Source organism: Coregonus lavaretus (assembly GCF_964263955.1).
Source record: "Coregonus lavaretus genome assembly, chromosome: 14".
Classification (NCBI taxonomy): Eukaryota; Metazoa; Chordata; class Actinopteri; order Salmoniformes; family Salmonidae; genus Coregonus; species Coregonus lavaretus.
Genome location: NC_140001.1, coordinates 47144881 through 47289059, shown reverse-complemented (window position 1 = coordinate 47289059; position 144179 = coordinate 47144881). Strand labels below are relative to the sequence as shown.

The 144179-nt window shown below is 43.9% G+C and overlaps 4 protein-coding genes across 4 annotated transcripts in view; 1 reads left to right on the top strand and 3 right to left on the bottom strand.

The window, feature by feature from the left end:
- The window catches only part of ddx31 (DEAD (Asp-Glu-Ala-Asp) box polypeptide 31), a 46193-nt gene extending 27988 nt beyond the window's left edge, over nucleotides 1-18205 (bottom strand). Inside the window, exons 1-14 of the mRNA XM_084177409.1 lie at nucleotides 17903-18205; nucleotides 17633-17763; nucleotides 16702-17000; nucleotides 16306-16381; nucleotides 14186-14229; nucleotides 13946-14016; nucleotides 12177-12241; nucleotides 11856-11900; nucleotides 11603-11644; nucleotides 11267-11331; nucleotides 10995-11114; nucleotides 10738-10844; nucleotides 1095-1312; nucleotides 79-231 (exon numbers count right to left, since the gene is read on the bottom strand). Coding sequence (XP_084033535.1) covers nucleotides 79-231; nucleotides 1095-1312; nucleotides 10738-10844; nucleotides 10995-11114; nucleotides 11267-11331; nucleotides 11603-11644; nucleotides 11856-11900; nucleotides 12177-12241; nucleotides 13946-14016; nucleotides 14186-14229; nucleotides 16306-16381; nucleotides 16702-17000; nucleotides 17633-17734 — 1407 coding nt within the window. The 5' untranslated portion in view covers nucleotides 17735-17763; nucleotides 17903-18205. The remainder of the gene's footprint in view (nucleotides 1-78; nucleotides 232-1094; nucleotides 1313-10737; nucleotides 10845-10994; nucleotides 11115-11266; nucleotides 11332-11602; nucleotides 11645-11855; nucleotides 11901-12176; nucleotides 12242-13945; nucleotides 14017-14185; nucleotides 14230-16305; nucleotides 16382-16701; nucleotides 17001-17632; nucleotides 17764-17902) is intronic.
- Nucleotides 18206-30639: 12434 nt separating this feature from the next.
- On the bottom strand, nucleotides 30640-109939 carry ak8 (adenylate kinase 8). The gene is made up of 14 exons (XM_084176478.1): nucleotides 109707-109939; nucleotides 109104-109208; nucleotides 108510-108594; nucleotides 107808-107857; nucleotides 95987-96097; nucleotides 91670-91738; nucleotides 83944-84025; nucleotides 83728-83799; nucleotides 76791-76991; nucleotides 64944-65075; nucleotides 62447-62536; nucleotides 59877-60018; nucleotides 31219-31299; nucleotides 30640-30947 (listed from the first exon to the last, which is right to left on the bottom strand). The coding sequence occupies exons 1-14, from the start codon at nucleotides 109779-109781 to the stop codon at nucleotides 30689-30691; spliced, it is 1554 nt and encodes a 517-aa protein (XP_084032604.1). The 5' UTR covers nucleotides 109782-109939; the 3' UTR covers nucleotides 30640-30688.
- A 225-nt stretch (nucleotides 109940-110164) lies between these two features.
- spaca9 (sperm acrosome associated 9) lies at nucleotides 110165-111107 on the top strand (the record flags this gene model as incomplete). Its single annotated transcript, XM_084176408.1, has 3 exons — nucleotides 110165-110308; nucleotides 110384-110595; nucleotides 110759-111107. The coding sequence occupies 3 exons, from the start codon at nucleotides 110165-110167 to the stop codon at nucleotides 111105-111107; spliced, it is 705 nt and encodes a 234-aa protein (XP_084032534.1).
- A 515-nt stretch (nucleotides 111108-111622) lies between these two features.
- tsc1a (TSC complex subunit 1a) lies at nucleotides 111623-139188 on the bottom strand. The gene is made up of 22 exons (XM_084177016.1): nucleotides 139101-139188; nucleotides 138204-138414; nucleotides 135711-135814; nucleotides 134977-135129; nucleotides 134546-134690; nucleotides 133855-134009; nucleotides 133251-133324; nucleotides 132846-133033; nucleotides 132316-132428; nucleotides 131154-131322; nucleotides 130869-130948; nucleotides 130360-130417; nucleotides 128526-128630; nucleotides 127641-128247; nucleotides 127298-127341; nucleotides 125661-125827; nucleotides 125133-125315; nucleotides 118454-118564; nucleotides 118088-118210; nucleotides 115606-115793; nucleotides 115167-115346; nucleotides 111623-113910 (listed from the first exon to the last, which is right to left on the bottom strand). The coding sequence occupies exons 2-22, from the start codon at nucleotides 138310-138312 to the stop codon at nucleotides 113268-113270; spliced, it is 3699 nt and encodes a 1232-aa protein (XP_084033142.1). The 5' UTR covers nucleotides 138313-138414; nucleotides 139101-139188; the 3' UTR covers nucleotides 111623-113267.
- Nucleotides 139189-144179: the final 4991 nt, after the last annotated feature.

Below are 144179 nucleotides of genomic sequence, written 5' to 3'. Positions count from 1 at the left end.
AAATGTAAAAATACAACCGTCCTGTACTCCCATGCAACAGTCACATGGGCACATGGTAGGTTAAAAAGATAGTCTCACCTCCTGCTTCATGTTGCCGTGGAGACGGAGGAAGCTGAGCGGAGGCTGCTGTTTGGATTTCGGCCCGCAGAGCACGGCGTTGAAAAGGATCAGCAGGAACTCCACTGCCTCGCAACTCGACACAAACACAATTATCTTGTGGCCCTTCTCAAACTGTGGGGGTGAGAGAAGATAAACACAGCCATGATATAAAATGGGACAAAGCGCATATCCTTTACTTTAGGGATGCACATTTCAGTCACTTTTGCTGCTGAATAACTGAAAATCATTAACCAGTTAACAAAACGGCAAAAATAATTCTAAACAGTCAAATGACGTGACCAACAGAAAATACTATTAGAGATCTGTATATAATGACGAGATGCTTATTTTTTTCCATTAAGAGCTTAATGGAAACATACGACAATAGCAAGCCTATCGTCTTACAGTCAAAATGCTATAGCCTATTATTGAACATGCAACTCCTTCAATAAAGCAGAAAAAAATAATATATTTTTCAAACATTTGCCAAAATGCAATTCGCAGGAAAACACCATTCTAAACAGCGCACCTAATGCGAGTGGTTCAATATTTGCCAGATGAAAATCTCTGTTAGAAACTTAGAAAGAGGGGGAATCTATAACAACAACTATGATGCGTTGGTAAGCTGACTAAGATTGTGCCTTTGGTATCAGGGCAACGAAAGAAAGTTGATATGAAAACCAATAGAACAGGAGAGAAACACGTGATTGCATTTAGAATTGTTGCGCAATGACTGGACTTACAAAAAGCCAGTTTCAATCTAGTCTGGCGCAGTCTGACAGGTGGTAGGATATTCCCCTCCTCAAACAATCGGGGTGTTGGCTATCTGCGTGTGGACTGTGCATTCTAGGGTGAAGTTTATCCTAGGCACAGATCTAGGACCACCTTCACATCCCCCAATCCTAATCTCAATCATTAGTGGGGGAAACGCTAAAACTGACTCAAGATCAGATCAGCATCTAGGGGAAACCTCACCCAACACCAGCCGTGCTTACCTTGCACTTGGACAGGATGAAGGCGGCTAGGCAGACAAGCCTTAGTTTGCTGGGCACCACCACCATGTGCTGTTGCAGCCTCTCGGGTACGGCAAAGCAGTCCGATTTGCCCTGGGCTGTGGTGGGGTCCGGGGTCGGCTCGTTGATCCCCTCAGAGTTCTCCCCCACCTGGATGCTGACCGGCTCCTTCATGCTGATCCCAGCTAACCGGGACAAGCCTGCCATCACAACATTAATTATAACACAGTGAGATAAACAGTAACAGTGCCTTCACTGTGTGTGTATAGGCCAGTGACACAATCTCAATTTAATCCACTTTAAATTCAGGCTGTAACAACAAAATGTGGAATAAGTCAAGGGGTATGAATACTTTCTGACACCCCTGTATACGCATCTCTATTCCAGACACACACGAACACATTGACACGTACAGTGTTAGTGGCGTCATACATTGTCTTGTAAGAGATCATACAAAATGTGCAATCCCAAGTCCATAGTCATATACAGTGGGGAGAACAAGTATTTGATACACTGCCGATTTTGCAGGTTTTCCTACTTACAAAGCATGTAGAGGTCTGTAATTTTTATCATAGGTACACTTCAACTGTGAGAGACGGAATCTAAAACAAAAATCCAGAAAAACACATTGTATGATTTTTAAGTAATTAATTTGCATTTTATTGCATGACATAAGTATTTGATCACCTACCAACCAGTAAGAATTCCGGCTCTCACAGACCTGCTAAGTTTTTCTTTAAGAAGCCCTCCTGTTCTCCACTCATTACCTGTATTAACTGCACCTGTTTGAACTCGTTACCTGTATAAAAGACACCTGTCCACACACTCAAACAGACTCCAACCTCTCCACAATGGCCAAGACCAGAGAGCTGTGTAAGGACATCAGGGATAAAATTGTAGACCTGCACAAGGCTGGGATGGGCTACAGGACAATAGGCAAGCAGCTTGGTGAGAAGGCAACAACTGTTGGCGCAATTATTAGAAAATGGAAGAAGTTCAAGATGACGGTCAATCACCCTCGGTCTGGGGCTCCATGCAAGATCTCACCTCGTGGGGCATCAATGATCATGAGGAAGGTGAGGGATCAGCCCAGAACTACACAGCAGGACCTGGTGAATGACCTGAAGAGAGCTGGGACCACAGTCTCAAAGAAAACCATTAGTAACACACTACGCCGTCACGGATTAAAATACTGCAGCGCACGCAAGGTCCCCCTGCTCAAGCCAGCGCATGTCCAGGCCCGTCTGAAGTTTGCCAATGACCATCTGGATGATCCAGAGGAGGAATGGGAGAAGGTCATGTGGTCTGATGAGACAAAAATAGAGCTTTGGAGGAAGAAGAAGGATGAGTACAACCCCAAGAACACCATCCCAACCGTGAAGCATGGAGGTGGAAACATCATTCTTTGGGGATGCTTTTCTGCAAAGGGGACAGGACGACTGCACCGTATTGAGGGGAGGATGGATGGGGCCATGTATCGCGAGATCTTGGCCAACAACCTCTTTCCCTCAGTAAGAGCATTGAAGATGGGTCGTGGCTGGGTCTTCCAGCAGGACAACGACCCGAAACACACAGCCAGGGCAACTAAGGAGTGGCTCCGTAAGAAGCATCTCAAGGTCCTGGAGTGGCCTAGCCAGTCTCCAGACCTGAACCCAATAGAAAATATTTGGGAGGGAGCTGAAAGTGTATTGCCCAGCGACAGCCCCGAAACCTGAAGGATCTGGAGAAGGTCTGTATGGAGGAGTGGGCCAAAATCCCTGCTGCAGTGTGTGCAAACCTGGTCAAGACCTACAGGAAACGTATGATCTCTGTAATTGCAAACAAAGGTTTCTGTACCAAATATTAAGTTATTCTTTTCTGATGTATCAAATACTTATGTCATGCAATAAAATGCTAATTAATTACTTTAAAATCATACAATGTGATTTTCTGGATTTTTGTTTTAGATTCCGTCTCTCACAGTTGAAGTGTACCTAGGATAAAAATTACAGACCTCTACATGCTTTGTAAGTAGGAAAACCTGCAAAATCGGCAGTGTATCAAATACTTGTTCTCCCCACTGTATACTCCATATGTAGATGCACAGTGACGCTAAACATTTTCATTTGGCTCTATAGTCCAGCTATTTAGATTTGAGATAAAATGTTTCTTTCATATGAGGTGACAGTACAGACAGTATTTGTAGGTATTTTCATTCATCCGTTTTACCATTTAGAAATGAAAGCACTTTATATAGCTAGTCCCACCCCATTTGAAGAAGTCATAAGTATTTGGACAAATTCAGTGTATTAAAGTAGTCAAATGTGTAGTATTTGGTCCCATATTCCTTGCACTCAATGACTGCATCAAGTGTATTACTCTACAAACTTGTTGGATGCATTTGTAGTTTGTTTTGGTTGTGTTTCGGATTTAGCCTGTCGCATGCTTTCCAGGCGAAACAGTTTGCGCACATGACAATTTCGTGCCGTTTTTGTTCATTTTGGTGTTCGGCAGGAGGGGTTTCGGCTTTTCGCGCAAAATAATGTTTTACTTGAGGCAAGTCGAAGTTCGGTAGCCAAAGTCTACGCCCCTTCGCCGGTGATTGGTCAACAGTACTACTCCTAATAGGAGTGGGTACTATGGACGGGATTCTTTTATTAATATTTTTTTGTCATTCAACAAGAGATGACTAGTTTTCATGCATATTTTCTAACTTGTGAAATACTGCACCAAACATCTTAGATCAAAAATTGCACGACTAACACCTCCTCTGCAAAAACGTCTAAATTAATGATAGACTTCTTGATTTATCTCAGATTAATTCAGATTATTTTTGAGGAAGCGTATACTGGCTATGTTCTTGCTATGGCGTCTCAAGGAGGGACAAAGTTACGCCGTTCTTTTCTTGATTTTCAAGCAAAGGTCTTTTAAAGGGAGTATGCAAGGCACAGACGTTTGCTTTGCTTAGTTCTGCTAGGAGCAAACCAAACCTATGTATGAGGATGCCTTTATGTTTTGCCCAAAAGGAACTGAATGGTGAATGACTGGAGTAATTTTATTTCTCAGTGAGTAGATTAGATGTCTCTGAACACTTTAAATGAATTCAGACAATGCCATGATTAAGAGAAGTCAAATGAAGAGAAGCTCCATGTAGTATTGTGCACCTCCCATAGTCGGTTCTGGACTTGGGGATTGTGAAGAAACCTCTGGTGGCATGTCTTGTGGGGTATGCGTGGATGTCTGAGCTGTGTGCTACTAGTTTAAAAACAGACAGCTCGGTGCATTCAGCTTGACAACACTTCTTACAAAAACAAATAGTGATGAAGTCAATCTCTCCTCCATTTTGAGCCATTGACATGCATATCATTAATGTTAGCGCTCCTTGTACATTTAAAGGGCCATCTGTGTTGCCCTGTTCTGAGCCAATTGTAAGTTTGCTAATCTTTCCAATTAAAAAAATAAAGTAGTTCGCAATATCAGTGGGTTGTGTGGTGAATGAGCCATCTAATTCAATGAATGATGGAGCTGAGTTTGCCTTTTTGCCCAAATTTCATTTTAAAGTGCTCCATAGCTTTTCACTATCATTCTTTATATAATTTCTCTTTGTTTCATAGTATAGTTTCTAATTTGTATTCAGTTTAGTCACAATCTCAATTTGCAGTTCGTTTGCCAATCGGTCGTGCAGCCAGACTTTGTTGACATTCCTTTTGCCACATCCCTCTGAACCATACCATTTTTCAATTCCTCATCAATCCACGGGGATTTAACAGTTTCTACATTCATTTTCTTAATGGGTGCACGCTTATTAGTAACTGGAATAAGCAATTTCATAAATGTGTCAAGTGCAGCATCTGCTTGCTCCTCATTACACACCACAAAAAAAAACCAAATATTATTTACGTCAACATAGGAATCACTACAAAACTTATTGTATGACCTTTTATACACTATATTAGGCCCAGCCTTTGGTTTTCCTAGATGTGGCTACTATATTGTGATCACTACATCCGATGGATATGGTTACTGGTTTCAAGGAAATTTCTGCAGTATTAGTAAAGATGTGATCAATACATGTTGATGGTTTCATTCCTGTGCTGTTTGTAACTAACCTGGTAGGTTGACTGATAACCTGAACCAGGTTGCAGACACTGGTTACAGTTTGAAGCTCTCTCTTGAGTGGGCATCTTCATGAAAGCTAGTCAATATTTAAATTACCCAGAAAATATACCTCTGTTGACATCACATATATTATCAAGCATTTCACACATTATCCAGATACTGACTGTTAGTACTTGGTGGTCTATAGCAGCTTCCCACCAGAAGGGCTTTTGGTGAGGCAGATGAACCTATAGCCATATTACTTCAACAGTATTTAACATGAGATCCTCTCTAATCTTTACAGGAATGTGGTTCTGAATATAAACAAGAACACCTACACCATTGGCATTTCTGTATTTTCTGTAGATGTTACAACCATGTATTGCTACCACTGTATCAAAGGTATTATTCTAAGTGACGTTCAGAGATTGTCAGAATATGAATGTCATCTGTTACAAGCAAGTTATTAATTTCCTGAACTTTGTTTCTTTAGCTACATATGTTATTGTGGGCTATTTTTTAGCACTTCTCTTCTGGGATTTTTTTCATTGCTTTACTGGGAAGCTTAGCAAAAGTACAGTGCATTCGGAAAGTATTCAGACCTCTTCCCTTTTTCCACATTTCGTTACGTTACAGCCTTACTCTAAAACAGATTATTTCCTTCATCAATCTACACACAATACCCCATAATGACAAAGCGAAAACAGGTTTGTGTACATTTTGCAAATGTATTACAAATTAAAAACAGAAATACCTTATTTACATAAGTATTCAGACCCTTTGCTATGATACTTTGTCCGTAGAGCTCCGAGACAGGATTGTGTCGAGGCACACATCTGTGGAAGGGCACCAAAAAAATTCTGCAGCATTGAAGGTCCCCAAGAACACAGTGGCCTTGATCATTCTTAAATGGAAGAACTTTGGAACCACCAAAACTCTTTCTAGAGCTGGCTGCCCGGCCAAACTGAGCAATCGAGGGACAAGGGCCTTGGTCAGGGAGGTGACCAAGATCCTGATGGTCACTCTGACAGCGCTCCACCAATCAGACCATCATGGTAGAGTGGCCAGACGGAACCCACTCTTCGGTAAAAGGCACATGACAGCCCGCTTGGAGTTTGCTAAAAAGGCACTTAAAGAACTCAGACCATGAGAAACAAGATTCTCTGGTCTGATGAAACCAAGATTGAACTCTTTGGCCTGAATGCCAAGTGTCACGTCTCGAGGAAACTTGGCACCATGCCTACGGTGAAGCATAGTGGTGGCAGCATCATGCTGTGGGGATGTTTTTCAGTGGCAGGGACTGGGAGACTAGTCAGGATCGAAGGAAAGATGAATGAAGCAAAGTACAGCGAGATCCTTGATGAAAACCTGCTCCAGAGCGCTCAAAACCCCAGACTGGGGCGAAGGTTTACCTTCCAACAGGACAACATCCCGAAATGTCCGGGCTCTGGCTGGGCTACTAAAGGACTTGAACCCGATCTAACATCTCTGGAGAGACCTGAAAATAGCTGTGCAGCGACGCTCCCCATCCAACCTGATAAAGCTTGAGAGGATCTGCAGAGAAGAATGGGAGAAACTCCCCAAATACAGGTGCGCCAAGCTTGTAGCATCATACCCAAGAAGAATCTAGGCTGTAATCGATGCCAAAGGTGCTTCAACAAAGTACTGAGTAAAGGGTCTGAATACTTATGTAAATGTGATATTTCTTTTTTAGAATAAGGCTGTAACGTAACAAATTGTGGAAAAAGTCAAAGGGTCTGAATACTTTCCGAATGCCTTGTAGACATGCTGATGTTATTTATGTTAGTGCAGGGTGAGCTGCACACAGTGGACTTCCTACTAGGGCACACCGCCTCAGTGCTAACAGTATAACTCCGGTTCATAGGCACATGATTACTGCATACAATAGCTGTAAGATCAGCAGAGGCATTCAGAGCAGTTAGAGGGACATAAATTAGGTTACTTATATTGGTATAATGTACATTTGCTGAAGCATTATGAGAACTCAGCGACACAATGGTAGGGATTAACTGAGCTGGGCTTGGGTCATTGATAAGTCATTGAGTGCAAAGAATAAGGGACCAAATGCTAAACTTTTGACTGCTTTAATACACTATAAGTGAATATGTCCAAATACACTGCTCAAAAAAATAAAGGGAACACTAAAATAACACATCCTAGATCTGAAATACTTTTTTCTTTACATAGTTGAATGTGCTGACAACAAAATCACACAAAAATTATCAATAGAAATCAAATTTATCAACCCATGGAGGTCTGGATTTGGAGTCGCCCTCAAAATTAAAGTGGAAAACCACACTACAGGCTGATCCAACTTTGATGTAATGTCCTTAAAACAAGTCCAAATTAGGCTCAGTAGTGTGTGTGGCCTCCACGTGCCTGTATGACCTCCCTACAACGCCTGGGCATGCTCCTGATGAGGTGGCGGATGGTCTCCTGAGGGATCTCCTCCCAGACCTGGACTAAAGCAGCGAGACATGATGTCCCAGATGTGCTCAATTGGATTCAGGTCTGGGAAACGGGCGGGCCAGTCCATAGCATCAATGCCTTCCTCTTGCAGGAACTGCTGACACACTGCAGCCACATGAGGTCTAGAATTGTCTTGCATTAGGAGGAACCCAGGGCCAACCGCACCAGCATATGGTCTCACAAGGGGTCTGAGGATCTCATCTCGGTAACTAATGGCAGTCAGGCTACCTCTGGCGAGCACATGGAGGGCTGTGCGGCCCCCCAAAGAAATGCCACCCCACACCATGACTGACCCACCGCCAAACCGGTCATGCTGGAGAATGTTGCAGGCAGCAGAACGTTCTCCACGGCGTCTCCAGACTGTCACGTGCTCAGTGTGAACCTGCTTTCATCTGTGAAGAGCACAGGGCGCCAGTGGCGAATTTGCCAATCTTGGTGTTCTCTGGCAAATGCCAAACGTCCTGCACGGTGTTGGGCTGTAAGCACAACCCCCACCTGTGGACGTCGGGCCCTCATACCACCCTCATGGAGTCTGTTTCTGACCATTTGAGCAGACACATGCACATTTGTGGCCTGCTGGAGGTCATTTTGCAGGGCTCTGGCAGTGCTCCTCCTGCTCCTCCTTGCACAAAGGCGGAGGTAGCGGTCCTGCTGCTGGGTTGTTGCCCTCCTACGGCCTCATCCACGTCTCCTGATGTACTGGCCTGTCTCCTGGTAGCGCCTCCATGCTCTGGACACTACGCTGACAGACACAGCAAACCTTCTTGCCACAGCTCGCATTGATGTGCCATCCTGGATGCGCTGCACTACCTGAGCCACTTGTGTGGGTTGTAGACTCTGTCTCATGCTACCACTAGAGTGAAAGCACCGCCAGCATTCAAAAGTGACCAAAACATCAGCCAGGAAGCATAGGAACTGAGAAGTGGTCTGTGGTCACCACCTGCAAAACCAGTCCTTTATTGGGGGTGTCTTGCTAATTGCCTATAATTTCCACCTGTTGTCTATTCCATTTGCACAACAGCATGTGAAATGTATTGTCAATCAGTGTTGCTTCCTAAGTGGACAGTTTGATTTCACAGAAGTGTGATTGAATTGGAGTTACATTGTGTTGTTTAAGTGTTCCCTTTATTCTTTTGAGCAGTGTACTTATTCCTTCTTCAAATCGGGGCACTAGATACATAGTGCTTTCATTTCTAAACAGTAAAACAGATATGTATGAAAATACCCTCAAATTTTTTTTTTTTTACTCAAATCTAAAATGCTTAAGTATAGAGACAAATAAAAAATGTTAGCTTTACTGTTTAATAATTAAATAAACTCAGCAAAAAAATAAAACGTCCCTTTTTCAGGACCCTGTCTTTCAAAGATAATTCGTAAAATTCCAAATAACTTGACAGATCTTCATTGTAAAGGGTTTAAACACTGTTTCCTTGCTTGTTCAATGAACCATAAAAAAATTATGAACATGCACCTGTGGAACGGTCGTTAAGACACTAACAGCTTACAGACGGTAGGCAATTAAGGTCACAGTTATGAAAACTTAGGACACTAAAGAGGCCTTTTTACTGACTCGCAAAAACACCAAAAGAAAGATCAGTACAGGATCAGTACATTCAAACATCACATCTGCGGGACAGGTACAGGATGGCAACAACAACTGCCCGAGTTACACCAGGAACGCACAATCCCTCCTTCAGTGCTCAGAGTGTCCGCAATAGGCTGAGAGAGGCTGGACTGAGGGCTCGTAGGCCTGTTGTAAGGCAGGTCCTCACCAGACATCACCGGCAACAACATTACCTATGGGCACAAACCCACAATCGCTGGACCAGACAGGACTGGCAAAAAGTGCTCTTCACTGACAAGTCGCGGTTTTGTCTCACCAGGGGTGATGGTCGGATTCGCGTTTATCGTCGAAGGAATGAGCGTTACACCGAGGCCTGTACTCTGGAGCGTCACAGCATCATCGGACCGAGCTTGTTGTCATTGCAGGCAAGCAATCTCAATGCTTTGCGTTACAGGGAAGACATCCTCCTCCCTCATGTGGTACGATTCCTGCAGGCTCATCCTGACATGACCCTCCAGCATGACAATGCCACCAGCCATACTGCTCGTTCTGTGCATGATTTCCTGCAAGACAGGAATGTCAAGTGTTCTGCCATGGCCAGTGAAGAGCCCGGATCTCAATCCCATTGAGCATGTCTGGGACCTGTTGGATCGGAGGGTGAGGGCTAGGGCCATTCCCCCCAGAAATGTCAGGAAACTTGCAGGTGCCTTGGTGGAAGAGTGGGGTAACATCTCACAGCAAGAACTGGCAAATCTGGTGCAGTCCATGAGGAGGAGATGTACTGCAGTTCTTAATGCAGCTGGTGGCCACACCAGATACTGACTGTTACTTTTGATTTTGACCCCCCCTTTGTTCAGGGACACATTATTCAATTTATGTTAGTCACATGTCTGTGGAACTTGTTCAGTTTATGTCTCAGTTGTTGAATGTTGTTATGTTCATACAAATATTTACACGTTAAGTTTGCTGAAAATAAACGCAGTTGACAGTGAGGACGTTTTTCTTGTGCCGAGTTTACATATTGAGGGGAGTGTAGCTTCTATTGGTCCACAAGAGAGCTGATATAGCAGCGGTCACACACAGACTGGACTGATTGGCCTGCGGCCCGACGTCCCAGTTAGCTGAGACCAAACAGACCAAATTAGGGAGTGACTAACCTGAACTTGTCCAATAAGAAATCTAAATTTTTGGTTGCAAAACGTTATGATGTGCACTAATGATTACACCCCAAGTAATGATGCTGATGAACACGCGTGGCTCAGTTGGTAGAGCATGGCTCTTGCAACACCAGGGTTGTGGGTTCAACTACCACAGGTGGACCAGTATGAAAAATGTATGCACACACTACTGTAAGTCGCTCTGGATAAGAGCATCTGCTAAATGTAAAATGTCTAAAATCACAAATGTAGTTCCTCTCCATTTCAGTCAATTTTCTTCCGTTTGGTGCCTAACAAACAGGATCCAAGTCTTATTCAAGACACTCTGGCAGCTTACCGTCTGTGAGAGTAGCAGACAGGAGCACGTTCTGCCTGGGAGGTCCAGTGGCATTCAAGGAATTGAGGATCACAGTCAGGTCCTTCTCAAAGCCCAGGTCCAGAATCCTACACCCCGAAACAGAACCAAAACCACTCATTCACCATAAAGCAAAGCCAGATACACAATGTAGTGTTGGCAGGAAGAAGTAAACGCCAACAACTGTGAGGGCCTTTGGCGCTAAAATAGAGGAGGTCAAAGAGTGTGTGTGTGTGTACCTGTCAGCCTCGTCCAGGATGAGCCACCGGACAGCGCTGAACGCTATGCTCAGAGTGTTCTTGATGTGGTCCACCAGTCGGCCCGGCGTGGTGATCAGAATGTTGATCCCTTTACGCAGTCTGAACACAGACAGACAGGACTGTAAGCACTCACAACACACACTGAGCCCAGGTTTTATCCACCGACTCCAATTATAGTGAAAGCTGCCCCCTTCTAACCAATATGCTACCGTAAGTAGCTACCAAGAGTAAATCTATGGAAAAATAATAACCTGGCTTTCTCTGCCTTCCTCTTCTCTCCCCCCATCAGGACTCCGGGCACAATCCAGGTGAAAGGCTGGCAAGAAGAGAGGGATGGGAATGAAGGTACAGTCAAATAGGCAGAGAGCCTGTGAGAAGCAGAGAGCCAGGGGAAAAGAGCCCGTCACACATGCTGGCTGACTGTGGCTGTAATGCTTTGCTGGCAGAGAAACAAGGGACGCGTCCCAAAAGGCACCCATACTCCCTATGTAGGGCACTACTTTTGACCAGAGCCCTATGAACATTGGTAAAAAGTAGTGCACTAGATAGGGAATAGGGTGTCATCTGGGGGCACATCCTTACTGTACCTTGAGGAGCTTCTGGAAGATCTGGAAGCTCTGCTGGGCCAGCTGAGGGGGAACAGAAATCAAGAAGAAATCAAAATGGTTATGACAAACTCAACATCCATTATGTGAGTGTATGCTTGTTGTATAAATGACAACTTCACAGTGACTCATTGTATAACACATGCACCCAGTCAGGCAGGTGAAAAGTTAGGCAGGTTAGAGGAGGAGAGATGAACAAGTGGGAGAGAGAAGAGAGAAAATGACCTGGGCATACCTCTCTGGTGGGGACCACGATGACAGCAAGAGGCCCATCCCCTCTCTGGAGAATGGATATGCAGAAGGTTTAGACACACGGACATAGGGTTGCAACTCTGGTAACTTTCCAAAACATTTCCTGAAATACTGGTTGACTCCTGACTTCTTCTAATATAGATTTCTAAAAACCCTGGGAATTTTGCAACCCTACATGCACATAATCTCACTATTCTTAAGCAATGAGCTGGTCATCCTCTGACATTAAAGCAGTTCCCTGGATATCATCCGAATAATATGTTGACCTCTTTAAAATTAATTTTAAAGCTATCAGTGTACTTGCCTTAATTTTGGGTTCCACTGCTTGTAAAGACTGAACAAGCGGTATCCCGTAGGCAAGAGTTTTCCCTAGACATTACAAAAGGAAACATTTCACTTTAGAGGATTATTACTCTCACAAAGCTCTAAAAATAAATAAAACATATGCATCCTCTCCAAACAACATTGCTGAATGATTCAATCTGTACATTCTTCCATTCCCCAAACAACTCGTATGGTAATTAGGCTCTACTAGGAACATGCAGCGCATTCGGAAAGTATTCAGACCCCTTGACTTTTTCCACATTTTGTTACGTTACAGCCGTATTCTAAAATTGATTAAATTGTTTCCCCCCCCTCATTAATCTCCCCATAATGACAAAGCAAAAACTGGTTTAGAAATGTTTGCAAAGTTATTAAAAATAAAAAACAGAAATATCACATTTACATAGGTATTCAGACCCTTTACTCAGTACTTTGTTATAGCACCTTCCGCAGCGATAACAGCTTCAAGTCTTCTTGGGTATGACGCTACAAGCTTGGCACAGCTGTATTTGGGGAGTTTCTCCCATTCTGCTCTGTAGATCCTCTCAAGCTCTGTCAGGTTGGATGGGGAGTGTCGCTGCACAGCTATTTTCAGGTCTCTCCAGAGATGTTCGATCGGGTTCAAGTCCGGGCTCTGGCTGGGCCACTCTAGGACATTCAAAGACTTGTCCTGAAGCCACTCCTGCGTTGTCTTGGCTGTGTGCTTAAGGTCGTTGACCTGTTGGAAGGTGAACGTTCGCCCCCAGTCTGAGGTCCTCAGCGCTCTGGAGCAGGTTTTCATCAAGGATCTCTCTGTACTTTGCTCCGTTCATCTTTCCCTCGATCCTGACTAGTCTCCCAGTCCCTGACGCTGAAAAACATCCCCACAGCATGATGCTGCCACCACCATGCTTCACCGTAGGGATGGTGCCAGGTTATGTCCAGACGTGACGCTTGGCATTCAGGCATTTGGCAAACTCCAAGCGGCCTGTCCTGTGCCTTTTACTGAGGAGTGGCTTCCGTTTGGCCACTCTACCATAAAGCCCTGATTGGTGGAGTGCTGCAGAGATGTTTTTCCTTCTGGAAGGTTCTCCCATCTCCACAGAGGAACTCTGGAGCTCTGTCAGAGTGACCATTGGGTTCTTGGTCACCTCCCTGACCAAGGCCCTTCTCCCCCGATTGCTCAGTTTGGCCGGGCGGCCAGCTCTAGGAAGAGTCTTGATGGTTCTTTGGGACCTTCAATGCTGCAGACACTTTATGGTACCCTTCCCCAGATCTGTGCCTTGACACAATCCTGTCTTGGAGCTCTACGGACAATTCCTTTGACCTCATGGCTTGGTTTTTTCTCTGATATGCACTGTCAACAGTGGGACCCTATATAGACATGTGTGTGCCTTTCCAACTCATGTCCAATCAATTTAATTTAGCACAGGTGGACTCCAATCAAGTTGTAGAAACATCTCAAGACAGGATGCACCTGAGCTCAATTGAGTCTCATAGCAAAGAGTCTGAATACTTATGCAAATAAGGTATCGTTTTTAATCATTTTTATAAATTTGCAAAAATGTCTAAAAGATTTAAGGGGTTGTGTGTAGATTGATGAGGAAAAAATTAAGGTATTCAATTTTAGAATAAGGCTGTAACGTAACAAAATGTGGAAAAAGTCAAAGGGTCTGAATACTTTACGAATGCACTGTATGTGGAATATATGCTAAATAATATGCAGTCAAACATCAAAAGGAAGCATAAAGAGCTTGAAATGTGTCCTACCCGATCCTGTTTGAGAGCGCACTACAGCGTCTCGACCAGACAAGAGGACAGGAATGGTCTCCTTCTGGACACTGCAGAGGTAAACAGTGTTAGGTAACAGTGTTAGATCTGTGAGCTTCTTGAACGCTGAGGACAGTTGGCAGGCATGCGTTCCAAATAGCACCCTACTCCCTATATTATAGTGCACTATATAGGGAATAGGATGCAATTTGGTTAGAAAACTACTAATGGAGGCTTTACCTGGTCATAGTGGTCACATTCAGCACCTTGGTCAGCGTCGCCACCTGATGCAGGAACAAATTCACAGTTAGCCAACAGACTCAAAAGGGCCACTGATCTACAAGACACATTGTAAAGGAGAACTATCATCTTGACAATGACCGTGGTCTAGACTGTAGCTACAATGACCTGGGTCATATTCATAAGGCACCAAACGGAAGAAAACAGACCAAAACAGGGATGGACTACCTGAACTTGTCCCGTGTCCAATCAGACACGCTTGTTTTTGTTTTCTGTTGCAATAATGTTTTGCTACAGTGCGCCCTAATGAACACGACCCTAGAGAAAATATATACTGTTGAGGTTAGGTGTGAATGTTTAAATGAAATTGGGACTAACGTTAAGAAATAAATCCCTAACCAAAAAACGGTGTTTTTCAATGTCACAGTGCAGTTATCACAAAACAACCACTAACAGGTCCCAATCATCATAAAGATATATATTTTTTAACAAATACCTAACGCAACAATGCTGTAACATTAGTAGGAGATATGAATCTTTCAAATGATTTGCCACGGATATAAAGCGCTCTGTACATCATCGTCGTTAAGTTGAAAAAATGGCAGAGAAAGGCAAGTGACAGCAGCGAACAGCCTGCTCTGTCCCGAGTCAGAACCGTATAGTCTGCTGATGCGCTATGTTTTTAGCTGACCCAACGTTACAACGCAGCGATTGGTGCTTTGGAAACATGCTGAAGTATGGACTGAAACGGACTGCTAGGAACATGTCTTTAACTTCAACAGCAAGCTGAAAAACAGTGCAGTGCCCAACATCCTTAGCTAGCTAGCTAAAATTCCATCCCTGTGTTTGTCAAATCAAATTTTATTTGCCACATGCGCCGTATAAAACAGGTGTAGACATTACCGTGAAATGCTTACTTACAAGCCCTTAACCAACAATGCATTAATTTTATTTATAAAAAAGTAAACTAAAACAAAAAAGTGCATAAATAATTAACAGAGTAGCAGCAGTGTAAAAAGATGGGGTGGGGGTGGGGGGGCAGTGCAAATAGTCCGGGTAGCCATGATTAGCTGTTCAGGAGTCTTATGGCTTGGGGGTAGAAGCTGTTGAGAAGCCTTTTGGACGTAGACTTGGCGCTCCGGTACCGCTTGCCGTATAACCTTTTGAGGATCTGAGGACCCATGCTAAATCTTTTCAGTCTCCTGAGGGGGAATAGGCTTTGTCGTGCCCTCTTCACGACTGTCTTGGTGTGTTTGGACCATGATAGTTTGTTTGTGATGTGGACACCAAGGAACTTGGAAGCTCTCAACCTGTTCCACTACAGCCCCGTCGATGAGAATGGGGGCGTGCTCAGTCCTCTTTTTTTTCCTGTAGTCCACAATCATCTCCTTTGTCTTGGTCACGTTGAGGGAGAGGTTATCCTGGCACCACACGGCCAGGTCTCTGACCTCCTCCCTATAGGCTGTCTCATCGTTGTCGGTGATCAGGCCTACCACTGTTGTGTCGTCGTCAAACTTAATGATGGTGTTGGAGTCGTGCCTGGCCATGCACCCGAGGGGCCCCCGTGTTGAGGATCAGCGTGGCAGATGTGTTGTTACCTACCCTTACCCTCAGTGAAGCTAGCTAGCAGTAGGCATGCTACAACAAGCTAAATGAGTTGATGAAATCCCTGGCGACCGATATACTTGCACATATTTTGTGCAGGAGTAGAGAGATGTCGTTTTTACAACTTTCTCACAACCTATCAGAGTATGCGTCTGTGTCTGCTCCAGTGACCGTGTTAAATAGCGAATGGGTCATGCACAAGACCGGTTGAGACAATGCTCAGAAATGAATTTTGAAATATTGTTACATGGCAGTTGGGACGTCGGGTGCGCATCGTCTCAATGTTCATTTTGGCCTAAATAATTACAGACTTGAGTAATCACTATCAAACACAACAGCAAGAGGCCACTCGATAAAGGGCTTAAGGGCCAAGCGTTCGGTTTATGACTGCGGTAGATAGAACTTCATTGCACCCTAGCGGTCATACGCAATAGGACCACCATACACAATAGGACCATATTCTGCATTATGAATTCACGTTTTCCATTAGTCACATCCCTAGTTTAGGTGCTCACCAGGTGGGGGTGAAGGTCCAGCTCGCCAAATGAGTCGCTGGTGAAGACTTTCTCCTTCAGCTGGGTCACAGCAGGCCTGCAGTCACAGCCAGTGGAGGGGTTACTACTAACCACACAACCTTTCACAAAGCAGGAGTAACAAACCCTCTAACCCTCCGTCCAAGCCTGTTTTTTCTTAAGACTGTACTACTATCATGACAAATAATTGTATTTGTAATAAGTCTTGGACCTTATCAGACATAATGTTGTCAGCAAACCATTAGAGGTGTATAGAAAGTAGACTACTTTAATAAAGGCTTGATTCAAGATCGAGACCACACAGGTCTACAGCCAGGTGCAACATTTATAACTAAACACCCTCCCATATGAGTGACCATCGTCATTGAAAGGACCTACCTGTGGACGTCTGGGATATCTGGGTTATTTCTGAAGAGGGAAGAAGTCTTTATGAACACACTGTCCTCTCCTCCTTTGTGTTCCCCTACATGTTTACTTTTTGGAGGCATTTTTGGCTGGGCTTGGGATCTCTGGGCAGCCTTTGGTGCTGACTTGTGGGCAAGGCTTTTATGGGCTGGTACATCCTCTTCTTCCTTGTCCTCAGGGGGCAGTTGGTCCTTGGTCTTAGGCCCATTGAACACTTGTTTATTAGGTAACCCTTTCTGTATTTCTGAGTATTTTCGTTTCTGTGCTTTTTTCTGGAAATTAAAACAAAAATATGTAATAGCTATTCAGAGATTAACTGTGAACAAGGTAACAAAAAGAGCAAGGTAGTTGCAATGTACATGTGCTGACAATGAGAGGTCTACCTTGCCAAGTACCTCAACTCCACAATGATTTCATCCATGGAGTTGAGCGCATACTAGTTTTTAAAAAAATAATGAAACTCCAACTCGCTATGTAGTCGATATTTTAAAAATGTACATTCTTAAACGTTTATCATGTACTTATGTTTGTCCTCTGTTGTTGCTTGCCTTTGTTTGCTGAACCCATACTTTTTAATAAAACGTTAATCAAATACAACAACTGACTGTTTCCTCATTGCTGTTGCTGTCAGATAGCAATTCAGCGCGAATGTGCATGTGCCAATTGAATATCAACTGAATATCAACAAGTAAACTGTCGGTGTTTGTATTTGATTCACGTTTTATCAAAAAAAAAGTATGATGTCAGAAAACAAAGGCACACGGTAAGGGCGACTCGAATGAGTCGGAGGTTAATTTAAAAAGACTATAGTCCGCACTCAACTCCGTGGATAAAATCACGATGGAGTTGAGGTACTTGGCAAAGGTGTAACATAACGTGACATTTTTGACCAGAGTTGACCTACCAAAGCCCATTTCTCCTGAGACGTTGGTCTCTGATGACTCTTCGAGTGTAAAGCTGGAGCTGAGTCTGATGAGAGGTTCAACATCAACATATCCTCTGCCATGGTGACTGGTGGATGTGATACACGTGCCTCTACAACACACACACAACAAATGATCACATAGCTTGCTAGTTGTACATGTCTGCTACAGCTAAATGTAACATTATAATAATAACATAATGTGAATGTAAAGTTAAAACAAGTGTGTCAGTCCTAGCCAGAAAACGTTACCTTCACAAGTCTAGTGCTATGAGATGAGAGGCACCGATTCACACGTGTGTGCAGTTAGCTAGCAGCCGTAGGCTAGCTAGATAGCAATTGATATAACTAGCTAGCTACTGACAGCTTCTACTGCTATACTGACAGTCAGCAGTCTTCCTCCTCCACGTTAGTCTCACAAAGAATATACTGCTGCAATAAATCGATTGAATTTCAATTTACAAACAGCAAGTACAAACAAACAAAAAAAGTGTTTCTGTTTTAGATCATGGACGTCCTGGATTTGGGTGCCTTCTCTTTCAACGTCACTTCCCTGCGCGTTCTCGATTTTGCGCAACAGCTGAGGACATGTCTAGCCGGGATACAGCTTTTGTCAAATTGACGTCATAAGTAGATACAAAAATGAAATAAAAAATAGCTAACCCTTTTTCTAACATGAACCTAATTCTCCTAACCTGCTGTGTAAATTCTCCTAAACCTGCTACGAAAAGTCAATTTAGTCAAAATCAACAGCAGATGGATTGGACCAAAGATTCTCTCTATTAATGAGGGGTGTTGTACAAAACAAAGTTATCAGCGATTGGATCATCTCTAACCAATCAGTATCAAATCTAATGACGAAATGTAAAACGCTGCTTTACCCACGTGTGTTCTGGCTCTGGCCCAACCCATCGGTTTCTGGTATCAGATGGTCTAGAATGAAAATTCCATTCTAGAAATCGTTGGGGAGGTACTCAGTTCCAGACTCAAGCACCATTTACATGCACAGTAATAATTCGATATTAAACTGATCATGGCAGTAGGCAGATTATGCAATAGTCAGGTAAACACCTTACTCTGATTATCTTAATGTGTCGGAGGAAACACCATACAACTGGCAACCGTGTCAGCGTGCATGCATCCGGCCCGCCACAGGAGTCGCTAGAACACGATGGGACAAGGACATCCCAGCCGGCCAAACCCTCCCCTAAACCGGATGACGCTGGGCCAATTGTGCACCGCCTCATGGGTCTCCCGGTCGCGGCAGTCTGCGACACAGCCCGGGATCGAACCCGGATCTGTAGTGACGCCGCTAGCACTGCGATGTAGTGCCTTAGACCACTGCGCCACTCGGGACCCATCTCCTCATTTGAATTCCATGCTGTCACAGTCACTAGCCCATTCAAGCTTAACATCCTTTAACATCCCTTGGAGAGTTCATCAATGAGCTTGACGCCTTGATAAGTTCCTTTCCTGAGGATGGCTCACCCCTCACAGTTCTGGGTGACTTTAACCTCCCTACGTCTGCCGTTGACTCATTTCTCTCTGCCTCCATCTTTCCACTCCTTTCCTCTTTTGACCTCACCCTCTCACCGTCCCCCCCTACTCACAAGGCAGGTAATACGCTTGACCTCATCTTTACTAGATGCTGTTCTTCTACTAATCTCACTGCAACTCCCCTCCAAGTCTCCGACCACTACTTTGTATCCTTTTCTCTCTCGCTGTCCTCCAACACTACTCACTCTGCCCCTACTCCGATGGTAATGTGCCGTCGCAACCTTCGCTCTCTCTCTCCCGCTACTCTCTCCTTTTCCATCCTATCATCTCTTCCCTCTGCTAAATCCTTCTCCCTCCGATCTCCTGATTCTGCCTCCTCAACCCTCCTCTCCTCCCTTTCTGCATCGTTTGACTCTCTATGTCCCCTATCCTCCTGGCCGGCTCGGTCCTCCCCTCCTGCTCCGCGGCTTGACGACTCATTGCGAGCTCACAGAAGAGGGCTCCGAGCGGAAATTGAGCAAAACTAGACTCCCTGCGGACCTGTCATCTTTTCACTCCCTCCTCTCTACATTCTCTTCCTCTGTTTCCGCTGCCAAAGCCACTTTCTACCACTCTGAATTTCAAGCCTCTGCCTCTAATCCTAGGAAGCTCTTTGCCACCTTCACCTCCCTGCTGAATCCTCCTCCCCCTCCCCCTCCCTCCTCCCTCTCTGTGGATGACTTCGTCAACCATTTTGAAAAGAAGGTTGACGACATCCGATCCTCATTTATTATGTCAAATGACACCGCTGGTCCTGCTCACACTGCCCTACCCTATGCTTTGACTTCTTTCTCCCCTCTCTTTCCAGATGAAATCTTGCGACTTGTGACGGCCGGCCGCCCAACAACCTGCCCGCTTGACCCTATCCCCTCCTCTCTTCTCCAGACCATTTCCGGAGACCTTCTCCCTTACCTCAACTCGCTCATCAACTCATCCTTGACCGCTGGCCATGTCCCTTCCATCTTCAAGAGAGCGAGAGTTGCACCCCTCCTCAAAAAACCTACGCTCGATCCCTCCGATGTCAACAACTACAGACCAGTATCCATTCTTTATTTTCTCTCCAAAACTCTTGAGCGTGCCGTCTCTAGCCAACTCTCCTGCTATCTCTCTCAGAATGACCTTCTTGATCCAAACCAGTCAGGTTTCAAGACTGGTCATTCAACTGAGACTGCTCTTCTCTGTGTCACGGAGGCTCTCCGCACTGCTAAAGCTAACTCTCTCTCCTCTGCTCTTGTCCTTCTAGACCTATCCGCTGCCTTTGATACTGTGAACCATCAGATCCTCCTCTCCACCCTCTCCGAGTTGGGCATCTCCGGCGCTGCTCACTCTTGGATTGCGTCCTACCTGACAGGTCGCTCCTACCAGCTGGCGTGGCGAGAATCTGTCTCCGCACCACGTGCTCTCACCACTGGTGTCCCCCAGGGCTCAGTTCTAGGCCCTCTCCTATTCTCTCTATACACCAAGTCACTTGGCTCTGTCAAATCCTCACATGGTCTCTCCTATCATTGCTACGCAGATGACACACAATTAATTTTCTCCTTTCCCCCTTCTGGCAGACATATCAGTGTGGATGTCGGATCACCACCTCAAGCTGAACCTCGGCAAGACGGAGCTGCTCTTCCTCCCGGGGAAGGACTGCCCGCTCCATGATCTCGCCATCACGGTTGACAACTCCATTGTGTCCTCCTCCCAGAGTGCAAAGAACCTTGGTGTGACCCTGGACAACACCCTGTCGTTCTCCGCTAACATCAAAGCGGTGACCCGATCCTGCAGGTTCATGCTCTACAACATTCGCAGAGTACGACCCTGCCTTACACAGAAAGCGGCACAGGTCCTAATCCAGGTTACTTGTCATCTCCCGTCTGGATTACTGCAACTCGCTGTTGGCTGAGTTCCCTGCCTGTGCCATTAAACCCCTACAACTTATCCAGAACGCTGCAGCCCGTCTGGTGTTCAGCTGTGAGGGGAACGACACCTCCTTACCTTCAGGCTCTGATCAGACCCTACACCCAAACGAGTGCACTACGTTCATCCACCTCTGGCCTGCTAGCTCCCCTACCTCTACGGAAGCACAGTTCCCGCTCAGCCCAGTCAAAGCTATTCGCTGCTCTGGCACCCCAATGGTGGAACAAGCTCCCCCACGACGCCAGGACAGCGGAGTCACTGACCACCTTCCAGAGACACTTGAAACCCTACCTCTTTAAGGAATACCTGGAATAGTATAAAGTAATCCTTCTACCCCCCCCCCACCCCCACACACAAAAAAAAGAAGAAAAAAAAAAGAAGAAAAGTGGTTGTCCCACTGGCTATCATAAGTTGAATGCACCAATTTGTAAGTCGCTCTGGATAAGAGCGTCTGCTAAATGATGTAAATGTAAAATGTAAATGAGCTAAACACCTGGTTTTCTAAGTAATCTTTAGAATTAGTAGGGCATGTAAATACCTTGATCAGCGTTCCAGCTGTGCATTTGATCTGCGCATGTGCTAGCACCAGCTGAGCGAGCCTCACTCTTTAGCGCAAGTGAAGTGAGTTCAGAAAAACTGAATGTATGCATCTTAGGTTGTGTCTACTTGACACTTAAAGGAGGTTCATGGTCAATCCGAAATCTACATTGGCAGAGCAGTATTTTAGGGTGATATGGCCTCTGCAGAAGTCAGGGCATTCATACTCTTGCACTTCGCCGAGCAGCACAGAGCTGTTGAAGTTGTCAAGGAAGTGAGTTTGTGTTTATACAGAACCTCCCGCCCTCACCTACCTTCAACAAATCATGTCAATGTGGAGCTATACCGAGCCCTCCACATTGTTACAAAATTTGGGAGGCACATGGCTATGTGGTATGGAGCTCAATTTGGCCTCTGTGTACCTCTGGAGGCTCCGCATTTGTGTCACACCATCCATTACTGCGCCTCAGACCACATTGCTGATCAAGCATACATTGGTTATAAATCTTATATGCCACTATCAGAATATGAAGATTGCATTGAAAAGACGTGTCTAGATGCACAAAAGTCGCTTTGTGGTCTGATTGTGTTCAGATCTGGCTGACCACTTCCGGATGTGGTCAGGGATGCATTGTGTGCAGATATCGCAGAGCCAATTTATGCTTGATCAGAAAATGTATCCGAAAATGTGGTCAGAGGGTGAATGGATGGTGTGACCCAATGCAGAGCCTCTGGAGGCATGGAGAGGCCAAATTGAGCTCCATACCGCATCACCATGGGCCTCTCTCAAATTGTGTAACAATGCGGATGGCTCCTCATTGACATGATTGGTTGACGGTAGGTGAGGGTGGGAGGTCCTGTATAAACACAAACTCACTTCCTTAATAACTTCCTTCACAACAGCTCTGCGCTGTTTGGCAAAGCGCAAGAAGTATGAATGCCCTGACATCTGCAGAGGCCATATCACAGTAAATGCTGCACGGCCCATGCAGATCTCGGACTGACCATGCAGTGCCTTTAAGGGGTCTACACAGAATAAACAAACAGGGCCGATGGAGCGTAGCACAGTGTTGCAAGGTTGTTTTTCTGGGCACCTGGCTTGTCCAGGAGGCAGCCCGGTTCCAAAACGAATGCGATCAACTTTCACCCGGTGCACAAAACACATTTAGATGGCCATCTTAATCGAATCCCCTCACTGAGTACGGTTACATGCACACAATAATGCGATTATTGTGGATAGTCAGATTAATATAATAGTTCGATTAAAACGTTTACATGCTTTGCAAGAAGAACGATGTCCCTAATAATCCTGTTTACATGGACACATCTGAAATCAGGCTACCTAATGGCACTCTGATTAATTCAGAAAATCGCCAATCAAAATAAATGGCGACCATATTATTTTTGGGAAGCATATTTGATTCTGAGTTCGGACATATAAAGTTTGTATGTGGAAACTACTTCTAAGGCCGTGTCTAGACTTGGTAGTTCATGCAGCTTTAGTATTCTGATCACAGAGTTGTTCTGATCATTGAATTCCTAATACGTCATGCATCTACACCTACATTTAAATGTGTCTACCATGTCAACAGTGTGTCCGTATTCCCTTTTCCCACACTGTATTAAAATGCCAGTATGCATTCTACAAACTGTGGAATAGGCAAAATATGATAACACAACAACTGAATGCAGTCGCTAACTAGCCAGCTAACCTCTGTAGCTAGCTAGCAAGCAACACAAAAGGGATTGCAAACGGGTTAGCATAACTCTAGTCAAACAAAAAGTAGTTTTTCTAAATATTAGCTAACTGGCTATCAAACACGTTCCTCATGCTAGGAAAGTATTTCCTCCAACATTATACTAGACTTGTGGGAGGAGTGCTTATGACGTCGCCCACTGTTGGCGCTTTCAGTCTCGTCCAGACTGAGGACCCCAGAGGCTCAGCAATTGCATCACACCATCCATACCGCGCCTCCGACCACATTTCGGATCTTCTTCTTCTTCTTCGATGAGGTTTAATGATGATTGGCATCCAATTTGTTGCACTACCGCCACCTACTAGACTGGAGTACAAATCCCTTATATTCTGTTTGCGTCACACCAAACGCTGAGTATCACGAACACCGGGAATCTTCCCCTTCAGTTGGTCAACCTTTACATTTACTGCTACCCCAGTAATCACTCCTTTCAATGGCACCCTTTTCTTGAGAGTGAAACAATTCACAATTCTTTCCCCCATTTGGTTAACTCTGAGCGCCTTCTCCCTCTGACCAACAGAAACACAAACAATTATCACTAGACCACTTCTGGTTACCCTCACCGATTCTACTATACCCAATGCTTTTTTCACGCATCCTGAAACCACAAATGGATCAGCCAAAAGGTAAGGGTCCACTTTTTCCAAAAACTTCACTCCTACTGTCACAGACTCATCTTTATCCTGACCCTCTGTGCAAGCCTTGGGCTCAGAGTACTTCACCACACCTACCACCTCCGATACTTCACCCTCATTCACTTCCATTTCTCCTCCTGTCTTCAGCTCACTTTGCTTACATTTCCTACCACTCTTCTTTAACAAACATTCTCCCTTTCTTCCGCCATTTTTTACCGACTCAAGCTCACAGTCTTCCTCCCTCTCTCTCTTAGACCTCCTCTGCCTCTCTTTTTCCCTCCATTCCTCCTCCGTCATCCAAGTATATGTCTCCTTATGATAATACTGCACTTCTCCTGACATACATCTGTTTCTTGCTTTCTCAAGGGACGCCATTTACGAGGCTCTCCCATTTTCCAAGACCACCTCCCGCGATCCACACTTCGGATCAAGCATAATTTGTCTCTTAAAGCCCACAGCGAAGTCAGCTCAAAACAAAAGTGACGTAATTATCACGGGGACCTTGTGAAGATGCTGGAGGAAACAGGTACAAAAGTATCTATATCCACAGTAAAACGAGTCCTATATTGACATAACCTGAAAGGCCGCTCAGCAAGGAAGAAGCAACTGCTCCAAAACCGCCATAAAAAAGACAGACTACGGTTTGCAACAGCACAATGGGACAAAGATCGTACTTTTTTGAGAAATGTCCTCTGGTCTGATGAAACAAAAATATAACTGTTTGGCCAAAATGACCATTGTTATGTTTGGAGGAAAAAGGGGGTTGCTTGCAAGCCGAAGAACACCATCCCAACCGTGAAGCACGGGGGTGGCAGCATCATGCTGTCGGGGTGCTTTGCTGCAGGAGGGACTGGTGCACTTCACAAAATAGATGGCATCATGAGGAAGGAAAATTATGTGGATATATTGAAGCAACATCTCAAGACATCAGTCAGGAAGTTAAAGCTTGGTCACAAATGGGTCTTCCAAATGGACAATGACCCCAAGCATACTTCCAAAGTTGTGGCAAAATGGCTTAAGGACAACAAAGTCAAGGTATTGGAGTGGCCATCACAAACCCCTAACCTCAATCCTATAGAAAATGTGTGGGCAGAACTGAAAAAGCATGTGCGAGCAAGGAGGCCTACAAACCTGACTCAGTTACACCAGCTCTGTCAGGAGGAATGGGCCAAAATTCACCCAATTTATTGTGGAAAGCTTGTGGAAGGCTACCCAAAACATTTGACCCAAGTTAAACAATTTAAAGGCAATGCTACCAAATACTAATTGAGTGTATGTAAACTTCTGACCCACTGGGAATGTGATGAAAGAAATAAAAGCTGAAATAAATCATTCTCTCTTCTATTATTCTGACATTTCACATTCTAAAAATAAAGTGGTGAGCCTAACTGACCTAAAACAGGGAATTTTTACTAGGATTAAATGTCAGGAATTGTGAAAAACTGAGTTTAAATGTATTTGGCTAAGGTGTATGTAAACTTCTGACTTCAACTGTAAATGGCACCTAACGTTAGCTACCTTAATTTATAAAAAATGCATTCATTTTACAATCCCTTACAAAAAAAGATTGCAGTTTTGAAACTGCAGTAAAAGGGAAGTAACTGCAGTTGACTGTGGTATTTTGGAAGCAATAATTGCAGAATAATTACACTGCATAATTACTGTAGTAAAAAAACAGTGTTATTTTGGACGCAGTATTTGCAGCTTACTGCAGTTAGACTGCACTTTAACTGCAGTTATACTGCATTGTACTGCAGTTAAACTGCACTCTGACTGCAAATTATTTTCGTAAGGGATGTATTATTTATGATTGAATATTTGAAATAATAATAATAATTGAAATATCAAGTCATGGCTGTTCTAGTAGTTATGGAATTCCAGCATGTCTAGTGTTAAAAGACTCCTTTAGAAACCCCCACTTCTCCTTATATGGTTCCTTTCGAAACACCCACACCTTTCGACACCCCCACTTTTCCTGAGAGATGCACTGCACTGAGATATGACATATCAGTAGGTAGCAGCATAGAGACCCTGAGGGATGACTGCTCTGAGAGATGACGTCGCAGCTGGACCCTATTGGTTCATGTCACGGGCCATAGACTGGTGCCCCGCGGCTCAGCATAATCGAATCCGCCCATTGCGTGGCCGTGGCGTAGCATTTGGCCGGAGCAAAGAGTTTGGATAGCCAGGCAAGGAGGACGGAGGAGGCGAGATCAGTTGGGACCATTCTAGCCAATGAGAGGGCAGACGCGCGTGTAAACAGGCACAACTCCGATATAAAGTCGTTTATTTCTAAGTTGCTGAAATGCCACGTGTCCACTTATCAGTGCATTTGTAACAATCGAACTATTACGAAACTTCTATTCAATCAAATAAGCCTCACGTAGCAAATTAGCAATAAATAAATGTGTTTACCAAATTCGACACTTATTGACGTCACCTGTCTTGTGCTTGTCTCCACCCCCCTCCAGGTGTCGCCCATTTCCCCCATTATCCCCTGTGCATATATACCTGTGTTTTCTGTTTGTCTGTTGCCAGTTCGTTTTGTCAAGCCTACCGGTGGTTTTCCCGTACGCCTGTTGTCGCTCTAGTCCCGGTTTTCTAGTTTTCCCGGTTTTGACATTCTGCCTGCCCTGACACTGAGGCTGCCTGCCGTTCTGTACCTTACTGACTCTGCTCTGGATTACTGACCTCTGCCTGACCCTGAGCCTGCCTGCCGTTCTGTACCTTTCGGACTCTGCTCTGGATTACTGACCTCTGCCTGACCCTGACCCTGACTGCCGTTCTGTACCTTTCGGACTCTGCCCTGGATTACTGACCTCTGCCTGACCCTGACTGCCGTTCTGTACCTTTCGGACTCTGCCCTGGATTACTGACCTCTGCCTGACCCTGACTGCCGTTCCGAAGTAAACCCTTTGCTTCGCCTCTTCCTCTCTGATTGGACGGACAGTGACATGTTTAAGTTGGGCATATAGGTAACTCCCGAAATAAAGGAAACATTTGAGTAAATGAGGAATACAAAGAATATTGAAAGCAGGTGCTTCCACACAGGTGGTTCATGGTCCCCATCATGCTTAGGGTCATGTATAAAAATGCTGGGCATGCCCAGTTGCCCATTATTTTGGCTACCATGGCTAGAAGAAGAGATCAAATATCTGAGGGCCCATGCCAAATCTTTTCAGCCTCCTGAGGGGGAAGAAGCGTCGTCGTGCCTTCTTCACGACTGTGTTGGTGTGTGTGGACCATGTTAATTCCTTAGTGATGTGGACACAGTGGAACTTGAAGCTCTCGACCCGCTCCACTACAGCCCTGACAATGTGGATGGGGGCGTGCTCGGCCCTCCATTTCCTGTAGTTCAAGATCAGCTCCTTTGTCTTGCTGATGTTGAGAGCGAGAAGTTGTTGTCCTGGCACCACCAGGTCATTGACCTCCTCCCTATAGGCCAGTGTTTCCCAAACTCGGTCCTTGGGACCCAATGGTGTGCACGTTTTGGTTTTTGCCTTAACACTACACAGCTGATTCAAATGATCAAAGCTTTATGATTAGTTGATTATTTTAAGCAGCTGTGTAGTGCTAGCGCAAAAACCAAAATGTGCACCGAGTTAGGGAAACCCTGCTATAGGCTGTCTCATCGTCGTTGGTGATCAGGCCTACCACCGTCGTGTCGTCAGCAAACTTAATGATGGTGTTGGAGTCGTGTGCTCCCACTCAGTCGTGGGTGAACAGGGAGTACAGGAGGGGACTAATCACGCACCCCTGAGGGGCCCCCGTGTTGAGGGTCAGTGTGGCAGATGTGTTGTTGCCTACCCTTACCACCTGGGGGCGGCCTGTCAGGATGTCCAGGATCCAGTTGCAGAGGGAGGTGTTTAGTCCCAGGGTCCTTAGCTTAGTGATGAGCTTTGTGGGCACTATGATGTTGAACGCTGAGCTGTAGTCAATGAACAGCATTCTCACATAGGTGTTCCTCTTGTCCAGGTGAGAGAGGGCAGTGTGGAGTGCAATAGAGATTGCATCATCTCTAGATCTGTTGGGACTGTATGAGAATTGGAGTGGGTCCAGGGTGTCTGATGGTGTTGATGTGAGCCATGACCAGCCTTTCAAAGCATTTCATGGCTACAGATGTGAGTGCTACGGGGCGATAGTCATTTAGACTAAGACAGTGACTTTGAAAGAGGGGTGATTGTTGGGGCACGTTTGGCAGGAGCTTCAGTGACCAAGACTGCTCAACTTGTTGATGTTTCACGATACGCCATGGGTCACCAGGAATTAACCCAATTTAACATTTATGGGAGATTCTGGAGCGGCGTATGAGACAGTGTTTTCCATCACTATCCCTACGGTGAAGCATGGTGGTGGCAGCATCATGATGTGGGGATGATTTTCAGCAGCAGGGACTAGAAGACTAGTCAGGGTCGATGGAAAGGTGAACGGAGAAAAGTACAGAGAGATCCTTGATGAAAACCTGCTCCAGAGCGCTCAGGGCTTCAGACTGGGGCGAAGATTCACCTGCCAACAGGACAACGACCCTAAGCACACAGCCAAGACAACGCAGGAGTGGCTTCAGGACAAGTCTCTGAATGTCCTTGAGTGACCCAGTCAGAGCCCGGACTTGAACATTTTACATTTTTACATTTTGAACCCGATCGAACATCTCTGGAGAGACCTGAAAATAGCAGTGCAGCGATGCTCCCCATCCAACCTGACAGAGCTTGAGAGGATCTGCAGAGAAGAATGGGAGAAACTCCCCAAATACAGGTGTGCCAAGCTTGTAGCGTCATACCCAAGAAGACTCAAAGCTGTAATCACTGCATAAGGTGCTTCAACAAAGTACTGAGTAAAGGGTCTTATTTTTTTAATACATTTGCTAAAATGTCTAAAAACCAGTTTTTGCTTTGTCATTATGGGGTATTGTGTGTAGATTGATGAGGGGGAAAAAACAATGTAATCAATTTTAGAATATGGCTGTAACGTAACAAAATGTGGAAAAAGTCAAGGGGTCTGAATACTTTCTGAACGCACTGTACTGTATATTATACCTTCAACTAAGAATGTAATCTTATTCAATATTTGTTAGCGTATTTGGCTTTGAAAAATCATCTGATCCATCGTCCTACTTTCTCATGTGTTCTCTGTAGTGCATACATTTTCACCAGATCCCTATGGGCCCTGGTCAAAAACCTGGTCAAAAGTAGTGCACTAAATAGGGAATAGGGTGCCATTTGGGACGTATACCAGAATGCATGTGGATGTAGGGCGTATTGAATCCCTCCCTCCCCAAGGGCCTTGTTGGTCTAATGAGATTCCACAGTAATGAGGGCCCGATCCTGTGGGCAGATGTGAGATTCATTTTAATTAGTGAGGTCAGAGTGTACATTGTTAAATATTATTAACCCTTAGTTGAGAACATGGGCCGGGGGGGCAGTAGGCAACACAATCTCAAAGCAAGCAATGGGTCGGGTAACATCGAGGTGACTGCCTCATGATTAAAGATGCGACTGGGAGTCAATATTTGGGGACCCAGAGGACCATGTCCACTTTCATATGGTATACATCTCTATCCATGCCTCTACAAAAGCCAAGGAAGGGTTATAATGTAGAAGTGTCTGGGATACGAATAAGAGTGACTACTAAGATGTATTATTTGTTTCACTTAAGTTGATGAGGAGGATTCCTTTTATGTAAATACAGTATTTCCATTTTTGTCTAAGAATCTTCTTGAATAATTATTCTTAGAATAGTCAATGATATTCTAGAGATGATTGATTTGGCCATGCAATACAACATATCATGAATAACGAGTGTTTCAAATACAGTCTTATTTCAAAATGACATTTTGACAAATTACTGTAGTTTTATATTTCTACAATGCAACATCATAATATGGAGCAAGTTCTTCTTTGTAAACTTACATTCAGAAAACGTGCTTTGTAGTGGTATTGTTTGAGTTGATTGACAAGTCTATTTTCTGAGTTGAGACCAACAACAAATACAGAGCTTTGAAATAGATTCTGATGCTTATGATAAGATGGACAAGTCTGTCTTCTCACCTGCATTTACACTACAGACTAAAATATCAAGTAAGCAATCCCCCACATTATGAAACATAGACTTGTCTACTAAATAAATCAGAACTACACTGATTAGTGGAACACAAAAAAATAAAGAGGGCATGGGGATTGGTTGCTTTACTCTAGTGTACAAACTTTCAAACCCCACCATATCCTACTACTAAAATATTCAAAGGAGATGCATATTATGTTCAAACTCATCTGCAGTAATGAAGTCAGTCTGGACCAGTCATTGCAGCGCGTCTGAAGGGACTTTGAGAAATCTGCCATATTAACATATTTGTTTAACTGCTGCACTTAAGTCTCCCTAATGGCAAACTAATGGCTCCCCTGTACAGAGGACTTCAGTGTTACTTCTATATGTTAATAAAGCAAAAGCAGAGTTAACCAGTGCACCTTGTGAGGATTAGGGGCAGGAGGCCACAGACAAAGTGAATGCGGAAACAAATTACAAGGATGATGGCTTCAGTGGGTTTGAACAATAAACTCCTTTTATTTCTACAATTAAGATTACAATATGTTATACTAACTAAAAAGGACCTTCACTCCGCTCTTGTGTTAATGTAAAAATAAGATAAATCATGGGGTCTCGATTCGACTTCAGGAGTAGTTTTGTCCTCTGTCCGGCAAGGACTTGGGAAGACGTCCGACTAGACGACTCTCTAGGGACTCAAAGACAGTGTGTGGGTCCTGGTCAGCGTTGATATGCACAGCCTCAGGGTAGAGGTCCTGCAGGGAGGAAGCATTGGCCCAGTACTCCTTTAGCCGCCGGAGCAGTTGGGCCTCGGAGTCCTTGGGATTGAACTGCAGACGGGTCTGCACCTCAGGACTGGGGGCTGGCTTATACAGAGAGTGGTACCTGTCAGGGGCAAAAAAAACAGGACTAAGAACAACAAAGGACTAAACAAGGAAAAATAAACAACAGAGAACTTTGTACCTCAGACTATGGGAACATCCCCATTTAGTGGCACCCTCTTTTCTATATAGTGCACTACTTTTGACCAGAACCCTATGGTCCCTGGTCAAAAGTAGTGCACTAAATAGGGAATATGGTAACATTTGGGACACCGTCTATGTCATGGGGTCAACATCTCCATAAGACCGAGCGATGACGGTGTGGCATGACTCACCTCTCCCCGGTGACAGGGTCGATTGACCTCAGAGTGACTCTCTCGATGGCCACGTCGTCTGTCATCTCCAAAAAGAAAACCCTATGGCGAGAAAGGAAATGAACATTAGATATCCATCCAGAACTAGTTGCAAGGACTGTAATTAGCTGTATGAGCTTCGTCTTAGGTTCATTTTAGGACAGGTTTAAAGAGACATCTCCACATACATTGTTAGATAAATATACTATGTATTTCCTCCAGACAAACAAATGATGACCAGTCACCTTTCTTGGATCATCACAAGGATATAATACCCCAAAATAAGCCACAAATGCCGAAATGTCGAAATGTCCCAGGAAAACAATAATGGTAATGCCTGAATATCACTGTGCCCAACTGAAATAATCATGAGGGTGGCTAAGAGAAAGTGGCTGGATGTTGACGGTCTCCTGAGCAGGCACGGCATAATAATCGCAGGAATGTCCACACGGGTCTCTCCCAGGACACGCTGCTGCTTACGTAAAGTGCCTCTAATGGTGTGTTCAGGTGGAGGAACACCATGCTAACTGTCCTCGCCCCCCCAGTCCCCGTCCTCCCTTTCTAAACATCGGCCCCATAGTGGTCTCTGGAGGATCATAGGATGGTGACCTCTTGACTGCGTTCACTGTATCATAAATGTTTCACATCTACTTCAAGAGGAGAGTGTATAGAAGGACCACCCTCTATCCCTCCTTAAGGTGAGATTTGGAACATTTCAAATGACAAAGGATCAATGACACACACACACACACACAGTCCTCGGAATATACTATGTGTGATACAATATATAGGCCTAGTAAAGCCCTTTGATATGTCTTCCATTCCATTATGTTCCCCAAGTGTTCCTAACTGTTACAGATTAAGAGACTGTGACAGGGATGTCCTGACTGGCGCATACTGAACAACATGTCACAGAGCTATCAATCACCACTGCCAAACATTTCCAGAAGAAGATTTTAAATGTATGCCTCGGAGAAAGCTTTGTGTGTGTGTGTGTGTGTGTGTGTGACTATGGTCAATTATTTTGGGGAGAGTGTCCTGAATTTTTTATGAATATTTGTCTTTAAAAAAAGAAATAATAACTACTCTGCAAAGCTATTAGAATTAATATTTATGCCACTACATGAAATATTCATAGTTAAACCAAGAAGAGAAAAAGAGTGATAGGGGAGTCAGTCTGGGTAGATTTTTTTTAGGAGAAGAGATCATTTACATTGGGTGTTGTTTGTGGAACAGCTTGATGCTCTAAAACAAATGACTTACATGAACAAGAGTGCTCACAAGCAGCTGTCAGTCTGCGGAGATATGGGAAAACATTGGAATGAAACGTAAAGTGTGTGTGTGTGTGCGCACTTGAATGAATGCATTTCTGTGTTTGTGTTTTAGGCATGTGGGTATTTAACCTACCTTTGATGAGTGAGGGATGTCCACACAGTACAAGTACCTATTTTCTCCACAAAGACCCTCTCTGCGTACCAAATGGCACACTATACACTAAATAATGCACTTTGGGCTCTGGTCAAAAGTAGTGCACTAGGAAATAGGGTGCCATTTGGGATGCAGCCCTCCTCAACTAAACCAAGAGGCTCCATTAATCTGATCCCCTCCCCACCCCCCAAACCCCAACCCTCTGTCCTTATTTCCTCCCATTCCAACTACCCAAATTCAAAAATGAATGAGGGGTATTCTTTACAGCCCGCCGTGGCAATGTTTACCACTGATTAAATTATAATGCAGGGCCTGTTGTATTATTTATGAGCCAATTAGAGGAAGTGTTGATTTGATGCGGTCTGCTGGACAGTTAAAATACATCTGAGTGAGAGAGGGATTGGGGGGGAAAAGAGGAGGGGAAGGCTCAAGCTGACGTTTGTCTACAGCTCTCTAGGATTACATGGCTAATTGCCCTGCTTTATCTACGTGTCACGAATAGGCATGCATATTTCATTGTTCACAAAGACTTTGATTGTTTGCACTCGTGTCGGGCCTTTAAGGACCCAGGTGTGGCCAACGTAGAGTGTAGCATAAAGCCCAATGATTGCTTAAAATGTTTGAGGGGTCTGGAGAACACAATAAAAATGCCCAAATATGCCATATATATGTCAAAAGTTTTAGAAGGGTTTTTCTTTATTTTTTAAAAACTATTTTCTACATTGTAGAATAATAGTGAAGGCATCATAACTATGATATAACACATATGGAATCATGTAGTAACCAAAAAAGTGTTAAAGAAATCGAAATATATTATATATTTGAGATTCTTCAAATAGCCACCCTTTGCCTTGATGACAGCTTTGCATACTCTTCGCATTCTCTCAACCAGCTTCATGAGGTAGTCACCTGGAATGCATTTCAATTAACAGGTGTGCCTTCTTAAAAGTTAATTTGGGGAATTTATTTCCTTCTTAATGCATTTGAGCCAATCAGTTGTGTTGTGACAAGGTAGGGGGGTTATACAGAAGATAGCCATATTTGGTAAAAGACCAAGTCCATATTATGGCAAGAACAGCTCAAATAAGCAAAGAGAAACGACAGTCCATCATTACTTTAAGACATGAAGGCCAGTCAATACGGAACATTTCAAGAATTTTGGAAGTCACAAAAACCATCAAGCTCTATGATGAAACTGGCTCCCATGAGGACCACCACAGGAATGGAAGACCCAGAGTTACCTCTGCTGCAGAGGATAAGTTCATTAGAGTTATCAACCTCAGAAATTGTAGCCCAAATAAATGTTTCACAGAGTTCAAGTAACAGACACAGCTCAACATCAACTGTTCAGAGGAGACTGTGTGAATCAGGCCATCATGGTCGAATTGCTGCAAAGAAACCACTACTAAAGGACACCAATAAGAAGAAGAGACTTGCTTGGGCCAAGAAACACGAGCAATGGACATTAGACCGGTGGAAATTTGTCCTTTGGTCTGGAGTCCAAATTTGATATTTTTGGTTCCAACCGCCGTGTGTTTGTGAGACGCACTGTGGGTGAACGGATGATCTCCACATGTGTATTTCCCACCGTAAAGCATGGAGGAGGAGGTGTTATGGTGTGGGGGTGCTTTGCTGGTGACACTGTCTGTGATTTATTTAGAATTAAAGGCACACTTAACCAGCATGGCTACCACAGCATTCTGCAGCGATACATCATCCCATCTGGTTTGGGCTTAGTGGGACTATCATTTGTATTTCAACAGAACAATGACCCAACACACCTCCAGGCTGTGTAAGGGCTATTTTACCAAGAAGGCGAGTGATGGAGTGCTGCATCAGATGACCTGGCCTCCACAATCCCCCGACCTCAACCCAATTGAGATGGTTTGGGATGAGTCGGACCGCAGAGTGAAGGAAAAGCAGCCAACAAGTGCTCAGCATATGTGGGAACTCCTTCAAGACTGTTGGAAAAGCATTTCAGGTGAAGCTGGTTGAGAGAATGCCAAGAGTGTGCAAAGCTGTCATCAAGGGTGGCTATTTGAAGAATCTCAAATATAAAATATATTTTGATTTGTTTATCCCTTTTTTGGTTACTACATGATTCCATTTGAGTTATTTCATAGTATTGATGTCTTCATTATTATTCTACAATATAGAAAATAGTAAAAAGAAAGAAAAACCCTTGAATGAGTAGGTGTACTAAAACTTTTGACCGGTAGTATATACAGTTGAAGTCGGAAGTTTACATACACTTAGGTTGGAGTCATTAAAACTTGTTTTTCAACCACTCCACAAATTTCTTGTTAACAAACTATAGTTTTGGCAAGTCGGTTAGGACATCTACTTTGTGCATGACACAAGTCATTTTTCCAATAATTGTTTACAGACAGATTATTTCACTTATAATTCACTGTATCATAATTCCAGTGGGTCAGAAGTTTACATACGCTAAGTTGACTGTGCCTTTAAACAGCTTGGGAAATTCCAGAAAATTATGTCATGGCTTTAGAACCTTCTGATAGGCTAATTGACATCATTTGAGTTATCATTTGTGGTCCTCTGTAGCTCTGCTGGTAGAGCACAGCGCTTGTAACGCCAAGGTAGTGGGTTCGATCCCCGGGACCACCCATACACAAACATTTATGCACGCATGACTGTAAGTCGCTTTGGATAAAAGCATCTGCTAAATGGCATATCAAATCAAATCAAATCAAATTTTATTGGTCACATGCGCCGAATACAACAGGTGCAGACATTACAGTGAAATGCTTACTTACAGCCCTTAACCAACAGTGCATGTATTTTAAACAAAAAAGTAAGAATAAAACAACAACAAAAAAAGTGTTGAGAAAAAAATTAAAATAAAAATAAATAAAAGAGCAGAAGTAAAATAAAGTGACAGTAGGGAGGCTATATATACAGGGGGGTACCGTTGCAGAGTCAATGTGCGGGGGCACCGGCTAGTTGAGGTAGTTGAGGTAATATGTACATGTGGGTAGAGTTAAAGTGACTATGCATAAATACTTAACAGAGTAGCAGCAGCGTAAAAAGGATGGGGTGGGGGGGCAGTGCAAATAGTCCGGGTAGCCATGATTAGCTGTTCAGGAGTCTTATGGCTTGGGGGTAGAAGCTGTTGAGAAGTCTTTTGGACCTAGACTTGGCACTCCGGTACCGCTTGCCGTGTGGTAGCAGAGAGAACAGTCTATGACTAGGGTGGCTGGAGTCTTTGACAATTTTGAGGGCCTTCCTCTGACACCGCCTGGTATAGAGGTCCTGGATGGCAGGAAGCTTTGCCCCAGTGATGTACTGGGCCGTACGCACTACCCTCTGTAGTGCCTTGCGGTCAGAGGCCAAGCAGTTGCCATACCAGGCGGTGATGCAACCAGTCAGGATGCTCTCGATGGTGCAGCTGTAGAATTTTTTGAGGATCTGAGGACCCATGCCAAATCTTTTTAGTCTCCTGAGGGGGAATAGGCTTTGTCGTGCCCTCTTCACGACTGTCTTGGTGTGTTTGGACCATGATAGTTCGTTGGTGATGTGGACACCAAGGAACTTGAAGCTCTCAACCTGTTCCACTACAGCCCCGTCGATGAGAATGGGGGCGTGCTCAGTCCTCTTTTTTTTCCTGTAGTCCACAATCATCTCCTTTGTCTTGGTCACGTTGAGGGAGAGGTTGTTGTCCTGGCACCACATATTTATTATGTAATTGGAGATGTACCTGTGGATGTATTTCAAGGTCTACCTTCAAACTCAGTGCCTATTTGCTTGACATCATGGGAAAATCAGAAGAAATCAGCCAAGACCTCAGAAAAAATATTGTAGACCTCCACAAGTCTGGTTCATCCTTGAGAGCAAGTTTCAAATGTCTGAAGGTACCACGTTCAACTGTACAAACAATAGTATGCAAGTATAAACACCATGGGACCACGCAGCTGTCATACCGCTCAGGAAGGAGACGCGTTCTGTCTCCTAGAGATGAACGTACTTTGGTGCAAAAAGTGCAAATCAATCCCAGAACAACAGCAAAGGACCTTGTGAAGATGCTGGATGAAACAGGTACAAAAGTATCTATTTCCACAGTAAAACGAGTCCTATATCAACATAACCTGAAAGGCCGCTCAGCAAGGAAGAAGCCACTGCTCCAAAACAGCCATAAAAAAACCAGACTACGGTTTGCAACTGCACATGGGGACAAAGATCGTACTTTTTGGAGAAATGTCCTCTGGTCTGATGAAACAAAAATAGAACTGTTTGGCCATAATGACCATCGTTATGTTTGGAGGAAAAAGGGGGTTGCTTGCAAGCCGAAGAACACCATCCCAACCGTGAAGCACGGGGGTGGCAGCATCATGCTGTGGGGGTGCTTTGCTGCAGGAGGGACTGGTGCACTTCACAAAATAGATGGCATCATGAGGAAGGAATATTATGTGGATATATTGAAGCAACATCTCAAGACATCAGACAGTTAAAGCTTGGTCGCAAATGGGTCTTCCAAATGGACAATGACCCCAAGCATACTTCCAGAATGGCTTAAGGACAACAAAGTCAAGGTATTGGAGTGTCCATCACAAAGCCCTGACCTCAATCCTATAGAACATTTGTGGGCAGAACTGAAAAAGCGTGTGCGAGCAAGGAGGCCTACAAACCTGACTCAGTTACACCAGCTCTGTCAGGAGGAATTGGCCAAAATTCACCCAACTTATTGTGGGAAGCTTGTGGAAGGCTACCCGAAACGTTTGACCCAAGTTAAACAATTTTAAGGCAATACTACCAAATACTAATTGAGTGTATGTAAACTTCTGACCCACTGGGAATGTGATGAAAGAAATAAAAGCTGAAATAAATAATTATCTCTACTATTATTCTGACATTTCACATTCTTAAAATAAAGTGGTGATCCTAACTGACCTAAGACAGGGAATTTTTTACTAGGATTAAATGTCAGGAATTGTGAAAAACGGAGTTTAAATGTATTTGGCTAAGGTGTATGTAAACTTCCGACTTCACCTGTATATATACAGCTCTGGTAATACATAATAGACCACTGCATATCAGTTTCTCTGGTTTTACTATTTATAGGTATGTGTTTGGGTAAAAATAACATTTTTGTTTTATTCTATAAACTACTGACAACATTTCTCCCAAATTCCAAATAAAAATATTGTCATTTAGAGCATTTATTTGCAAAAAATGACAACTGGTCAAACTAACAAAAAAGATGCAGTGTTGTCAGACCTCGAATAATGCAAAGAAAATAAGTTCATGTTCATTTTAAACAACACAATACTAATGTTTTAACATAGGAAGAGTTCAGAAATCAATATTTGGTGGAATAACCCTGATTTTCAATCACAGCTTTCATGCGTCTTGGCATGCTCTCCACCAGTCTTTCACATTGATGTTGGGTGACTTTATGCCACTCCTGGCGCAAAAATTCAAGCAGCTCGGCTTTGTTTGATGGCTTGTGACCATCCATCTTCCTCTTGATCACATTCCAGAAGTTTTCAATGGGGTTCAGGTCTGGAGATTGGGCTGGCCATGACAGGGTCTTGATCTGGTGGTCCTCCATCCACACCTTGTCCTGCTGGAAAAACCAATCCTCAGAGTTGGGGAACAATGTCAGAGCAAAAGGAAGCAAGTTTTCTTCCAGGACAACCTTGTACATGGCTTGATTCATGCGTCCTTCACAAAGACAAATCTGCCCGATTCCAGCCTTGCTGAAGCACCCCCAGATCATCACCGATCCTCCACCAAATTTCACAGTGGGTGCGAGACACTGTGGCTTGTAGGCCTCTCCAGGTCTCCGTCTAACCATTAGACGACCAGGTGTTGGGCAAAGCTGAAAATTGGACTCATCAGAGAAGATGACCTTACTCCAGTCCTCTACGGTCCAATCCTTATGGTCTTTTGCAAACCTCAGCCTGGCTCTTCTTTGCTTCTCATTGATGAAGGGCTTTTTTCTAGCTTTGTAGACTTCAGCCCTGCCCCTAGGAGCCTGTTTCGAACCGTCCTCGCCGTGCACTTCACCCCAGCTGCCGTTTGCAATTCTTTTTGTAGGTCACTTGATGTCATCCTACGGTTGTTGAGTGACATTCTAATGAGTTGGCGGTCATCCCAGTCAGTAGAGAGTCGTTTTCGCCCTCTGCCGGTCTGTAGCTTTGTTGTCCCCAATCTCTGCTGCTTGACCTTGTTCTTATGAACCGCTGTCTTTTAAATTTTAAGGATGGAAGCAACCTGACGCTCACTGTATCCCTCTGCCAGTAAAGCCAGAATTGAACCCTTCTTTTCCTCACTCAACTTTCCTTTTCAACTCTTTTGGCATGGTCAATAGTTATTTTTTGATTAATATTATATTTGAGGTACTATTAGCACTGTTTTTGCCATCCAGCTGGTCCTATTGCAAGAGGATAGTGATGACCACAGCAGTGGTTTTTATACTTTTTCTCGTTAAATAAGATTTGGTTCAGGTTATCACCTAATCAGTACCTAATTCAGTAGAATGAGGTGTGCCTGTGTTGGAAAAAATTGTAGTGGTCTCTTAATTTTTTCTAGAGCTGTATATACAAACTGAACGAAAATATAAAACGCAACATGTACTGTTGGTCCCATGTTTCATGAGCTGAAATAAAACATCCCAGAAATTTTCCATACGCATAAAAAGCTTATTTCTCTCAATTTATCTGCACAAATGTATTTACCTCCCTGTTACTGAGCGTTTCTCCTTTGCCAAGATAATCCATCCACCTGACGTGTGGCATATAGAGAAGCTGATTAAACAGCATGATCATTACACAGGTGCACCTTTTGCTGGGAACAATAAAAGGCCACTCTAAAATTTGCAGTTTTGTCACACAACACAATGCCACAAGTGTTAAGTGACTGCAGGAATGTCCACCAGAGCTGTTGCCAGATAATTGAATATTAATTTCTCTACCATAAGCTGCCTCCAATGTTGTTTTAGAGAATTCGGCAGTACGCCCAACCGGCCTCACATCCGCAGATCACGTGTATGGCGTCGTGTGGGCGAGCGGTTTGTTGATGTCAAGGTCGTGAACAGAGTGCCCAATTGTGGCGGTGGGGTATGGGCAGGCATAAGCTACGGACAACGATCACAATTGCATTTTATCGATGGCAATTTGAATGCACAGAGATACCGTGACGAGATCCTGAGGCCCATTGTCGTGCCATTCATCCGCCGCCATCACCTCATTTCAGCATGATAACGGTCCCATGTTACAAGGATCTGTACACAATTCCTGGAAGCTGAAAATGTCCCAGTTCTTCCATGGCCTGCATACTCACCAGACATGTTACCCATTGAACATGTTTGGGATGCTCTGGATCAACGTGTATGACAGCGTGTTCATTAGGGCCTAATGAATTTATTTCAATTGACTGATTCCTTACATGAACTGTAACCCAGTAAAAATCTTTGAAATTGTTGCATGTTGCATTTATATTTTTGTTCCATTAAAATTATATTAGAAAAGTGGTGAAAAAGTGTGCCAAATTACTGTTTTTTGTAAATATTTTCATGGTTAGTTCCAATAGTTTACATGTAAACACTCAAAAAAAAAATTTGATATGGGTGTTCCCTTTAGTCTAATGATTGCAATTATATATTCTAGGGAACAATGTTTCCAAAATGCCCAGAATTAAGAAAAATAGTGGACAGGATTCACATGGCCATATTCCCATAAATAATTGGTACATAAAATGCATTCCTATGGGATTTTACCTAGAGTGACAGGGCAGGTTTCTTGTCACATTTCTTGAAATTGACACAATACAGAATATCATATTATACAGTACCAGTCAAAAGTTTGGACACACCTACTCATTCAAGGGTTTTTCTTTATTTTTTTTACAATTTTCTAAATTGTAGAATGATAGTGAATAAATCATAACAATGAAATAACATATATGGAATCATGTATCAACCAAAAAAGTGTTAAACAAATCAAAATATATTTTATATTCTTCAAAGTAGCCATCCTTTGCCTTGATGACAGCTTTGCACACTCTTGGCATTCTCTCAACCAGCTTCACCTGGAATGCTTTTCCAACAGTCTTGAAGGAGTTCCCACATATGCTGAGCACTTGTTGGCTGCTCTTCCTTCACTCTGTGGTCCAACTCATCCCAAACCATCTCAATTGGGTTGAGGTCGGGGTATTGTGGAGGCCAGGTCATCTGATGCAGCACTCCATCACTCTCCTTCTTGGTAAAATAACCCTTACACAGCCTGGAGGTGTGTTGGGTCATTGTCCTATTGAAAAACAAATGATAGTCCCACTAAGCCCAAACCAGATGGGATGGTGTATCGCTGCAGAATGCTGTGGTAGCCATGCTGGTTAAGTAATAAATCACAGACAGTGTCACCAGCAAAGCACCCCCACACCATAACACCTCCTCCTCCATGCTCTACGGTGGGAACTACACATGCGGAGATAATCCGTTCACCCACACTGCGTCTCACAAAGACACGGCGGTTGGAACCAAAAATCTCCAGTTTGGACTACAGACCAAAGGACACATTTCCACCGGTCTAATGTCCATTGCTCGTGTTTCTTTGTGCAAGCAGGTCTCTTCTTCTTATTGGTGTCCTTTAGTAGTGGTTTCTTTGCAGCAATTCGACCATGAAGGCCTGATTCACACAATGTCCTCTGAACAGTTGATGTTGAGATGTGTCTGTGACTTGAACTCTGTGAAGCATTTTTTGGGCTGCAATATCTAAAGCTGATAACTCTAACTAACTTATCCTCTGACAGAGCTCCAGAGGTCCTCTGTTGAGATGGGAGAACCTTCCAGAAGGACAACCATCTCTGCAGCACTCCACCAATCAGGCCTTTATGGTAGAGTGGCCAGACGGAAGCCACTCCTCAGTAAAAGGCACATGACAGCCCACTTGGAGTTTGCCAAAAGGCACCTAAAGGACTCTCAGACCATGAGAAACACGATTATCTGGTATGATGAAACCAACTTTTTGACCTGAATGCCAAGCCTCACGTCTGGAGGAAACCTGGCACCATTCCTACGGTGAAGCACGGTGGTGGCAGCATCATGCTGTTGGGATGTTTTTCAGCGATAGGGACTGGGATACTAGTCAGGATCGAGGAAAAGATGAACGCAGAGATCTTGATGAAAACCTGCTCCAGAGCGCTCAGGACCTCAGACTGGGGCGAAGGTTCACCTTCCAACAGGACAACGACCCTAAGCAACGGCCAAGACAACGCAGGAGTGGCTTCGGGACTCTGAATGTCCTTGAGTTGCCCAGCCAGAGCCCAGACTTGAACCCGATGTAACATCTCTGGAGAGATCTGAAAATAGCTGTGCAGTGACGCTCCCCATCCAACCTGAGAGATCTTGAGAGGATCTGCAGAGAAGAATGGGAGAAACTCCCCAAATACATGTGTGCTTGTAGCGTCATACCCAAAAAGACTCGAGGATGTAATCGCTGCCAAAGGTGCTTCAACAAAGTACTGAGTAAAGGGTCTGAATACTTATGTAAATGTGCTATTTCATTTTTGAAAATATATATATATATAAATTTGCTAACATTTCTAAAAACCAGTTTTTGCTTTGTCATTATGGGGTATTGTGTGTAGATTGATGGAAAAAATAATTTAATCCATTTTAAAATAAGGCTGTAACGTAACAAAGTGGAAAACGTTAATGGGTCTGAATACTTTCCGAATGCACTGTAGTTAGAGTGTTTTTAACAAAGGGATTAGTAGTTTTCTTCTTTACTTTCTTAAAGGGAGCAGAGTACAAATATCCATCCAAAGTTAAGCCTTTTGGGGACAGCATTTCAGTCTGCAGCCAGGGTAAGTATGGTTTCTTGGAGAACCAAAACATTGCAGCCCAGTAATACCACTGTAGGTTTGGAAGTTGCAACCCTCCTCTGTCATAGGGCAAATAAAGAAGAGAAAGTCTAAAGCTGTTCGAATACCCATACTAACATACTGTATACTACATACTTAATGAGTATATACTACATACTATTAAATCATTTTAGTATACTGCAAACGAATGGTATCATTTCAGTTGAGCGTACTAGCGCTTCACCTGTCTACCGGAAGTTGATGCTATTGCTATGCAACCTCTTGCTAGCTTGTTAGCATAACAAATGACTAGCTAGACATTTTACGATTTCGGGTGTGTTCGTAAATTCAATCTGGAGTGCCAAAGTGCGCTCAGACTGCGCTCTGGGCGTTCGTAAATCCAGAGCGTTGTCAGATTATCCGTTGGTAAATTCAGAGCGTTTCGCTCTCGGAGCGTTCAGAGCGCACACTGGACGCTCTGGCCGAGGAGTAGGGTTGATCCGAGCGTTCTGACCTCACAACGGCAGTCAAGCACCCAAGCTAACTGGCTAACATTGGCTAGCTTGCTAGCTACTTCCAGACACAAATTAGAGTTCATCTCACTCTGTCCATTTTACTCACCCCAGCAGAGCTGGTTAGGCTTTTTTCATGTTATCCAGAGCGTTGGTGACTAACTGTGCTGCTGGCAACAATTCAATAACGCCTTTTTTTTCTGGCGTTTACTGACACTGGCCATATTCAACGGGTGTTGAGCGTTCGTAAATTCATCAGTCATTCTGCGCTCTGGCACACTCAGAGGAGAGTGCTCTGAAATCGGAGTAGATAGCCAGAATTACAATGTCCATTGAGAACGCACAATGACTATATCACTTAGCTAAGAATGACGTGAATAATCAAGTCAAACGTTGGGTAGTTAGTTAGATAGCATATAGTTAATATACTGCCTGGCAAGTTCGATGTATTAATAGCCAACTAACGTTAGGTAACTAGCTAACATTCTGCTGTAATGCTATGCAGTTCGTAAGAATAGTGTAGCTAACAATTTGTCAGCCAACATAACGTGTAATGTGACTTATTTGAAAAGTCATTACTTTTTACATTGCTCAACATTTCATTAACATTTGTCATAATTAGTTAAAGCATTGAATTTGTATCCGCTCTCGTCGGACTTCGGCTGCATATTTTCCGCCATTTCCTTGTAATCTGAAAACATTGTGAAGCCATGCAGATTTTCTGAAGAATTGCATTATAAGCCCTAAAAGCACGGAAATAGTGTCCACTGCTTGTATACTTCGTATTTTGGCGAATTTGGTATGACATCCGGGAACGTTTAGCATACTATGTCCATACTATGACCTATAAGCATACTACATACTCAATTTACGTCACAAATACTATGGTTAGTATGAGTATTCGAACACAGCTTAAGCCTTGGTTTTCTGTTGCTCCAGATAACATTTGAGAGTATCTTTCTGATCTTTGGGCAAAATAAAGGTGGTGGAGCCAGACGAATTGATTGAAATAGATAAAGAAATTTGGGCAGAATATTCATCTTAATGATATTTATTCTACCAATAATAGATATAGGCAATGATGTCCATCTGTTGATGGATTCTGTTACACTCGTTTCCATGGGTTCATAATTTGTTGAACTCAAGGAGCTAATTTCTGGTGTGATTTTAATACCAAGATATGTGAAACCTGGTTCTGTATTCACAAATGGATGCTGTACAACTGGATTCAGTCTCTCTTAATTTTTGAGGAAAGGGATGGAAGATTTGGTTTTATTAACTTTAAACCCAGAAACCCAAAGTTATTAATTAAATTGGAGAGGGAAGAGATAGAATTATTTAGATCTGTTAGGAATAAGAGGGTATCATCGGCATACAGGGCCACTCGATGTTGACGGGTGGGTCCTTGCTGCAATGGCAAAGGGTTCTATTGCTAAAATAAAGAGTCCTGGACTGGCCGGACATCCTTGTCTCGTGCCCCGAAAAAGCTTAAAAGGTTGTGAAATCAAGTTGTTAGTGGCAACTTCTGCAGTGGGGTCGGTATATAATATCTTAATCCATTTACAGAAGTAGTTCCCAAACCCAAATCACTTAAGCAATTCAAATAAATAAGACCACTCAACTCTATCAAATGCCTTCTCTACATCAAGTGAGAGTATGGCAGTATCATGGGACCCTTCACACATGTTTAGTACTCTCCTCACATTGTGAAAACCTTCATGTTTTTTCACAAAGCCATTTTGGTGGGAGTACTCTATCCAATATCCTGGCTTTAGCAATACTTTTTTAGTCGGAGTTCAGAAGAGAAATCGGTCTGTAACTTTCACATTTTGTTGGGGATTTATTAGGCTTCAGAATAAGAGTGATTAAAGCACTCCTTAGAGAGCGGGGGAAACAACCTTGCTGAAAGGATACATATCCAAAAGTGGACCTAGAAGTTTGTCCTTAAATATCTTATAAATATCTATTGGGAGCCCATCTGAACCTGCCGCTTTACCTCCCTGTCACGCTCTGGTTCCGGGACGTTGTTTATGAACCAGGGTGTGTTTGTATTGTTGGGTGTTGTGTGGGTTAGGTTGGGTATAGGGTGTGTTCGTTTTGTTGTGTGCTGTTTGGTTGGGGTGTCTAGGTGGTTGTCTTCCTTGTTTGTATTCAAGTGACTCCCAATCGGAGGTAACGAGTGACAGCTGTCGGCTCGTTATCTCTGATTGGGAGCCATATTTAAACTGTGTGGTTTCACCTTGGTTTGGGGGTTTTTGTTCCATGTTCCGTATTCAGTATTTGTAACTGTGGACTTCACTAGCCGTCTTTGTTTATTGTTTTTGTTCGTTCGTGTCTTTACTCAAATAAAGTCAACATGTTCTTTTCACTCGCTGCGCCTTGGTCTCCTTCACTCCTCGACGAACGTGACAGAAAAACCCACCTTAAAAGGACCAAGCGGCGTGTCAAGCGGCAACAGGATCCACCTACACAGGATTTATATCCACCCATAAAGGATTCATGGACATGGGAGGAGATTCTGGATGGTAAGGGGCCTTGGGCACAACCGGGAGAATATCGCCGTCCTCGTGAAGAGCTGGAGGCAGCTAAAGCCGAGAGGCGGCGATATGAGGAGGCAGCACGGAGGCAAGACTGGAAGCCTGTGGGTACTACCCAAGAATTTCTTGGGGGGGGGGCTAAGAGGGAGTGTGGCGAAGTCAGGTAGGAGACCTGCGCCTACTCCCTGGACTGACCGTGGAGAGCGAGAGTACGGGCAGACACCGTGTTACGCAGTTGAGCGCATGGTGTCTCCTGTACGCAGGCATAGCCCGGTTCGGTACAGTCCAGCTCCACGTATCGGCCGGGCCAGATTGAGTGTTGAGCCGGATGTCATGAAGCCGGTCCCACGCAGCAGGTCACCAGTGCGTCTCCTCGGGCCGGCGTACATGGCACCAGCCTTACGCATGGTGTTCCCGGTTCGCCCACATAGGCCGGTGCGGGTTATTCCACCTCCCCGTACTGGTCGGGCGACGGGGAGCATCAACCCAGGTAAGGTTGGGCAGGCTCAGTGCTCAAGGGAGCCAGTACGCCTGCACGGTCCGGTATTTCCGGCGCCACCTCCTCGCTCCAGCCCAGTACCACCAGTACCTACACCACGCACCAGGTTTCCTGTGCGTCTTCAGAGCCCTGTGTCTCCTCCACGCACTGGCTCGATGGTGCGTGTCTCCAGCCCTTTACCACCAGTGCATACACCACGCACCAAGCCTCCTGTGTGTCCCCAGAGTCCTGGGCGTCCTGTTGTTGCTCTCCGCACTAGCCCCGAGATGCGTGTCCTCAGCCCGGTACCTCCAGTTCCGGCACCACGCATCAGGCCTACGGTGCGTCCCCAGGGTCCAGCATGCCCTGTTGCTTCTCCCCGCACTAGCCCTGAGATGCGTGTCCTCAGCCCGGTACCTCCAGTTCCGGCACCACGCACCAGGCCTACGATGCGCCTCAGACGGCCAGAGTCTGCCGTCTGCCCAACGGGGTCTGAACTGCCCGTCTGCCCAACGCCGTCTGAACTGTCCGTCTGCCAAGCGCCGCAGGAACTGCCCGTCTGTACTGAGCCTGCAAAGCCGCCCGTCTGCCATGAGCCTTCAGAGCCGTCCGCCAGACCGGAGCCGCTAGAACTCTCCGCCAGACAGGAGCAGCCAGAGCCTTCCGCCAGACAGGATCAGCCAGAGCCTTCCGCCAGACAGGAGCAGCCAGAGCCTTCCGCCAGACAGGATCAGCCAGAGCCTTCCGCCAGACAGGATCAGCCAGAGCCTTCCGCCAGACAGGATCAGCCAGAGCCTTCCGCCAGACAGGATCAGCCAGAGCCTTCCGCCAGACAGGATCAGCCAGAGCCTTCCGCCAGACAGGATCAGCCAGAGCCTTCCGCCAGACAGGATCAGCCAGAGCCTTCTGCCAGACAGGATCAGCCAGAGCCTTCCGCCAGCCAGGATCCGCCAGAGCCGTCCAGCCAGGATCCGCCAGAGCCGTCCAGCCAGGATCCGCCAGAGCCAGCCAGCCAGGATCTGCCCCTCAGTCCGGTGCTGCCCCTTAGTCAGGTACTGTCCCTTAGCCCGGTGCTGCCCCTTAGTCCGGTGCTGCCCCTTAGTCAGGTGCTGTCCCTTAGCCCGGTGCTGCCCCTTAGCCCGGTGCTGCCCCTTAGTCCGGTGCTGCCCCTTAGTCCGGTGCTGTCCCTTAGTCCGGTGCTGCCTCTTCGTCCGGAGCTGCCCCTTTATCCAGGTGGGTTAGTTTGGAGGGTAGTCAGTGGGAGGAGGCTACTTAAGCAGTTTGTGACTGTGGTGGGGTGGGGATCACGACCGGGGCCAGAGCCGCCACCGTGGACAGACGCCCACCCAGACCCTCCCCTAGACTTTATGTTGGTGCGCCCGGGGTTCGCACCTTTAGGGGGGGGTACTGTCACGCTCTGGTTCCGGGACGTTGTTTATGAACCAGGGTGTGTTTGTATTGTTGGGTGTTGTGTGGGTTAGGTTGGGTATAGGGTGTGTTCGTTTTGTTGTGTGCTGTTTGGTTGGGGTGTCTAGGTGGTTGTCTTCCTTGTTTGTATTCAAGTGACTCCCAATCGGAGGTAACGAGTGACAGCTGTCGGCTCGTTATCTCTGATTGGGAGCCATATTTAAACTGTGTGGTTTCACCTTGGTTTTGTGGGTTTTTGTTCCTGTGTAGTCATTGTCACTATTGGACTTCACATTCGTCGCTTTGGTTTGTTGTTTTTGGTTGCTTTAAGTAATAAAGTCAACATGTTCTTTTCACTCGCTGCGCCTTGGTCTCCTTCACTCCTCGACGAACGTGACACTCCCTTCATATTGGAAAAAGCATCAGATATTTCAACACCATCCAATTCCTTTTCCAGATCCAATTGTGTGTCTTCTGAAATAGAGGGAAAATCAAGACCATCCAAAAATGTCTGATTAGTTCAGTTCTCAGGAGATACAGAGTTGTAAAGTGTGTTGTAGTAGGAAGCAAATGTTTGGTTTATTTCTACAGGACCCATTGATAATTGTCCTTGTTAATTATGAATTGCATCAATGGCTCGTCAGAATTTAACTTCTTAATTCGCCAGGCCGGCAATATACCAGGTTTTTCACCTTGATCATAGAAGGACTGTTTCAGCCTCATTAAGCTGTTTACAGCCTTTGAGGTGGAAAGTTCTTCATACTGAGCTTTAAGAGCAAATAATTACTTCTACTGAGTTATCCAAAAAAGCTTCCCTCTCCAATTCTCTGATTTTGCTGTCCATTTCTCTCGTTTCATATTTAATTGATTGGATTTGAAACTGGTAAAACGTATAATTTGCCCCCTAATACAGTGGCTTGCGAAAGTATTCACCCCCCTTGGCATTTTTCCTATTTTGTTGCCTTACAACCTGGAATTCAAATTGTATCATTTGATTTACACAACATGTCTCTCACTTTGAAGATGCAAAATATTTTTTATTGTGAAACAAACAAGAAATAAGACAAAAAAAACGGAAAACTTGAGCTTGCATAACTATTCACCCCCCCAAAGTCAATACTTTGTAGAGACACCTTTTGCAGCAATTACAGCTGCAAGTCTCTTGGGGTATGTCTCTATAAGCTTGGCACATCTAGCTACTGGGATTGTTGCCCATTCTTCAAGGCAAAACTGCTCCAGCTCCTTCAAGTTGGATGGGTTCCGCTGGTGTACAGCAATCTTTAAGTCATACCACAATTCAATTGGATTGAGGTCTGGGCTTTGACTAGGCCATTCCAAGACATTTAAATGTTTCCCCTTAAACCACTCGAATGTTGCTTTAGCAGTATGCTTAGGGTCATTGTCCTGCTGGAAGGTGAACCTCCGTCCCAGTCTCAAATCTCTGGAAGACTGAAACAGGTTTCCCTCAAGAATTTCCCTGTATTTAGCGCCATCCATCATTCCTTCAATTCTGACCAGTTTCCCAGTCCCTGCCGATGAAAAACATCCCCACAGCATGATGCTGCCACCACCATGCTTCACTGTGGGGATGGTGTTCTCGGGGTGATGAGAGGTGTTGGGTTTGTGCCAGACATAGTGTTTTCCTTGATGGCCAAAAAGCTCAATTTTAGTCTCATCTGACCAGAGTACCTTCTTCCATATGTTTGGGGAGTCTCCAACATGGCTTTTGGCGAACACCAAACGTGTTTGCTTATTTGTTTCTTTAAGCAATGGCTTTTTTCTGGCCACTCTTCCGTAAAACCCAGCTCTGTGGAGTGTACGGCTTAAAGTGGTCATATGGACAGATACTCCAATCTCTGCTGTGGAGCTTTGCAGCTCCTTCAGGGTTATCTTTGGTCTCTTTGTTGCCTCTCTGATTAATGCCCTCCTTGCCTGGTCCGTGAGTTTTGGTGGGCGGCCCTCTCTTGGCAGGTTTGTTGTGGTGCCATATTCTTTCCATTTTTTAATAATGGATTTAATGGTGCTCCGTGGGATGTTCAAAGTTTAGGATTTTTTTTTATAACCCAACCCTGATCTGTACTTCTCCACAACTTTGTCCCTGACCTGTTTGGAGAGCTCCTTGGTCTTCATGGTGCCGCTTGCTTGGTGGTGCCCCTTGCTTAGTGGTGTTGCAGACTCTGGGGCCTTTCAGAACAGGTGTATATATACTGAGATCATGTGACACTTAAATAAACTCCACCTGTGTACAATCTAACTAATTATGTGACTTCTGAAGGTAATTGGTTGCACCAGATCTTATTAAGGGGCTTCATAGCAAAGGGGGTGAATACATATGCACGCACCACTTTTCCATTATTTATTTTTTAGAATTTTTTGAAACAAGGTAATTTAATTTCACTTCACCAATTTGGACTATTTTGTGTATGTCCATTACATGAAATCCAAATAAAAATCAATTTAAATTACAGGTTGTAATGCAACAAAATAGGAAAAACACCAAGGGGGATGAATACTTTTGCAAGGCACTGTATATGCTTTGAAAACCTCCCATTTGGTCAGTGTTCAATGTAAAATAAACATCTACATGCTCTCCAACGTAATGTAAGAAGTCTGGGTCCTGTAACCACCTGGGATGCAAACGCCATCTAGAGGATCCTTTTACTAGTTTTGTATCCCTATAGAATAATGACACAGGAGAATGGTCACTCAGAAAAATACTATCATATCCACTTCTTGCTACATTGGGAAGCAATGAGCAAGAAACAAAAAAGTTGTCTATACGAGAATATGATTTAAATGTCGACGAGTAACATGAATACTCCCTTTTACTCGGGTTCTGAGTCCTCCAAGGTTCACATAGATTTAAGTCCTTAATGAAATGCAGTAATTTCTTTCTACTCTGCGAGTGGGAAGTGTCTAAACCAGAGGAGCGATATAGATGAGGATCAAGAGTGCAATTAAAATCCCCTGCCATTAGGACTTTACCAGGAAGGGAGGCTATCAATAGAAATGAATTCTCAAAGATTTTGGGATTATCATCATTAGGACCATAAACATTAACCAGATTAATATGCTCAATCAAAAGAGTTCCCTGTATCAAAATGTATCTACCAGCTGTATCAGTTATAATATTATCCACTTGAAACGGAACAGATTTGTGAATTATAACCATAACACCACAAGAATGAGAGGAGAAACAGGATGCTATTACTTGACCTTACCATCTCATGCGTACTTTAAGTAGCTCATCCTTCAACAAGTGAGTTTCTTGTAGGAACACAATAGATTCATAAAGTTGTTTAAGCCTAGTAATAACCAGTTTAAGCTTGGATAGTTTACAAACTCCACGGACATTCCACAAAGTAAATTTCAGTTTTGCATTTGAAGTCATTTAACCAAAGATATAAACATGGAACAAGCTATAGCATAAAGGCATATCTAAAATATGTTTAGTAACCACAAGGACCGCATTAATATTTTGTAGTGAGGAAAATACAGTGCATTCGGAAAGTAATCAGACCCCTTGACTTTTTCCACATTTTGTTACGTTACAGCCTTATTTTAAAATTGATTAAATGTGTGTTTTTTCTTCATCAATCTACACGCAATACCCCATAATGACAAAGCAAAAACAGGTTTTTAGAAATGTTTGCACATTTACTACAAATAAAAACCAGAAATATCACATTTACATAAGTATTCAGACTCTTTACTCAGTACTTTGTTGAAGCACCTTTGGCAGCGGTTACAGTTTTGAGTCTTCTTGGGTATGACGCTACAAGCTTCCATTCTTCTCTGCAGATTCTCTCAAGATCTGTCAGGTTGGATGGGGAGTGTCGCTGCACAGCTATTTTTAGGTCTCTCCAGAGATATTAGATCGGGTTCAAGTCCGGTCTCTGGCTGGGCCACTCAAGGACATTTTGGGACAAGTCTCTGAGCCACTCCTGCATTGTCTTGGCTGTGTGCTTAGGGTCATTGTCCTGTTGGAAGGTGAACCTTCATCCCAGTCTGAGGTCCTGAGCGCTCTGGAGTAGGTTTTCATCAAGGAACTCTCTGTACTTTGCTCCGTTCATCTTTCCCTCGATCCTGACTAGTCTCCCAGTCCCAGCCGCTGAAAGACATCCCCACAGCATGATGCTGCCACCACCATGCTTCACCGTAGGGATGGTGCCAGGTTTCCTCCAGACGTGAGGCTTGGCATTCAGGCCAAAGGGTTCAATCTTGATTTCATCAGACCAAATAATTTTGTTTCTCATGGCCTGAGAGCCTTTAGGTGCCTTTTGGCAAACCCCAAGCGGCCTGTCATGTGCCCTTTACTGAGGAGTGGCTTCCATCTGGCCACTCTACCATAAAGGCCTGATTGGTGGAGTGCTGCAGAGATGGTTGTCCTTCTGGAAGACTCTGTCAGAGTGACCATCGGGTTCTTGGTCACCTACCTGACCAAGGCCCTTCTCCCCCGATTGCTCAGTTTGGCCGGGCGGCCAGCTCTAGGAAGAGTCTTGATGGTTCAAAACTTCTTCCATTTAAGAATGATGGCGGCCACTTTGTTCTGGGGGACCTTCAATGCTGCAGAAATGTTTTGGTACCATTCCCCAGATTGTGCCTCGACATAATCCTGTCTCGGAGTGCTACGGACAATTCCTTCGACCTCATGGCTTGGTTTTTGCTCTGACATGCACTGTCAACTGTGGGACCTGATATGGACAGGTGTGTGCCTTTCCAAATCATGTCCAATCAATTGAATTGACCACAGGCAGGGCTGTGGTGGTCACGGAATTTCGTCAGCCGGTGATTGTCAAGCAAATAATTGTCGGTTTCACGGTAATTGACCGTTAATTAATATAAACACATTTAGCATCTCCTGGCTTCCACACATAGCCTACAAGCCACTGATGCAGACCTTTGGAACATCTACATTTGAAAAAGTATAATAAATCCATGTATTATAGCCTACACCGTCACAATAAATCCATCATTTATTTTAGACAGGTCTAAAGAAATATGATCTGAAGAAAATGTAGTCTATTTCAGAAGAACAGAATAGCATACTCTGAGTTGTCCTTATGTTAGGTCCTGATCTGGCTATGCCAAATGCCTGTGGGCTACACTAGTTCATTTAGCAGACAAGATTTGCTTTGATTCCGTGGCATTATGTTATAGTATGAAGAATACAATTGAACAAAGCTGAATAAAATAGAAAGGATATTTCCTCCACGCGATTTGAGGGAGTGCGCACATTTGGCTATTCTGTGTTGAGCGGTTAACAAAGAAATAGGTACTCCTATATGCTTAATTTAAAGTTATTAATGTAACTTTAGTTGTTCTACAAACGTTGGGCTATATGTTTTGATTCTTAATACATTGAAAGGCTGCATGATGCGACTCTCAAGATGATTTGAAAAAGTTGCTCGAAATGCATGAGCTCTGCTTTGTGTTTTTGCGCAGGCCGTACACACTTCATCAGTCACTCATTCACAATTGGACAAGCACTTGATAATGCCTCGAATTTCACGGCGGCATCCCCTTTGTGTGGCCGTAATGCACCCTAAAAAAATGTGTGGCCAGTGTCCATTGTGCCCTTCTCCCTGAGTGCTGCGCACTCGGAAGCACCTCTCACTCACATGGCTCTCCATCACGTGATCGGTCTTTCTCACAGGCTACAAGTGAAGACAGACACATCGGGGACGCAACTGCGCGCGTCCTTATCCAATTCCGAGGTGCTTATTGAAGATATTGGAAGAACTGTCCACATTTACTTTTCGTCAGCCAACAAGATGAGTAGGCCTAACGAACAGCAAAAGCACTAGGCTATGTCAATCTACTTTCCCCCATAGTACAAACGTCTACCTATTCTATTCTGTGCGAGAAATAAATATTCCAAACATAGTCTAGGCCAGTTGTGGGATGCGATGGATCCCACATTAATACAAACACTAGCATCAAAAACACTTTTTTACGCAATGTGGCTGACGCAACAGATCAGAACGTTTAGCTTAACATTTTGATAAACTATTAGGCTATTTCTTCACATTATAAGTGCAGCAATGCGCACACGGCAGTAGGCTATAAGCGCTAATGTTCCATTTGCGGAAAACACCATTATCAAAAGTGACCGCAAATGCAATTATGCATGTAATACTTTTATTATAAAGGTGCATTTTTATGTGAAAATGATCTTCCCCAAACTTGAAACTCACGCGATGCTTATGTATACCAGTTTGGCTCTACACCCCTTATAAAGTGGATTAATGTGCTTAATTTTTATAAGTTATTTGGCCACTTTAGTTGTGATACAAACTTTATCAAAACACATATGCCTATGGGCTAGGCTACATGAGGTGTTCGACTATGATTAGAAGAAGTCCCCCCAAAAAGGCATTGTTTCTTATGCTGGGCATCATTCACAAATTATAATATATAATTCACAAGTGGTAGGCTAATATTGTCACCCATCAGACTTTTCTTGATTTCATCTTGTCTATACTAAATAATATATGTGTGACATGTTTTTGATTTAGAATGGACCATTATCATGCACCTGTATCAAAACAAGGGCAGCGGGAAAAAATACATCTCATCTATGCACTTAAATAGTGAATGGAGGCTTTTCACATTGTTCATTTTCATGCCAGCCAGGTAGGCTACACTGTCGTAAATATAAGCAATGTGCTTAATATCAGGAAAGTTGAGAAATAAATATAGTAGGCCTAGCCTATAGAAAGCTGATGGGATCCTCCTCTTTTTAGTTAGGGGCCATCACTCTGTTTTCTAGAACAATTGCATAGGCTATAAAAATGTTGCGCAACATGAGCTCATTGGCTCTCATTAAGTGTTTGATTAGATTTTCGATTACATTTGCATTGATGTCAGCGTGATTAGAGGGACAATAGAGTGCTGAGTACCAGGCAGTTAGCAAGTTTGATAGGCTACTAATGACCAGCAGCAGCATCAGAGATTGGAGAAGCCTAATTACCGTGACTAAACGGTCACGTGGAATTTGACTGCCGGTGTGGCGGTAATACGGTCACCGCAACAGCCCTAACCACATGTGGACTCCAATCAAGTTGTAGAAACATCTCAAGGATGGTCAATGGAAACAGGATGCACCTGAGTGAGCTCAATTTCGAGTCTCATAGCAAAGGGTCTGAATACTTATGTAAATAAGGTATTTCAAAAAACCTGCTTTTGCTTTGTCATTATGGGGTATTTTGTGTAGATTGATGTGGAAAACATTTATTGAATCCATTTTAGAATAAGGCTGTAACATAACAAAATGTGGAAAAGGTGAAGGGGTCTGAATACTTTCCGAATGGACTGTACCAAATATTATTCACATTATGTTTAAGATCTGAGAAAGAAAGAAAACATTGTAAAATGACTCTCTCTACAGTCTCCATTGGGGTGGGGGGGGGGGGGGGGGGGGGGGGGTGAGAGAGAGTGTGTGTGTGGATTTCTTTAGATATTGTTTTCATATATATTGGTCCGGACAATCAAAAACTCACAACGCTTTGTCCGATGAAAAAAAATGTCTTCAGATTTGTCCATCAGTAAGCTCAGAGAACAAGTGTACCAAAGGAAATTATACATTTCCGTTATGGACATGAATGGGATATATGTAAAATACTGAAAATGAGGATGCTATGGTTTGTAAATGGCTTTAACACCGCCATATAGGGACTTGTCCTCACTGTGTGTGAAATTTGGTGCCTTTATCACAGTCTACAATTCCCCTCAAATTTGAGGCTCAGCTGCTGAACAACATGGTTAAAAATAAAAGCTATGCATGAAGCAAGCCTCTTTAGTCATAAGAGTCTCACCTAGTCGACAAATATTTAGGAGACCTCATGAGCTGTCCTAACCAGTTAAGACTGAGTTACCAGCAGGTGTGTCTTGATAATAGCAAAAGGCAGCGAGTGTTGGGCCAGTAAGTGAAAGGTCGCTGGTTGTAATTCCCGAGCCGGCAAGGTGAAAAATCTGCCGTTCTGCCTTTCAGCAAGGCAGTTAACCCCCAACACATTTTGGTTGATTGCATTCAGTTGTGCAACTGACTAGATATCCCCTTTCTCTTCAAGTTATCCCTTCGGAGCGCAATATCACATTGTTAAAAAATATGCCTAAATTGGGTATACTTATGTCAACAATGTCAATCAGCGTCATGACTATATTTCCTTTGCGGTACCTCAACCTGTCGATAGGCCTTAATTAATAAAGCCGTCAGGTAAATCACTGCCCCTAACCGCCCTGGCCGCCCCACCACTACCATAATCATCATCCCATCAGTAACATTATCTCTCCATTGTCTCTCCGACTCAATTAAGCTAATGCTATGTAAATTAGGTCTCCTGCCATTAGCGCCAACGCCAGTCTTGCCTGAGAGCTTTCTGGACACTTTGCAGTATTTACTGACATCTCTACTAGTGCTTAATGCCACACAGCAGGCTGCACTGGAGAAAGGAAAAGGAGACCACTATGATTAGTAAACACTGGTAGAGAGGAGGTGTAGGGTCTAGCTAGGACATGGGGTGTATTCAAAATGGCACCCTCTTCCCTATGGCCCCTGGTCAAAAGTAGTGCACTATGTAGGGAATTGGGTGCCACTCATTTCCATTGCAGACATGTACATGTTGGAGACGAGGTAGATGTCCAGTTGAGGTCATACAACACATGGAATGGAGCTTGTACTGTAAATTTAGATGGCTCTCTTGTGATTCTCCAAGAGTGTTTCTTTGCGTCCTTCAATAAATATAAGAACAGCACCGAAAGCCTAACTATACAACCGGGCCAATCTTCAATACTGTTAACATTTTTAAAACTGTATTTTTGTCAAAAGTCAGAGGCAGCTAGTTCTATAGATTTTCAGTCAATAACACAACAAAATTCAGTTGTGGTGGAGGGTCAATGTGTCTCAAGATTAAATGTTGACAATGAAGCATAACCCACAGTTCAACGTCTCTTTTTGATTTACACTTGGTTGAGTTGTCAACTAACGTGAATGCAAGGTGAAATCTCCCCCAAAAATCACCATTGGATTTAGGTTAAAAGTTTGGTGAAAAAAAATACACAATTCCCTAACATTGATGACTTTTTGCAAATCCAATCAGTTTTCCACATTGATTCAATGTCATCACATATCATTTTGTTGTTGAAATGATACGGAAACAAAGTTGGTTCAACCAGTTTCTGCCCAGTGAGAAGGAACATAATTTGAACAAAGTCCAGAGTCTGTCTGTATGCCTGTTTCAGATGGTCTGTGTGTACACAATGAAGATAAACCCGATTAATGTTTGATTACACCGGGGTAGGAATGATAGAGAATATTTTGTGGACACAGAAAGGATCTGTACACCTGTACAGGCAACAATAGTGATGTAATTTCACAGCATTTCCAACAGCATAGTTCCTCTGTTTCTGGCACGGTTAGATAAAGAGGAGTACACCCTGGAGGAATTATGACCATCCCTGGCTACCTGGACTATTTGCATTGCCCACCCCACCCCACCCCAACCCCCTCTTTACGCTTCTGCTACTCTGTTTATTATTTATGCATAGTCACATTAACTCTACCCACATGTACATTTTACCTCAATTACCTCGACTAATCATTGCCCCCGCACATTGACTCTGTACCGGTACCCCCTGTATATAGCCTCGCTACTGTTAATTCATTTTACTGCTGCTCTTTATATCTATTTTTTACTTAACACTTTTATTTTCTTTAAAAACTGCATTGTTGGTTAAGGGCTTGTAAGTAAGCATTTCACTGTAAGGTCTACACCTGTTGTATTCGGCGCATGTGGCAAATGCAATTTTATTTTATTTGATTTGATTCAGAGCTCCAAGACAGGATTGTGTCGAGGCACAGATCTGGGGAAGGGTACCAAAAATGTCTGCAGCATTGAAGGTCCCCAAGAACACAGTGGCCTCCATCATTCTTAAATGGAAGAAGTTTGGAACCACCAAGACTCTTCCTAGAGCTGGCCGCCCGGCCAAACTGAGCAATCGGGGGAGAAGGGCCTTAGTCAGGGAGGTGACCAAGAACCCGATGGTCACTCTGACAGAGCTCCAGAGTTCCTCTGTGGAGATGGGAGAACCCTCCAGAAGGACAACCATCTCTGCAGCACTCCACCAATCAGGCCTTTATGGTAGAGTGGCCAGATCGAAGCCACTTTAAAAGGCACCTAAAGGACTCAGACCATGAGAAACAATATTCTCTGGTCTGATGAAACCAAAATTGAACCCTTTGGCCTGAATGCCAAGTGTCATATCTGGAGGAAACCTGGCACCATCCCTACGGCGAAGTATGGTGGTGGCAGCATCATGCTGTGGGGATGTTTTTCAGCATCAGGGACTGGGAGACGATCGAGGGAAAGATGAACGGAGCAAAGTACAGAGAGATCCTTGATGAAAACCTACTCCAGAGCACTCAGGACCTCAGACTGGGGCGAAGGCTCACCTTCCAACAGGACCACGAACCTAAGCACACAGCCAAGACAATGCAGGAGTGGCTTCGGGACAAGTCTCTGGAGAGACCTGAAAATAGCTGTGCAGAGACGCTTCCCATCCAACCTGACAGAGCTTGAGAGGAGCTGCAGAGAAGAATGGGAGAAATTCCCAAAATACAGGTGTGCCAAGCTTGTAGCGTCATACCCAAGAAGACTCAAGGCTGTAATCGCTGCCAAAGGTGCTTCAACAAAGTACTGAGTAAAGGGTCTGAATACTAATAAATACAAATACACTTGCAAACAGGAAAGGGCCTTTCCCAAATTGTCCCCGGGCCCTATACAGGGCCCAAAACAATCACTCAGAGTATAACAGGATTTATTAAAGGGGCAATCCTTAGTTGCTACATCCATTTTTGGACCTATAAATTAATATGTACCCATTGATTATTGACGCTGTTTGTTCACCCGCACTCGCCCGCAACTGCTAATAAGCCATCCGCAACCACATGACTGTGTGATAAAGTGAAAATCTGAGGCCCACACCTGACCCTAACTCGCAAATATAGAAAATGCGCTGTAGGCTACAGTCAGAGAAGGTGGAATGATTTTGTGACAGGGAGTGCAGGATTTTTTTGTTGTTGCTTAATTTAGATATGTTTCTGCTTAGAATTTCCGACAATTTGGTAGGCAACATTATATTACCTCCCCCCTTTTCATTTTCTGCTACTTTCTCTCTACCTTTCGCACACACTTTCCTTCTCCCACCTCCACCCACTGTTTTTCTTCTCTTGTTAAAAGCCACTATTTCACCTTTCTTTTGTAATGCCATCATCAACATCAACAATTCACTTACGCTGCCTGTCATGCTGCAGCTAGCTGATTTCAGAGTGGAAGGTGTGTGAAGTGTCTTCAAGAAATGTGAACATGAATTTGTCTGATTCCAACTTAATTATTTTGTAGCTGGATACATTCCTCCTTGATTTGGAAGAAAATGCATATAGCCATAAAAGCCTGTCTCTGAAGATAAAACCTGAGAAGAAGATGTAATATTGATCACAATGCGTTTTCCTTTAGGCCCTAAAGCTTACAGGCTTACACACTAATTCCAGATAGCCTAAAAAGAATGAAAGAAAAACCTAAATGTAGCCTATAGATATACATTTCACAAGAATTATACATTCATGGATTTTCTATTTATTCAACCCATCTGCCCTTCATCCACACAATATTTCATGACCCTAAACAAGCCCGCCCCGATTGCGGGTTATGAGTCAAACTTGTTTTACTGCAATGTTTGTAAACAAAGTAAATGTAAACACCCACTGTATAGCCTAAAAACATGGTTAAAACTTTAATTTTGATATCATGGATGGTCAATCCTTGCATCCATAGCGTCTATGGATTTGAGTGGTTGCATTTCTCCAGCCCCATCCCTCAGCTTTTTACTGAAACTGTTAAGGTTTCAATTAAGGATTGCCTCTTTAAACACCTTTCTTAGAGTAATAGTGTTATTATATGGTGCTATCCTCTAGTGATAGCTGCATTCACCCTTCTATTTCAGTACAACATAATGGTGAATGCAGCTATCAGGCTGGTTCCACCAGGCAAACATGTAGCCTGACTGTCATGTAATGCAGTGAAGTGGTAAACTGTATTTGAACCAAAACATGAATTCAACTGGAACCTACTAGATACATAAACTCATCTCTTTACACAGAACGGAGAAGCAGGAGATATTACAGAGCTACTACAGTAGTTTCACGTTACCACACTGATAGGACTCTATCGTTAACTTTGACACCTGGTGCTCCACAAATACACACAACCCTATAGTGGAGTGTGAGTGATCGTTAAGTCAGACCGAGGTCTGAGATATAGGCTGATTGGCTGTGTCCTCTAGGGAATCTAGAGGTAAATTAGCTCGGGTCCCATCATGTTTCCTATGCAACTAGAGGCGTTAGTAGAGGAACGCGCTCTAACGCCCTGGACCAGAGCTAGAGGGAAATAGGCCTACCTGCTGGGGATGAAGTTGGACTCCTGGAGTTTCTCTGCCTGCTCCAGGTCTCTGGGGAAGCCATGCAGCACCCAGCCCCGTGTGGTACAGTCCAGCCTGCTGAGACGCTCAGTCAGGATCTGCAGCACCATGCTGTCAGGCACTGAGGAAACACAGGGACACACATAACACACTCCCTAAGAACTCCTGTTCTTTAAGAATTCTTAAGAAGACTTTAAGAATGCATCCTTCCTGATCAGACAGATAGATCCCTGATCTGACATGCCTGGATTGATGGAAGATGTGATAGAACCATTGCTTATACTGTATCTATCAATTTGTATTAGATCAGTCACATTCCATAGTTTACACATGCTAACGGACATATTCATGATTAACATATTTATCTCATTACTTTCGTTGCTTTGTGGATTCTTCAGGAATTTCCTTAATAAACACTCTATAGCCTACTCTTTATTAATATTTTCATTTAGAAATAGAACATTTCATTGATTAGCCTAATTCCTGGCGTTATCATCATATCAGCAGATTGTGTCCAGAGGATTCTTATACATGTGCTCTTCCTTTCTGACAAGGCTTGTGGTGCAAAAAATATATAATCCCCCCCCCCCCAAAGAAAATTGGGTATCAACCTTTATGTCGGCTTGTCTGGTATAATTTATCCCCCTCTGTACTTTCTATTTGGTCTTGTTTTTTTCCAACCCCACTTATTGCACCTTGAGCCAGAAATCTCTCATGCTTCCAAAAAGAAACATGCCTATTAAGTGTAGGCTATATCGTCAGATACATGCATTTTCTTCTAAATCAAGGAGGAATGAATCACGGAGTTATGTATCCAGCTACAAAATAATTCAGTTGGAATCAGACAAATTCATGTTCACATTTCTTGAAGACACTTCACACACACCTTCCACTCTGAAATCAGCTAGCTGCAGCATGACAGACAGCGTAAGTGAATTGTTGATGTTGATGATGGCATTCCAAAAGTAAGGTGAAGCAGTGGCTTTTAATAAGAGAAGAAAAAACAGTGGGTGGAGGTGGGAGAAGGAAAGTGTGTGCGAAAGGTAGAGAGAAAATAGCAGAAAATGAAAAGGGGGGGAGGTAATGTAATTATATTCGTTGAGAGAGAAAAAATAAGTGCAAAACCCAAGGGGACCATGAAGCTTGTGAAAAATGTAAGTTGATGGATTGAAACGGTCCGATTTCCACATCAAACAATCTGAGCTTCTCCCTCCTGCAGAAACATCTTCAAAACGTCAGTCAGCCTGAAAAAAGGTTTCTTCTTCTCCCTCCTTTCCTTCCACTCCTCCATAACACCATTTCCTATTTTCTACTTCCTTAATGTGGCTCTCCAAATCCCTGAAGCACTGGACTGGTTACACTAGCCCCCATCTCTCCCTACTCTAATTACACCCCAGTGAGTCTATTAATCAACTAGTAAATTATTTAAGCAAGCTCCTCTCCCTGCAACCCTCACTGTCACTGAGAGAGGGAGAGTGATGTAGGAAGGGTTGGGGAGAAAGATGGCAAATGGCAAAAGCCGCCTTCTCCCACTGGATAACATAAAGCCCAGTTCTACAAAATACAAGAAGTTGAACACAACAATTAACATATGCCGTGCATATTCTCCACTCCAATATGTACATTGGTAACAATAAGAATGTGAGTTGGTTCCCAACACTGCAGGGGCCAGCAGTGGTTATTCTGGTCGTAAATAGTCGCAAATGGAATCTATGGGTCATTTTCCCAGACCCAGATTAAGCCTGTGTGTGTGGGTGTGCAGGTGTGCAAATGTGTGTTTGTGTATGCGTAGCCTATGTGTGTGTGTGTATGTGTGTGTGGTGTGTGTGCGTGTGAGGGATAAGTGTGCGAGCCAAGGCCCTCATTAGGCTTGAGCTCAGTATGCATTGGAGGCACAATCTCGACACACATCTGCATGGAGTCCACTCCCCAGGGGATGTTTATTCAATTAATAAAAAGTTGCTCAAGGCGAGTGGCCCAGACACAGGCTCTGGGCACAGCAGTGATTGGCAAGCTTTGGCAGCTCCATGCACTCTCTAGAGTGGAGCTGTAGTCCCAGCTAAATGGCAAACGCCTTATATCATGTCTAATGTTCTTTTCCACAGGATATTATTCCATAGTAGCAAAACAATTAAATAACAAAACTGACTGAAATATCTATATTTTTCCAATCAAGATGAGAAACATAACCCAGATCAAAACCTGACTCGAAGTATTTGGAAATGTAGTACTAGAGAATGTCTCCTTAGTTATTATTCACATAAGAGAATTGTCTGATGATGAGTAGTCCGAGCTCATCTAATTCTCCTAGGCAAATGACTCTAGCCATTCCAGAGCTGTTCATTACTATTGCATGGGCAGGGACACAGGTCTCTGTGGACACTTATCCATTTGGACTCCCCCCTTTAACACTGTTTACATGCAGGTTCTGATGCTAAAAGCATATAATTGAAGGAGGAACCAGGTAAATTGTATGGCCACAAAGATGTGTGCGGGTGTGTGAGCGCATGTATGTAAGAGTGTACCCTCTTGTATGACTAGCTGTGTACCTTGCTGTCCAGATTCCAAGTAAGGTTTAATGAGTTCTCCCATATTGGTGGCGTCTGCAGAAACCGCCTCCAGAAGCTCACCGCAGCAAACTACAAGGGGAGCGGAGAGTCGGGACAAGAAAGGGGAGACATTCAAGTTGAAATAAACAGAATACACAATGTAACCTTTCAGACAGGGAGTAAACAGAATAGGAAAAATGACAGCTCCTGTTCCTGGAGTCATAGGCTGCGTCCCAAATGGCACCCTATTCCCTAGAGTGGCCTTGGTCAAAGGTAGTTCACTACATAGGGAATAGCGTGCATTTGGGATGCAGCCATATACAGTAAACAAGGAGAGATGAAGGATGGAAAATGAAAGTCTGTGCAAAAAAACATGAAGAAATGGCAGTGATATAAGACACCATGTCAAAACAGAACATTTTAATCATGTTTATGTCTAAACAAATATATATCATATACTGTACATACAGTCCTCACCATATGTATTTGGACAGTGAAGCTACAATTTTAATTTTGGTTCTATACTCCAGCACTTCAGCCATAAATCTACAGCATTAAATAATTTACAGTGGGGAGAACAAGTATTTGATACACTGGCGATTTTGCAGGTTTTCCTACTTACAAAGCATGTAGAGGTCTGTAATTTTTATCCTAGGTACACTTCAACTGTGAGAGACGGAATCTAAAACAAAAATCCAGAAAATCACATTGTATGATTTTTAAGTAATGAATTTGCATTTTATTGCATGACATAAGTATTTGATCATGTACCAACCAGTAAGAATTCCGGCTCTCACAGACCTGTTAGTTTTTCTTTAAGAAGTTTTCCACTCATTACCTGTATTAACTGCACCTGTTTGAACTCGTTACCTGTATTAAAGACACCTGTCCACACACTCAATCAAATAGACTCCAACCTCTCCACAATGGCCAAGACCAGAGAGCTGTGTAAGGACATCAGGGATACAATTGTAGACCTGCACAAGGCTGGAAAGGGCTACAGGACAACAGGCAAGCAGCTTGGTGAGAAGGCAACAACTGTTGGCGCAATTATTAGAAAATGGAAGAAGTTCAAGATGATGGTCAATCACCCTCGGTCTGGGGCTCCATGCAAGATCTCACCTCGTGGGGCATCAATGATCATGAGGAAGGTGAGGGATCAGCCCAGAACTACACGGCAGGACCTGGTCAATGACCTGAAGAGAGCTGGGACCACAGTCTCAAAGAAAACCATTAGTAACACACTACGCCGTCATGGATTAAAAATCCTGCAGCGCACGCAAGGTCCCCCTGCTCAAGCCAGCGCATGTCCAGGGCCGTCTGAAGTTTGCCAATGACCATCTGGATGATCCAGAGGAGGAATGGGAGAAGGTCATGTGGTCTGATGAGACAAAAATAGAGCTTTTTGGTCTAAACTCCACTCGCCGTGTTTGGAGGAAGAAGAAGGATGAGTACAACCCCAAGAACACCATCCCAACTGTGAAGCATGAAGGTGGAAACATCATTCTTTGGGGATGCTTTTCTGCAAAGGGGACAAGACGACTGCACCGTATTGAGGGGAGGATGGATGGGGCCATGTATCGCGAGATCTTGGCCAACAACCTCCTTCCCTCAGTAAGAGCATTGAAGATGGGTTGTGGCTGGGTCTTCCAGCATGACAACGACCCGAAACACACAGCCAGGGCAACTAAGGAGTGGCTCCGTAAGAAGCATCTCAAGGTCCTGGAGTGGCCTAGCCAGTCTCCAGACCTGAACCCAATAGAAAATCTTTGGAGGGAGCTGAAAGTCCGTATTGCCCAGCAACAGACCCAAAACCTGAAGGATCTGGAGAAGGCTGTATGGAGGAGTGGGCCAAAATCCCTGCTGAAGTGTGTGCAAACCTGGTCAAGACCTACAGGAAACGTATGATCTCTGTAATTGCAAACAAAGGTTTCTGTACCAAATATTAAGTTCTGCTTTTCTGATGTATCAAATACTTATGTCATGCAATAAAATGCAAATTAATTACTTAAAAATCATGTGAAAATCTATGTGATTTTCTGGATTTTTGTTTTAGATTCCGTCTCTCACAGTTGAAGTGTACCTATGATAAAAATTACAGACCTCTACATGCTTTGTAAGTAGGAAAACCTGCAAAATCGGCAGTGTATCAAATACTTGTTCTCCCCACTGTATCTGGTTTGCAAACTGGGAGTCAATATTGGATAAACGCATTCTGTTATAAACTGCATTCAAACAGGAACACCGCAATTAATATAACCGCATTCTGTCGGTTTCTGTGGCTACACTAGAGAACATGGCAAAATATTATTTGTGTCGAACTAACATCCAAAAGTTGTATCATAAGAAGTACTTCTAAAACCCATTTTGAATTTAACACCATAACCCAGAGTAGTACAAATTCAATCAATGAGTATTCTGTAGAGCCAGGTAAAGGCAATAGTATGGTGAACACATTGAGAAGGACAGTGAAGAACTGTTCTGGGTGAGAACTTACGATTGACAATGTTGTATTTCTGAGAGATAAGTTTCGCCTGCAGACTCTTGCCTGAGCCAGGGGGACCAAAGAGGAGGACCCTGGGGGTGTGAGGGGCCACAGAACGGTGCTGCGAGAGAATGTACGTCAGCACTGTGGGAGGAGACAACAATCACAGCATTAAAGTGGCAATCCAGTTCTCCTTTTCACCTCATTTAACACCTGATTTACTTAACAAAAGGCACATCTCAATTGGTGGTCCAGGTATGTCATTATAGCACACCTTTAGTGTGTGTACTTTGCTGTATTTATACTTCAACAGTAAAAGTAAAAAAATATCTGGAGGACGTCTTTAAAAATGTCTTTAACTGAATCCTACCCACCGGGCAAAAACTTGTTGAATCAACATTATTTCCACATCATTTCAACCAATGTGGAAAACTGATAGGATTTGAAAAAAGTCCTTAACGTAAGGGAATTTCATTGTTTTTTCACAAAATTTTTACCTAAATCCAATGACATGGTGAATATTTTTGGGGGGATTTCACGTTGAATTCACGTTAGTTGACAACTCAACCAAATGTAAATCAAAACTAGACGTTGAACTGACATCGGTGCCCAGTAGGTATTCATTCAGAAACTGTTTGCTTGGTCCTTTGTGGTAGATTCTGTAGTGAGGGGATTCACATAAGTATTTTATTTTAAGTTATCCACATAGCCTAGTAAGCATATGTTACCTTGGAAACAGTGTTAAAGTTGTAAGTGATGGTTAACAAGAATATCAGTTAATTCATATTGAAAATGTATAAACTACAGCTAAATTCTGTTCGTCTCTAGTGTGTCACAATTTTAATTATGTTATTTTAGCAAAAGCATTGCTAAGAGCTTTCTTTACCAAATGCTATCTATCTTTGTCACACCCTGGCTCTGGGACTCATTATGTTGAGCCAGGGTGTGTGCATTCTATGTGTTTATTTCTATGTTGGTAGTTCTGTTGTGTCTATTTCTAGGTTGTTGTATTTCTTTGTTTGAGTGACTCCCAATCAGAGGTAACGAGTGTCAGCTGTTGGCTCGTTGTCTCTGATTGGGAGCCATATTTAAACTGTCTGTGTTCACCATGTGTTTGTGGGTTTTTGTTCCTTATGCGGTCAGTGTAACCGTGGACTTCACGAGTCGTGTTTTGTTTGTTATTTAGATACTTTAATATAATAAAGTCATGTTCATTTCACACGCTGCGCCTTGGTCTACTCTCCTTTACGACGGTCGTGACAGAAAAACCCACCATACCAGGACCAAGCAGCGTGTCCAGGAACAGGCAACCTGGACGTGGGAGCAGCGTCGGAGGGTCGAGAGGCAACCCCAAGAAATTTTTAGGGGGGGGCACACGGCATGGACGACGGAGGCAAAGATGGGGCGAATCCAGGAGGCCACCAGGCCAGGGGTACACCGCCCTGTACGTCCTGTGCGGATGCCTCACACAGAGTGTGTGAGGGTAGGCATTCAGCCAGGACGGGTGGTGGCAGCTGTTCACTCCAGGCCTCCTATCCGTCTCCACAGCCCGGTCCGGCCTGTTCCTGCCACCCGCACCAAGTCTACGGTGCGCGTCGCCAGCCCGGTCCGGCCTGTTCCTGCCACCCGCACCAAGTCTACGGTGCGCGTCGCCAGCCCGACCCGGCCTGTTCCTGCCACTCGCACCAAACCTACGGTGCGCGTCGCCAGCCCGGTCCGGCCTGTTCCTGCCACCCGCACCAAGTCTACGGTGCGCGTCGCCAGCCCGACCCGGCCTGTTCCTGCCACTCGCACCAAACCTACGGTGCGCGTCGCCAGCCCGGTCCGGCCTGTTCCTGCCACCCGCACCAAGCCTACGGTGTGCGTCGCCAGCCCGACCCGGCCTGTTCCTGCCACTCGCACCAAACCTACGGTGCGCGTCGCCAGCCCGGTCCGGCCTGTTCCTGCCACCCGCACCAAGCCTACGGTGTGCGTCGCCAGCCCGACCCGGCCTGTTCCTGCCACTCGCACCAAACCTACGGTGCGCGTCGCCAGCCCGGTCCGGCCTGTTCCTGCCACTCGCACTAAGCCAGGGGTGCGAGAAGTCAGCCTGGTAAGGCCCATTCCTCCTCAACGCACCAAGCCAGGGGTGCGAGTCGACAGCCTGGAAAGGACCGCTCCTGTTAAGTCCAGTCCTGCTCCAGCCGGCGGGGCCAGACTGGACCAGGGGCGCATTGGGGGGTGTATTGAAGGGTGGTGGTCAAGGCCGGAGCCAGAACCGCCACCGAGGAGGTATGCCCGCCCAGCCCTCCCCTGTTTTGGTTAGTTGAGGCGCGGTCGCAGTCCGCGCCTTTAGGGGGGGGTACTGTCACACCCTGGCTCTGGGACTCATTATGTTGAGCCAGGGTGTGTGCATTCTATGTGTTTATTTCTATGTTGGTAGTTCTGTTGTGTCTATTTCTAGGTTGTTGTATTTCTTTGTTTGAGTGACTCCCAATCAGAGGTAACGAGTGTCAGCTGTTGGCTCGTTGTCTCTGATTGGGAGCCATATTTAAACTGTCTGTGTTCACCATGTGTTTGTGGGTTTTTGTTCCTTATGCAGTCAGTGTAACCGTGGACTTCACGAGTCGTGTTTTGTTTGTTATTTAGATACTTTAATATAATAAAGTCATGTTCATTTCACACGCTGCGCCTTGGTCTACTCTCCTTTACGACGGTCGTGACAATCTTGATATAGGAATAGCTAGAACACTTACACATATTTATTAAAACATTTGCAGGATGAAACCATCTTGTTTTCAAAAGTGTCCAAATAAAAACCCAAATTAACAAACAATACTTAGTAACAAGAATATGGCAACTACTGTCTAATAATAATAATAATAACAATAAAATAATAAATTAATAACAAAAAAGTTGTTATACAACTACTAATAGGCCTACAGCTAATAAAACTACTGCTAATATCACTAATAAGACATACAGTGGTGTCCGAAATTATTAACACCCTTGATAAAGATGAGCTATAATGACGGTATAAAATAAATAATTCAAATACTGAGCTATATTGTATGCAAAAAAAAGGGGAAATTCTATTCTACTATACTAATACAATTGCTCAGAGAAAGAGATTTTGTTTAACAAGTAATACTTTTTTTCTCACAAAGGTAGGGGTCAAAATTATTGACACCCCTAAAGATCCTTATAAATAAATAAAATAGTCAAAAGTTTAGTACTTGGTCCCATATTCTTAGCATGCAATGACTACATCAAGCTTGTGACTCTAAAAACGTGTAGGATGCATTTGCAGTTCGTTTTGGTTGTGTTTCAGATTATTTTGTGCCCAATATACATTTATGGTAAATAATGTATTGTGTCATTTTGGAGTCACTTTTATTATAAATAAGAACAGAATATGTTTCTAAACACTTTTACATTAATGTGGATGCTACCATGGTTACGGAGTCAAAGATCATACCCAAAAGACATGTTAACCTCCCAACATTACCAATTACAGGGGAGGTTAGCATGTCTTGGGGGTATGATCTTGTTTAGAAACATATTCTATTCTTATTTACAATAAAAGTGACTCTAAAATGACAGAATACATTATTTACCATTCATTTCTATTGGGCAAAAAATAACCTGAAACACAACCAAAACTAACTGCAAATACATACACGTTTGTAGAGTCACAATCTTGATGTAGTCATTGTGTGCTAGGAATATGGGAACCAAATTCTAAACTTTTTGAGAAAAATACATTACTTGTTAAACAAAATCTCTTTCACTGTACATACATATTTACAAATATCTCATCATAGCGATGTTCGTAATAGTTAAAAACACAAACAGTTTGTTCTTAACATTTGAAAAAGTGCTTTCTTAAAATCAATGTGTGATTTTAATGTCCTGATTTCTATAGGTAAATTATTCCAGTCAATTGGGCCTTTGTATCTGAAAGATCTTAATCCAACCTCATGATGTACCCTTGGAATATGTCATTGCTGCTGTTGTCGAAAAGAGTACTGTGAGTCTTAATATATACAGGGAAATGTAAGTTGATACATTTAAAAAATAAATAGTTACCAATGGAGTTGTCTTCTGTTTGGGAGTGACAGCCAATTTAGTGATTCATACATTTTGCAATGATGCGTCTTATAATGGCATCCAAGAATGAATCTGCAAAGATTGTTATAAATTACATCTAATTTGCAAAGTATGGTCTTGGTTGTGTCTTTATGAAGAGGGTTCACTCGGGTACATTTCCATACAAAAGGTATGACACTATTTACCAATGCAAAAATAATACTAAACCGTTAATCTCTTGTGCTTCACAATAACTCTGTTAGATTACTTGCACTGTCATGTATGATCACATAAGCCAGTTGTTAACGTGCAAAGGGTATCACAGTGCATTGGGGCTGGTTGTGGTAAATTCAATTGATTGGACATGATTTGGAAAGGCACACACCTGTCTATATAAGGTCCCACAGTTGACAGTGCATGTCAGAGCAAAAACCAAGCCATGAGGTTGAAGGAATTGTCTGTAGAGCTCCGAGACAGGATTGTGTCAAGGCACAGATCTGGGGAAGGGTACCAAAAATGTCTGCAGCATTGAAGGTCCCCAAGAACAATGGCCTCTATCATTCTTAAATGGAAGAAGTTTGGAACCACCAAGACTTTTCCTAGAGCTGGCCGCCCGGCCAAACTGAGCAATCGGGGGAGAAGGGCCTTGGTCAGGGAGGTGACCAAGAATGCGATGGTCACTCTGACAGAGCTCCAGAGTTCCTCTGTGGAGATGGGAGAACCTTCCAGAAGGACAACCATCTCTGCAGCACTCCACCAATCAGGCCTTTATGGTAGAGTGGCCAGACAGAAGCCACTCCTCAGTAAAAGGCATGACAGCCCACTTGGAGTTTGCCAAAAGGCACCTAGACTCTCAGACAATGAGAAACAAGATTTTCTGGTCTGATGAAACCAAGATCTCTTTAGCCTGACTGCCAAGCGTCACGTATGGAGGAAACCTGGCACCATCCCTACTTTGAAGCATGGTGGTGGCAGCATCATGCTGTGGGGATGTTTTTCAGCGGCAGGGACTGGGAGACTAGTCAGGATCGAGGGAAAGATGAACGGAGCAAAGTACAGAGAGATCCTTGATGAAAACCTGCTCCAGAGCGCTCAGGACCTCAGACTGGGGCGAAGGTTCACCTTCCAACAGGACCCTAAGCACACAGCCAAAACAACGCAGGAGTGGCTTCGGGACAAGTCTCTGAATGTCCTTGAGTGGCCCAGCCGGAGCCCAGACTTGAACCCGATCAAACATCTCTGGAAATACCTGAAAATAGCTGTGCAGCGACGCTCCCCAGCCAACCTGACAGAGCTTGAGAGGATCTGCAGAGAAGAATGGGAGAAGCTCCCGAAATATTGGTGTGCCAAGCTTGTAGCGTCATACTCAAGAAGACTCGAGGCAGTAATCGCTGCCAAAGGTGCTTCAACAAAGTGCTGAGTAAAGGGTCTGAATACTTATGTAAATGTCATATTTCCGTTTTTAAAAAATTATAAATGTGCAAAAATTGATAAAAACCTGTTTTTGCTTTGTCATTATAATATAATAATAATAATATGCCATTTAGCAGACACTTTTATCCAAAGCGACTTAGTCATGCATGCATACATTTTTGTGTATGGGTGGTCCCGGGGATCGAACCCACTACCTTGGCGTTACAAGCGCCGTGCTCTACCAGCTGAGCTACAGAGGACCTTATGGGGTATTGTGTGTAGATTGATGAGGGGAAAATACGATTTAATCCATTTTAGAATAAGGCTGTAACATAACAAAATGTGAATATTTTCCAAATGCACTGTATGCCCAAAAATGGACGTAGAAACTAAGGATTCTAGTTGAAAGCAAATTTCCTGCAATTCTACACATTTTGCCATGGGGCGGAGTGAAAATTTTACCGTTTAAAGCTAATTTCCAAAATGTGCAGTTTCACAAATATACTCCTGAATGCATCATTTTTATTTGGGTGATTGCTACTTCTCCAAGATGATCTTATTTACAATTATATACAGTGGCCTGCGAAAGTATTCACCCCCCTTGGCATTTTTCCTATTTTGTTGCCTTACAACCTGGAATTAAAATGTATTTTTGGGGGGGTTGTATCATTTCATTTACACAACATGCTTACCACTTTGAAGATGCAAAATATTTTTTTTATTGTGAAACAAACAAGAAATAAGACAAAAAAACAGAAAACTTGAGCGTGCATAACTATTCACCCCCCCCCACCCAAAGTCAATACTTTGTAGAGACACCTTTTGCAGCAATTACAGCTGCAAGTCTCTTGGGGGTATGTCTCTATAAGCTTGGCACATCTAGCTACTGGGATTTTTGCCCATTCTTCAAGGCAAAACTGCTCCAGCTCCTTCAAGTTGGATGGGTTCCGCTGGTATACAGCAATCTTTAAGTCATACCACAATTCAATTGGATTGAGGTCTGGGCTTTGACTAGGCCATTCCAAGACATTTAAATGTTTCCCCTTAAACCACTCGAGTGTTGCTTTAGCAGTATGCTCAGGGTCATTCGCCTGCTGGAAGGTGAACCTCTGTCACAGTCTCAAATCTCTGGAAGACTGAAACAGGTTTCCCTCAAGAATTTCCCTGTATTTAGTGCCATCCATCATTCCTTCGATTCGGATCCCAGTCCCTGCCGGTGTTCTCGGGGTGATGAGAGGTGTTGGGTTTGCGCCAGACATAGCATTTTTTTCCTTGATGGCCAAAAAGCTCAATTTTAGTACCTTCTTCCATATGTTTGGGGAGTCTCCCACATGCCTTTTGGCGAACACTAAACTTGTTTGCTTATTTTTCTCTTTAAGCAATGGCTTTTTTCTGGCCACTCTTCCGTAAAGCCCGGCTCTGTGGAGTATCGGCTTAAAGTGGTCCTATGGACAGATACTCCAATCTCCGCTGTGGAGCTTTGCAACTCCTTCAGGGTTATCTTTGGTCTCTTTGTTGCCTCTCTTATTAATGCCCTCCTTGCCTGGTCCGTGAGTTTTGGTGGGCGGCCCTCTCTTGGCAGGTTTGTTGTGGTGCCATATTCTTTCCATTTTTTAATAATGGATTTAATGGTGCTCCGTGGGATGTTCAAAGTTTCTGATATTTTTTTATAACCCAACCCTGATCTGTACTTCTCCACAACTTTGTCCCTGACCTGTTTGGAGAGCTCCTTGGTCTTCATGGTGCCGCTTGCTTGGTGGTGCCCCTTGCTTAGTGGCCTTTCAAAACAGGTGTATATATACTGAGATCATGTGACAGATCATGTGACACTTGGATTGCACACAGGTGGACTTTATTTAACTAATTATGTGACTTCTGAAGGTAATTGGTTGCACCAGATCTTTTTTAGGGGCTTCATAGCAAAGGGGGTGAATACATATGCACGCACCACTTTTCCATTATATATAAAAAATAAAATAAAAAAAACACGTGAGGTAAAATCTGTCGAGAAGTGAGCTGGCAACCGGAGGGTTGCTGGTATCAAATCCTAGATGACATTGCCTGTTGTTGTGCCCTTGAGCAAAGCACTTTTCCCCCACAACAGACGCCAGTGTGGCAGCCCCCGTACCTCTCCAAAACCTGTATGTGTATCTGTTGCAGGGGTTGGGCTAAAGTAATCTTAAGAGAGAGAATGACAGAACTATTTTGTTGAGTGGTGGTGATGTTCAGATAGGTTGTATTCAGATGGCTTTAATGGTGTGGCTGAAGGCTGCGACGGCTGCTCCTCCTCCCCTCGCCTGTAGCTTTGCCTTAGGCAAACTCCCCGTCCGTCAGCTGGGCTGACAGGGAGGGGAATCAAAACCTCCCCATGGGTCTGCTGCAGTGCAGTGCTGACATCCCGCCAGAAGGGGTGGCCGTGGAGGGGCAGCAGGCCACTGAGAGTGTGTCCCAAATAGCACCCTATTCCCTATATATTGGGCTCTGGTCAAAAGTAGTGCACTATATAGGGAATAGGGTGCCATTTGGGACGCAGACTGAGATTATGTGGTGATGAGGCTTTGATGCTGTGCAACAAAGCCTCTGAAGCCCGTGATGGGAGGGACTGTCATCCATTGTCAATCACTGTCTCAGGTAGCCAAACATCAAAGAGAGGGGATTTATGTAAGTCATTACTATACTGAACAAAAATATGCAACAAATTCATTGATTTTACTGAGTTACAGTTCATATGAGGAAATCAGTCAATTGAAATAAATGCATTAGGCCCTAATCTATGGATTTCACATGACTGGGAATACAGATATGCATCTGTTGGTCACAGATACCCCCTCACAATGGGCCTTATGATCTCGTCACAGTATTTTTGTGCATTCAAATTGGCATCGATAAAATGCAATTGTGCTCGTTGTCCGTAGCTTATGCTTGCCCATACCATACCATAACCCCACCGCCACCATGGGGCACTCTGTTCACAACGTTGACATCAGCAAACCGCTCGCCCACACAACGCTATACACGTGGTCTGTGTTTGTGAGGATGTACTGCCAAATTCTCTAAAATGACGTTGGAGGCGGCTTATGGTAGAGCAATTAACATTAAACTCTCTGGCAACAGCTCTGGTGGACATTCCTGCAGTCAGCATGCCAATTTCATGCTCCCTCAAAACTTGAGACATCTGTAGCATTGTGTTGTGTGACAAAACTGCACATTTTAGAGTGGCCTTTTATTGACCCCAGCACAGATTATTGATATGCCACACCTGTCAGGTGGATGGATTATGGATAATTTCTGGGATCTTTTATTTCAACTCATGAAACATAGGACCAACACTTCACATGTTGCGTTTGAATTTTTATCAGTGTACTAACTGTGGAATATGGAGATATGTCAGTCAGTGAGTATTTTCTTCTGGTTTAAAGAAGTGTGTCCTTCTATATGGCTGCGTCCTTCGTCCCAATAATATATACACTCTTTCACTACTTCCCACAAACCTAAAAGTATTGGATTGGTGAAGGCATGGGCTAGAGTTTCCACCATGTTTCTTATCCCAGTCATTTCCTTGGAGTGAAAGGAACAAGTGCACACTTTAAGAGGAAGGACAGATAATTGGAAACATGTAGCATATTATGTTTGAAGTTGGACCCCTTAGAGTGGTGTTCTAGTCTGCAGTCATACACCCCAGCTAGCACATAACGTTCTGAGAACCATGTATTTCTTAGAGCTTGGTGAGAGCGTGGTTGTCCTATGGTTATTTTGCATACAACCTTTCCACAACTTTCTGGGAATGGTGCAGGATAGTTGCTTGGCTTTGGAACATTCTCAGCACATTTACAGAACTTGACAAAAAAACATAATTTTCTTAGTATTTCATTACTTTAACATGTTTTTAGAAATGTTTGTAAATGTATTCAAAATGAAATACAGAAATATCTCATTTACATAAGTATTTGCTATGACACTCCAATTTGAGCTCAGGTGCATCCAATTTCCTTTGATACAACTTGATTGGAGTTCACATGTGGCCAATTGAATTGTTTGGACATGATTTAGAAAGAAACACACGTCTATATAAGGTCCCACAGTTAACAGTGCATGTCAGAGCAAAAACTATACCAAGTCTAAGGAACTGTCCGTAGATCTCCGAGATAGAATTGTGATGAGGCATATATCTGGGGAAGGGTATAAAACCATTTCCAAGAGTACAGTGGTCTCCATCATTGGGAAATTGAAAAATGTGGAACTACCTAGACTCTGCCTAGAGCTGGTCGTCCGACCAAACGGGCAAGAAGGACCTTGGTCAGGGAGGTGACCAATGACCACTCTGAATGAACTACAGAGTTCCTTGGCTGAGATGGGAGAACCTGTCAGAAGGACAACAGTCTCTATAGCACCAATCTGGGCTTTATGGGAGAGTGGCCAGACGTGCCTTTTTCTCAGGAGTGGCTACCATGGCAGCACGCCTGGGGTTTGCAAAAATGCACGTGAAAGACTCTGAGATCATAAGGCAAAAGACTGTGGTCTGATGAGAAAAACCAACAACTATTTCGCCTGAATGCAAAGTGCTATGTCTGGAGAAAACAAGGCACAGCTCATCACCCGTCTAACACCATCCCTACCGTGAAGCATGTTGGTTGCAGCATCATGCTATGGGGATGCTTTTCAGCGGCAGGGACTGGGAGACTGGTAAGGATAGAAGGAACAATGAATGGAGCCAAATACAGGCAAATCCTTGATGAGAACCTGCTTCAGAGTGCAAACGACCTTAGACTGGGGGCGAAGATTTACGTTCCAACAGGACAATGACCCTAAGCATACAGCCAAAGCAACACTGGAATGGCTCCAGAACAAGAAAGTAAAAGTCCTTTAGTGGCCCAGCTAAAGCACAGACTTGAATCCCATTGAAAATCGGTGGAAAGACTTGAAGATTGCTGTTCATCGCCGCTCCCTGTCTAACTTAATAGAGCTTGAGAAATTGGGCAAGGAAGAATGGGAGAAAATCCCCAAATCCAGATGTGCAAGACAACTCAAAGCTGTAATCGCCACCAAAGGTGTTTCTACAAAGTATTGACTCAGAGGTGTGAATACTTATGTAAATGATACATTTCTGTATTTCATTTTCAATAAATGTGCAAACATTTCTAAAAACATGTTTTTACCTCGTCATTATGGGATATTGTGTGTAGATGTGTGAGATTTTTTTAAAAATTTAATCCATTTTGAATTCAGGCTGTAACACAACAAAATGTGGAATAGGTCAAGGGGTATGAATACTTTCTCAAGGCACTGTAAATACGTCACTCATTGCTTCAAGCCACACCTCACCACACCAACCAAAAGGGAGCAAACTAACCTCAAAGTCTGTTCAAGAACGTACAAGAACGTTTTGGGGAAACGTGTCGTTCAGTACAAACCGTTCTGTAACGTAGCAAACGTTCAATCGAACTGAACGCACCTCTGATCTTAATGAGTGCTTGTTTCATTTGAAATGGGGTATGTTTGAATAGACTAAAATGAACAGCTTTGTATGTGTAAAAATACATGACATGCTAGCTCCATCCTGGTGGCGCAGTGGACTAATTCCATGGATAGAGAACACAAGATTATAACTCACTGATGCTGTGTCACAATGATTAATGCCTAAGGACATTTATTTTCATTTGTCCAATCTGTGCTTGGAGTTTAAAAAAAGTGAACCCAAAATAAGCTAGCAGTGTTATTAAAAGTCTTATTGAAACAAAAACCTCCAAATCATTTTTATTGTATTTTACCCCCTTTTCTCCCCAATTTCGTGATATCCAATTGGTAGTTACAGTATTTTTCCATCGCTGCAACTCCCGTATGGACTCGGGAGAGGCGATGGTCGAGAGCCATGCATCCTCTGAAATCGATCCTGCCAAGCCGCACTGCTTCTTGACACACTGCTCGCTTAACCCGGAAGCCAGCCGCAACAATGTGTCGGAGGAAACACAGTACAACTGGCGACCGTGTCAGCATGCATGCGCCCGGCCACAGGAGTCGCTAGAGTGTGATGGGACAAGGACATCCCGGCCGGCCAAACCCTCCCCTAACCCGGATGACGATGGGCCAATTGTGCGGCGCCTCATAGGTCTCCCGGTCGCGGCCGGCTGTGACACAGCCTGGGAACTAACCAGGGTCTGTAGTGACGCCTCTAGCACTGCGATGCAGTGCCTTAGACCGCTGTGCCACTCAGGAGGCCCCCAACCTATCATTTCTGTTCTCAGAGCGTTAATGAAACCTCCCAGGAAAACATTCAAGGAACCAGAGTAAAACATTCTCAGAACCTCCCTTCAAACCAAAAACATACTTTCCCAGAACTTCCAAGGAACCAAATGTGCTAGCTGGGAGTGGTCTTCTCACCCTGGTCAAACACGTCCACATGCGGTTGGTCGGCGTCAATGCTCTTCAGGCAGTTGAGGTAGGTCTTGCGCAGGGCGTGAACCTTGCGATGGTGCTGCATCAGCTGGGCGACAAGCTGCTCCTCTGACACAGCCTTCTGGCGCTCTAACCGCTGCACCACTTCCTTGTCCTCGGGCCAAATGAACGTGATATGGTACACATCTACACAGGTAATACAGAGAAGATCAGGGTCCGTATTCATCAAGCGTCTCAGAGTAAGAGTGCTGAACTAGTATCAGGTCCCTCCTATCCATTTAATCAAATGTACTATGATCTAGAAGGCAAACTGATCCTAGCACTCCTACCCTGAGACATTTTACGAATACAGGCCCTGATGGCCCCATGACAGGGAGGGTGGGATCTATTGATCTCTTCTTATTCATAGACTTCACGTTCTAGATATATCCCCACTGTAAAATATCCCCACCATAAATTATAAAGGAAACGGCAACATAAAGTGGATCATTTACAGTTGGCTGGGTTTTCCGTGCATCGGCAGGACAGAACAGCTACGTCTGGTAAGACTACGGGTGGGGGTGTGTGTCTATTTGTCAATAACAGCTGGTGCGCAATGTCTAATACTAAGGTAGTTTCGAGATATTGCTCGCCTGAGGTAGAGTACCTCATGATAAGCTGTAGACCACACTATCTACCAAGAGAATTTTCATCTATATTTTTCGTAGCCATCTATTTACCACCACAAACCGACACTGGCACTAAGGCCGCACTCAACGAGCTGTATAAGGCCATAAGCAAACAAGAAAATGCTCTTCCAGAAGCGGCGCTCCTAGTGGCCGGGAACTTTAATGCAGGCAAACTTAAATCCGTTTTACCTCATTTCTACCAGCATGTCATATGTGCAACAAAATAAAAAATAAAACTCTAGACCACCTTTACTCCACACACAGAGACGTGAACAAAGCTCTCCCTCGCCCTCCATTTGGAAAATCTGACCATAATTCTATCCTCCTGATTCCTGCTTACAAGCAAAAACTAAAGCAGGAAGTACCAGTGACTCGCTCAATACGGAAGTGGTCAGATGACGCGGATGCTACGCTACAGGACTGTTTTGCTAGCACAGACTGGAATATGTTCCGGGATTCATCCAATGGCATTGAGGAATATACCACGTCAGTCAACGGCTTCATCAATAAGTGCATCGACGACGTCATCCCCACAGTGACCGTACATATCCCAACCAGAAGCCATGGATTACAGGCAACATCCACACCGAGCTAAAGGCTAGAGCTGCCGCTTTCAAGGAGCGAGACACTAATCCAGACGCTTATAACAAATCCCGCTATGCCCTCAGACGAACCATCAAACAGGCAAAGCGTCAATACAGGACTAAGACTAAATCCTACTACACCGGCTCTGACGCTCGTCAGATGTGGCAGGGCTTGCAAACTACGGACTACAAAGGGAAACACAGCCGCGAGCTGCCCAGTGACGCGAGCCTACCAGATGGGCTAAATACGTTTTATGCTCGCTTCGAGGCAAGCAACACTGAAGCATGCATGAGAGCACTAGCTGTTCCGGACGACTGTGTGATCAAGCTCTCCGTAGCCGATGTGAGCAACACCTTTAAACAGGTGAACATTCACAAGGCCGCGGGGCCAGACGGATTACCAGGACGTGTACTCAGAGCATGCGCGGACCAACTGGCAAGTGTCTTCACTGACATTTTCAACCTCTCCCTGACCGAGTCTGTAATATCTACATGTTTCAAGCAGACCACCACAGTCCCTGTGCCCAAGAAAGCGAAGGTAACCTGCCTTTTCCCCCTCAGGTGACTGAAAAGATTTGGCATGGGTCCCCAGATCATCAAAAAGTTCTACAGCTGCACCATGGAGAGCATCCTGACCGGTTGCATCACCGCTTGGTATGGCAACTGCTCGGCATCCGACCGTAAGGCGCTACAGAGGGTAGTGCGTACGGCCCAGTACATCACTGGGGCCAAGCTTCCTGACATCCAGGACCTATATACTAGGCGGTGTCAGAGGAAGGCCCCAAAAAATGGTACATTAACTCAGTACAGGTACCCCCTGTATATACAGTGAGGGAAAAAAGTATTTGATCCCCTGCTGATTTTGTACGTTTGCCCACTGACAAAGACATGATAAGTCTATAATTTTAATGGTAGGTTTATTTGAACAGTGAGAGACAGAATAACAAAAAAAGGATCCAGAAAAACGCATGTCAAAAATGTTATGAATTGATTTGCATTTTAATGAGGGAAATAAGTATTTGACCCCTCTGCAAAACATGACTTAGTACTTGGTGGCAAAACCCTTGTTGGCAATCACACAGGTCAGACGTTTCTTGTAGTTGGCCACCAGGTTTGCACACATCTCAGGAGGGATTTTGTCCCACTGCTCTTTGCAGATCTTCTCCAAGTCATTAAGATTTCGAGACTGACGTTTGGCAACTCGAACCTTCAGCTCCCTCCACAGATTTTCTATGGGATTAAGGTCTGGAGAATGGCTAGGCCACTCCAGGACCTTAATGTGCTTCTTCTTGAGCCACTCCTTTGTTGCCTTGGCCGTGTGTTTTGGGTCATTGTCATGCTGGAATACCCATCCACGACCCATTTTCAATGCCCTGGCTGAAGGAAGGAGGTTCTCACCCAAGATTTGACGGTACATAGCCCCATCCATCGTCCCTTTGATGCGGTGAAGTTGTCCTGTCCCCTTAGCAGAAAAACACCCCCAAAACATAATGTTTCCACCTCCATGTTTGACGGTGGGGATGGTGTTCTTGGGGTCATAGGCAGCATTCCTCCTCCTCCAAACACGGCGAGTTGAGTTGATGCCAAAGAGCTTGATTTTGGTCTCATCTGACCACAACACTTTCACCCAGTTCTCCTCTGAATCATTCAGATGTTCATTGGCAAACTTCAGACGGGCCTGTATATGTGCTTTCTTGAGCAGGGGGACCTTGCGGGTGCTGCAGGATTTCAGTCCTTCACGGCGTAGTGTGTTACCAATTGTTTTCTTGGTGACTATTGTACCAGCTGCCTTGAGATCATTGACAAGATCCTCCCGTGTAGTTCTGGGCTGATTCCTCACCGTTCTCATGATCATTGCAACTCCACGAGGTGAGATCTTGCATGGAGCCCCAGGCCCAGGGAGACAGTTATTTTGTGTTTCTTCCATTTGCGAATAATCACACCAACTGTTGTCACCTTCTCACCAAGCTGCTTGGCGATGGTCTTGTAGCCCATTCCAGCCTTGTGTAGGTCTACAATCTTGTCCCTGACATCCTTGGAGAGCTCTTTGGTCTTGGCCATGGTGGAGAGTTTGGAATCTGATTGATTGATTGCTTCTGTGGACAGGTGTCTTTTATACAGGTAACAAGCTGAGATTAGGAGCACTCCCTTTAAGAGTGTGCTCCTAATCTCAGCTCGTTACCTGTATAAAAGACACCTGGGAGCCAGAAATCTTTCTGATTGAGAGGGGGTCAAATACTTGTTTCCCTCATTAAAATGCAAATCAATTTATAACATTTTTGACATGTGTTTTTCTGGATTTTTGTTGTTGTTATTCTGTCTCTCACTGTTCAAATAAACCTACCATTAAAATTATAGACTGATAATTTCTTTGTCAGTGGGCAAACGTACAAAATCAGCAGGGGATCTAAAAAATTTTTTCCCTCACTGTAGCCTCTTTATTGTTATTTTATAGTGTTATTTTTATTTGTTTAATTTTCTTTAACTTTAGTTTATTTAGTAAATATTTTTCTCTATTTTCTTAAAACTGCGTTGTTGGTTAAGGGGTTGTAAGTAAGCATTTCACGGTAAGGGCTACACCTGTTGTATTCGGCGCATGTGACAAATACAATTGTATTTGATTAATAGGGCGTTTGGCCACCATGAGCCAGAACAGCTTCAATGCACCTTGGCATAGATTCTACAAGTTCCCGGTACTCTATTGGAGGGATGAGACGCCATTCTTCCACAAGAAATTATATAATTTGGTGTTTTGTTAATGGTGGCGGAAAACATTGTCTCAGGTGCCTCTCCAGCAACTCCCCTAAGTGTTCAACTGGGTTGAGATCTGGTAACTGAGACGGCCATGGCATATGGTTTACATCATTTTCATGCTCATCAAACCATTCAGTGACCACTCGTGCCCTGTGGATGGGGGCATTGTCATCCTATGGGGGAATAGCCGTAGCCAGAATAATAGCCAAAATAATGGCCTGCCCAGCATTTTTATACATGACCCTAAGCATGATGGGATGTTAATTGCTTAATTAACTCAGGAACCACAGCTGTGTGGAAGCACCTGCTTTCAATACACTTTGTATCCCTCATTTACTTAAGTGTTTCCATTATTTTGGCAGTTACCTGTATATCCTCATTGTATATCAGCCTGTACTCCAGAGTTTTATGTTTCCTGTATTTATATTGTATATTCTGTATGTTGACTTTGTGTCTATATTCTGTCTATTGCTGGCAGCACCTATTCACTAAGTCAAATTCTGGGTATGTGTAAATAAAGTGATTCTGATTCTGAAAATGTTTAGATAGGTACCAATCATTTCGTCAGGTTGACAAACAAATTCTGTATGAGTGAAAAATAAAATGTGTGTAAGTATTTGGACAGCTTTGAAAAAACCTCATTTGCACCATGCATGTAATTCTACTGACAAAGGCAAAATGAGACCTCGGCACAATGAAAAGAGAGATGGCAATTATTTTCATCGAGTACATCCTCACCATAACAAACCAACCTACTGGGAGCAGAGGCTTTGTTATACTCTAAGGACTTGTTCTCCTGGAGAGCCATGGTGGGGATTCAGCAAACAAATCAAATCACATTTAATTTGTCACATGCGCCGAATACAACAGGTATAGATAGACCTTACCGTGAAATGCTTACTTATACATGCCCTTAACCAACAATGCAGTTCAAGAAATAGAGTTAATAAAAATAAAAATAAAAGTAACACAATAAAATAACAATAACGAGGCTATACAAGGGGTACTGGTACTGAGTCAATGTGCGGGGGTACAGGTTAGTCAAGCTAATTTGTACATATAGGTAGGGGTAAAGTGACTATGCATAGATAATAAACAGTGAGCAGCAGCAGCGTAAAAACAAAAGGGGGGGGGTCAATGTAAATAGTCCGGGTGGCCATTTGATTAATTGTTCAGCAGTCTTATGGCTTGGGGGTAGAAGCTGTTAATGAGCCTTTTGGATCTAGACTTGGTGCTCCGGTAACGCTTGCCGTGCGGTAGCAGAGAGAACAGTCTATGACTTGGGTGACTGGAGTCTTTGACAATTTTTTGGGGCCTTCCTCTGACACCGCCTAGTATATAGGTCCTGGATGTCAGGAAGCTTGGCCCCAGTGATGTACTGGGCCGTACACACTACCCTCTGTAGTGCCTTACGGTCGGATGCCGAGCAGTTGCCATACCAGGAGGTGAAGCAACCGGTCAGGATGCTCTTGATGGTGCAACTGTAGAACTTTTTGAGGATCTGGGGAACCATGCCAAATCTTTTCAGTCTCCTGAGTGGGAAAAGGTGTTGTCGTGCCCTCTTCACGACTGTCTTGGTGTGTTTGGACCATGATAGTTTGTTGGTGATGTGGACACCAAGGAACTTGAAACTCTCGACCCGCTCCACTACAGCCCCGTCGATGTTAATGGGGGCCTGTTCTGCCCTCCTTTTCCTGTAGTCCACGATCAGCTCCTTTGTCTTGCTCACATTGAGGGAGAGGTTGTTGTCCTGGCACAACACTGCCAGGTCTCTGACCTCCTCCCTATAGGCTGTCTCATCGTTGTCGGTGATCAGGCCTACCACCGTTGTGTCGTCAGCAAACTTAATGATGGTATTGGAGTCGTGCTTGGCCTCGCAGTCGTGGATGAACAGGGAGTACAGGAGGGGACTAAGCACGCACCCATGAGGGGCCCCCGTGTTCAGGATCAGTGTGGCAGATGTGTTGTTGCCTACCCTTACCACCTGGGGGCGGCCCGTCCGGATGTCCAGGATCCGGGGGCGGCCCGTCCGGATGTCCAGGATCCAGTTGCAGAGGGTGTTTAGTCCCAGGGTTAGTTATGAGCTTTGTGGGCACTATGGTTTTGAACGCTGAGCTGTAGTCAATGAACAGCATTCTCACATAGGTGTTCCTTTTGTCCAGGTGGGAAAGGGCAGTGTGGAGTGCGATTGAGTCATCTGTGGATCTGTTGGGGCGGAATGTGAATTGAAATGAGTCTAGGGTTTCCGGGATGATGGTGTGAGTCATGACCAGCCTTTCAAAGCACTTCATGGCTACCGACGTGAGTGCTACGGGGCGGTAGTCATTTAGGCAGGTTACCTTCGCTTTCTTGGGCACAGGGACTATGGTGGTCTGCTTGAAACATGTAGATTTTACAGACTCTGTCAGGGAGAGGTTGAAAATGTCAGTGAAGACACTTGCCAGTTGGTCTGTGCATGCTCTGAGTACACATCCTGGTAATCGTCCGGAACAGCTGGTGCTCTCATGCATGCTTTAGTGTCGCTTGCCTGGAAGCATAAAAGGCATTTAGCTCATCTGGTAGGCTCGCATCACTGGGTAGCTCGCGGCTGGGTTTCCCTTTGTGGTCCGTAATAGTTTGCAAGCACTGCCACATCCGACGAGCGTCAGAGCCGGTGTAGTAGGATTCAATCTTAGTCATGTATTGACGCTTTGCCTGTTTGATGGTTCGTCTGAGGGCATAGAGGGATTTCATATAAGCGTCCGGATTAGTGTCCCGCTCCTTTAAAGCCAGGTTCAATATGGATGTGGGTTTGTGGTTATGATGTGCATTATAAAAAAGGAATGTCTCTCTGTATCACTTTCACCCCCCTCCCCTCGGTAGAATCGGGCACTCTGGAATACATCTTCAGTGTTCTCCATCTCCACGTCGTCTTACCTCCTGTGACGGGGTCTATTCTCTTGCCCTGACTCCGTTCAATCAGCACTGCATCGGGAGCCTCCAGCAACACTGACAGAGAACACACACATAAACAGTCTCTTCAATACACACACACTCACACTCTCACACAAATGCGCACACGTACGAACAAACACACGCAACATGGAAATAACCAAACATAAATGGACAACTGAGGTAAACTGATGCACTAACCAACGTGATTTGGGGCAACTCCAGCCTCCTGTAGGGACAGGGCCTCCTCTCGTGTCTGAGGTATCCCCTCCAACACCCAGCCCTGGACACAGAACAAACGACACAAGCACTAAACAACATGGCTCAAACTGGGGTCAAAAGACTACAATATTTCTCATATAGGACATGATGGGGCAGTTTCCTGAAGACTGGACTAAAAAGCAAACTCAGCGGAGAATCTCCATCAAAAAGTATTTCCAGGACTAGGCTTAATCTGTGTCTAGGAAACCGCCCCCATATGTATTATTTATCACATGTATATTAGAAGTGATACAATTATATAAATGATCAAGTATAGTTCCTCTGATGGAGTGGTTTTCTTTTCTCCTGAGATGACACAAAAATCCCAAAATTATTCTCGAGATGATCATTGCCTGATCTGTGGGCCCAAACGACAAGGTTAGCTCTGTGCCCTGTGCTCAATAATTTAAAGAAATAGAATGACTTACTTAGTAATTATATTTCTATGTTTAAAAACATCTCTACAATGGCATATGGCCTTATACAGTAATATGATTACAATGCAATGCATTTCCAATCCACCCTATTTCTATTCAGCGGCCTATTTTGAATATTGATCACTTCGTTTAAACTGTGCCATTCTCTCAGTGTGATAAATAGCTGGTTGTTTAAACAAGTTAGACAAGTCTCCTTATAATGCAGTTAAACCAAGTCCCTGACTGAGACCTTAAGAGTCAATAACTGAATGAATAAATCTCTGTACAAACAGGGAGAGGAAAATAATTGCAGCTTCAAGTAGTGATACAAAAGGTGGGTTAAATTCATAAACCTTGAAAATATGGCTAATTATCCAGTTCCTATCCCCAATTCTCAATTTGCTAGAAAAAGAAACATAAGAAGAAAGAGGCGGCATGCATATCATTCCTTAGCCACAAAAAAACCTCTCTCTCTCTCTCTCTCTCTAATAGCCTCCTAAATCCCGGGGCTTACAGTGCAATGGAGCTGGAATATAATGATGAGAAAAAGAAACTGGCTCCCTCAAGTGCTTGTTAGGGCCAATTTATTATTTCAATGAATAATCTTCAAATAAATATATAACTATGGCAAACATTTATAGATCTAAGTATTATCAGAGAGCTATGGGGTGTGTTGCCAAGTTTCCGGGCCTGTTTGAAATTCACCTTTGTTTTCCATTTTGATCTTTAACCACTAATCATCGCTTCACCTGAATTACACACACACGCGCTTCTTCCTCCCACTTGCTTTCCCATTAAACCTTTGATTGCCTCTGTGGCAGTGCTGCCCATGAGCTGATAATAGGAGTGGGAGTCCACTTCCATAACCATGAGGATAATTTTGTAATTGGCTCCTCTGTCCTACAATAAAATCACAATGAAAACCAAGACAAACTGGATATACACAGTAGTAGCCTCTTCACTTTAGTAAAGTGACAATGAAAGTGATGCCATGACTAAATCGACTGGATGAAGTGGTAAGCACTGTACATGGTTACAAATGAAAGTGTGTAGTTAGTAAGGTATAGAGAAGTAATGGAGCCCATACAAACAGCAGGTCCAATGAGGAATAGTGGAGACAGGAAAGATGTCAGACTCCAGCCAGACCAGGCCAGCTCCTGGTAATACTGTTCTACCTCTCCACCACTCCCTCCCAGGGGAGACTGAGGCCAGGGCTGTGGAGAGGCAGGGTGAGTCACTACCAGCCAGGCCCCCAAAGCTCAGGCCTGATTGAAATTCTAATGAGCTACGTCTCACAACACCCCTCCCCACTCTCCACAGCACACTCCTCCTCCCTGCCTCCATCCCTGGGGTCCCACACAGTGGCTCCCTCCATTCCGTTTCATCCCTACATCAAAAGGGCTCGGCGTTCAGACAGAACCCCAGGACCACAACATCTGCAGTGGGGAGGAGGGAGAGGGGGATGTATCACAGGATGGACACGCATGAAGCAGATGTCACGGGGCGCTCAACAGCAGGCTGGGGGGGGAGTGTAGGGGAGCAGGGCTCGACACGCCAGAAAGAGACCTTAGCAGTCTGCTGTGCTCCCCGCACACAATAGTCCAATGCCCCGGCTCGGAGGCCCGCTAACAAGGCCCTTTTGACAGTACAATCAGCCAATTAGTCACCCTGCTGCTAATCAGCTAATCATTTGTCTGTGTGTTTTTGTTACTAAGGAGCCATGTCCTGCACGGGACACGTCCCATAGGAGGTACGCTAGCTCCATTGTGCATTGGAGGCTTTGTCCATCTATCTATCTACTATGGGATAGCAATGCGGCACCAATTAAAAGGTACTTAGTGCACGACTAGATACTTCTCAATGGAATTGACAGTGTGGTTATTACTGTAATTACCCTACAATGTTATACCAAATCAAAGCTGAATCTAAAAATGGATCTTGAGTACTTGGCAATGGAAAACATCTAAAGCTCACCACACCATGTTACTAAAATAGATCATTTTAAGTACATTGGATCAAAACTTTACTTATTAATGGGCAATTCCATCTACACCACCAAACAAAAATCTATAACATTGTTGCAACCATTGTTGTAATCAGCCTTTATCCTAATCTTTCAGAGACAGCTTCAACCTTTAATTTTTTCACCATTACCGTAATAGTATAACAGCACAATGGAGTAATGCCATTTAAATGACAAATACATTTTATTACTATACTCTAAAATGTAAATATGTTAAGCGCTGATTAATAAATGATGAGGTATTTCATCGGTATACATATTCAATTTAGCAGGTCAGACTTTTATACTCCTTGTAATTCCAAGCACTTTGCATTGCACTGTATTGTGCGAAATGTGCTATACAAATAAAGTTTGATTTCAAGAACGGTGCTCTGATTGCTCTTTATTTGTTTTGTTGAACATTCTGTTTTTAGGGTGTTTAAATAATAGCCTAGATCCCATCTTGGGTATTTTTTTTTTAGTTTAGCACATACTGTATAAACCGTTTTCTAGAAAAGACATGAAATTTACAAAGAAATTAGGCTTATTCTTAGTATTAATGTGTAAAGGTGCATGTTAATAACACATTGGCAAACTTTACAATCTAAATATATATTTTATACGATTTCAAACTAACAAGCCTAAATCTAGAAATTTACAGAAATTAATTTATGTTAATGCAGGCATGATTCACAGAATCCAAGCTGAATATTCACCATTTCTTTTAGATATAAAAAAACAGACTTATAGGTGAAAAATAATACTAGAGGTCACTGGCGTACCAGACACCCCCATGCGCCTCTCATCGGTCCATTTTTTAAATTTTTATAAATAATATTGACAGTAACCCTTCAAAATGTCCATATGTACTTAGAAGCTAAGTGTTTGTTTCTTGGGCTTCAGGAATGTGACTGAAAAAATGCCCCAGGCCTTGAAAAAGACCAAATGAAACTGATTGAAAGTATAAGGGGATATCGGTGAACAAATGCAGTGGTCCAGGCTACAACGGCGCCAGTGCAATGAGTGGAGCTTACTCAGATATTCAAAAGCACATATCAGACCGAGAGCCTAATGCTTCTTAGGTAGTTCTTTATGAGTTTAAGTTTAGAAAACCATCTCTGCACAGAAGCGTCAGTTACAGGGATATTTAATTCCGTAGCATCATCAGGGAAACTAGGCTGAAGGGAGTTGTGCTTCAAATACAGCAGATCTGCAACATCTTTAATTGAGCCTCTCATTCTCCTTAATTGCCGGCCTCAACAACATTACGGAAAGAGATTAACTGTATAGGAAGCTCTGGGGACAGGCCGTCTGGATACTGGACGGCCAATAAATTGGCAGATGCAAACAGATTATCATCTTTAGTGGACAACAGTTCTTGACGGCTTGAACAAAGAAAGCGGTTTGCTATTTTGTTCATACTGGCGAATCGGCGTTTGAGTTGTGTGGTTGCAATATCAACAGTCCTTTATCTCTGGTACATCTTGGCATGCATCATTCAAGACTAAGTTTAAATTGTGTGCAGCGCAATGGACATATAATGCACAATGTCTCAGGAAGGACTGTCTGGGTTGGCAATACTCAGTATAAAAAACAGTCGGTCCTGCAACCTGGACCTACAGGCCATGGTGAAAACATTTCCACACAAAAAAGGCCTTCAGGAGACCAGGGGAGTCTCTCAAGTTGGATTTCATTGGATTGTATTTACCTTGAATATTGCAGCCCATTTGTGTAGGCTATTAGCCAGACAAAACACCCTGAGTTCAACAATAAATAGTGGCTGAATTTATCCTCAAGCCGACTACTTTTTTCCTCATTGTTAGGCTATATGATGTGTACTTTTGATAAAAAGTTTATAAATAGCAGCTAAATACGGTATATAGCTATAGATAGTACAATGCATAATGGAAGACAAAAAATGAGTGTGGACTGACTGTATTATTTAGCATTCATAGACTGCTTTTACGCACAACAACTTTTTACCAAGTTGGGAGAGAGCGCGAGGACGGCTCATGCCATGCAGGTTCAGGTAGTCTATACAGGACTATACAGGACTGTAGCTGATTAGTATGCTGTTGCATCGAATATAAATGTTACAATCTGCAATGTTTGCATTTCCAACTTTAATTACTGAACAAGTAATTACATTATTGCCACCAGCCAGCAGTCTAAAAATGGCAGCATTGCGACACCGTGTATAGCTTTGTGAAATGTTAGGCTTCGGCGAACTAGGACCTTGCGGGGTTTCAGAGAAACCGCGTTACGCCAGTGCTAGAGGTCTAGAGTGACTGAGATCTTTGATACATCCGTGTGGCTTGTACCTCTTTTCACAGAGTACAACCTCTTAAATCAGCAGGAACACTATACTAATTCAGTTGTTATACCACTTCCACTTCGTTCATTATTACGCTTCCATCCACTTTTCCCTTCTCTGATTTCCCTGTAGATCACAAGTCGAAAGTTTTACAAACAACAGCCTCAAGAGAACGAGGAGTAAAAAAGACAATGAACCCGAGCGACCTAGAATAGGTATGATTAACGTTCCACAATCACTTTCATTTGAAAAAAACACAGAGAGAGAGAGAAAAATAGAGAGAGAGAGAGAGAGAGAGAGAGAGAGAGAGAGAGAGAGAGAGAGAGAGAGAGAGAGAGAGAGAGAGAGAGAGCACAAAAAAACAGCCGATAACGAGTGGAGCTGCAATTAAGCAGACAGGCCTTGACTTCAGTCGTGATGCAATGTGTCAATCACTCTGTCGCTATTCCATTTTTGTGCACGTGAAGAGAGGGACCAGGAGATGAAGGAGTGCCTGTGTGTGACAGAGAGACTCCAACCCGATGCAGATCTGGTAAATCTGCAACAGTACTGCTTTGTTGCCTGCGACAGAACTAGCTCCTATTCCTGACTGAATTCTCAGCCGTTTATGAAGATGTACAGGAAAATAATGAAACAAATGATTAAACACCATCAGACATTTAGCCTAAAGGGATAAACAGCCATTACCAAATTAAAAGAAAAAACGAATCACAAACTACGGCACTTAAAAGGCGAAAGTTAAAGGATGCCAAGCGAAAAAGTAATGTATTCAGCCTAAGCAAAGTTTAGAAGATAAATAATAGCAGTTTTTTGCTATTTCCATATTTTTTCACACCACTACAGGGAAAACTGACACTTCAGAGATAAGATACCCATCACAAGAATGGCTGCTGTGTGTTTGATAGTGAGCTTATTGACTGTGTGATAGAGACAGTGTCAGGATTAGAGGGCCTAGGTTTGGGGGTATGGCTGACTCTGTTGTGGGTTACCCATGTCACATTAGAGAGGAGATCACAGACAGGTGGAGGCGGGTGACGGGTGTGTGATGAGGGTTTTCCTCAAAGAGTCATCATGTTCTATCACAAGAGGCCCAAATCCCCCTGGGAGGAAGGGGCTGATCCGCTGGGAATGGAGCTGTACACTTGTGTAATTCACATCATTAAGTAAACACATCAAATGGAAGGGCTAGATAATATACAGGTATTTGTTACTATTAGCATTTGCTGATCTGCTAAAATTCTGTTCATTTCCAAGTGTGTGTGTGTGAGTCCATTGGCATGTCTAACTGTTGTAATTGAAAGTGACGGACCGGGAAGTAGGAGGGGTATGGTCGCCTACACATCTCAACATTGATCTTGTCCCATGCCTTGGTAACTCATCCAAGTCTTTTTGGAACTGCACAATGTCATGGACTAGCTACAGGTAACTACCGAAATAAAGGAAACACCAACATTAACCCACTGGGCAAAAACTGGTTGAATCAAAGTTTTTTTTCACGTCATTTCAACCCCAAAAATCAGCTGCAAGTCTCTTGGGTTATGTCTCTATAAGCTTGGCACATCTAGCCACTGGGATTTTTGGCCATTCTTCAAGGCAAAACTGCTCCAGCTCCTTCAAGTTGGATGGGTTCCGCTGGTGTACAGCAATCTTTAAGTCACACCACAGATTCTCAATTGGATTGGATAGGCCATTCCAAGACATTTAAATGTTTCCCCTTAAACCACTTGAGTGCTGCTTTAGCAGTATGCTTAGGGTCATTGTTCTGCTGGAAGGTGAACCTCTGTCCCAATCTCAAATCTCTGGAACACTGAAACAGGTTTCCCTCAAGAATTTCCCTGTATTTAGTGCCATCCATCATTCCTTCAATTCTGACCAGTTTCCCAGTCCCTGCCGATGAAAAACATCCCCAAAGCACGATAATGCCACCACCATGCTTCACTGTGGGGATGGTGTTCTCGGGGTGATGAGAGGTGTTGGGTTTGTGCCAGACATAGCGTTTTCCTTGATGGCCAAAAAGCTCAATTTTAGTCTCATCTGACCAGAGTACCTTCTTCCATATGTTTGGGAAGTCTCCCACATGCCTTTTGGCGAACACCAAACGTGTTTGCTTATTTATTTTTTTAAGCAATGGCTTTTTTCTGGCCACTCTTCCGTAAAGCCCAGCTCTGTGGAGTGTACGGCTTAAAGTGGTCCTATGGACAGACACTCCAATCTCCGCTGTGGTGCTTTGCAGCTCCTTCAGGGTTATCTTTGGTCTCTTTGTTGCCTCTCTGATTAATGCCCTCCTTGCCTGGTCCGTGAGTTTTGGTGGGCGGCCCTCTCTTGGCAGGTTTGTTGTGGTGCCATATTATTTCAATTTTTTAATAATGGATTTAATGGTGCTCCTTGGGATGTTCAAAGTTTCTGATATGTTTTATAACCCAACCCTGATCTGTACTTCTCCACAACTTTGTCCCTGACTTGTTTGGAGAGCTCCTTGGTCTTCATGGTGCCGCTTGCTTGGTGGTGCCCCTTGCTTAGTGGTGTTGCAGACTCTGGGACCTTTCAGAACAGGTGTATATATACTGAGATCATGTGACAGATCATGTGACACTTAGATTGCACACAGGTGGACTTTATTTAACTAATTATGTGAATTCTGAAGGTAATTGGTTGCACCAGATCTTATTTAGGGGCTTCATAGCAAAGGGGGTTCTTTTTTTCATTTCACTTCACCAATTTTGACTATTTGACTAAAAATCCATTTAAATTACAGGTTGTAATGCAACAAAATAGGAAAAACGCCAAGGGGGATGAATACTTTTCCAAGGCACTGTTATTCTCCAATTTCATAATATGGCCTATCTTTTCTTACAATAAAGAGCTACAAATGTAATGTGTGTGTGTGCACATGCATGCGTGGGTGCATGCCTTCATGCATATGTGCACTCTTACCCGTCGGACACAGTCTATTTTCGACAGCCGTTGCTGAATCAACTTGATCCAAAGGTCACCTGGGATTTCCTAAAAAAACAAAAGCAACAACAAACAACAAGTAAGAAAAGAACATTTTAATCTCTTGATTGAGATTCCAATCCTCACTTCAAAAGTGACCCAAGTAGCCCTCTCCCTCAGACTGAATCCAGGCCACATCGCAAACGACACAATATATTCAAAAACAGGAACAACTACTGTATCTCTGATTGGTCTTCCTTATGCTTTCTTATGCTAGATGTGTTGTGGCAACACCAATGGGCCTTTGTGGGGAGTGAATATTGGCTCTGTCCTGGGTACTTCGAATAACACTGCCCCACTATTTTTCCTCAAGGCCCCCACACCGGCCCATTCTTTTCCACAGGGCTCCCATTATTAGCCAAAATATGACCATTCTATGAAAAAACTAACAATTTAGACAAATAAAGGTGGACCAGCTCACCTAGCATTTGCCCAAACTGCCCTAAAGCCAGTCAGTTTCTGCCACACAGCATGCACAGTGTCTGCACACACTCTTTGAAGTGTCACCTAGAGAGAAGCGCCACTGGCCAAAAGTGTGAGAATGCTTGCACAGCTTCAAGAGGAGTGTATATCTGAAATCACCTGCTAGACAGACACAAGTCCTCAACCCTCTCCCACTTCCATTACCGGATCATAACTTCAGTATTACTCTAGTAAATATATACACTACCGTTCAAAAGTTTGGGGTCACATAGAAATGTCCTTCTTTTCGAAAGAAAAGCAATTTTTATGTCCATTAAAATAACATAAAATTGATCAGAAATACAGTGTAGACATTGTTAATGTTGTAAATGGCTATTGTAGCTGGAAACGGCTGGTTTTTGATGGAATATCTACATAGGCGTACAGAGGACCATTATCAGCAACCATCAGTATTTGACCCCCTCTCAATCAGGAAGATTTCTGGCTCCCATGTGTCTTTTATACAGGTAACGAGCTGAGATTAGGAGCACACTCTTAAAGGGAGTGCTCCTAATTTCAGCTTGTTACCTGTATAAAAGACACCTGTCCACAGAAGCAATCAATCAATCAGATTCCAAACTCTCCACCATGGCCAAGACCAAAGAGCTCTCCAAGGTTGTCATGGACAAGATTGTAGACCTACACAAGGCTGGAATGGGCTACAAGACCATCGCCAAGCAGCTTGGTGAGAAGGTGACAACAGTTGGTGCGATTATTCGCAAATGGAAGAAACACAAAAGAACTGTCAATCTCCCTCAGCCTGGGGCTACATGCAAGATCTCACCTCGTGGAGTTGCAATGATCATGAGAACGGTGAGGAATCAGCCCAGAACTACACGGGAGGATCTTGTCAATGATCTCAAGGCAGCTGGGACCATAGTCACCAAGAAAACAATTGGTAACACACTACGCCGTGAAGGACTGAAATCCTGCAGCACCCGCAAGGTCCCCCTGCTCAAGAAAGCACATATACAGGCCCGTCTGAAGTTTGCCAATGAACATCTGAATGATTCAGAGGAGAACTGGGTGAAAGTGTTGTGGTCAGATGAGACCAAAATCGAGCTCTTTGGCATCAACTCAACTCGCCGTGTTTGGAGGAGGAGGAATGCTGCCTATGACCCCAAGAACACCATCCCCACCGTCAAACATGGAGGTGGAAACATTATGGTTTGGGGGTGTTTTTCTGCTAAGGGGACAGGACAACTTCACCGCATCAAAGGGACGATGGACGGGGCTATGTACCGTCAAATCTTGGGTGAGAACCTCCTTCCCTCAGCCAGGGCATTGAAAATGGGTCGTAGATGGGTATTCCAGCATGACAATGACCCAAAACACACAGCCAAGGCAACAAAGGAGTGGCTCAAGAAGAAGCACATTAAGGTCCTGGAGTGGCCTAGCCAGTCTCCAGACCTTAATCCCATAGAAAATCTGTGGAGGGAGCTGAAGGTTCGAGTTGCCAAACGTCAGCCTCGAAACCTTAATGACTTGGAGAAGATCTGCAAAGAGGAGTGGGACAAAATCCCTCCTGAGATGTGTGCAAACCTGGTGGCCAACTACAAGAAACGTCTGACCTGTGTGATTGCCAACAAGGGTTTTGCCACCAAGTACTAAGTCATGTTTTGCAGAGGGGTCAAATACTTATTTCCCTCATTAAAATGCAAATCAATTTATAACATTTTTGACATGCGTTTTTCTGGAGTTATTCTGTCTCTCACTGTTCAAATAAACCTACCATTAAAATGATAGACTGATCATTTCTTTGTCAGTGGGCAAACGTACAAAATCAGCAGGGGATCAAATACTTTTTTCCCTCACTGTATCATTTTAAAAGGCTAATTGATCATTAGAAAACCCTTTTGCAATTATGTTAGCACAGCTGAAAACTGTTGTGCTGATTAAAGAAGCAATAAAACTGGCCTTTTGAGACTAGTTGAGTATCTGGAGCATCAGCAATTGTGGGTTCGATTACAGGCTCAAAATGGCCAGAAACAAATAACTTTCTTATGAAACTCGTCAGTCTATTCTTGTTTTGAGAAATTAAGGCTATTCCATGCGAGAAACTGCCAAGAAACTGAAGATCTCGTACAACGCTGTGTACTACTCCCTTCACAGAACAGCGCAAACTGGATCTAACCAGAATAGAAAGAGGAGTGGGAGGCCCCGGTGCACAACTGAGCAAGAGGACAAATAGTGTGTCTAGTTTGAGAAACATACGCCTCACAGGTCCTCAACTTGCAGCTTCATTAAATAGTACCCGCAAAACACCAGTCTCAACGTGAACAGTGAAGAGGCGACTCCGGGATGCTGACCTTCTAGGCAGAGGTGCAAAGAAAAAGCCATATCTCAGACTGGCCAATAAAAAGAAAATATTAAGATGGGCAAAAGAACACAGATACTGGACAGAGGAAGATTGGAAAAAAGTGTTATGGACAGACGAATTGAAGTTTGAGGTGTTCGCATCACAAAGAAGAAGATTTGTGAGACGCAGACCAAATAAAAAGATGCTGGAGGTGTGCTTGATGCCATCTGTCAAGCATGGTGGAGGCAATGTGGGTGCTTTGGTGGTGGTAAAGTGAGAGATTTGTACAGGGTAAAAGGGATCTTGAAGAAGGAAGGCTATCACTCCATTTTGCAACGCCATGCCATACCCTGTGGACAGCGCTTGATTGGAGCCAATTTCCTCCTACAACAGGACAATGACCCAAAGCACAGCTCCAAACTATACAATAACTATTTAGGGTAGAAGCAGTCAGCTGGTATTCTGTCTATAATGGAGTGGCCAGCACAGTCACCGGATCTCAACCCTATTGAGCTGTTGTGGGAGCAGCTTGACCGTATGGTACGTAAGAAGTGCCCATCAAGCCAATCCAACTTGTGGGAGGTGCTTCAGGAAGCATGGGGTGAAATCTCTTCAGATTACCTCAATAAATTGACAACTAGAATGCCAAAGGTCTGCAAGGCTGTAATTGCAGCAAATGGAGGATTCTTTGACGAAAGCAAAGTTTGAAGGACACAATTATTATTTCAATTAAAAATCATTATTTCTAACCTTGTCAATGACTACATTTCCTATTCATTTTGCTATATTTCCTATTCAAACTAATTTCATGTATGTTTTCATGGAAAACAAGGAAATGTCCAAGTGACCCGAAACTTTTGAACGGTAGTGTATATAAAAACAATTAGCAGTTTCACCTCCACGAAAGACATGGAGCTGTATGTATCAAGCGTCTTCGATCATAATGAACAGTATTATATGGACAGGTATGACCTGATCCTAGATCAGCATTCCTACCCTGCGGTGCTTTATGAATACGGGCTCTGATTCAGAAACGCTCCTGTCTTTTATCTTTCTCTCCATCCTGGCTTTTAAATAGAATCACCAAAATAGGCCTTTTAAGGGGCAGTTTTTTGCCGAAGGAAGGACCTTGAAAGACTGGAGGGGGAATGATAATGAAACTAATTATACCACGAGGACCTGCTTTTGCAGGCCCTGTGAATTCTTCCTTCTCGTTCTCTTATCAAACCTATTTTCTGATGTGCTGAGTTATTTGCATCCACGTAAATCGAACAACGTTGCCGGCTACTCTTTTTCTTACCTCTTCAGAAGCACAGGAAAGATATACTTGTCATACTTCGATCCCATATTCCACGTGAAGTAAGATCATGGGACAGTGTTATTTCTATCTAATAATTTTCTATTCCACTTTTTTTTAAGTAAGGAATGATAACTCAGAAATAAGGATACAGTGTCTCTAGTTCTTCACAGACACAATAAAATCCCCTGAACTGTACCTGTTGCTTGGCTTTGTACTGTAGAGCCTTCTTGGTTAGGTCAGTGTCTTCCTTCAGAATGTTGCTGGCTGTAATATGGATCACTTGAGTGTGTTCACACAGCTTCCTGGCCTGTGGGGATAAAAATAAATGGCTTGAAAATAACAGGACAAATAGGGTATCAGTTCATAGAGGCAATTCATATAACTTTGCCACCCATGTTGAATTTACCACCTGTTGAGATAGCTGTGCTCTACTCTCTAGGAAAAACATGGAGCAAATAGGTGTGGTTCGGTGGTTTTTTGAATACACGCTGCTACCGTATGATACACTGAGTAGCATAAATATCCGGACAACCAAACCTGGTACAGATGCAGTCTTTTTTGTGCGCACATCACAGCACGGATTTCGACCCAGGCAAGTGCGGCATGATCTGCTGTGCTGTGACGCATGCAAAACAAATGTAAACCTTGGTGAATACTGTATGTACAGTGGGGAGAACAAGTATTTGATACACTGCCGATTTTGCAGGTTTTCCTACTTACAAAGCATGTAGAGGTCTGTAATTTTTATCATAGGTACACTTCAACTGTGAGAGACTGAATCTAGAAAATCACATTGTATGATTTTTAAATAATTAATTTGCATTTTATTGCATGACATAAGTATTTGGCTCTCACAGACCTGTTAGTTTTTCTTTAAGAAGCCCTCCTGTTCTCCACTCATTACCTGTATTAACTGCACCTGTTTGAACTCGTTACCTGTATAAAAGACACCTGTCCACACACTCAATCAAACAGACTCCAACCTCTCCACAATGGCCAAGACCAGAGAGCTGTGTAAGGACATCAGGGATAAAATTGTAGACCTGCACAAGGCTGGGATGGGCTACAGGACAATAGGCAAGCAGCTTGGTGAGAAGGCAACAACTGTTGGCGCAATTATTAGAAAATGGAAGAAGTTCAAGATGACGGTCAATCACTCTCGGTCTGGGGCTCCATGCAAGATCTCACCTCGTGGGGTATCAATGATCATGAGGAAGGTGAGGGATCAGCCCAGAACTACACGGCAGGACCTGGTCAATGACCTGAAGAGAGCTGGGACCACAGTCTCAAAGAAAACCATTAGTAACACACTACGCCGTCATGGATTAAAATCCTGCAGCGCACGCAAGGTCCCCCTGCTCAAGCCAGCGCATGTCCAGGCCCGTCTGAAGTTTGCCAATGACCATCTGGATGATCCAGAGGAGGAATGGGAGAAGGTCATGTGGTCTGATGAGACAAAAATAGAGCTTTTTGGTCTAAACTCCACTCGCCGTGTTTGGAGGAAGAAGAAGGATGAGTACAACCCCAAGAGCACCATCCCAACCGTGAAGCATGGAGGTGGAAACATCATTCTTTGGGGATGCTTTTCTGCAAAGGGGACAGGACAACTGCACCGTATTGAGGGGAGGATGGATGGGGCCATATATCGCGAGATCTTGGCCAACAACCTCCTTCCCTCAGTAAGAGCATTGAAGATGGGTTGTGGCTGGGTCTTCCAGCATGACAACGACCCGAAACACACAGCCAGGGCAACTAAGGAGTGGCTCCGTAAGAAGCATCTCAAGGTCCTGGAGTGGCCTAGCCTGTCTCCAGACCTGAACCCAATAGAAAATCTTTGGAGGGAGCTGAAAGTCCGTATTGCCCAGCGACAGCCCCGAAACCTGAAGGATCTGGAGAAGGTCTGTATGGAGGAGTGGGCCAAAATCCCTGCTGCAGTGTGTGCAAACCTGGTCAAGACCTACAGGAAATGTATGATCTCTGTAATTGCAAACAAAGGTTTCTGTACCAAATATTAAGTTCTGCTTTTCAGATGTATCAAATACTTATGTCATGCAATAAAATGCAAATGAATTACTTAAAAATCATACAATGTGATTTTCTGGAATTTTTAGATTCAGTCTCTCACAGTTGAAGTGTACCTATGATAAAAATGACAGACCTCTACATGCTTTGTAAGTAGGAAAACCTGCAAAATCGGCAGTGTATCAAATACTTGTTCTCCCCACTGTACATAGGCTAGCCTATAATGTTTAAATGCTTGTTGGGACCATGGGAGGTCTACCAGTGGTGGCACTGTTTCAGGTATTGGGCCATTTCTGCTAGCCTTTATAAGGGAAGTGGAAATAAGCCATTTTGAGAAGTCTCTTGAGCAAAGATGGCGGAAGCAGAAACACTGAGTCGGATGGCGCATTAAAGTCAATGGAAATGAGTGTAAGAATAAAAAAATTGAGCAAACAGGCTTAAGTTGTTAATGAAGATAAACCTCGGTCTAATAATGCCTTGTTCGTTGTTGGAGTACGTTTCATTGGATAAGGATGTGTTTTTGGGAGATCCATTTGCGGTCAAGGAGATGGTGGAGGACGCACTGGGAAAGGTTGAGTCAATCAAAGTGACCAGGGGTGGTATGGTGTTGATTTATTGTATGTCAGAAGAACAAATGCAAAGCGCATTGTGTCTCTGGAAATTATCGGAGTATGAAGTAGAAAGCTTCGATTTTCTGAACAGGGCACCGGTAAAATGTGTCATCTCTGGCGTCGCGGTGGAAATTGAGGCTGAAAATCTAAAGCACAACATACCAGGAGTGGTGGATGCACGTCGATTGAACCGTATGGTGAATGGAACCACCATGTCGAGAGAAATGCCAAGCTCACCGACCAGCCTGCAGCAGGCCCGACCACCGAGGTTGAGGAGCCTAGCATCAAATGCATCCCCCACGCCGCCTGCTGACCAACAAGATCGAAAAGAGCCAGGGCCTAGCACCAACAGCATGAGGGTAACATCACAACAAGCACCTGCACCTCAATTACCCCCGCCACTAGCACCTGACAACCTGTTGAATCTAACCAAAACTGAACCAGTGTAAGCAGAGTTTATTGTGGCTTGCAAAGTGAAATCGCAACCACAGCCAGCAACAACAAATGGACCCACTCAGTGTTCTTCAAACATACAGCGGGCCTTTGTCAGCAATGCCGAATGTGCTGTTGGCAGTGAAATATGATTCAAAATGTTGGAGCATCTACAGCAATGTGCAAATGTGTTCTCCACCCTGAAGAACGTATTCAGTGAAAAACAGACTCTGAACACAGAGCATGATACATCAACAAAAAGCTCAGCTTGTCCAGCTGGCAATTGAGAGGGACCTGACAAGTAAATTTAGCCAGGAAGGAGAATGGAATCAGAAACTTCTCATGAGGCTCACGACAGCATCAAGGAGGCTGCAACTCTTCTAAATGGTAAGCTACAACCTTTATGGCCCTGGCCGCCGTGCCAGAATTATTTATTCATTGGTTTTTCCTCATGTAAGGCTACTGGTTGTTTGGCAAAAAAGTTATGTAATGTATAGTTTAGTCCTTTGCTTTTTACTTCAATGCATCTGTGATTCTTAATGTCATTAGGCTACTTGCTTTTGCGGGTCTAATTGCTATTGATAGATATACAGTTTGGCATTATTTGATGGGTACAGGACAATGACCAATGTAGCCTAATTGGTTGTACTCTGAGGTGAGCCCTGGCACAGCGCTCCTGTTGTCCTGGCTGTCCACTCCGGTGGTGCTGAAATTGGCAGCACATCTAACATTGTCCTTTCAATAAGCTGACTGGCGGTAGCCTTCTGTCCATGGTCCTGAATCGATGGTTATGGTGTGTGCTGTTTTAATGAGTGGTTCTTGGGCTACCAGTCTTCGAGTGCCTTCTCTTCAATAACAGTTGTTGTGTATATGGCTGCATTTCAGATAAGCCAAAATGTTTTTACATTTTGTATGTCGCAGTAGTACCACCAATACCGTGTGTAGCCTACTAAAATAACTAGGCAAACGTTCACTCTGTTATCACTATTTTGCATTTCAGATTAATTGTGTGATAGGCTACTGAAAAAGTGATGCCAATACTATGAAAATGTTTTTGTTGAACCTTTATTTAACTAAGCAAGTAAATTAAGAACACATTCTTATTTACAATGACGGCCTACCAAGAGGCAGAAGGCCAACTGCGGGGCCGGGGGCTGAGATAAAAAATTAAAATGTAGGACAAAACACACATCACGACAAGAGAGACACCACAACACTACATAAAGAGAGACCTAAGACAACAACACAGCATGGCAGCAACACATGACAACAACACGGTAGCAACACAACATGACAGCAGCACAACATGGAATCAGCACAAACACGGTGCAAACATTGTTAGGCACAGACAACAGCACAAAGGACAAAAAGGTAGAGACAACAATACATCACGAGAAGTTGTGTGTGTGTGTGTGTGTGTGTGTGTGTGTGTGTGTGTGTGTGTGTGTGTGTGAAACTCTTCCATACAGAAAATATGGCACAACTGGAGAAGTGGAGGCTTGGTTACGCTCATTGCGTAGTGTCACAAATTCAACAGCAATGTAGCCTATAGTTCTAATTATTCAAGTTCAAGCTATGAAGCATGTAAGAATATTTTAGCCATGGTGCTCATTTTGTGGAGCTGATCTGTGTGTGTTGGTAGGCGCAAATTATGTGTAGGCCTACGGCAGTTATGTATGTCGTAGTGGGGCGCATATCTTTCTTGTGTTCTATAAAACGACGGTTGTTGATGTGTACGGCTACATTTCAGATACATTTTTGTATATTTGAACAGTAGTAGGACCAATCTACCTTGTTTTATTAGGGCTCTAAAGCAATACTCGTTGTGCCACCCATGGATTTAAAATGGCCCCTCAGGCATGTCATCCTGGATCTGGGCCTGGTCAAACTTACAAGAAATCGAAGAAACTTCACATAATTGTTAATGCAGCAAAAAGGTTTTTGGATCTCCAGGACTTTACAGCTGAAACATTATTTTTTTTGATAAAGTTCCAGAGTTTTCACCCCACACAGTAGGTGGCGGCATGCACCTATAATGTATGTTTGCGGACCACCATAATACCATAGAAGAAGAAGAAGAAGAAGAAGAAGAAGAAGAAGTGTTAGGGGTGATTGCGGGAGTACTGATGGCGGTGGATTCATCAGCTTTTATGTTAGGGAGTTTGTGCCAGCGCCGCTTCGGTGCTTTAAGTGCCAGCGCAAGGGACATGTGGCTAGCGTCTGTAAGTGGCAGAGACGTTACGCAAAGTGTGGGGGACCGCATGAATATGGCAAGTGTGGGCTGGAGGCCAAGGCAAGGTGCTGTAACGGTAGCGGGGAACATAGTGCTGCGTTTGGGGGCTGTATAGTACAGAAGCAGGAAGCGGGATGTATAGAGATAAAAGATCCCAAACAAGGTCAAGTATGTTAAAGCAGCACGGAGGGTTCAACGTACAGAACCTGTGAGGAAACTGGTGCAGCAGCCTCCGATGGAAGGGGGAGGTGAGGGAGTAGCACAAACTGGGATTTCCACCAAATGTGACCATCAGTGTGCGGTCACAAAATAATTGTTGGTGGTGAACAGGGTTGACTTCTTGGCGTTCATGTGTAGTGTGATGAATATGAGTGATCAGGTTAAGAACAAGTCTGCACGCATAGATGTGGTGGTACGCGCGGCCAAAGGTTTCCTGGGAATTACAGAAGCAACTGGAGTAAATAGCATGAGCTGTTGACTCAGTCAAGAGCTGATGGGTTGGAACATCCTATTTAGTCTGTTTTTTTGCGGTCCTTCAATGGAACTCTAGAAGCTTAATACCTAATAGGGCAGGAGTTGAAGAAGTTTGTATATGACATGGATGTAGTGCCAGATGTAGTGTGTGTCCAAGAGAAATGGCTCAAACCTCAACTGGAGTTGGTGATTCCGGGATTCAGTTCGGTACGGTGTGATAGAGGGGAGGGGTCGGGTGGGGGTTGTGTTACGTTCGTTAATGAGGGGATGCCGAGTATTGGAGATACAGGAATTGGAATGTGTGGTAATAGAAATATGTCGGAATAGAGGTAACGTTGTAATAGTTAATTTCTATAACCCCTGCAAACCTCATGTTAGCACAGTTAGAAGGGATTGATAGGACGTGTAGGGGTAGGGAGGTAATATGGTGTGGTGATTTTAATGCCCATAATGAACTCTGGGTTAGTACGCATAAAGATAACAATGGGAGTATAGTTTAAGAATTGATGGATAACAGGGGATTAGTGGGTGTTAATGATGGGAGGGGGACGAGAATCAACGTGGCGACGGCTACAGAGTCATGCTTGGACTTGACATTGGTATCTGCAGTGGTGTCAGGGAGGTGTGAATACGAAGTGATAAGAGAAACCAAGGTAGGGAGTGATCGTTTTCTAGATCCGGTGTAAGGTCAATATGGGTGTGTGTATGCAGAGTAGAGGCAATAACATGAGGTGCTTTGAGAAGGCTAACTGGAAGATGTTCAAGTACCTGTGTGAGCGGGCGGGCGGGACAATCGTTATCAACGGAGGGGTCTGTGGATGAGTGCACTGAGGTAGTAGCGTCTGTAATTATATCAGTTGCAGGTGTGACTGTTCCAGTGTGTTCCGGGGGGAGGAAGACGGTGGGTGGTGCCGTGGTGGACAAATGAGTGCGGGAAAGGGGATATAGCAGTACGGGTACTTAAGAATGGCTTGACAGAAAGGAATCTCATGGAGTATCAAAGGAAGAGAGCGATGGAGAGGAGAACGATTAAGACTGAGAAAAGAGAGGCATGGCGGGAATATGAATCCACTATTGGTAGAGGGACCGAAATTGGTGCGGTTTGGAAAATGTTTTAAAAAATGATGGGGAAGGGTAAAACTGCTGGAATTCCACTGTTGGTAAAAGGAAACGTCACAGCTGTACCAAGTAAAGAAAAGGCAAATGTCCTAGGTGGTGCATTTGCAGCGGTTCATAGACGTGATCAGGGTAAGAGGAGACGTAGGGAAAAGTTAAAGGAGCATGGAGATGTCTTAAAGAGAAAAGGGGAATCAGTAGCAGCTATGGATGCAGAGTTTTCTATGTTTGAGATGACAAGGGCGTTGGAGGGCTGCGGGCGGACTGCTCCTGAAGAAGACAGGGTGTGTTAGGTGATGTTTAAGCATGCACCGAACAGTGTGTTGGAAGCAGTGTTAGGGTTGTATAATAAGGTGTGGAGGACTGGGGTGATACCTGCTGGGTGGAAACGTGCGGTGGTGTTGCCGTTTGTAAAACCAGGTAAAGATCCCGCTAGGGTGGGCAGTTATAGGCTTATCGCGCTGACATCCAACATGTGTAAGTTGATGGAAAAGATGATAGTGAGTAGGATGCATTTCTTGGAAGTTAGGGGTTTGATGAGCGTAGCACAGAGTGGGTTCAGGGGAGGGAGGTCTGACATGGATGTCCTGGTGACAGTTAGTACAGAGATAGCCAAGGCAATAGAAGAGGTGGTGAGTGTTGTGCATTTTGACATTGAGAAAGCTTACAATACCATGTGGAGGGAAGGGTTGTTGATCAAGTTGAGAGCATTGGGGGACGTCTGCATAACTGGATCATGGACTTCCTTTTCGATCGAGTCATACGGGTGAGGGTGGGGTCAGAATTATCAATACGGTTTAAAGTGGACAATGATACTCCTCAGGAAAGTGTGGTTAGTCTGGTGTTGTTCCCCCTGATGATTGGTGACATATTTAAGGAGGTGGGATAGGGAGTGGGTGTGGCCTTGTATGCTGATGATGGGACTGTATGGAAGAGAAGTGGGAATGTGAAATCTGTGATGAGGAAGATGCAAGAAGCTGTGGGAGTTGTGGAAGATTTGGTCTCTAACATAGGGGTTTAGGATGTCTGTGGCCAAGTCCTGCTTTATGGTGTTTTCTAGGAGGAAATTTAAAGATGTTAGGGCTGCAAATATACAGTCAGGATATAGGTAGGGTGTCTGACTTTAAGTATTTAGGTATGTTGTTTGATGAGAGTATGAAATTAAATGTAGGAAGGTGCTGAACCTCATGAGGGCAGTGGCAGGATATGATTGGGGGTTGGCTAGACAAACACTGTTGTATATGTACTAAGCATTGATCAGGTTATCTTTGGATTATGGGTGCTTAGTATATGGAACGGCAGCCAAAACGGTACTACAGCACCTGGATAGGATACAGTCAAGGGCCCTGAGATGGTGTGTGGGATCCTTCAGGACGACACCTGTTGAGGCATTGCAGGTGGATAGTGGCGAACTGCCACTGAGGATAAGGCGGGACAAACTGGCATTAGCGTACTGGGCGAGGTTGAAAGGGAGTTAAGGACATCCTGCGATCACGGCAACTGGGGAATGCTGGGAGCGAGGAGGGGGTAAGCAGAGGGCGTACGGGTGGACAATCGGGCAGAACGTTGTAGAATATGGACTGGGGGAGAGAGGGAGAGGGCCGGCAATTGCAATTGCATCTGTAGCTGTTTTCGAAACCAATTGCAGATGTGGACATGATTGAGGGCAGGAGAGAATGGGCTGAGGACGTGAGACGGTGTGTGGAGAGGTGTATAGATGATCGGCTTTATTCGTTTTTAAGGATATATACAGATGGTTCAAAGGATCCAGTCAATGGAAGGGTGGGAGCTGAGGTGTATATCCCAGATTTCAATGTTAGAGTATGTCAGCGGTTAACTGATTGTGTGTCAGTGTATGGCGGCAGAGTTGATGGCCATGATTATAGGTTTGAGATGGTTGGAGGAGGTGAAACCACTGAGTGGTGATCTGCTCTGATTCGGCTGCAGTGGTGAGTAGTGTGAAGACGGGCAGGTCGGATAGGGAGATGATGTGGAGATGATGGTGCTGTTAACGGGATTGGAGAGGATGGGAGGGGTGGTAAGCTTTTGTTGGGTTCCCGCCCATGTGGGTGTGGAGGGTAATGAGAAGGCCAATGTGGTGATTAAGAGTGTGGTGAGGAGAGAGGGGGTAGATTATTCAGGTCCCACTGGGCCGCAGGGAAGTCAAGTCTTTGATCCGGGCAAAAGGGTTCGATCTTTGGCAAAGGGAGTGGGATGCTAGTAGTAAGGGGAGGCAATTTTATCGCATGCATCGATCAGTAAAGGAAGAGGTGGGGAGTAGGGGATGTAGGAGAGAGGAAGTTGTGTGGAGTAGACTAGGGTTTGGGCACACTGGTTTGAATGGCACGTTGTGGATGAGAGGGAGACATGAAACAGGTCTGTGTGATGAGTGTCTAGTGGAGGAAACGGTGGAGCAGGTGTTGATATTTTGTGAATTGTATGACGTAGATAGGGAAAGTATGTGAAAGGGTTAGAGAGGCTGGACGGTGTTGGGGTTTGGGTGGTGAAGTGGAAGGAGGAAAGGGGAGGGAAGTGGTGTCTAGGGCTCTATTTCACTTTCTTAGAGGAACACTAATGAAGAGAATTTAATATAGTTAGGCCGTGACTGGCCTTACACTCTAGTACAGTAGGTGGCGGTGTATGCACCATGAAAGTTGGATGCGATCAGCTAACCCAATCCCAAAGAAGAAGAAGCCATTTTGAGAAGCCATTTTACATGTTAGCATCCTGTGGTGCCATGTGCCAGAATTGTTTGTTGAATGAATGTGTCTTCTTGAAGGTAGGCCTATAATTCTACCACAGGTATACAGTGCATTCGGAAAGTATTCAGACCTCTTGACTTTTTCCACATTTTGTTACGTTACATCCTTATTCTAAAATTGATTAAATCGTTTTTTTTCCTCATCAATCTACACACAATACCCCATAATGACAAAGCAAAAACTGGTTTGGACATTTTTGCAAATATATTAATAACTGAAATATCACATTTACAGTCGTGGTCAAAAGTTTTGAGAATGACACAAGTATTGGTCTTCACAAAGTTTGCTGCTTCAGTGTTATGAAATATTTTTGTCAGATGTTACTATGGTATACTGAAGTATAATTACAAGCATTCCATAAGTGTCAAAGGCTTTTATTGACAATTACATTAAGTTTATGCAAAGAGTCAATATTTGCAGTGTTGACCCTTCTTTTTCAAGACCTCTGCAATCCGCCCTGGCATGCTGTCAATTAACTTCTGGCCCACATCCTGACTGATGGCAGCCCATTCTTGCATTATCAATGCTTGGAGTTTGTCAGAATTTGTGGGTTTTTGTTTGTCCACCCGCCTCTTGAGGATTGACCACAAGTTCTCAATGGGATTAAGGTCTGGACCCAAAATGTAGATGTTTTGTTCCCCGAGCCACTTAGTTATCACTTTTGCCTTATGGCAAGGTGCTCCATCGTGCTGGAAAAGGCATTGGTTGTCACCAAACTGTTCTTGGATGGTTGGGAGAAGTCTCGGAGGATGTGTTAGTACCATTCTTTATTCATGGCTGTGTTCTTAGGCAAAATTGTGAGCCCACTTCATCTTTCCCTAGATCCTGACTAGTCTCCCGGTCCCTGCCGCTGAAAAACATCCCCACAGCATGATGCTGCCACCACCATGCTTCACTGTAGGGATGGTGCCAGGTTTCCTCCAGACGTGACGCTTGACATTCAGGTCAAAGAGTTCAATCTTGGTTTTATCAGACCAGAGAATCTTGTTTCTCATGGTCTGTGAGTCCTTTAGGTGCCTTTTGGAAAACTCCAAGCGGGCTGTCATGTGCCTTCTACTGAGGAGTGGCTTCTGTCTGGCCACTCTACCATAAGGGCCTGATTGGTGGAGTGCTGCAGAGATGATTGTCCTTCTGGAAGGTTCTCCCATCTCCACAGAGAAACTCTGAAGCTCTGTCAGAGTGACCATCGGGTTCTTGGTCATCTCCCTGACCAAGGCCCTTCTCCCTCGATTGCTCAGTTTGGCCGGGCGGCCAGCTCTAGGAAGAGTCTTGGTGGTTCCAAACTTCTTCCATTTAAGAATGATGGAAGCCAATGTGTTCTTGGGGCCCTTCAATGCTGCAGAAATGTTTTGGTACCCTTCCCCAGATCTGTGCCTTGACACAATCCTGTCTCGGAGCTCTATGGACAATTCCTTCGACCTCATGGCTTGGTTTTTGCTCTGACATGCACTGTCAACTGTGGGACCTTATATAGACAGGTGTGTGCCTTTCCAAATCATGTCCAATCAATTGAATGTACCACAGGTGGACTCCAATCAAGTTGTAGAAACAGCTCAAGGATGATCAATGGAAACAGGATACACCTGAGCTCAATTTTGAGTCTCATAGCAAAAGGTCTGAATAGTTATGTAAATAAGGTATTTCTGTTTTTTATTTTTAAGAAATTTGCTAACATTTCTAAAAACCTGTTTTTGCGTTGTCATTATGGGGTATTGTGTGTAGATTGATGAGGGATAAAAAATAAAAAAAAGTTTTTAGAATAAGGCTGTACCGTAACAAAATGTGGAAAAAGGGATGGGGTCTCAATACTTTCCGAATGCACTGTATATATAAGGGTAAAGTACATTTATTATATGAATTTGTCCTTCCCTAGGTGTTAAAATCACAAGCCATATATTGGGACTGGTATATCTGTAAAGAATACTTATTGTCTAAGTGTACTTTCTAAAAAATTTAAATTAAAATTTGCAAGCTTGAATTTTGTCAATGATCAAATGTATTCATGTTTTTTTGTCATGTCATTCTTCTCTTTAGAAGTGAAATGCCAGCCCATTCTTTGCTCTTTGTTTTTAGTACTGAAACAAAGTTGTCATGTAAAAATATTTCCCTGATCAAATATTAGCAGTTTCCCATTGTTCATCAGTGTTACATACATTTGGTAGGCCTGTGTTGGGAACCTTATGTCCTAGCATTTTGGAGCTCCCCTTTTCTCCGGTGTAAACCAAGGGGTGGCGTAGTAGCTACTGTCTTATGACACAACAAATATTTGATCCCAAACAAAATCTATTCCATCGATTTTCATGACATCTCAATTCATCCTAATACTGTAGACTTTAAAAATCAGTTTGAGACCAAACATCTACTCACAATTGTTCTTTTCCCTGATGCAGGTGGACCTAACAACATTACTCTGGGTACTGCAAAAATAAAACAAACATGTATTACGACCACAATTTAGTTTTTCAGTTAACATTATTCAATGAAAAGACATGTGGGATGTGAACGCCATGCGCCTCATAGGCTGCGTTTACACAGGTATCCCAATTCTGATAGTTTTTTCCCACCAATTTGGAATTTTGACCAATCGGATCAGCTCTGAAAAAGAGCTGACGTGAAAAGGTCTGATTTGATTGGTCAAAAGACCAATTAGTGGGTAAAATATCAGAATTGGGCTGCCTATGTAAACACAGCCAGTGGCTGAAACTTCTCCTATAGTGCCACCTAGTGGTAGAGTAACAACACTACACAAATTCAGTTGTATGCACATCAGGGGTGTATTCATTACGGAAACCTTTTAAGAACCAAACGGAAGCAAACGGGTAGGGACCTACCTGAATTTGCCCAATAGAAACTCTAGTTTGTGTTTTCCATTTGGAGTAAACGGTTTGTTGCAAAACGTTTTGCAACAGAATCAGTGTAATATTTACACCCAGGTTTGAGCAAGACAGAGCCATAGGGAACATTTGACACAGTTTTTAAAGTAAATGTATATGAAGCAGAAAATGCTTAGTCACAAACTAGGCATACAATCATGAAATACCTACTGTATGTGGACCAGAAAGCACTTACCCTCAACACTGCCCCTTTTGAGAAGACCGACTAGATACTGGATGGGATCCTCTGGCTTATCAACCATAAGATTCATCACCAATGTCTAAAACAACAAAATCACACTCTACCATTAGAGCATGTTTATTTTTATATTTATTAAAATGTAAACAAGCAATGAAAGGGATGAAAGTAGTAGTGTTCATCACCAGCTCTGTTGAAAAAGGGTAAGATGACAGATCAGTCAGGGAGTTGAAGCAAAAGGAGAGCAGAGGTAGCCTGGGTTCTGACTAGAGGGAGTACAGCTACAAGCAGAAGTGACTTTTTCATAGCAGGTTAGGATCATTAATGTGGCAGGTTAGGAGACTTGGGTTAAGGGTAGGAAAAAGGTTTGGGTTAGCTAAAATGCTCAACTAACCTGCTACATAAAGTCACTTCCGGCTGTAGCTGTACTCCCTCTTGTCAAACCGGTAGCCGGGTTACAGATCTGTTCTGTGTATGGCAGGGAGTTGATATGATAGCACAAACAGATCTGAGACCAGACTAGAGAGGTGGTGGTAACTAGCAGGAATCTTTTGCAATGTTATTTTCAAATGAAATAGTAAATAGGTTTACCTGGACTAAATCAAATATTTCATGCTTCTCTGCATAAATAGCCATTTCAGGTGGAATTCTTAGGGGTTTTGCCGTTTCATCCATTGCAATAAGGTGATTTGCAGTCTGTTTGATGGGGAAAAGGTGGGATATTTTGTAACAAGAAATATAAAATGAATACCAAACAACTTTGCCATGTAATTGCACAATGAAATGGTTTAATGTCTGGATGTCAAACAGTTATTCCATTGAATGTGAGACGAGAGCTGTATTTTGGCCTTCCTGCTATTTTATCCGTTTTTTTCAGGGACCCCCTGAAAAGCACTCTGAGGCCCCCGTTGGTCCTACTTCTAGGCCCTCTGGTTGAGAGATTGACTTATCAAGTTAGCCAAAGTAAACAAGCTGCGTGTTTTTTGCTCTTTGCTAACCAAAATGCTAGCTAACGTTGCTAGCTAACGTTAGCTAACTAGCAAATTCTGACTATTAATAAACATGGTGTTTCATTTGGGTATTTGCCAACACTCATGAACTTGTACACTTATTGTACAATACCTAATGAAATGTGACTAAGTATATAGCTTAGTTTGCGCCTGGCTTTTGGAAAACTGTAGAATATTTTCTTACCTGCTTATCATATGAATCCAAGTCGCTTGCCAAGACGAATTCGCACGTTGCTAAGGAAAACGTTATTGGTGTCATGTTGCCCAGCAACGTCAGAACCTTCGTTGATTGTTGGTTCGACAGAACTCCCCAAGACTACATTCTGAGACCACAGCGCTTCGTTGTCAAACATGAACTATCATTTAGCAAAATTCTGGGCTAACTAACTTTTTATCCATGGAAAAATTATTGATACTGCAAGACTGACTCGCACATAGACCAGCAGGTAAATTCTATTTATTGGGACCTGTCCAGATTAGTCTCGGAAACCCAGATCCTACGTTGGTACAAGGCAACCCGTCTGTCTAGAGACTTTGTCCAGAGCAGCAGAGTATTGTGCTGCAGCTCCATATAGTAAACTTCTTATCCATCTCAAATTGTATTTTCCTGTTGACAAGTGTGCACAACTGGCAAGGGTCACAATGAGTGAGGCAAGGGAGAGGTTGAAGGCCATTGAACACATGCATAAGCTCTTCAAACAACAGCAGTTCATTTTCATAGCAGCCCTAGAGAGGTCACGGGAGCATGCTCATGATAGGACAGAACCAGTGGCATCAGTCATGCAGGTGAGACCATCTCAGCAGTTATTCTCACAATTCCTTTTTTAAAATTAAATAATGAACCTATCCCTTATTGCACAGGTTCAAGGGTACATGGAGCACCACTGCAGTAATGCCACAGATCGGCGCATTTTCACCCTCTTCTTGAAAATTGTGGGGGAGCTGAGGGATTTTCTGAGGCTCCTGGAGGGCGCAAACCAAAGCCCTGGAGGTGGCATCCTAGACACTTACAGGTTGCTTCTCAGCTACAACTGCAACATCAGCAAACTGCAGGCCCAGTTGAGTGATAGCTGGTTTGTCAATGAGTTGTAATGTACATCAAGGACTGCGTTTGACAATAGATATGGTAAATGTTGCAGAATATTAGTTGCATTTTTAAACTAGAGTTGTGAGGGTCATCCACTGTTAGACTATTTTGCCTGTGTTTTCTAACCCAGGTCCTTTCTTTGTCTGCAGTTACCCACATGATGAAGTGAATCGACTGAGCTGTGACGAGGCCAGGAACTACTACAGTGGTGTGGTAAGCCTTATCCCACTAGCACTGGAGCTACTGCAAAGGATGGCCAGTTCCTACACCTACTGCAGCCAGGACAACCCGTCTGCTGGGAATCCTAATGTTGATGTCCTTGAGTCTTCAGCACAGCGAGGTGGGACGGCTGGTGTGGGAGACATGTCTTTCAGCCTGACTGGGCACGCTGCTGGTGGTCATAACACTAGGCAGACCCAGGCTAAGAGAGCAGGCGCGTGGCATGCAAGCAAACCAGCCTGGAGACCTCCGGGCCTCACCGCCAGGATTAGGCATTAGGCCTTTGACCATTTCCTCTATTTTACATAAATCAGCATTGTAAGAAAGTTAGTTTCTCTTGGTTTGACTTGTGATTAACTATTACTCAGAACTTGGCAACCATATTACACAAATGTTTGATACAACAGACTGCAACTGGAAAAATAGTCTTCAACACCATTTGGGTTTTGAGACATAAGTGATTTCTATCAAAACAATGCAGTGGCTTTTCTAAACCCCACTGACACTGTAGAATTAGACAAAGATGGTACATTTTAGTCATTTAGCAGACGCTCTTATCCAGAGCGACTTACAGGAGCAATTTGGGTTAAGTGCCTTGCTCAAGGGCACATCGACAGATTTTTCACCTAGTCTGCTCGGGGATTAGAACCAGCGACCTTTAGGTTACTGGCACAACGCTCTTACCCACTAAGCTACCTGCCGCCCATAACTATAATCTCGGCACCCAGAACCAAATCTTGGTACATTACCATGTAACAATGTTTGTGTGCTTTGGCAAAATGAAAAGAACAAGCGACAATGCAAAATATTTTTATTGATTTATATTGTTCAGTTAACAATTTCTTTTTTTTTATCAGAACATTTGTAATGAGAACTGTCTTAACATACTGTCAGATTCACCGTACAATAGTTTCCTTATTCCGATGGTGTTTAACATTGATTTACATGCTTGATAACAAAAGATGTGGGGAAAAAAGGAACACTTGAATGGACACCAGGATCTTGGACAGAGACCATGCTTTGAGGATAACAGCTGGAGATGGGTAATACTGATTTCATTGGATATGCAACTTAACTGACTAGCTTGCAAGCCCTTAACCTGAGTAGGGGATGGAAAAATGATGGAAAAAGAATGATCGTCATCCTAGACGATTGACAATGATATGGCAACAGAAACCAATTCACAATAGGTCCATGTTTAGAACTCCAATATGACCCCTGATTCACTTTAAAGGCATTGGGTGAGGAAGGACCTCTATGAAGAGGGATATTTACCTGGCATAGTTTCAATGCCAAGACATCAAGAGTGCCATCAGAGTCCCACTACTGTAGTTCTGGCAGTTGTGTGCAGCCATCAAGGCACTGAATATCCAAAAGAACACAGTCCTCTCAGGCCTCTAGCCTAGACAAAATAATGCAGTGATCCACATCAACTTGATCAATAAACCCCCAAAAAGCAAGATGGATGCAAAGTGGCACACAGAACAAGAGAATGTATAAGAATTAACTAGCTCTGGTCCAGGGTGTTACTGCAGGAACACATACTAACAACCTAGACCTGAGCTAGAGATTTAGCTTGAACCTAGGCAAGATGCATTATTGCTGTAAAACTTCATTGGATGGTGGGATCATGCCCATTTTATCAACAAGACAAAATAAAATATAGTTACTTGATCCTTTTTAAGCTTCTCTTTACCTGGTTGTATCATTTCTTCAATGATATCAACTGATTATTGCAATAACTGAAGTACCTATTTGTAGAACTATATATGTTAAACAAGAAGCACTCAGTGTTTTGGGGAGGGAAATGTGATGGAACAACTCAGGAAGTGTTATGAAAAGCTGAGGCTGTGAGGCCTTTGACCAAGCAGCAAAAAAACAACATGAATCCATTGGCCTGAAGTGTCATTTGAGAAAAGTATTGCACTTGTGAGTAGGACCCTCCGAACCCGACAGAAACGTTCAGGCCATTCTAGATTGGGGTGTGCCGAAACCATAAATAAATAGCTTATTAAAACATCTAACATAAAAGATTCTTGCTCGTTTTACCTCACACAAAGCTCACACAGACCGATGTAGCCTCAAGATATAGATTTACACACCCAACAGACCAATTCCGTGTGATAGGACTTGCCATTAGGAATCCATGTTAGGTTCACTGTTGAATACTTTTTGTTCACTCTTGCTCACCCTAATGGAATACATTCAAAAGCTAATTAGAAGGGCAAAGTTGAATAACATTAATTTGCTCATTGTCCCTTGCTTAGGGATTATTTTTGTAATTTTTTTTATTCTTGTTTTTACAATAGAGCTTTTGTAAGAACCTAAACGCTGCCAACCACAGGGAAAATAACACTGCATTTAGAGATATTTCCTTACGTGTGTTGTTACAGTGGCAGCTCATCAGCAGCTGTTGCCCCGCCCCTCCCTCTCTCGTCGTCAGATGTGCTCATGCTGTGTTTCATTGTAGTCCATGATCCGCAGGTCCTTCCTCCTCTGGCGGGCGGCAGCGGCAGCGCTGGCCCTAGGCCTTGCCCCCTGCCCGTGGTGGGCCCTAAGCTGCTGGCTGTCTGACGGGGGTGGCTCCTGGGCCAGAGCAGACTGAGCAGAGCCCTGTGATGGAGGAGCAGGATGGGAATGAGGGGGGGTGCCTGTGGCGGGAGGAGGAAATGGGCTGGACTGGACGTTCTCTGTCGACTCGCTGCTCTCCTCACTGGCGACCAGGCCCTGAGAGAGACTACTGAGCTGGGTGCCTTCATCCCCGTCACACTGGCTCTCGCTTTTGTTGCGGAACAGCTCTCGGGTGTGCATACCTAGGAAGCTCTTGGCACTGGGGTAGGAGCCCACAGTTAAGGGGGTGTCAACCGGGGAGAAGGAAAGTGGAGAGGCGGCCAGGTGGGTCGGGGACATCTCTGACAGGAGAGGGGGCTGTTGCAGACTGCCGTTGAGGGTCACCGTGGTGGTGGACTGAGCGCCACCCCCGGGGGGTAAAGTGCTTCCGTTGCCAGGCGGCCACGCTTGGGTGCCTCGGTCAGCGCTGCCCTGAGCAGTTGGCACAGTTCTGCTACTGCTGCCATTTGGCCTAGCAAACACACAGAGACACACTATTGTTCATCTTTTTACATTGGTCTTCAGCTTCACTAGATGAATCAACACATTCTGTTCAAGAGCTGTATCTCTCTGGGATTAGTCCATAGTCCCTACTTTTAATTTATGTACAGGCTAATATCCTCTCCGTTATCCTGACTAGGAATGTGACAAATTGACAATTTTGCTAAACGTTTAAACAGCCATGTATCGGTTTTCTGTTAAAACAATAAGAAAAATAAAAATAGACATCAACTTACAATGCAGAATAATGGTCCTATTACTTATGTATATCCACTATGGCCAGGCAATTAAGTTACATCTACCGCAGTCATATAAACCTTGAAAGCACCTCGGCTACGGCATGTTTGTTTGTCCAAGGGTACACTACAACTTTTTAAATGCCGAAACAAAACCTTCTCTGGAGATAAGTTTCGAAGCACCACTTAACGGGCATTTTACTTGTCAGTAAAGGAATGCCGCTTCTGAAGCGGGGACTAACGTCCATCACATAATCTTAAACCGCCTGCTGCAGGCCATGCTCTCCTAAAAAAGAAAGCCATTTTGTAGAAAGATAACATCTGCCCCTAGGAATCGACTCCTAAGATTCAGTATTTTTGGCACGGAGGAGACTGATTAGTTGGCGTACTTCTGAGAACACAAACACTTGCATCTTTCATAGCAAGCTAGTGAGGGACGGAGAGAGGGGGGAGGGGCATCGCAATTTCTTGGCTTGCAATGGCTCGCAACTTCAGTAAAGCAGGGCCTATCATCAAGAAATAGGCTGGAATATTCTACACGCAGCAGACCGAAGATTGAACACACACTCGCATCATTAGCTAAGAGAAAGAGCAGGCGAGCCAGCTGCACTGTGATATCAATTCTTCTTAATATTAAGGATCCCAATTTAGTTTAACGCGTTCACACCCCTAATCCTGACTGCGTTGGTTTCAATAGTACTGTATTTCTGGAGTGTAGTAATGATGAGATGGCTCAAATAAATTCAAATTGCACTGCACTGGGTATAGCCCAGCTAAAAGAACATATCCTGCTAGTAGCACTTGGCATGGTTATATAATTTAACTCTGTCCCAGAGAGAGGACATTTATTGTACAAAAAAACCACCAGCAGCATTTTGTCTATATTGCGTAACTATACTTTGAAGTCCCTTGGGTGTTATCTCCACACTGTGGGAGCTGGAGCCATCCCTCACACTGTGAGAAAGGGATCAAAGGAGGTGCTGGGTCTCACCTGGAGGTGCCGGGAGGAGGAGCGCTGGAGGGCTCGATGGCGTCAGACTCTGAGAGACTCTGGTTGGTGGTCAGCATCTCGGCATCCAGCTGGCTGTAGAGCTGCAGCATCTCCGTCTGCAGCACCTGGGTGACCCGTCGCAGGGCCAGGTACCTGCTCTCCGACGCCTGCAGCTGGCCCCTGGGGTGACACACAGACAGACACACCTTTAAAATGTAAAAGTTCACAGGGGTGAAAGACTACACGATACAGTCCATCCATTGTGGAATGATTGAATAATAAGAGTTGAGTACAGGAACCAAGCACGTAGCTGATGTCGGTTGAATCCAGCCTCCCCACCATTTCCTACCTGTTCTCCCCTCTCAAATCTAGCCCCCACTCTAAATTCAATCTCTGAAAAATAATTAATACATAATGTGGAGTGGAGTTGGGCCCTTACTTGGTCTGGCCTTTGACTTCCTCCAGGAACTTCTTCTGCTCCAGAATGAGGTGGTCCTTCTTCGCCAGCTGGGCCTCCAGGTCTCCGATGCGCTGCTGGGCCGCCTCCAATCCCTGTCTCTGCTGCACCATGCTCTGACGCAGACGCTCCTGCTCCTTGCCCATGGTTGACTGCAGCATCCGCAGCTCCTGCAGCAACGCACGCACAGGACCAGGAAATGGGGACCCAAAGGGGTGCACATTTGTGACTCGTTTCAGGAAACTAGGTGTATGTCGCGCGTCACTACTTCACAGGAGAGCCACTTGAACGTAAACTTTTTTAAAAAATCAAAATGCGTTTTTTGACAGAAATGCCTTCTCTAACGTGAACTTTCATGTGCCTTAATAACATACTTGTATGCCATCTGTAAATAAGAATACAATTGTTAAACTACGAGATTAGTTGGTTTAGCCACGGAAAAAGACAGCAACCTTCTCGCTAGCCTTGATTGGCTGAGATAATGAGTGGGCTGGACATGCCGAGAGATGAGTTCGGATTGGTCTGCCATGTAGCACTCTTCTGTCTATAACATGAGCTGGTTAGTATGTGTAGGTAATCCTTTCTAACGCAGCTTTTTTTAAAAGATATCACCTAGTAGAACTGCATGAGTATTGCTCTCCAATTTCTGGGAGGACCGAGTTTTGAAATCAGTGGAATTACGAGTATGATAGCTAAAGAGATGGAGAAAACACCTGTCTCCGGATTACATCTTCAAACTAAGGGCAAGCATGGCATCCATGACAGAGAGGGAGAAGCGTCCATCTATGTATACGGGTAAGATAATCTAGCTAGCTACATTTTTAGATATACGTTTCTAATTTTGGCTGGCTCACTAGCTAACATTACGTGTATGATCTGTGTAGTAATATTATTGTGTAGTAAGGATTATGGTTCATTGTCTAGCGAGCTAGCTAGCTAGCTACATGTCAAAACAAAAAAAGACTCCTCTATGCATGTAACCATTTCAATAGAATGTTCATGATGTCACTGCGACAACTGTCGATAGACGTAGCTGGTAAATTCACTCTGGCTATCTACTCCGATTTCAGAGCACTCTCGTCTGAGTGTGCCAGAGCGCAGAATAACTGACAGATTTACGAACGCTCAACACACGTTGAATATGGCTGGTGTCAGTAAACGTTGGCAAAAAACACGTAATTAAATTATTGCCAGCAGCAGTTGCAGTCACCAACGCTCTGGATAACATAGAAACAGCCTAACCAGCTCTGCTAGGGCAAGCAAAATGGTCAGTGAGCTGTTCTCTCATTTGTGTCTGGAAGTAGCTAGCAAGCTAGTCAACTTTAGCCAGTTAGCTTGACTGCTGTTAGGCCAGAACGCTCGGATCAACCCTACTCCTCAGCCACAGTGTCAGGTGTGCACTCTGATTGCTCCGAGAGCGAACCGCTCTGAATTTACGAATGAACAATCTGACAACGCTCTGAGTTTACGAACGCCCAGAGCGCACTCTGAGCACACTCTGATACTCCAAATTAAATTTACAAACACACCCATAGTATAAACCAGCCTTTAGTCTTGAAATCTTTGGTTGTTTAGTACATGGCCTCACATGTGAATCCTTAAAGAGATGGGTGGGGCTAAAGCTTAAGAGGGTATGAACAATGCTGAATGGGTGTAGACAAAGAAGAGCTCTCCAGTGGGTGTACCAAAACATTCAAGGGTCATTTTCTCAAAAGTGAGGTTACAGGTTTATCAACTTTCAAAGCAGAATTACTTTCCCATTGTTCCTTAACTGTAGTGTATGATATACCATTTTCTAGCTCTGAGTCTCTACTTTTATCCAATGTAAAAAACACCATTTCAAATTTTGCTACATAAGACCGAATCGAGCCGGTCGGTCACATCTTACTTTTTGACCTAGCACTAACACACTTGATTCAATTAATCAACTCATCATCAAGTCTTTCATTATTTGAATCAGTTTTGTTAGTGCTAGGACAAAAACTAAAATGTGCACCCCTTTTGGTCCCCAGGACAAGGATTGGGAAACACTGGTCTATGGTACAAGAGCTGACTTGGCCAAAAGATAAATGTGTCAAGAAACCGTTATAAAGAGGGATACAAGTGATATGATCGTTGATATGAAGAGTTTGGGTCCGGTCCAGAAACAACGCTTAGCCACTTGTGTAGATCTTAAATGTTTGGGTAGGCATAAGCAATATGGCAAAAATAATTCCACCTCACCTTTCAGAGGGTAAGTGGGAGTTACTACCATAGTATGCTTATCCAATAGTTTCAGATTTACACACATGATTCAACTAGGCTTGACGAGTTGAATATAAGTGCTACGGCAAAGACAAAAAATGTGCACCCCTTTGGGTCCCCAGGACCAGCATTGGGGAAACACTGCGCTTTGGGTTGTTTGTGGCCCCGGTCTACTTGGTATTGAATATGGGGGGGGGGGGGGGGGGGGGGTGACCTCTACCTTGCTGCTCTCCGGTCCCAGACGTTGCACCTCCTGTATTGCCAGCTTGTTGGTCTCTCCCAGCAACAGAAGCTGTTTGTTCAACAGGTACATCTGCTGCTGGAGGTTCTCACTGTTGGTGAGCTGAACAGGGGAAGAGAAAAGGAAAGATTTTGGGGGAGCATATTACTTTTTTTGTTTTGTTTGTTGAAATACACTGACCAATAGAATGTTTTTTTATTTTGCTCGACTAGCCTATAACTACCTTTCCTCTAGCTTTAAGATAATCTCTTTTCTCTTTGAGGACTACGAAATAAACAGAGATATGAAATGACTGGTAGTTTAATATGCGTAATAATGGCAATAGTTATGTGTTGGTAATCTCACCTTGAGGGACAGTTGGGTGAGCTGGTGTCCAGTGTTGTATGCCTCGTTGTTGGCTTTCTGAAGCTCAGACTCCAGCTCTCCCATGTTGCTTTGGCATTCCTGTAGCTCACTCTGTAGACAAAATCAGAAGTCAGTACCTGGGGCCTCATTTATAAATGTTGCGTACGCACAAAATATGCACCAAAACATGCGTGTGCCAGTTCACGCAAAAGTTGGCATTCATAAAAACTGAAATTGACGTGAGAATCGTCCCACAAACTTTAGACCATGCGCACACAGTTTCTAATGGTTCAAGTATTGCATTGCAAGAAGGCAAAAGCAAAAGTAGGATAGTAGTAGCCTTGTGCAAATGGGGAATATACAGTGCATTCGGAAAGTATTCAGACCCCTTGACTTTCTTCACATTTTGTTACATTACAGCCTTATAAAATGGATTAAATTGTTTTTTCCCTCCTCAATGTACACACAATACCCCATAATGACAAAGAAAAAACAGGTTTAGACATTTTTGCAAATGTATATTAATACCAAAAATAAAACTACTACATTTACATAAGTATTCAGACCCTTTACTCAGCACTTTGTTGAAGCACCTTTGGCAGCGATTACAGCCTCGAGTCTTCTTGGGTATGACGCTACAAGCTTGGCACACCTGTATTTGGGGAGGTTCTCCCATTCTTCTCCGCAGATCCTCTCAAGCTCTGTCAAATTGGATGGGGAGTGTCGCTGCACAGCTATATCCAGGTCTCTCCAGAGATGTTTGATTGGGTTTGGACTCTGGCTGGGCCACTCAAGGACATTCAGAGACCTGTCCTGAAGCCACTCCTGCGTTGTCTTGGCTGTGTGCTTAGGGTCGTTGTCCTGTTGGAAGGTGAACCTTTAGCCCAGGTTGAGGTCTTGAGTGCTCTGGAGCAGGTTTTCATCAAGGATCTCTCTGTACATTGCTCCGTTCATCTTCCCCTTGATCCTGACTAGTCTCCCAGTCCCTGCCGCTGAAAAACATCCCCACAGCATGATGCTACAACAACCATGCTTCACCGACACAACCCTGTATCGGAGCTCTAAGGACAATTCCTTCGACCTCATGGCTTGGTTTTTGCTCTGACATGCACTGTCAACTGTGGAACCTTATATAGACAGGTGTGTGCCTTTCGAAATCATGTCCAATCAATTGAATTTACCACAGGTGGACTCCAATCAAGTTGTAGAAACATCTCAAGGATGATCAATGGAAACAGGATGCACCTGAGCTCAATTTCGAGTCTCATACCAAAAGGTCTGAATACTTAAGTAAATTTTTATAAATTTGCAAACATTTCTAACAACCGGTTTTCGCTTTGTCATAATGGGGTATTGTGTGTAGATTAATGAGGAAAACAATTAATTTAATCAATTTTAGAATAAGGCTGTAACGTAACAAAATGTGGAAAAAGTGAAGGGTCTGAATACTTTCCGAATGCACTGTATGATGCCACTCAAGCTCAATTACGCCCGTGAACACACTGGAATTAGTGACTGAGAACAAACAGATGGGCCGCGAGTGTCAACAGCGTCATAGCGCGTCAAATGAGGGAAATAAGTATTTGACCCATCTGCAAAACATGACTTAGTACTTTGTGGCAAAACCCTTGTTGGCAATCACACAGATCAGACGTTTCTTGTAGTTGACCACCAGGTTTGCACACATCTCAGGAGGGATTTTGTCCCACTCCTCTTTGCAGATCTTCTCCAAGTCATTAAGGTTTCGAGCCTGACGTTTGGCAACTCGAACGTTCAGCTCCCTTCACAGATTTTCTATGGGATTAAGGTCTGGAGACTGGCTAGGCCACTCCAGGACCTTAATGTGCTTCTTCTTGAGCCACTCCTTTGTTGCCTTGGCCATGTGTTTTGGGTCATTGTCATGCTGGAATACCCATCAACAACCCATTTTCAATGCCCTGGCTGAGGGAAGGAGGTTCTCACCCAAGATTTGATGGTACATGGCCCCGTCCATCGTCCCTTTGATGCAGTGAAGTTGTCCTGTCCCCTTAGCAGAAAAACACCCCCAAAGCATAATGTTTCCACCTCCATGTTTGACGGTGGGGATGGTGTTCTTGGGGTTATATGCCTCCTCCTCCAAACACGGCGAGTTGAGTTGATGCCAAAGAGCTCCATTTTGGTCTCATCTGACCACAACACTTTCACCCAGTTCTCCTCTGAATCATTCAGATGTTCATTGGCAAACTTCAGACGGCCCTGTATATGTGCTTTCTTGAGCAGGGGGACCTTGCGGGCGCTGCAGGATTTCAGTCCTTCACGTCTTAGTGTGTTACCAATTGTTTTCTTGGTGACTATGGTCCCAGCTGCCTTGAGATCATTGACAAGATCCTCCCGTGTAGTTCTGGGCTGATTCCTCACCGTTCTCATGATCATTGCAACTCCACGAGGTGAGATCTTGCATGGAGCCCCAGGCCGAGGGAGATTGACAGTTATTTTGTGTTTCTTCCATTTGCAAATAATCGCACCAACTGTTGTCACCTTTCACCAAGCTGCTTGGCGATGGTCTTGTAGCCCATTCCAGCCTTGTGTAGGTCTACAATCTTGTCCCTGACATCCTTGGAGAGCTCTTTGGTCTTGGCCATGGTGGAGAGTTTGGAAGCTGATTGATTGATTGCTTCTGTGGACAGGTGTCTTTTATACAGGTAACAAACTGAGATTAGGGCACTCCCTTTAAGAGTGTGCTCCTAATCTCAGCTCGCTACCTGTAAAAAAGTCACCTGGGAGCCAGAAACCTTTCTGATTGAGAGGGGGTCAAATACTTATTTCCCTCATGCAAATGCAAATCAAATTTATAACATTTTTGACATGCGTTTTCCTGGATTTTTTGGTGTTATTCTGTCTCTCACTGTTCAAATAAACGTATCATTAAAATTATAGACTGATCATGTCTTTGTCAGTGGGCAAACGTACAAAATCAGCAGGGGATCAAATACTCACTGTATGCCTACCCTGTGCTGATTTTGATCACAGGCATATACACTGCTCAAAAAAATAAAGGGAACACTAAAATAACATCCTAGATCTGAATGAATTAAATAATCTTATTAAATACTTTTTTCTTTACATAGTTGAATGTGCTGACAACAAAATCACACAAAAAATATCAATGGAAATCAAATTTATCAACCCATGGAGGTCTGGATTTGTAGTCACCCTCAAAATTAAAGTGGAAAACCACACTACAGGCTGATCCAACATTGATGTAATGTCCTTAAAACAAGTCAAAATGAGGCTCAGTAGTGTGTGTAGCCTCCACGTGCCTGTATGACCTCCCTACAACACCTGGGCATGCTCCTGATGAGGTGGCGGATGGTCTCCTGAGGGATCTCCTCCTAGACCTGGACTAAAGCATCCACCAACTCCTGGACAGTCTGTGGTGCAACGTGGCGTTGGTGGATGGAGCGAGACATGATGTCCCAGATGTGCTCAATTGGATTCAGGTCTGGGGAACGGGCAGGACCTGTTGTCTATTCCATTTGCACAACAGTGGTCACCACCTGCAGAACCACTCCTTTATTGGGGGTGTCTTGCTAATTGCCTATAATTTCCACCTGTTGTCTATTCCATTTGCACAACAGCATGTGAAATGTATTGTCAATCAGTGTTGCTTCCTAAGTGGACAGTTTGATTTCACAGAAGTGTGATTGACTTGGAGTTACATTGTGTTGTTTAAGTGTTCCCTTAATTTTTTTGAGCAGTGTAGTATTCACACCCCTTGACTCATTCCACATTTTGTTGTTACAGCCTGAATTCCAAATTGATTAAATTGATCTCTCACCCATCTAAGCACAATAACCCATAATGACAAAGTGAAAACATGTTTTTATACATTTTTGCCAATGTATTGAAAATGAAATACAGAATTCTCATTTACATAAGTATTCACACCCCTGACTCAATACTTTGTAGAAGCACCTTTGTCAGCGATTACAGCTGTGAGTCTCTAAGCGCTTTCCACAGCTGGATTGTGCAACATTTACCCATTATTCTTTTCAAAATTCTTCAAGCTCTGTCAAATTGGTTATTGATCATTGCTAGACAAAAAATGTCAGGTCTTGCCATACATTTTCAAGTAGATTTAAGTCAAAACTGTAACTCGCCACTCAGGAACATTTACTGTCTTCTTGGTAAGCAACTCCAGAGTAGATTTGGCCTTGTGTTTTAGGTTATTGTCCTGCTGAAAGGTGACTTCAAATCCCAGTGTCTGGTAGAAAGCACACTAAACCAGGTTATCGTCTAGAATTTTGGCTGTGCTTAGCTCGATTCAGTTTATTTTTATCCTGAAAATTTCCCCAGTCTTTAACGATTACAAGCATACCCATAACACGATGCAGCCACCACTATGCTTGAAAAAACTTAAAAGTGGTACTCGGTAATGTGTTGTATTGGATTTGCCCCAAACAATACTTTGTATTCAGGACAAAATTGTGAATTGCTTTACCACATTTTTGGTAGTATTACTTTAGTGCCTTGTTGCAAACATGATGCATATTCTGTACAGGATTCCATTATTATTTTTAATTTTTTTATTTCGTGATTACAATCGTCTCATCGCTGCAACTCCCCAACGGGCTCGGCGAGGTTGAGTCATGCGTCCTCCGAAACATGACTCGCCAAGCCGTGCTTCTTAACACCCACTCGCTTAACCCGGAAGCCAGCTGCACCAGTGTGTCGGAGGAAACACTGTTCAACTAACGACCTAAGTCAGCCTGCAGGCGCCCGGCCCGCCACAAGGAATCACTAGAGCGCGATGAGCCAAGTAAAGCCCCCCCAAGCCAAACCCTCCCCTAACCCGGACGACGCTGGGCCAATTGTGCGCCGCCCTATGGGTCTCCCGGTCACGGCCGGTTGTGACACAGCCTGGGATCGAACCCCAGGCTGTAGTGACACAGTGCCTTAGACCGCTGCGCCACTCAGAAGGCCAGGATTCCTTCTTTTCACTGTCAATTAGGTTAGTATTGTGGAGTAACTACAATGTTGTTGATCAATCATAAGTCTCCTATCAAAGCCATTAAACTCTGTAACTGTTTTAACGTCACCATTGGCCTCATGGTGAAATCCCTGAGCGGTTTTCTTCCTCTCCGGCAACTGAGTTAGGAAGGACACCTGTATCTTTTTAGTGACTAGGTGTATTGATACACCATCCAAAGTGTAATTAATAACTTCACCATGCTCAAAGGGATGTTCAATGACTGCTTTTTAAAAATTGTATTTACCAATAGGTGCCCTTCTTTGCGAGGCATTGGAAAACCTCCCCGGTCTTTGTGGTTGAATCTGTGTTTCAAATTCACTGCTCGACTGAGGGACCTTACAGATAATTGTTTATGTGGGGTACAGAGATGAGGTAGTTATTCAAAAAGCATGTTCAACAGTTATTGCACACAGTGAGTCCATGCAACTTATTACGTGACTTGTTAATCACATTTTATTATGAACTTATTTAGGCTTGCCATAACAAAGGGGCTGAATACTTATTGACTCAAGACATTTCCACTTTTCATTTTTATTTTAAGTAGTGAACATTCCTAAAAACATAATTCCACTTTTACATTATGGGGTATTTGTGTGTAGGCCAGTGACAAAAAAATCTGAATTTAATCTATTTTAAATTCAGGCTTTAACACAACAAAATGTAGAAAAAGTTGATAGATTTAGTTTATCTTAGCATTTTAAAATAATTAGAAATCGGCATCTATTTCCTATTATTTATTTCATTTCCATGACAGAATAAATTCCTCACTCGCAAAATAGCCTTTAGGCCTACAACAAGTTAGGATAGGCTACCATTCGTCCCATCTCTCATTTAATTGGGCCTATTAGATAGGCTATTATAATTTCAAGTTGTTGCTGTATGCATCCGAAAGGGAGCGCGCTTTATAACATACAGCAGAATGTAACAGGTGAACAGACAGTTGATCGTTTGCATTGAAGTGTGTAGGCTACCACTGTAAGTAGGTCTACTGTAGTTTTCATTGTTTTCCAAGTAAACAATGTTTCAGAATTCGCAGGCAGGGCAGCATATTTAGGTTCGGGAAAAAGTAAATGCAAAACATTATTGAATTCAAACAATCTGTTAACTGGTCCACAACAATTTGCAATTAATTGTTTTTGTCTTTCAGAAATGGAAACATCAAATGTCCTGCAAAAGAAAACATTCTGCCAACACCTCCAAATACATTTGATCAAGTTTGCCATGGCTATCCTTTAGATACTGTTTTGGCCCAATTCCAATACTTCCATAGAAGGCATATACAGGGAGTTATTGTCACCATAAAAGGTGAATGATGTGCGTTTTTCAGGCAGAGTTATAATGCTCGTTCACGCTTGCACAGTTTTACGACAGGTCTGATTTATAACGGGAAACATGTGTACACGGCAAGTTTATAAATCAATATTTTTGAGCGTGCACAGTTTTTTCAGAAATTGCGCACGTAGATATTTAGTGTAAAATGTATGCTTCGGTTATAAATGAGGCCCCTGGACATTAGTAAAAACATATACAGACCCTCTCCTGAAAAGATGCAAGTCCTGGTTATAAGGCGGTTGATTCATAAAAATACGGTTGGTTAAATATTACATTCACTCATGTGTCAAAGTGATACTGTGTACTATATGTGTGTGTGTGTGTGCACATGTGTACCTGCAGCTTCTGAGCCTTGGTTAGGTACTGGTCGTGGCCCTGTTGTAGCTGTTGGAATTGACTGTGGAGGCAGGCCGTCTCAGTGTCTCCGTCCTCCTTCAGGCGCCTGTAGCGCTGCTGCTCCTCCGCCAGGCTGGCCTGCAGAGACTGGATCTCCACGTCCTGCAGCTTCAGCTGGGCCTTCTGCAACCAAATCAAACATCTGCATTTAAAATCACAACACACTTTACAGTAAAACAACCAATTAATGAGATACAAAAACAAGCAGGCCATGAAAAAAAATTAATAAAAAGATGTCAACCACCGCTCCCACATCAACCTAAGGAACCGCATACTCATGTTCATTAGGCACCAATATGAACTTGTCCAATATGGAGTGGTCGTTTGTCTTTTTCCGTTGCAAAACATTTTGCTACGCGGTGCACTAATGAATACGACCCTGGTAAACAACATGCAAAAATAAGTTATGTTCTATTCGGGATTTAATGGCTTCTGACTGGGTACGGAGTGCAAGGTTTTTAAATTAACCATTGAGTTGTTTTGCTCTTCCATGGCAGTGGCGTTGATGATGCGGCGGAGCAGGCGGCGGTTGCGAATGGCGTGCTGCTCTCTCTTGTAGCGCTCGTACAGGAGCTGGTTGTGGAGCAGCAGCACCTGACTGCGCAGCGTGTTCAGCTCATCCAGCGGCGTGGTGCCTGTCGAGAGGACAGAGGAGCAAAAATGTTTGACTGTTTACTAACTCATTTCTTCAAGACCATGTTATTCATCTCCACAGAAAACTAGATACTAGTACTGTGGTATCTAAAACTATTACAATTATACTGAACAAAAATATAAAACAACATGTAAAGTGTTGGTCCCATGTTTCATGAGCTTAAATAAAACATCCCCGAAATGTTCCATACGCACAAAAACCTTATTTCTTTCAACTTTTGTGCAGAAATTGGTTTACATCTGAGTTAGTGAGCATTTCTCCTTTGCCAAGATAATCCAACCACCTGACAGGTGTGGCATATCAAGAAGCTGATTAAACAGCATGATCATTACACAGGTGCACCTTGTGCTGGGGACAATAAAAGGCCACTCTAAAATGTGCAGTTTTGCCACACAACATAATGCCACAGATGTCAAACGTTTTGGAGGGAGCGTGCAATTGGCATGCTGACTGCAGGAATGTCCACCAGAGCTGTTGCCAGAGAATTTAATGCTAATTTCTCTACCATAAGCCGCCTCCAACGTCGTTTTAGAGAATTTGGCAGTACGTCCAACCGGCCTCACAACCACACCAGACCAGGACCTCCACATCCGGCTTCTTCACCTGCGGGATCGGTGGAGACCAGCCACCCGGACAGCCGATGAAATTGAGGAGTATTTCTATCTGTAATAAAGCCCTTTTTGTGGGGAAGAACTCATTTGGATTGGCTGGGCCTGGCTCCCCAGTGGGTGTGCCCCTGCCCAGTCATGTCAAATCCATAGATTAGGGCCTAATTTATTTATTTCAATTGACTGATTTTCCTATATGAAATGTAATTCAAATTAGTTGAATGTTGTGTTATAACTTTGTTCAGTATATATCAAAACAAAATGGTACTGTATATTGCATAGATTTTAAGCATTAACCTTAGCACTGCATGCATAGATTGTCTCAAAAAAACCTTGAACTTTTGACTCCATAGCAAAGGGCAAGAAACCATGAGATACAGTGGCTCTCAGATTGTGATAAACATAGTAAGCCAAATTCCATTGGATTGAATAGGTCAATCTAATTAATATTAGACTGGAGTGATTGGAGGACAGAAACAGAAGGACAGGTTGAGCCACACACTCATGGAAGTTCCCCTAGGTACAGATCTATGATCAGCTCCCCCTTTCCCAATCCTAACCTTAACCATTAGTGGGTTAAATCCAAAACTGACCCAAGATCAGCATTTAGGGTCAACCACACCCTACTGCATATTTTACAGCTGATATGTAGCTTTTCAAACAAAGATACAGGTAGGAACCTGCTAGAAAAAAGACACATAAACCGAAATATAGAGAGATGGATGTGGTAGGATGGAGCGCGCAGACAGGAAAAAACGATAGAGGTCTCGTCCTCTTCCCCAGCATAGCGTAGTGGCAATATATTTTGCAATACCTTTTCGCTTTCATACTCTGTTGTTTACCTCCAAAGTGTGTCCAATCCACTGACGTGTTTGGCATGGGCAATCTATAACACACACACACAGTACAGAGGAGTGTGAGGAGAGATCACAATGAAGGGGCAATAACAGACATGGCTGTTAAGTACAGTACGGCACACCACACAGCCAAGTCATGAGCACTTCATAGCAATGTACAGACAAACCCACTACCAGTGAATCGTGAACTCACATGAGAGCATTAACATGGATGGAGTACTATTCTATGGTAGGAATTGGCCTGCCCGCCCAGACTTCCATAAAGGGTCCGTTGTCCATACGGACAGAGTAGCAAAACACACTCAGCCAGCCATGTATGACCTCTCACCTCTTGAGCACTTTGTCGTAGGCCTCGTTGCCGTGCTGAATCAGGCGATCCAGGACCTCCAGCGGGGACATTGCCGCCATCTCGTCCCCTTCCTCCTCCCCCCTGCTCGCGTTCCTCTCCCCCCCGTCGCCAGCTGCCCTCTGTGCCAGTGCCACCGATGTCTTCCTCCCCACAAACAGAGAAGCGGCCCTGGGCAGGGCCAGCTCAAACAGAGGCTCGTAGACGGGGTTCGCAGGGTCCCTGAAGGTACTGGGGGAGGAGAACGGGCCATACTTGGCCAGACCGGAGCCCCCCTCCTCCTCGGCCCCGTAGGGGCTCCGAGAAGAGCTAAAGCCGGTCAGCAGGTTGTCGATGGGGGTGAAGCACGGCCGGAAGGACCAGGGGAGCTGCTGGTCTCCTCCCCCCGCCGAGCACTCGCTCTTGTCGGGTGTGGAGTCCAGGCGCTGAGCCTCCTTGTTTAGGCTCTGGTTGGAGGCGGTGAGGAGCAGCTCCTTCTCCTGAGGCCCAGTCAGTGTCTCTGTAGTGCTGTAGAATGAGCGGTCTGCCCCCCCCACCGCTGCCTGGTGCTTCTGCTCAGTCAACTTCAGGAGCTCCTCTGTGATGGCATCTGACCAGGGAGAAGAGCGTATGGAACAAATCAATGCTTTCACACCGACTGACTGAACACAAGTGGTTTTCATGGGAAGATATTAATACCGTAGTAGGTTTGGGGGGGATTTAATGAGCTCTGGTGTGATGTTTCCCTTAGGTACAGATCAAGGATCAGCTTCCCCTCCCACAATCCTAACCTTAACCACTAGTGGGGAAAATGCATAACTGACCAAAGACAAGTGGTAGGGGCAACTTCACCATACACCATTTCATGAATTGGGAAAAACCGTTCACCCTCGTCTCGTTCCTTCTCCATCCTCTGACTGTCCAGATTCTGCTCTTTGATGAAGTCCGACAGCTCGGTCAACGACATGGTCTTCACGCTCTCACCAGCAGCACCTGACAAAGACAGAGCATAGAGAGTGCTTAGCACCAGACCTGGGTTCAAATAGAATTTGTTTTCTTTCAAATACTTCAGCTGCGCTACATTGAACTTGCCTCAATGGAACTAATGGAATAGGTAGCAAAAGTGCAAACCCCGACCATCTGGGTACTCTAGAAAGGCTCAATCAAACAAAAATTATTCGAAAGACAACCAATACTATTTCAACCCAGGTTCTGTTAATACCATTTCAACCCAGGTCCCGTCAACACCACCTCTATTCTATAGTGGTCTCAGGTCATGCCTTTCTTTACACCGCAAAAAGCCAAAAAATTGGGGGAGGAAAGGTACTTTGGCGACGTCAACAGAACTAACAAGTAATGTTAGGCAATAAATAGTAGCGATGGGGGGGGGGAAATATCATTTTGACAATATTAAATTGATATTTGACTCCAACTTAATATATAATAACAAATGTTTAGCTACTGTAGGTAGCATTAGCTAGTGCTCCAGTATTCTTCATCCTATAGCTTGTTCTACATCGTTTTAAATAGTGAGCCAACATGTTTACAACACTTATTTCCGAGTGATCAAAACTCATTTTCTCATGCTCTCTCTAATCTCTTTGCAGAAGACATATTGTGAGCAATATGTTTGTAACAAAAAAAGTAATTAATAAAAAATTTAAAAAAGTGCAGTATCGAATCCCAATACACATCGTATCGGCACTTAAGTATTGTGATAATATCGTATCATGAGGTCCCTAGCAATTGCCAGCCCTAATAAATAGGCAAGAAATCTGGTCTAGTGAACGATCGTTCATAAGAAGAGGACATTTGTTCTTAACTCCTTACACTCGTGGGAATTGGCCTATATGGATAGGGCTACATTTAAATGTTTCTTACAGAAGAAATATGAAAAGCATATGCATAACCATTGTAGCAATTAAAAGGGAACAGTTTGGAGATTATGGTAAAATTATTAGACTGAAAGTGAGGACACAACAGTTCACCTTACTTTCTTACTTTTCAAAATACATCAAGACCTCGTAATTTACAGCATTTACCTCACTCAGACAACAAAAAAGTTGCAAAAGTTGCCCAATTAGTGGGAGGGGTGCTCAAGTTCAGAACGGAGACCCTGAGCTCTGACGTCATGTATAGCATGTTACTGTACTGCCACTGAGCTCTGACGTCATGTATAGCATGTTACTGTACTGCCACTGAGCTCTGACGTCATGTATAGCATGTTACTGTACTGCCACTGAGCTCTGACGTCATGTATAGCATGTTACTGTACTGCCACTGAGCTCTGACGTCATGTATAGCATGTTACTGTACTGCCACTGAGCTCTGACGTCATGTATAGCATGTTACTGTACTGCCACTGAGCTCTGACGTCATGTATAGCATGTTACTGTACAGCCACTGCATTCCAATTTAGGTGCTTATCGGTGTCCAAATCTGCCATTTTCAACCCGTATATTGGTACGAGTGTAAAGGGCTAACATTCGCCCTATTAAAAGCAATAAAAAAAAAAAAAAATTGTCATTTTAGCAGACGCTCTTATCCAGAGCGACTTACAGTTAGTGAGTGCATACATTTTCATACTGGCCCCCCATGGGAAACGAACCCACAACCCTGGCGTTACAAGCGCCACGCTCTACCAACTGAGCTACACGGGGCCTGCAATGAATCATGACAGAGCGAAATCTGCTCCTCTTCGGAGATGAGCAAAGCCGCTGACCTTTGCTGATGACCTCAGGGTTGCCTCTATCCGCCTCTCCGCTCGGTTTCTGCTTCAGCTGTCGGGACAGATACAAATTCAGCTGATGAAAAGTCCTACAGATGGACCAGTGGCTTCAAACACACACACACACACACACACACAACCAGCGCACAAACAGCACTCGGTACAACCTTAACATAAATACAGTCAACACAGTCTGGAGCAAACCAACTCTACTCTGCGGGTGGAGTGACGGCTTCGTTTGCGTGACTTTTAGAGAGAGTTCAGTTTAGTTCAGTTTGCCACTTCTGCCGAAGATGGCATTTCAGCTCTGCTTGTGGTCAGTGTACACTCTGGCTCTGCAGATACTTCCCTTTTCATAGCTATGATCTGTACTGCGTTGCTATGATCTGTACTGGCCAATTAAATAATTGAAGAACATCTTCGGTAATTAACTTCTAGGAGTAGTGCTTAGGGGTTCTGGTACAGAGATTCTGGTAGTAAGAATTGTGTGCTACAGTATATACCTGGTTGGTTGTGTTGGGGGCTGAACAAACATGCTCAAACTCATTGGAGAGAGTCAGGGCAGGACTGAGACATTTCCCACCTGTGATGAAACAAGAACACACAACTGAGTGAAAAGTTCTTATGACAGTCCATCAAAACACTCTTCGTAGCACCGGAAAGTAAACCAACTGTTCTTTCTTCTCCCGTCTTAACTTTCACTAGATCTTCATATGTTTTCCCCAGCTGGTATTTGACCAGCAAAAACAAAAGTCAAATCATAACATAAAAAAATGAACAAAAATGACCTGATGTGCTGGCTGTTCGGCTGGGGGCATGGGAGGCACTTTGGGATAGCTCTGGGACATTGGCAGGGGAGATGCCCCTCGAGGTGGGAGGTGTGGTCATTCCACACTCCGAGGACGGACTCCACATCGACACTTTATTCCCAGCAGGGTAAACTTCACAGTGTTGGTTCTGGAAACACGGGCACAGGGACAAGAGGGCCATGTGTCTCGAGAATTTACGTGAATCACAATCAATGGGAATACAGAATAGAATACAATTGTGTAGAATAACTTTATTTTTCACAGTGGGAACTTCAGTGTTTTATGTTATATGCTTGGTACACTGAACAAAAATATGAACGCATCATGTAAAGTGCTGGTCCCATGTTTCATGAGCTGAAAAAAAAAAGATCACAGAAATGTTCCATATGCACAAAAAGCTTATTTCTCTCAAATTGTGGATACATTTGTTTACATCCCTGTTAGTGACCATTTCTCCTTTGCCAAGATAATCCATCCACCTGACAGGTGTGGCATATCAAGAAGCTGATTAAACAGCATGATCATTACACAGGTTCACATTGTGCTGAGGACAATAAAAGGCCACTCTAAAATGTGCAGTTGTCACACAAGACAATGCCACAGATGTCTCAAGTTTTGAGGGAGCGTGCAATTGGCATGCTGACTGCAGGAATATCCACCAGAGCTGTTGCCAGAGAATTCAATGTTAATTTCTCTACCATAAGCCGCCTCCAATGTCATTTTAGAGAATTTTGGAAGTACATCCAAACGGCCTCACAACCGCAGACCCAGAGTGCCCCATGGTGGCGGTGGGGTTATGGTATGGGCAGCCATAAACTACAGACAACGAACACAATTGCATTTTAGCAATGGGAATTTGAATGCACAAAAATACCGTGACGAGATCCTGAGGCCTATTTTCTTTTATGGTATCTGTGACCAACAGATGCATATCTGTATTCCCAGTCATGTGAAATCCATAGATTAGGGCCTAATGAATTTATTTCAATTGGCTGATTTCCTCATATGAACTGTAACAACAGTAAAATCTTTGAAATTGTTGCATGTTGCGTTTATATTTTTGTTCAGAGCTTTAGATTTACCAAAGGTTTTCAATGTAATCTCGCTAATGGGTGTTTTTGCTTGGAGAATGGTGACCCACCTGATGGAAAGAGGTGTGGGGACTGCAGAGGGAGGACTGGGTCCCTGATAGCTGGGTTAAGGACAAGGAGAGAGGTGGTCGGCCAACCGATAAGGGGGTAGAGGCAGAGCTACCTGTGTGGGGGAAAAATATGCACCTCGAATATTAACACACACACAACCTGTAAATACAGGCACGCTGATGAACAGCTCAAAACCTCTTTCGCCCCCCTGAAGTAACATTGACACTGTGTGGTAGAAAAATACAAAAGTTAAGTGTGGCTTACAACTAAGTAACCAAGTGGTATATCGCCAAACTGCTGTTCTAGCCTGTAACTGCAGTACTCTATCACAAATGACTTTCCAACAAAATACAGCAACGACGGAGTAGCCTGGTCCCAATTCGGTTTGTGCCATCATGTCAACTCCTTGTCATGCCAAACATGTTTGGCACAAACAGACCTGGGACCAGGCTAAGGAGAGAGCTGTGCTACATTGGTAATATTTTATTGGGATTGTGTTGAATCAAAGTGAATGTGTCGGAGCTCTTACCGAAGCTGCTGAGGAAGTCGGTGTAGGGGCTGGCAGTGTAGTCGAGACCGGACCGCAGGTGGGGGTGATGGTGGATGAAGACGTGGTCTGGCATGCTGGAGTAACCCTCCTCACAGGACGCTTCCTTGGGGTCCAGGGACACTTTTGCACATTCAATCACAATGTCGTGGATCTCAAACCTCTTCCACCTGGCCAAGGGGTTTGATAGGACCCCTTATTATTAGTGTAAACTTGGCTGTTGTCGGGTCAGACCTTACTAGTTGAAAGAGTCTTTGGTTGTGTCAAATGGCACCCTATTCCCTATATAGAGCACTACTTTTGACCAGGGCCCGGGCTCTGGTCAAAAGTAGTGCACTATATAGGGAATAGGGTGCCATTTGGGAATCCTACTTTCTGAGTGCTTACCTGGAGGGGTCCAGCTCATAGTCGTTGGTTCCAGTGACCAATTCGGGATGTATCCGCACGTGCTCCAACATCGGCTAAGAAACGAGCAAATTGGTGAGACAGATGATCATGAGACATCTCTTCACACAACATACATTTATGTAGTGCACAGACTCTAGCATGGGGTGAGTATGGCGTGTCCTGTTGTACTCACCTGCATACCCCACAAGACATGCCACCAGAGGTCTCTTCACAGTCCCGAACAGACTATGGGAGGCGCACAGTACTACATACAGCCATGACTACATGGAACTCTATTCCACATCAGGTAACTGATGCAAGTAGTAAAATTAGATTTAAAAAAACCCCATAAAAAACACCTTATGGAACAGCGGGGACTGTGAAGCAACACAAACATAGACGCAGACACATGCAGACACACACGAGTACACATGGATTTTGTACTGTAGATATGTGGTAGTGGTGGAGTAGGGGCCTGAGGGCACACAGTGTGTTATGAAATCTGTGAATGTATTGTAATGTTTCAAAAGATTGTATGAACTGCCTTCATTTTGCTGGACACCAAGAAGTGTGGTGATCCATAATAAATACAAATACAAAATACCTTCACCACTTCCTCAAAGGTGTCCACATTCTCCTTCATACTGTAGTGGGAGCGCAGGTAGGAGACAAAGTTGCAGGGGTACATGCCGTAGAGCCGGTGGAAGAGGGAGTACACACTGGCATGGAGGTGGATCAGATATACCCCGTGCACATGCCCTATGGTCCACAGGGTGGGTTGTGGGGCGAGAACAGGGGGTTATGCAACATTTCACAATTCCAAGGAAATTACCAAAGGAGATTCCAAGGAAATAGATCCTGTCCTGTAGCTAGATGAGCATGGTTTCTCTAGTAGTAGTACTACTGAATAGTGTGGCTGTGACCTACAATTCACCACACATTTAATGAAGGGAAAATCCTATATCAGATAGTACTCAGATAGCTACTGTCCCCTCCTTCCCATTCATTTTCATTCCCATGGGACAGGTTATGGGTTTGATCTTAGGGTGTTCCTCCAACCTCCAGCCATTTCGCTCATCTCATCTATCCCATTACTAACACACCTGATTCAATTGGTCAACTAATCATCAAAAACCATGAATAGCTGAATCTAGTGGTGGAATAGATCAAATAGGTGAAACGGTTGGTAGTCCCAGAAGTGTGATTTGCTGTGTCAAATTGCTGTGGTCTGATGGGTTACGCCCTTTCTAGTAATTGTGTTTCTATGTGGGCAACACTGATCTACGTTAAACCACCTGGGTTTTTCAGGCTCCAGGACGACAGTCGGCCAAAGATGTCAAAGAAGTCGTATATGTGCTGCTTCCCAGCATGGGGTATCATGGGTAGCAGTGTGATCAACACCAGGACTCCAGTTATCAGCACCACCACATCAGAGTCAGTCTAGAAAGTGCAAAAAAAGAGAGTGCAAAGTCAATGGCTGTGTCCCACATTGCACCCTATTCCCTATAACAGTGGAGGCTGCTGAGGGGAGGACGGCTCGTAATAATGGCTGGAACGGAGCAAACGGTATCAAACATACGGAAACCATGTTTTTGATGTATTTGATACCATTCCACTGATTCTGCGCCAGCCGTTACCACGAGACCGTCCTCCCCAATTAAGGTGCCACAAACCTCCTGTGCCCTATATAGTGCACTACTTATGACCAAGGCGCTGACTGACGTACCTTAAGGCATTTGAGTAAGGCGGTGAGCAGAGGGAAGCGGGTTATCTTGTGCATCCAGGGGGGCTGCTTGCGGATGACGTGCCCCAGGAGGGTTAGGGTGGGCAGCCGACAGGCCGGCTTGGCCATGCACTCGTTCAGCTTGTCCAGGAGGTGCTGCGGGACAACAGACAGGTTTAACATATCCAGTGCAAAGGTGTATTCACTAGGAACCAAACAGGAGGGGGGGAAAAGGGACTAAATAGTGGGACTAACCTAAACTTGTCCAATAAGAAAGTATTTTTTCCGCTGGAAAACATTTTGCTATGGTGTGCACTCAATGATTGCTCGTGGAATTCAACATGTTGTCAACAATGGCTTCCATGCGATATTGTCAATGAATAAATTATTCTGTTTAAGATGTGTGGTGAGACAGCCAGGATCCAATTCTTCAGAGCACAATGTTATGTTTTGAGATCCCTGTGGTAAACCACACTTTATCCACAGATTCTGGATTGGTAGCCTGGTCCCAGTTCTGTTTGTGGTGTCCTGCCAACTCGTGCCAATGATCATAGGAGTTGGCAAGACAGCACACCGATCTGGGACCAGGCAACTCAATTGGTGCTACGGGTGAAGATTCCCATAAGTACAGATCAGAGATCAACTTCCCCTCCCCCTTATTCTAACTATTAGTGGGGGAAAATGCTAAACTGACCCAAGATCAGAGCCTAGGGGCAACTTTACCCTACAGTGCTCACCTTGTCATGAGGCTCCCTGACAGAGCAGAGGATGAGTATAGCCTGTGGAGAGCTGGTGTCAAGGTAGTAATCCACAAGGCCATTGAGCAGCACAGACCCTCGCTCTGTCAAACACAAGGGAAGAATCAACCATTCAATGTATGTAGCATGTTGATGACTAGAGACAACCAGAGCCATGTATTTTGAATTGATTATATGTATAATAGCCATGTATTTATTTATCTCAATATATGGCTCTGGAGACAATGTCAAGGACATAGAGGGAGATCCTGCCAATACATTAGATGTTGGTTTATTTGTTCATTCTTTGCTAATAATATATGCCATTTAGCAGACGCTTTTATCCAAAGTGACAGTCATGCGTGCATATATTTTAAGTATGGGTGGTCCCGGGAATCGAACCCACCATCCTGGCGTTGCAAGCACCATGTTCTACCAACTGAGCTACAGAGGACCCAGCCCTTGATCATGACTCTCAGTTCCATTACATTACACATAAGTCATTGGACAAAGGTATCTCCTGTACGGGGGAGTTTTGTTAAGAGCCCCGATGCTCGGTCTGAACTTTAACACGCATCGCTTGCTGTACGGTTTTGGAAACATAAGGACCTTATCTTTCATATATGTGAGAAATATATATTCTTAAGGTTAAATTTATACACACCTTTATAGGGTAAGTGTTCCCACACGGCCATCTATCCATGTTACAGTGCTTGTTTACGGAAAACAGACGGAAGACAGAGGCGTGTAAGCATAACTCGGCAAGTAGCAGAATTGTAGTTTCGTTGGATGGTGGCACCCATAGCTGTATGGATCTGTGCTAAACTGCTTCAGTAAGTGTATATTTTTTATATCTCGCTGATGAAAGATAAGGACCATATGTTTCAAAAGCCGTATTGTAAGCGATGATTACTGACATTTCTAAACGTTAACACTGTCGGGATCGTAGTTCATATGAGCCAGTCGTGGGCAAAGCTAACCGCTGGAAACTGCTGGGAGAAGGCTAGTGCTAGCGATGAATGCTTTTGTAGTCAGTTTTCAATTTCAGTTTCGATTCTTTTTTTAAACATTAAATGCACTATGCATTAAGTGGGTTGAATGCTGTAACACAGAACAAAACAATTAATAAAAGTCACATGATGGCAGTGACTGACCATTACTGCTCATCACTTGCGCTCCTGAGTGGCTCAGTGGTCTAAGGCACTGCATCGCAGTGCTAACTGTGCCACTAGTGATCCTGGTTCGAATCCAGGCTCTGTCGCAGCTGGCCGCGACCGGGAGACTCATGGGCGGCGCACAATTGGCCCAGCGTTGTCCAGGGTAGGGGAGGGAATGGCCGGCAGGGATGTAGCTCAGTTGATAGAGCATGGCGTTTGCAACGCCAGGGTTGTGGGTTCGATTCCCACGGGGGGCCAGTATAAAAAAAATATGTATTCACTAACTGTAAGTCGCTCTGGATAAGAGCGTCTGCTAAATGACTAAAAATGTAAATGTAAAATCATTTATTCACATTACTTTACTGGAATATAATATTTCAGCTGTTGTGTATATTACATTTGTTTTATTGGGCTGAATGGCACCCCCACCCCCAAAAAACCCCTGCTAAGGATCATGGTGAAAGTGGCTGTAATTATCAAAGGATCATGGTCGATGTAGTCAGTTTCATCCTGCCTGAGAGAGTCAACCTTAATGTCTATGGCATGAGGGCGCAAGCTTCCTCGTAGCCTGCCGGCCTGTGATTGGTCTGTCTCAGCACATGGTCCTGTGTGATGACAAATGTAGTAGTCAGAATTGATCACTATTTAATGAAATATCTTGATTTGTCGCAAACTTAATAACTTAATAATTCACAGAGGAGATCAAACTTCATAATAAACTAATTTTAGAGCCCAAAATGGCCATAGATTACTACTTTTTTTACCATTCTGGCGATCGTAATGTACATATGCTTTCTAAGGCAGACCAGGGCTTTTGGCACTGCTAGGTTGCTACGCAGTAGCCGACCAGCAGAGCACTTGACTTCACGCTTCAGACCAGACACTGAGGGCCTGTTTTATTTTTAGGTAGAGATACCTTGCGAAGCAACCGCTCTCTGTCCCTCCCTCTATTGCGCATTCTTCTGTCTCTTCCGTAGCAGGTGTAAAAGAAACACACAGACCCGACAAGTAGGCGCAAAATGGATTATGGTCATTGTAGTTAATTACCGCGCTAAACTACATAGAATATTGGCCTGTTGGTAACTACAACTCCCTACTACATTACACAGTTCGGACAGTCAAGTGCTGCCTTGGCAGCAGCTAATAAGAATCCAGAATAAATAAAAATTATCGCTCAGCACCAGAGAAGGCAGAATGTCACCTAGAGTTTGAGACCTACAGAGGACCATGCAAACACTGACCTATTCTCTCCCTACTTGTATGTAGTAACCTCAGCATGTCATGGTGGAGTGACTAGTAGGGAGAGGGAGGATAATGCTGAATTGTGATTTCTGACCTGTGCTGAGGTGGTCATTGAGGACACTTTTAATCTGATCCAGTTCATGCAGATCAGACGACTCCAGGAGCGGGAGGAGGTCGCTCACATTCGGCTGCTCCTTTGCCATGGTGCTGCTGGAAGGCAGATGCCTATGAGACTGTCCCCCCTCTCAAGATAAAGCCAGCCAGCAACCTGCTGTGCTGTCGTAATGGGGTGGCCACGGCAGGCACTGTGGACACCAAAGAAAATGTGGTCAAGCTAAAAATCCAATAATTCATACAGCTGTGCAGTTAGATACACATCAAGAATATTAATAGGAACATAACTTACATCATATGACCATTGACCACCATCTAGTTACTGTCAATAATTGTTATTATGCCAAGTCTGCCTTTTTATGTAATGTTTAGCTACAACAGAAAGAATGCCAATTGCCAAATTCGTGATCAGTGGTGCCTGCCTGGTGGAAGTGAGCGCGTGTGGTTAGTTAGCCAACTGTGAATCCTAGCTTGCTAGCTAACGTTAGTTACATTGGTTGGGGGGAGTTGAGTAGCCGCCACACTACTTGTGTCAACATATTTCTAAATTATTACCATTGCAACATACTAAAGAAATATTGCAATGAATCGAGAAGAATTAGCTAATGAAAGGCAGCTGACGTTACGGCACAAACTTGATTGAACGCTGCCCCAAAATGTTAGCTAACTATAGCTAGGCTAGCTAGTAGGCTAGCTAATGTTAACTGTTACCAGTAGCTAATACTGTACTGACAAACTCGATTAGTTCATCAAGGATTTTGCGGGGAATTATTTATTTTAATTCAAATCTGTACCAACAAAGTAGAGATTTTAGACTACAATATTTGTCACGGCGTAAAACAACACTGAGGTAAATGCATTGAATACGTTTTATTACCTTCTACACTTGTTGTTCTCCACAGGGCGCAGCCATATTGAGCAACCGAAAAGCCCCTCCCTCTCCTGAAATCCTACGCAGCACCCTGGAAAAATATTCCACAGCTGTCAACTTCAATTCCGAGTCCCACTGAATTCCGACCTTCAAATCTGGCACGAAAGTTATAATGCATACCATTCCTTTTTATTTTACAACAATGAACCTTTCATTTAATATAATTGCGCTACGTTTACTATGGTGTTGTTGCAGGGGGTCTACCTTGTTGGTTGAGAGGCAAATCGGATTTCTCGTGACTAACAAGTTTGTCTGCGCAAGCGTTCTATGCACGAGGGCAAACTGCTGTACACCTATCCATTCCACGCAGTAGGCCTACCAACAAAGATTCCAATTCTAATGCGGTACCACTACCAACAGTGACTGTAAATGGTGCTACGGTATATCACTGTTGAATTAGCATTGCTCAGAAGTCGCACTTACGTTTTGTTGCTTGCAATGGTGAATTTGTGGAAGTAAGTAAAAAACGAATGATTGGAGTTGCCTAGGCCTGCATACTAGCCTACAAGAGTGGTAACCTGCTGATGTAAACGTTGGCACATTTGGGGAGCTGACACAAGCTTTGTGGTCTCAGGCAAGGTTACTCACCTCGCAGTGTGGTCCATCGAACCAAAGCATTTTGATCTCGCCTTTTAACAAACCTAATGCAATGGTCAATCTTAGCGATGGCGCTATAGGTTTGGGGGTGTGTCGGAAATGTTTTAGCGATTTTTCACAACCAGAATTATGGGCGCAAAAGGGCTGGGTTACCGGAGAGCCAAGTCTAGGTCCAAAAGGCTCCTTAACAGATTCTATCCCCAAGCCATAAAACTGCTGAACAAATAATCAAATGGCCACCGGGACTATTTGCATTGACAACCACCCTCCATTGTTTTTGCACTGCTGCTACTCGCTGTTTATTATTACATTTTAGTCATTTAGCAGACACTCTTATCCAGAGCGACTTACAGTTAGTGAGTGCATACATTTTCATACTGGCCCCCCGTGGGAAACAATCCCACAACCCTGGCGTTGCAAGCGTCATGCTCTACCAACTGAGCTACAGGGGACTATGTATAGTCACTTTACCCCTACCGACATGTACAAATTACCTCGACTAACCTATGCCCCCCGCACATTGACTCGGTATGGTACCGGTACCCCCTGTATATAGCCTTGTTATTGTTATTTTATTTTTTTCTTATTTTTTCACTTACCTTTTTAGTAAATATTTTCTTTAAACTGCATTGTTGGTTAAGGGCTTGTAAGTAAGCATTTCACGGTAAGGTCTACACCTGTTGTATTCGGTGCATGTGAAAAAATAAAATGTATTTGATTTTGATGAATAAACAAGTTATAGGTGTGTCGAGGATTGATCCCTCACTGGTCAATCAGAACATGCTCTATGGCTAAATATGTGGTTGCTTCAAGTTATGTATTGCATTTTGATCAACTCCAATTAGAATGTTAGTCCGTTATAGCCTAGTTTGTTAAACAGAAACAAAATAACAAAATGTAGACCTATCACATATTTGCTAAGAATGTTGAACATGTTTGCAGTCCACATTGTAATAAGTAATTGCATGGCTTCAATGTGGAAATATATTTTTAAACATATGATTCACAATGATATAGGCCTACTGTAAAATGCATTGTCTGAGCCATGGACATGCCAAACATTGTCAATAAACAAGATTAAAGACATCAATCGACAGTGAATAATTTGAATTAAACAAAGCAACTTGCTTTAAATAAGCTATGTCTAAACACAGTTACGGGCACTATAATTGCTCCCCGTGGGCATATAATATTAGGCCCAAGACAACGTACACTATGGAGGGTTTTACACACATCCAAACTTTTCACAGGAGTTGGAAAAAGATCCAGAATAAAAATAAAGAGGGAATGTACTCACCGTACTGCTCCCAAATATATATACAGTGCCTTCAGAAAGTATTCACAACCCTTTACTTTTTCCACATTTTGTTGTCATACAAAGTGGAATTCAAATGGATTAAATTGTTATTTTTTGTCAATGATCTATACAAAATACTCTGTCAAAGTGGAAGAAAAACTTGAACATTAAAAAAAGTAATATCTTGATTAGATAAGTATTCAAGCCCCTGAGTCAATACATGTTAGAATAACCTTTGGCAGTGATTACAGCTGTGAGTCTTTCTGGGTAAGTCTCGTAAGAGCTTTGCACACTTGGATTGTACAATATTTGCACATTAATCTTTTTTTAAAATCTTCAAGCTTTGTCAAGTTGGTTGTTGATCATTGTTAGACAGCCATTTTAAAATCTTGCCGCTTGTACCTTTGGCATGTGGGAACAGCAGACTGGGAAAGGGAGAGCTGGTCTGCGCATGCTCTGAGGACGCGGCTAGGGATGCCGTCTGGGCCGGCAGCCTTGCGGGGGTTAACATGCTTAAATGTCTTAATCACGTCGGCCACGGAGAAGGAGAGGCCACAGTCCTTGGTAGTGGGCCTCGTCAGTGGCACTGTGTTATACTCAAAGCGGGCGAAGAAGGTGTTTAGCTTGTCTGGAAGCGAGACGTCGGCGACGTGGCTGGTTTTCTTTTTGTAGTCCGTGATTGTCTGTAGACCCTGCCACATACGTCTCGTGTCTGAGCCGTTGAATTCGACTCCACTTTGTCTCTATACTGATGTTTTGCCAGTTTGATTGCCTTGCAGAGTGAGTAGCTACACTGTTTGTATTCTGCCATATTCCCAGTCACCTTGCCATGGTTGAATGCGGTGGTTCGCACTTTCAGATTGGCGCGAATGCTGCCATCTATCCACGGTTTCTGGTTAGGGTAGGTTTTAATAGTCACCGTGGGCGCAACATCACCTATACACTTCCTGATAAACTCAGTCACCGTTTCAGTGTATTCGTCTAAATTATTTTCAGAAGCTACCCTGAACATATCCCAGTCTGCGTGATCAAAACAATCTTGAAGCGTGGATTCCGATTGGTCAGACCAGCGTTGAATAGTCCTTAGCACGGGTATTTCCTTTTGAGTTTCTGCCTATAGGAAGGGAGGAGCAAAATGGAGTCGTGGTCAGATTTGCCGAAAGGAGGGTGGGGGAGGGCCTTATAACCATCCCGGAAGTTCGAATAGCAATGGTCGAGGACTTTGGCAGCGCGAGTACAACAGTCGATATGTTGATAGAACTTCGGCAGCCTAGTCCTCAAATTTGCTTTGTTAAAATCCCTAGCTACAATATATGCAGCCTCAGGATATGTGGTTTCCAGTTTGCATAAAGTCCAGTGAAGTTCTTTAAGGGCCGTCGTGGTATCGGCTTGAGGGGGGATATACACGGCCGTGACTATAACCGAAGAAAATTATCTTGGGAGATAATACGGTCGGCATTTGAAACATGTAGTAATCATGGTCGAATTACCGACCGGTGGGCCCCCATTTCATTTTGTTAGTCACTCTCACTCAGATATCATATTAAAAACTGCAAACAGTTCTCTCCACCCTATGGCAAAATGTGTAGAATTGCAGCAAACTTGCTTTAAAACCGCAACATTTTCTCTACGCCCAATGGCAAAATGTGTAGAATTGCAGGAAATTCAAACTTTTTTGAATTTCTGAGACATGTCACTTAGGGCAACCAAAAGCCTAGGGCCGGCTCTGACGGCATGTGAGGGTATGGATGTGGGTATGCAGACCTGTGAGCCACTGCGGACCCTCATGATGAGTTCAGATTTTTTGTGGATCCCACCCCATCAAAGTTGCCCATCCCTGCCTGAGTGTCCCCCCCCCTCCCCTGAATTGAACCACGTCTGTCACAGGTCTTGGCAAGGTTATTCAGCAAGGAAGCATAACTCTAGATAGTGTATCTTCGATAATATTTTGGCATTAGCGGGTCCACTCCTTAGCAAGCTAAACTAACTACAAGAACGAGGAGACGGTAGCTCAAGTTGAACCAGCGAACCAGATTTTAATGCCCTCGAATGACCGGCTAACAGCAGGTTAGGATGGCTGCCCAAAACAATAAAAGCATCTGGCTAATCTTAACTTGGTGGAACTCAGGAGACGTTATTGTGGTCCATCCAGTCTCGGTCTGACTCGCTCTCGCTCTGACACCCCTCAACCCCCAATACTAGTACCCTATCAGCTATCTGAACTAGGAGCAACTCCTCCCCCCATACTTTCCCCATGAGCCCGCTACATGACAGAGCTAGAGGGTCGCTACAATATGTAAGTCTGTTTGTCCTCACCTTTCCACGTAAGATAAGATGTATTTTATTGTCCATTAACTTGCAGAGAACCGACATTTGTCTTTATGCAACCCAACCTTCCCCGAGACACACACACACACACACACACCGAGCTGGATCAATTGTAGGGGGTTAAGTGCCTTGCTCAAGGGTACAACGGCAGGCAATGGTATCCAGCAGCCCTCCAGTTGCTGGCTCACTCCGCACCAGAATATTTCATCTGAGCTGAGATTCGAACCTTCTCCAAACACTAGGCTATCTGCTGCCCCGTGCCCCTGTCCCTGATCCATTGACGGAAACAAGCAACTTAAACGCGCTGCATGGTCTATACAACGTCTGCATTGGCCGTGCAGGATTTACGCTGATATGGCCTCTGCAGAAGTCAGGGCATTCATACATCTTGCACTTCGCCGAGCAGCGCTGAGCTGTTGTGAAGGAAGTTGTCTAGGAAGTGAGTTTGTGTTTATACAGGATCTCCTGCCTACCGTCAACCAATCATGTCAGTGCGGAGCTATACGGAGCTCTCCGCATTGTTACAAAATTTGAGAGGTGCACAGCGATGCGGTACAGAGTTCAATTTGACCTCTGCGTGCCTCCAGAGGCTCCGCAATTGCGTCACACCATCCATATGGCGCCTCCGACCACAGAAAAAGCATAGCAATTGGTGGAGGATCGGGAAAGTGCTGGCACAACTCACTAGCTCACAACACACAAGTGACACAGAATGATCAGTACAGTGTTGAGAACAACAAGCAAGCAACTAAACTTGTTTTTTTCAAGTTTGACTCCATTTAACCAATGATGATGTAGTCCTA

What these genes read in the sequence shown, in the direction of transcription:
- ak8 (XM_084176478.1), bottom strand. Translation starts at nt 109,781, where the DNA reads ATGACACCAATAACGTTTTCCTTAGCAACGTGCGAATTCGTCTTGGCA. An exon ending in CAAAAGGGGCAGTGTTGAGG is followed by an intron (nt 107,858 to 108,509) that starts GTAAGTGCTTTC and finishes TTATTTTTGCAG; the next exon opens with TACCCAGAGTAATGTTGTTA. An exon ending in AGTACAAAGCCAAGCAACAG is followed by an intron (nt 91,739 to 95,986) that starts GTACAGTTCAGG and finishes TTGTTTTTTTAG; the next exon opens with GAAATCCCAGGTGACCTTTG.
- tsc1a (XM_084177016.1), bottom strand. Translation starts at nt 138,312, where the DNA reads ATGGCAAAGGAGCAGCCGAATGTGAGCGACCTCCTCCCGCTCCTGGAG. An exon ending in TATGAGCTGGACCCCTCCAG is followed by an intron (nt 133,034 to 133,250) that starts GTAAGCACTCAG and finishes CCCCTTGGCCAG; the next exon opens with GTGGAAGAGGTTTGAGATCC. An exon ending in CCTCCTCCCGGCACCTCCAG is followed by an intron (nt 113,911 to 115,166) that starts GTGAGACCCAGC and finishes TGTGTTTGCTAG; the next exon opens with GCCAAATGGCAGCAGTAGCA.